The sequence below is a fragment of the Orcinus orca genome, chromosome 11 (assembly GCF_937001465.1).
Source record: "Orcinus orca chromosome 11, mOrcOrc1.1, whole genome shotgun sequence".
NCBI lineage: Eukaryota > Metazoa > Chordata > Mammalia > Artiodactyla > Delphinidae > Orcinus > Orcinus orca.
The window spans coordinates 39,180,349-39,285,709 of NC_064569.1; the positions used below are offsets into that span (position 1 = coordinate 39,180,349).

The following is a 105,361-nucleotide window of genomic DNA, read 5'->3' on the forward strand; positions in this document are numbered from 1 at the left end:
ACAATTATGAATCATTGATAGTGCTTGCTAGATAAGCAGTACATGTTGCTATCATCTGTTAGAGCTATATATTTTTCTGTGTACCAGTCACCCTTCCAGGTATCCATGCGACAATACAGAATGAGGGGTTTTCCCCCTCTGCCACATCATACTTTATATACCATCAGGTTCACTGTAATGATCAAATCTTAGTTAGCTATTTCCAATGAACTCAATTCCCATAGGATCTTGTGCAGTAAGAAAGTACATACTATATTACCAAAACTAAAACAAAACTATTATCATATCAATCAAATGACAGTTAAAGACTAACTTGAAGACTCAGTACACATAAACAATAATCAGATGATTGTTTTATCATTAACATTTATTGATGGGATGGATAAATACAGATTGAGAAACATACTTGACAGCAAGATATCAAACTGATAGCCAGACTATAAAATGTATACAACATCCTTTTTTAAATTTTTAAAAAAATTTTTTTAATGTTTTACAAAGAGCCCTTACTATAATGGTCACTTATATCTTACCATTCACATAACAGCAGTAGAGATCCCAGGGGTAGCATCCAGAACTGAGGTGCCCCAAGGAGGACAGAGGCAAGAACAGAATAATATGCTGAGAAAGGGCTCTTAAGAGCAATACAAAGAAAACAGACAAAAATATCACCACAAAATTGTACCTGAGTGACATAGATTGGAAAAGTGTTTTACTTTTTTTTTTTCCTTCTTTGCTCTTTGGTCTGATAAGAAAACAGTTTTAGGTGTGTGGAGTAGGGTGGGGAGGTCAGTTTCAAATCCAGAAACCTAGGTTAACACTAAGTTAGTGGGCTGCATTCTTTTCTTTGGGTGCTTAACCCAGCCAGCACTTCCATCTTATAACCAATTCCAATGTGATCAACCACTAATCAGTTAAGGCCTCAGCTTTCAACTGAAGAGTTCCTGATAACCCGATGAAGACATACTTGCTCTGGCTTCAATTAGCATGCTCTCAAGTCTTTCTCTTCTCTTCACCACGAATACACACTCATAAAGGGGAAGAGTAGACACCACTTTTTAGTAAACGTTCCTTTTTTGCCCTCCCTTTTCCAATGCCAAGTTCATGCTAAAAACTTTAGAAACATTAAAATGGAATGGTCTCCCACTTAAAAAATAATTCTCACTCCAGACCACTCTATCAGGCAGGATTATAGTACCATGCTTTTTATCCCACAGAGGGATAAAAAGATAAAACTTGACAGTGTGATAAAACATGAACATTTTTTAAACCACCAGGAACAAACACTCAGTTAAAAGCTGGGTGTTAACAAGCAGCAACACAAGAAATTTGGGGAGGCATCAAAGTCATTGAAAGTTTCGTGGGACTGCAGAGGGCTTATTTCTCACCATGTGAAGGGTTGCATAGACTGCTTAAATTCTCCCAAACCCAAGAGAATAATATTTGTATTCCAACTTCAAGATGTCCTAGAATCCCTTTTCCTGGCATTAGTATCAAAACAGATCATCAACAAAGGACTAATCCTTTTAAAATTTAATCAGTTCCCAAGTTCCCACAGTCCTGTGTTTCTGCGGGGGAAACACAGATATGTTTAAAATCCAACCATACTGGGATAAGACTCCTCTAATTGCCTTTGTCCAGAAACAAGGCATAAGGGGTATGGATTTTCAACATGGGGAATTAAGTAGCAGAGGCTTAAGTAAATCCAGCACTGATGTTACCATGATTTTGTTTCTATATCCTAATCCATTGCTGTTTCCAACTGGAGATTTAAATTTTTCTATCAATACTGGTGAAGCCAATAATACAGAACTATGTAAAAGGATACATTAAATCAAAACACTAAAATCATTTAAAAAAAAAAGAGGAAGCTGAGGGTCTCAGATATGGAAACACATTGATTCAAGTGAAAAGACTAGACTAATTCCTACATATTTTCTAAACCCAAAACGCATAACTGATACTTCAGAAGACCAATGTAGCTTTAGATTAATGCTTCACTAGAGTTCAGCTAACAGCAACACAGGTATCTGATTAAAAGCCCTAATGACAATTCACAGGTATTTGTTTTTGCCAACATGAGATTCAAGCAAAGTTATAGGAATGAAATTTACAGAACTTGAGGCTCCAGGCCTGCTTACCACCACTTACCCTTGATAAGGTTAAAAGGAGGGGGAAAAAAGCCCTGTTTACTAGACTAACTTTGCATGTATAAATCCTGTTTCTCACCCTTTGAAGTGGTGAGGGTAAGAGAAGACACAGCATTTAGAAACCACACAATCTTCTGAAGCCTAAGCTTATGGAATCTGGACAACATGCATGCTAGCTGACAGGCACATCTGCTAACCCAAAGACAATGCAGTAAGCAGCTTCATGCAGAGCCCATAAGAAGTTTCATGACATATGCATAGATATAAAAGCGGACACTGTAGGTATCTTAAAACAGTATCAGGAGGCACTAATATAAAAAAGTCTCTAAATTGACCTATATCAGCAATGATCTACTAGTGCAAGGGCCAGACTATGCAGCGTAAAGCAGCTCTTAGGCTCCAGTAAGCACTTTTGCAAGGTCACTCCTGACAAAGTTCTAAGGAACTACAGACTGCCATGGAGAACTGCTGAGGCCAAGTGGATATGTATCTCTGTGGTGAGAAAGTGAATGTGGTTAGAAAATATGTGACATTTGATGAGAAAAACTGAAAGCTGTAAAAGACATTTTCATAAATCAGTGATCATCAATTCCACAAGATACAGATGCAAACTAAATAACCTTTCGGGAAGGTCAGAAAGGAAAGCTGACTCCGCCAAACAAAATCTAAACAAATAGCCTAAATTTAGTAAACACACCACGCATCTACCAATTACCAATTACCTAGCACAACACAGAAAATATCAAGGAGAAAGAGGAAAATGTCATCCATAAAAGTAAAGTGACATTCCAAGTCAAAAGTATTACTGGTGTATCAATCAGCACAGAGCTCACTTTACACAGCAATGGCAGGCACTCCAGACAGTTCAAATATGCAGAAGTGCAGGACACTAATTCACCTTCAGTTAAGGCTTACTGAATGAATTCCCTCCTATATTAGGCCAGTGCATCATCAATTCCAACTGTCTCAGTTTTCTCCCCAACCTGTTCCTGGCAAGCAGCAGCACATGTACAACTCCTATCTCCCTATGACTACCAATGAAAAAATTCAATTTATCTACAAAGAATATTTGGTGTGAAAGACGCTGCATTAAAATCAAGAAGACAAATTCAAATTGCATCACCTTTTCCATGGCAAAAAACACCATGAAGACTGAAAAAATATCACATTAAATAATCTGTGGCTAGGTGGCATTTTCAGCTGGACAACTTGGCTTAGAATTCTTTCTGGCCCCTTGAAAGATTTCTTTCCTCAACAAAAATGTTCACTCCTAAAATATGGGATAATTAAGCACCCATTAGAATAGGACTCCTGATCCATTTTTCTAAAGGACTCTTAGAAATCTACAGAAGAACTTCTGCCTAGAAGCTAAAACCACCAAAGATGCACAATCTAAACATAACAGTATCTGAAGGCTAGGCTTGCTCACCTTCATGGCACCAGCACTGTTAAATTCATAAGCTCCAATCTCTGAAGTCATATAGGCTGCAAAAATTGAGGATGCAGCTGCCTCCCTTCAGATATACAGATAAAAATCAAGTCTTACATTCATAATATAATTTAAAATACAATGTCCTAAAAATTCCCAATCACAGTTTTCATTGTTTTCAGTATCCTTTAGCTCCATGGCTTCTCCCAGATCTATTCTCACATATGGTCTGGGCTTTCACAGGAAGGATAGTACATCCCCCTACCCTTCAGAGACCCTGAGACTGCTCTTACTTGAACACTTTCCCAAAGCCCAATATGAAAAAAAGGACACCCAATTCTGTAGGGCAGAAGCCAGCCTAGCTCTCCAGCCTTCTTCCTCAACCCCACCTTTGTTCTGTATCAAAAGGAAAAAGGGGGTAAAAAGGAAGTTTTTATAATGGAGTCCAGAGTCAGACCATTGGCTGCACCTGCCCAAACTAGAATTTAGAAGGCTACCCTCAATTACAACATAAAGAAAGAGAAATGTCAAATACAGGCCTCTTCCTTCCTTTATGTTTTAAAGGCCACACCGTGTTCTCTCTAGTAGACTGTTAGGAAGTAAAAATGGTGAAGTACAGGGAAGGAAAGATAAAACATGATTTTAAAACACACATACCCACACTTACATACACACTTAAAGGTCGAAACACTTCAAGTGGCCAGAGCCGATCTCAGAACTCACGGCCAAAATCCTATCCTCCCATCCCCACTACACACACACCCCCCACCCTCCAATCCCACCCCTCAGGACTCACTGCCGTGTATCTCATACACACAGCAAAATCCCTATCCCTTCCCCAATTATATAAAAAAACTAAACAGATAACTTACTTTCTTTAAATTATTTTTTTAAAGTCTCTTAAAAGATTTTGACATTTAAATACTTCCTCTCTTCTGATATATTAAACACCAAAAGGATCCACAACTGTTTGATAAAACAAACCCTCCATACTTCAGTCCTGGCAAGAAGAGGGAAGATATCAACTCTAATCGACCTAATTAGGAGGTGGAGAGGCCAAGAACAGAGAAAGTATTCTGAATCCTTCACAGCTTTAACACATTCTCACCTCTCAGTAAAAACTATAATAAAATAGTTAAATTTCTGAGGCAGGCGATATAATAACCAAGGCCCTCTACCACCTTCCCATGTCTCAATATAAATTTATTTCTAGTCCAACAAGGGTGACATGTTTCATAAGGGAAGTAATTTTCTTAGTCCAGAATCAGTAGTTTAAAAAAAAAAAAAAAGATGTTTTTTTCTCCTCTTTTTCTTTTTTACTTGGGAAGGGGTGGAAGTGGTGGAGGAGGTTCTGATGGTAGAGGTGGTAGCCGGGGTTTGTCTGTATTGCCAGGTCTGGAGGACATTCCACCAGCCCGTGGATTCAGATATTCTCCATAAGAATGAACATATTCAAACGCAGGTGGCTGAGTGGGCTGAACGCCTTGGGCATGGAGAAGGGAGTGAAGCATATTCACAGTATCTTGATAGTCTATGGTCTGGGTTGCATTGTGACCATTGGCCCCAGTGGAGCCTTTATCCAATTTCATGTGAGGAACTCGAGTTTTACAGCTGGGCTGTGAAAAAGTAAGGCCACTTGTGTCTGAGCTATGCCCAGGCAACTGGGCCATTGCAGGAAGAGGAGGGAAGGAGAAATTTATGGAAGAGGATTTAGTATTCTTGGCAGTCTTAGCTGAATGATCAAACACTGCCCCTCCAGTCTCTTCAGGGAAGGGCCTTTTACGAGAAGAACTGGAAGAGGAGAAAGAGCTAGACAAGCTATAGGGTTTGTGTGCTAAGGTGCTTGTCTGGCTACTATGTTTTGGATCACCTGGACGTTTGTTCCCAGTACTAGCTGGAAGCTGTGAGTGAGAGTGTTTGTGTGAGTGGTGATTATGATGATGATGATGATTAGATGGGTGAGTCTTGTGCTTTTCTTTGTGCTCACGGCTCTTTGTGACACTGTCATCTACAGAATTGTGCTTGTCAGCGGCAGTGTGAACTTTGATGCGCATTTTTATCTCCTCTGGTTTTGAAGTGGCAGCTTTATCTCCACTTGTCATTGGGATTCTCATTTTGAGAGCCGTTTTGTCAGTCTTTTCCAGAAAAGGCCGCTCAGGGTTTTCTGAGCCCTCTGTGGGCATTTTCAGAAGGATGGAAGAATGGCTATCATGGTGAGCCAGAAGATTCTGGGCAGCGAAGGCATACTGTGACTTCACATTGGCCTCCATGTTCTCCAGTTGCCTCTTCTGGGCAGCCAACTCTTCTGCATGCTTTGCACGGTATTCTTTCAGTGATACTTTAGCTGATGGCACACTCTTACTAGTCTGCTTCTGGGAAACAAATGCATTTGAACCATCCTGTTGCAAGGAATGATCAACTCCTATAAGTGCTAAATTCTCACTAGTCCGATGACCCTGAGCAGGTTCTACCTTAAAAGGAGGGTGGGAGGACAGCCAACGCTCACTCGGCAACATCTCCACATTGCTTAAGTTACTGGTTGACTCTTCAGTGGCTGGAAGGGAAGGCACTGCACTTGTGGTAGAAGAAGCTGACATACTCATTAAACCTGCAATAGTTGTATCTGAAGAGCTCTGGGAAATCATATTAAGGATTGTCTGCTCCGAAGTGTTTTCATCTGCTCCTCGGTCATCCGTTTTTGTTTTCTTGGCAGCCTGGCATGCCTAGAATGAAGCAAATAGCATCTTTTCACTTCAGGTAATTTATCAAATGGAAAAAAAACACTGAAATGAGTAGACTGTGTTTGCTGTGACATTGGGAGTTTGGGATAGCCCATAACCAGGAGGTTACTCTAACATGAGACTGATAATTATTACCATCAGGAGAGATACGATTTTTTAAACCTTAAATCAAGCATCACAAGGTCTCAAAGAGGTATCTGAACTCCCATGTTCGTTGCGGCACTTTTCACAATACCTAAGGTATGAAAGCAACCCAAGTGTCCATCAATAAATGAATGTATTTAAAAAAATGTGGTCTATATATACAATGAAATACCATTTAGCCTTAAAAAAGGAGGAAGATTCTGTGAAGACAGCAGAGTAGGAAGCACCAGGAATCTGTCCCACCTAGACAACAACTGCAAAGGCAGAATCGGTCTGACATAACTATTTTGGAACTTTGCAGTCTGTTGAAGGCTTGCAGCTGCCAGGGTAAGCCCTGGACAATAAACTGAAGTTAATTTCCCTCAATTTCAGCTCTCAGCCCCAGTCAGCTGTGCAGCTGTTCCTGGAGTCGCTTGCACACAGCTTGGGGGACGCTGGTTAGGCAAAAAGAGCTCTATTTTCCAAATACTGGAGATCTGTGGTCTGATCGCTGACTGCTGCTTTCAATCACAGAGATACAAAGAGAAAGGTAGCCATTGTTGTTGCACCTCCCTCCATTGTTGTAATCCCCTCCCCCTCTGGCTGAAGTGACTTCCCTGGATATAAAGGGCCAGCCCCCTTCCTCCCCCACTTCATTTTTTGCTTTTTCTCCCTTTGGGAGCCAGATATTAGAGTAGAACATAAAAAAAAAACACTGTCCCTACAGAAATGTCCAGGAAAAGGCTCAGATAAGAACTGAGAAGACATTAATTTTATACATCAAGCTGATCCTCAGCACAGAAATATCCTTCAAAATCAAGCCCCCACCCCAAATATACAAAAAAAAAAAATCCCAGCAAACTCCAGGAAAGGGAGAGAATCTGATTTCCAGAGTTACCATGTTATTAGATTCAAATGTCCAGTCTTCAACAAAAAAATCACAAGGCACATAAAGAAACACGAAAAGTATAGCCCATTCAAAGGAAAAAAAAAATCAACAGAAACTGTCCCTGAAAAAGACCCAATGGCAGATCTACTAGGCAAAGACATTAACTGCCTTAAAGATACTCAAGGAAATGAAAATGTCAAAAAGTCAAGAAAACAACATGTGAACAAAATTAAAGTATCAAAAAAGAGATTAAAAACTTTAAAAGAAACCAGAAAGAAATCCTGGAGCTGAAAAGTACAATAACTGAAATGAAAAATGCACTGGAGGGATTCAAAGGCAGATCTGAACAGGCAGAAGAATCAGCAAACTTGAAAATAGGACAATGGAAATTATCAAGTCTGAGGAACAGAAAGAAAAAAGACTGAAGCAAGTGAACAGAGCCTAAGGGACCTATGGGACACCATCAAATAGACCAATGTATGCATTGTGGGAATTCCAGAAAATGAAAAGAAAGAGAAAGAGGCAGAGAATATGTGAAGATACAGCAGCTCAGAACTCTCCAAATCTGATGAAAAAACATGAACATAGATATCCAAGAAGCTCAGTGAACTCCAGGATGAACTCAAAGAGACTCACATCAAGACATATCATACTTAACCCTCCCAGACTTCAGAGAGTACTACAAAGCTATCAGTAATCAGTGTGGTACTGGCACAAAATCAGACATCTGGATCAATGGAACAGAATAGAGAGCCCATAAATAAACACACATGCCTACAGTCAATTAATCTTTGGCAAAGGAGGCAAGAATATACAGTCTCCTCAACAAGTGGTGTTGGGAAAGTTGGATAGCCACATGTAATTCAATGAAGTTAGAACACACCCTCACACCATACACAAAAATAAACTCAAAATGGCTTAAAGACTTAAACATAAGACATGACACCATAAAACTTCTAGATGAGAACATAAGCAAAACATCCTGACATAAATGTACCAAGGTTTTCTTAGGTCAGTCTCCCAAGGCAATAGAAATAAAAGCAAAAATAAACAAATGGACCTAATCAAATACAAGCTTTTGCATAGCAAACAGTAAACAAAATGAAAAGATAACCTATGGACTAGGAGAAAATATTTGCAAATCATGTGACTGATAAGGGCTTAATTTCCAAAATATAAAAACAGCTCATACAACTCAACAACAAAAAAACAAACAACCCAATCCAAAAAACATGGGAAGAAGACCTAAATACACATTTCTCCAAAGAAGATATACAGATGGCCAACAGGCACATGAAAAGATGCTCAACATCACTACTTATCAGAGAAATGCAAATAAAACTACAAAGAGGTACCACCTCATACCAGTCAGAATGGCCATCATTAAAAAGTCTACAAATAACAAATGCTAGAAAGGGTATGGAGAAAAGGGAACCCTCCTACACTGTTGGTGGGAATGTAAGATGGTGCAGCCACTATGGAAAGCAGTATGGAGGTTCCTCAAAAAGCTAAAAATAGAGTTGCCATATCATCCAGCAATCCCACTCCTGGGCATACATCTGGACAAAACTATAGTTCAAAAAGATACATGCACCCCAATGTTCATAGCAGCACTATTCACAATAGCCAAAACGTGGAAACAAGCTAAATGTCCATTGACAGATGAATGGATAAGAAGATGTGGTACATATATACAATGGAATACTACTCAGCCATTAAAAAAGAACAAAATAATGTCATTTGCAGCAACATGGATGGACCTAGAGATTATCATACTAAGTGAAGTTAAAGTTAGACAAAGACAAATATCATATGATATCATTTATACATGGAATCTAAAATATGACACAAATGAACTTACCTACGAAACAGAAACAGACTCACAGACATAAAGAACAGACTTAGGGTTGCCAAGGGGGAGGGGGATGAGGGAGGGATGGAGTGGGAGTTTGGGGTTAGCAGATGCAAACTATTATATATAGAATTGATAAACAACAAGGTCCTACTATATAGCACAAGGAACTATATTCAATATCCTCTGATAAACTATAATGTAAAAGAATATGAAAAAGAATGTATATATGTGTATAAATGAACCACTTTGATGTACAGCAGAAATTAACACAACATTGTAAATCAACTACACTTCTATTTTTTTTTTCTTTTTTTTGCCACACCACACAGCTTGCAGGATCTGTTCCCTGACCAGGGATTGAACCCAGGCCGTGGCAGTGAAAGCGCCAAATTCTAACCACTAGACCACCAGGTAACTCCCCAACTATACTTCAATTAAAAAAAAAAAAAACAGATGAATGGGTAAAGAAGATGTGGTATATATACGATGGAATACAACTCAGTCATAAAAAAGAAGGAAATTTTTCCATTTGCAACAACATAGATGAACTTGGAGGGTATTAGGCTAAATACTGTATGTTACCACTTATATGTGGAATTTAAAAAATAAAATTAATGAATATAACAAAATAGATACAGACTCACAGATATAGGCAACAAACTAGTGGTTACCAGTGGGGAGAGGGAAGGGGGAAGGGGCAAGATAAGGGTAGGGGATTAAGAGGTACAAACTACTATGTATAAAATAAATAAGCTACGAGGATATATAGTACAACACAGGGAATATAGCCAATATTTTATAATAAGTATAAATGGAATATAACCTTTAAAAATTGTGAATCATTTTGTTATACACCTGAAATTTATATAATATTGTACATCAACTATACCTCAATTCTTAAAATCATGGTATCAAAAAAAAAAAAGACATATCATACTCAAACTTTCAAAAGCCAAAGACAGAATTTTGAAAGCAGCAAGAAGCAAACTGTCACATACAAGGGATCCTCAATAAGATCATGAGATTTCTCAACAGAAACTTTGGAGGCCACAAGATAGTGAGCTGATACATCCCAAGTACTAAAAGAAAAAAACTGTCGGCCAAGCATCCTATATCCAGTAAGAATGTCCTTCAAAAAAGTGAAGGAGAAATTAATTATCTCCAGATAAACAATAGCTGAGGGGGGCTTCCCTGGTGGCGCAGTGGTTGAGAGTCGCCTGCCGATGCAGGGGACACGGGTTCGTGCCCCGGTCCGGGAGGATCCCACATGCCACAGAGCAGCTGGGCCCGTGAGCCATGGCCGCTGAGCCTGCGCGTCCGGAGCCTGTGCTCCGCAACGGGAGAGGCCACAACAGTGAGAGGCCTGTGTACCGCAAAAAAAAAAAAAAAAAAAAGCTGAGGGGATTCGTGACCACTAGACCAGCCATACAAGAAAGGCTCAAGGGAGTCCTCCAAGACAGTAACTTCAAGCCACATGGAGAAATAAAGACCTCAATAAAAGTAAATACATGGGCAATTATAAAAGCTGGTATTGTAACAATGGTTTGTAATTGCACATTTTGCTTTCTACATGATTTAGGAGACTAACACATTCTCAGGGAAAAAAAAAATTAGTGTAAAACCTAGTATTACTATAACTTTGTCTTATAATTCCAAATCTTATTTTTTATATCGTATAAGAGCCTAATGCATCTAAAAGAATTATTAGTTTTCGGGGGGCACACAATTATTTAATTTTGTAACATCAACAACCAAAAGGGATGAGGATGCAGCTATAAAGGAGACAAATTTTGTATGTTAATACAAAAAATGAATGAAAAAGGAATTTAAAATTTTTCACTATGAAAAATCAACTAAGCACAAAAGACAGTATAATGCAGGAAATGAGGGACAAAAAAGCCGTAAGGCATACAGTAGGCATACCTTGGAGATACTGTGGGTTCCGTTCCAGACCATCTCAGTAAAGCAAATATCACAATAAAGTGAGCCACACAAATGTTTTGGTTTCCCAGTGCATATAAAAATTGTGTTTAGGGCTTCCCTGGTGGCGCAGTGGTTGAGAGTCTGCCTGCCGATGCAGGGGATGCGGGTTTGTGCCCTGGTCCGGGAAGATCCCACATGCCGCGGAGCGGCTGGGCCCATGAGCCACGGCCGCTGAGCCTGCGCGTCCGGAGCCTGTGCTCCGCAACGGGAGAGGCCACAGCAGTGAGAGGCCCATGTACCGCAAAAAAAAAAAAAAAAAAAAAAAAATTGTGTTTACACTACAGTCTATTAAATGTGCAATAGCATTATGTCTAAAAAAAAATGGACATACCTTAATTTAAAATACCTTATTGCTAAAAAATGCTAACCATCATTTGAGCCTTCAATGAGCTGTAGTAGTAATACTAAAGATTACTGATCACATATCACCATAACAGATATAATGATAATGAAAAAGTTCAGCATACTGCCATAATTACCAATGTGTAACAGAGACACGAAGTAAGCAAATACTGTTGGGAAAATGGCGTCAACAGACTTGCTTGACGCAGGGCTGCCACAAACCTTCAATATAAAAAATGCAATATCCGCAAAGTTTAATAAAACAAGGTATGCCTGTCTAAAAATCAAATAGCATTAAGTGACAGAAGTAAATCTCTCCTTATATGTAATTACTTTAAGTGTAAATGGATTAAACTCTTAAGGAAAAGACAGAGATTTGTAGAATGGATAAAAATATATGATCCAACTATATGCTCTCTACAAGAGGCTGAGATCCAAAGACCCAAACGGGCTGAAAGGGAAAGGATGGAAAAAGGTATACAATGCAAACGGTAACCAAAAGAGAGCATGCATGGCTATACTAATAGCAGACAAAACAGACTTGAAATAAAAAAAGATTTCAGGAGACAAAAAAGAGCATTATATATTTTAAAAGGCTAGCTACAGAAATTAGACATAGCAATTATAAACATTTACACACCTAATGACAGGCCATCAAAATATATGAGGCCAAAACCTAACAGAATTAAAGAGAAATAGACAGCTTTACAGTAATAGTTGGAGACTTCAATACCCCACTCACAATAATAGATCAAGCAGAAGATAAAGAAGTAGGACTTAATAAACTAACTAGATCTACAGACATACACAGAACACTCTCCCCAAAAACAGCAGCACATACATTCTTCAAGTGCATATGGGACATTATCCAGGACAGACCATATGGTAGGCTGCAAACTTAGTCAATAGATTTTAAAAGATACATATCATACCATGTATTTTTTCTGACCACAACAAGATAAAGTTAGAAATCAGTATCAGAAAGAAAATCGGGGAAAAAAAAAAAATCACAAAATTGTAGAAATTAAACCAATGGATCAAAGAAATCAAAAGGGAAATTAGAAAATACTTAGAGACCAAGAAAAACAAAACACAACATATCAAACTTAAGGTATGCAGCAAAAGTGGTGCTAAGGAAGAAATTTATAGCTATAAACACTACATTAAAAAAACCAGGGACTTCCCTGGCAGTCCAATGGTTAAGACTCTGCACTCCCAATGCAGGAGCTATGAGTTCAGTCCCTGGTTGAGGAACTAAGATCCAGTATGCCACACAGAGTAGCCAAAAAAATAAAAATTTAAAAAGTAAAAAGTACTTAATAAAAAAACAAGAAACTGGGAATTCCCTAGCAGCCCAGTGGTTAGGACTCCGTGCGCTCACTGCCTGGGAGGCCTGGGTTCAATCCCTGGTCAGGGAACTAAAAATCCCACAAGCTGTGCAGTGTGGCCAAAAAAAAAAAAAACAACCAAGAAACATCTCAAAATAACAAACTAACTTTATAACTTAAGGAACTAGAAAAAGAACTGAACACAAAGCTAGCAGAAGGAAAGATATAATAAAGATTAGAGCAGAGATAAAATAAACTAGAGAAAAACCAAAACAAAAATTGGTTCCTTGAGAACATCAACAAAATTGACGAATCTTTAGCTAGACAGACTAAGAAAAAAAGAGGGCAGACTCAAACTACTAAAATCAGAAATAAAAGTGGAGACATTGCTACCATTCTAACAGAACAAACTGTATATCAACAAATTGAATAACCCAGACAAAAGGGACAAATTCCTAGAAACACAAAACCTATCAAGACTAAATCATGAAGAAACAGAAAATCTGAATAGACTTACAGCTAGTAATAAAATTGAATCAGGACTTCCCTGGTGGCCCAGTGGTTAAGAATCCGCCTGCCAATGCAGGGGACACGGGTTCGAGCCCTGGTCCGGGAAGATCCCACATGCTGCGGAGCAACTAAGCCCATGTGCCACAACTACTGAGCCTGCACTCTAGAACCTGCGAGCCACAACTACTGAGCCCACACGCGCCTAGAGCCCATGCTCCGCAACAAGAGAAGCCACTGCAATGAGAAGCCTGCCCACTGCAACAAAGAGTAGCCCCCGCTCCCCGCAACTAGAGACTGTGTGCAGCAATGAAGACCCAACACAGCCCAAAATAAATAAATAAATTTTAAAAAATAAATAAATAAAATTGAATTAGTAATCAAAAATCTCCAAAGGAAAAAAAGACTTACTGGTTAATCCTATCAATCATTTAACAAAGTAATGCCACTCCTTTTCAAACTTTCCAAAAATTTGAAGAGGAGGAAACACTTCTCAACTCATTCTATGAGGCAAGCATTACCCTGATACCAAAGCTAGAAGAAAACACTACAAGAAAGGAAAACTACAGGCCAATATCCCTTATAACCACGGATGCAAAAATCATCAACAAAATACTAGCAAGATGAATTTGGTGGCATTTAAAAAAAATTACATATCATGCATGACCAAGTGGAATTTATTCCTGGAATATAAGGAGGGTTCAACATATGGAAATCAACTGATGTAATATGTCACACAAACAGAATGAAGGAAACAAATCACATGATCATCTCAATTTGTGCAGAGAAAGCGTTTGACAAAATTCAACACACTTTCATGATAAAAACACTCAACAAACTAGGAACATAAAGAGGAAACTACCTCAACATAATAAAAGTCACATATGAAAAACCCACGTGAACATCATATTCAATGGTGAAAGACTGAAAGTTTTCTTTAAGATCAGGAATAAGGAAAAGATGTTCACTTTCACCACTTCCATTCAACACTGTATTGGAAGTTCTAGCCACAGCAATCAGGCAAGAAAAAGAAACAGCATCAAATTGGAAAAGAAGAAGTAAAATTATCTCTGTTTGCAGATGACATGAACTTATATGTAGATAACTCTAAAGACTCAACCAAAAAGAATTTATTTTTTCTGATTTTATTAGAATTAATAAATGAATTGGGCAAAGTAACAGGATACAAAGTCAACAAATAAAATTCAGTTACATTTCTCTACATGAATAAACAATCTAAAAAGGAAATTATGAAAACAATTCCATTTACAACAGCACCAAAAATAATAAAATACTTGGGAATTAACCAAGGAAGTAAAAGACTTGTACAATGAAAACTGCAAAACACTGCTGAAAAAAATTAAGTAAAACATAACTGGAAACTCACCTATGTTCTGGATCCAAACATTAATTCAAACATTAATACTGTTAAAATGTGGGGGGACTTCCCTGGTGGTCCAGTGGTTAAGACTCCACACTCCCAATGCAGGGGGCCCGGGTTCGATCCCTGGTCAGAGAACTAGATCCCGCATGCATGCCACAACTAAGAGTCTGCATGCTGCAACTAAGAGTCCACATGCTGCAACTAAGAAGCCTACATGCCGCAACAAAGATCCCGTGTGCTGCAACTAAGACCCTGCACAGCCAAAATAAATTTAAAAAAAGAAAAAATCCTAGAATTCATATGGAATCTCAAAGGACCGTGAATAGTCAAAACAATCTTGAAAATGAAGAACAAAACAGAAAGACTCACACTTCCTGATTCCAAAACTTACTACATAGCCACAGTAATCAAAACAGTGGGGTACTGACATACAGACATATAGATAGATGAATGGAACAGAATAGAAAGCCCAGAAATAAACCTTCACATACATGGTCAAATGATTTTTGACAAGGGTGCCAAGACCATTCAATGGGGAAAGGACAGTCTTCTCAACAAATGGTGCTAATTCCACTATTCATAAATAAGACTTTGAAAAATATCTGAAATACAACTTTAGACTGCAATCTATATAAAAACAAAATTCTAAAATCCATTTAAAAGCAGGTAATGTCAAAGACAAAATTATAATACCAGTTCTAATCTCCTAACTCTGAATCTTTCCTATACCAGAAGCCAACATTCTGTGACTCAGAAAAGCCAAATTTTTCCCCTTAACACTCTCCACACAAGAAAATAACCAATGTTGCTGACCAAATGACTAAATCACAAGAGTTGCAAAACACCAAATAAATCTCACTGTCGCCTACAGCAATGGATTTCTGGGCCAGAAGCCAAGCTATGAAGTTGAAATTATGACTATTGCATAACTACAAAAAGGGAAATTCCAAACCGAGGGTACATATCCATATCTGGTATTTTCACTGGTTTGGTCAAAAGAAGAAAATGGTTCGTTCCACAAACTGACAGCAATAATTCTTACCCTCCAATTCCGAATTCGTTTGAGCCTGTTGGGGGTTTTCTCCAGAATCTGTAGAAATTCATGTGTCAGTTCTACAAATGAAATTAGAACATTTAAGAAAAACTCAGAGGCAGAAGTAATGAAATAAGAATAACCTCAACTAACTATATTCATCTGAAATCAAGTCACCTTTGGCCAGATATGTGACAGATCAAGAGCAAGTGCTATTCAAGGTCCCTTACTCTAAAACTTACCATCTAAAAGTTCCAAGGTCACAGTGGCGTCAACATACTCCCACCAGTGCTTCCCATCAGTTGAGACTGGGATCTCCCAGTTGGACCACTTGCAAGCCAGATGAATGCAGACACAGGCCACCACAGGAGGTGTGTACTGCAGGCTAAATGTGGTCAAATGCAGGCTGACATCAGAGGGAAGGAAACAAGAGAGTGTCATGAGCTCTCAATTCTGAACCCAAAGTTAAAACTCTCCATTACTTTAAAAAAAAAGTTAAAAAAAAAAAAAGTTAAAAAAATAAAAAACCCACTGGAGAGCAAGAAGGGCAAGAAATATCCAGTGCTCTGACCCAGCACCCAACATGATTTTTTCCATTAACCCACTGGCTCAGGTAACAACTTTTCTAATTTTTCTGACTACACATCATTTAATCCACACACTAATGAAGGACTGGAAAAAATAAAAACAAAAGTAAAAGACTGAGCATTCAGTTTTTTAAAATAAGGATTAATTATCCTGAGAATAAGCTCAGAACTTAAGGAAAATTATAAGATTTTTGATATGTATAATCCCTAAGTCAAATACCTAAGGAAATATTCTAAAAATTATCTTGTCTCATGCCAATCATAGGTCTGGTCTCTTTAAAATAATGAACAGACAATCATTCTCTCAAGTGTCAATATACTTGACAGTTTACTTTTAAAATTTTTCCCACCAGGCTATAAAAATGAACTTCTTAGCCCTGACAGTCATTAGGAGTATCTTTGGTTTCCATGAACAACCAGTAGACTGGAGATGAGAATAAGCAAGTCATTTGGTAATACAAGTTATGTATTAATTTTTTTTCTTTAAAAAAGGAAGGAGAAAGAAAAAGTATCACAACTCTTTACACATATACATGCCCATTTATCTGGGCGTGGGTGAAGAAAAACAGAGTCTTTTAAAATATAGTAACAGCAGAATCCTCCAAATTAGATTTTAGTCACTGTCAATGAACCCCAAGTTTAAACAAACTTTCAGAATTATGCTCTTGGATATGTTAAAGCAAAGTAACAAATGCAGAATTAAGTAGGCTATCAAACGATCAGCAATAAATAAATATATCACTTTAACAAATTAAAAGAGCAGCATGGAAATTTTAAGGTACACATGAAAACTGCAGAAAAATCAACCTGTACCATAGAATTGTCTATAACACATTGTATCAGAGATCCTTGCCTAGATCTTTGGCTTCTAGTTTACTAAGTGCAAGACCTGTCATCTTTCCATATACCCATCAAAAAGTGACAATTCTAACGCAAGTAAAGTACTATCCCAAAAACAGAAGAGAAAAATACTAAAATATAAACCTGTTGGTTGCCATGAAGTAAGAAGTCTGTGCTAAGTCCTTGCTTGCTAAAAAAAAGAAAGGGGGGAGGGGGAGAAGGTTATTAGTTCCATTCATTCTAAACAAGTATTTAGTAAGCATGTAATATTTGCAAGGCAGAGAATATAGTGGTAAATGAGGCAGGCATGGTCCCTGACCACGTGATGTTTACATTCTACTGTCAAAGAAAACAGTTGGAGTGATTTTTAATTATAATATTAATAATTATGCTGCTTCCCGACTTAAGGACCTAAGCTTTATTCTGCACACCAGGTATAAGGGGTACATGTTTAAAATGCAATTCCTGGGCATCCTCCCTAGAGTTTGACTCAACACATTTGGAGAAGAATGTAACAAACATTTTTACTTGTTAGTAACTCAGAGATCCTGATACAAGGGTTCACTGAGAAATTCTAAGCTAGGGGATGAACTAATTTGGAGGCAAGATCAGAATCCAGAAGACCTTGCTATATCTGGAAAAAATTAGCAAATAACATAAATTATTCATATATATTACAATTTTAAAAATTCCTCCTTCGGGCTTCCCTGGTGGCGCAGTGGTTAAGAATCGCCTGCCGATGCAGGGGACACGGATTCGAGCCCTGGTCTGGGAAGTTCCCACATGCCGCGGAGCAACTAAGCCCACGCGCCACAGCTACTGAGCCTGTGGTCCAGAGCCCGCGAGCCACAATTCCTGAAGCCCGGCCACCTAGAGCCCGTGCTCTGCAACAAGAGAAGCTACCGCAATGAGAAGCCCACACACCGCAACGAAGAGTAGCCCTCGCTCACCGCAACTAGAGAAAGCCCGCACACAGCAACAAAGACCCAATGCAGCCCAAAAAATAAAATAAATTAAAAATAAATAAATAAACAAATAAAAATTCCTCCTTCAAAAAAAAAATGCTCTGGGTAACAAAGCAAATTTTAACCTTCCTTAGATTAAATATTAGCATTTATCCATCTCTGTTAGTGTAAACCTTTCAAAATATAAGAACTCGGGGAAAATTGAGTTTTCAAATGAAACACACAAATAAGGCCAATTGTCAATCAGTTAAGTCTACAAAACGAAAAATGGCATTTAAACGCACAATGGTGTCTAGATAGCCTTGATACTACTATTTAAATAAATAAGAGCTAGGTTTTGTGCAATTACAGCTACTAAAGTTAAATCGGAATAAAAACCAAGTCCTGGGCTTCCCTGGTGGCGCAGTGGTTGAGAGTCCGCCTGCCGATGCAGGGGACACGGGTTCGTGCCCCGGTCTGGGAAGATCCCACATGCCGCGGACCGGCTGGGCCTGTGAGCCATGGCCGCTGAGCCTTCGTGTCCGGAGCCTGTGCTCCACAACGGAAGAGGCCACAATAGTGAGAGGCCCGCGTACCACAAAAAAAAAAAAAAAAAAAAAAGTCCTGCCAGGGAATTAACAAAGATGAAAATAAGTTCAAATAAGTTCTAGATGACCCTCTGGGTGGCCTTAAGAGTGCCTAGGACAATCAACCCTAGAATCAAATTAACCCCCAAGACATCCTTAAAATTGCTGTTAGATACTTATGATTTGATGACATTTCAAAATCTGCCCCCAGCTTTGACAAACATCCATAAGAAACTAACTCTCTTTATCTGGAGATCACCTAAAAACATTGTAAGAACCCAACAGAAAAACTCCAACCACTCATTTTGATTTAAGCCAGGTAGGTTTTTTTAGTTTAAATTTTGGCCAAAGCAGCTGTGTTCTGTATTTGTCCAGGGCAAATCTTAGCCTCTAAATGGTAAAACAATTTAAGACAGCATCTCAAGTTGGGATTCCTTACCTCGAACAAGTTGAGTGCACTTTACCACATGTGTATGTGGGTGATCAATTGTTAGTTCAAAGCCTAAAAAAAAAAAGGTAACTGGTTAAAAAGCTAAAGATACTCAAAATATCTTATATTTCTTTTATCCGAGTCATCATTGAAGGCCTCCCTCATTTTCTGGTCCCAAACCTGCCGTTTAGAGGCTAAGAGAGTCAAAGTATAGAGCACACTCTTAAGATTATCTTCAAAGGTGCTTATGTTTTGAGCTAGAAGGCACCACTCAGATAATAAAGCTAATGCAGTCTCAAGATCCCTGAGCTACCAAAAACTTCTAAACACAAAACATTTTCTTAGGGACAACAGAATATAATACATGGTTGGAAGAAGCAATTACTCATGTAATAATTATCTTCGAAAGCTTAACCTTGAGAAAACATTTTGAAACCTATTCCTCTCTTACCTCAGTTTTGTCCCTTTTCATCATCTCAATTACTGTAAGTACTGATCATTTTATCTAACTCTAAATGATCTTTACCAAAATTACTTAAGGAAGATCGGTATGTCTACAAAAATTTTCAATGAAGTTTCTCTTTCTGAGTATATAAATTAAATTTTTCAATGAAATTTCTCTTTTCGAGTATGCAAATAAAATTTTCCAGTACAAGTAAGGAAATTCTAGGGAATTCCCTGGCTGTCCAGTGGTTAGGACTTGGCACTTTCTTCTACAGAGGGCCTGGGTTCAATCCCTGATCGGGGAACCAGAATCCCACAAGTTGCGTGCCACAGCCAAAAAATTTAAAAAATAAAAATAAAGTCTGAGACAAACTGATTAAAAAAAAAAAGAAAGAAAAAAAATTCTATTGAGAAATTTACTTGATGCAAATTATTCTAAAAGTATAATTGATTCTTGCTAATTAGATCTTACTGGTTTCCACATTAAAATATTAATAAAAATTTACTCCACCAGAAAAATATCATTGTCCCCTAAAATATGGTTACCTTGAAGAAAACTAATTTAAAGTAAAAATTTGCAGAAACTAACTTCAGAGACAAACTTTGAAGAATTCACTGTATGTTTTGTACATGCAAAAATACAGCCCTACCACTAACTTTCCAACATAACTCACGAAATACTCCCCTACCTAAAGAGAAAAATGATAGCCCAAAAGAACTAGAAAATCTTTATTTTCCATATTTGCTAAGCTTTTAAAGGCAGTCTCTTTGATGAAAATAATAGATAATAGCAGAACATCATCAGATCTTTAGCCCATCAACTGCTATAGCTTGAATTCCTCCACCTCCACTCCACTGTTCTGAACACTGATTATCAATTTTAAAAACAAATGCTGTTATCTAAATATAATGACAAGCAGACTATAAAAATCCATGGAAGAAAAAAAAGTTGTTTATAGTTTCTGCCATTATTTATCAGAAAGTTAAAAACTGCCAAATCTTAACAAGCAAATCATGAATCCTAGAATATAAAACAAACAAACAAAAAACCCCTGCTAACTGCTATTTCAAAGGTCAGCCGTGCCTGCATTCTCTCTGTGGTATAAGCCAGGGTTAAATGACCTCTAAAATGTGCAAAAACCTTCCCAAGAAATTCTCTTCCTATTTCCTATTTTGCAAATTTTAAAATCATTACATTATGTACATATTTCTTTAATGTTTTAAAGGAAAATAAACTTACCTAAAGTCTGCAGAATTATGCTTTCTAATATCACCAGATCTTGAACTTGTTGCAGGTAAGCCTGCAGGTGAGAAGACAAATTATTCCCCAAAAAGATACAATATATAATATATAAAGTGTAGGCAAATTCTAACAACCTCCAAGGGAAATGAAAGCCTCAAAAGGCAAGGGTGGGGTTATGAGGGAGAGTAGGAACTGAAATTAACCCTTATTCCTAACAGATTCTCCTTAAAAAAAAAAAAAAAAAAAAGTGGTATAGTGAGAGATGTCACTTTATTTATAAATGGCTACAGAAAAAGCACCAGAGATCTAGTTCATTTTCAGACTGACATTTTAGGTTCTAAAGTTCATATGATGTAGACAGAATCCTACAGGCAATAGGCAATCTCAAACATTTGACTCCTGTTAAACCTTCCTTTTGGAGTAATGCTAGATTTTTACAATTCATAAATGGCTTCAAAGGAAAAGGGGACAAACAAAAAATTCTTTCAGATTTGTACTGGCCATTACTGTAGCCACTATCCACACATGGCTATCGAGCACTTGAAATGTGTTATGAGTGTAGAATACACACTGAATTGTGAAGACTTAGTTAAGAAATAATAATGTAAACCACTTCATTAATAATGTTTTAAAATTGATTATATGCTGAAATGACTATATTTTGGTGTTAAAGAAAATAATATATAAAATATAACATATTAAAATTAATCTTAATTTTTTTAAGTAAAGATTTTTATATAAAGCTTAATGAAAAGTTTAAAATATTTAATTACATATGTGACTTCCCCTATATTTCTATTGGACAGCACTGGTCTAGAACTCTAGGAGAATGAGATTTGAGCCAGGAGTTAAGAGACTTATGTTGCTGCTAACTTTCCACTGAACTTTATGATCTTGAATAAGTCCAGTAAGGACTTAAACTATGCTAGTTCCCCTTTCCATATAGTGAAGAAAGTATATTCTCCTAGTCACCTCATAAGAGAGACTCAGGTGAGAAGTCATGTAAATATACTTGAAAGAAAAAAAAATAAAGTAGGGATTTTATTTTTTGTTTTATTTTGTTAAAATAAAATTTTATTTGGTCAATTCTATAGACCAGTGGCAGTTACTAGTCTCTAACGTAAATAAAAGTCCAGACCAACAGCTCTTCAACAAAACTACTGGTGCAGCCCAAAGAGAAAACAAAGTAAGTCAAGACACTACTATGCAAAACACTTAATTTACATAATAAAGGGCTATTATCAAAACAAACCGTCCCCACAACCACTTTGCCCAATATGATCAGAAGAACACACAATTCCACTTAATTTGATAATGGATGACTCATGCACCCACTGTAACAGACAAATAATCTAGTAACAGAAATCCATAATTTTTCTCCAAACTCATCATTCCCCAATCACTGATTTCTAAAGCCAGGAGAGTTTCCCTTCTTTAGAAGGTCAAGGAAGGATGGAAAGGGAAAAAAGCTGTATGTATACACATAGGATAAAGGTGTGGAAGAATATATATCTGAACTTTAATCAGCAGTATCCTCCTAGGAGAAGGAGGGGAGATGAGCTTTACCTTTGACTTTAAATGATTCTTTAGTGTTTGGGGTCTTTTATAATGAGCATACTTGTAATTTCTTAAAAAGTTAAGCACACATGCACCAGTGACAAGATTCACTTAAAAAAAATTCATTAACAAAAAATCTAAAAGAATTTTCTTCATAGTGATATTATAGTGGTTAAAAGCTGGAAATTATCTTAAGAGAAAATGGTTAAAATATATGTATGTATATGACAAAATACGATATCAATATTTAAAGGAAGCAGAGAATTGATGGGAAAATATTTGGCATACAGTAAGTGAAAAAAGCAGGTATAAAGTATATACATGTGTAGCTACTCATAGAAAAGAAGCTGGAAATACTGGTTCATTTATATATCTGTGGTACAAATTACATCTAGGTAATATATTTTCTTCTTTTTCTGCATTTTCCAATTTTACCAGAATGAATACAATTAACTTTTGCCATAAATTTCTGTGATGTTTTTGTTAAGGAAAAAACAAACACTAAAAGTTCCTTTAACAGCTCCAATTCAGACTTCAGTAAATCAAAGTTAAAAAACTAAGTTATGATCAAAATAAATTAAGAAAAACAGATGTGTGTAATTAATCCCCTACCTCACTCCTAGTATCAGGAAGTGATTCCTGTGGATGGAGACAAGCATGTGCTACCTTGATGACGTGTTCCAATTTTTTGGGCTGCTCCTCTACTTTGGCTGCTAAAAATAAGGCTGCTGGAGCCACAGACTGGATGAAGAGAAAATAAATCACATTTATTATTTGTTTATTTCTAGAGTAAGGTAGATCTAAAAAAGAACTAAGTCTTAAACCAACTTCTTTGCTTACCTCAACTTCGTCACCTCTTGTTTATGCTTTCTCCTCCTCTACTTAATTATCTTCTCCTCTCCTATCCATTAACCACGTCCACTTCTGAAAACCAATCCTTCAACAAACTCTCATTAAAAGCTACCTATTCAAGAAACCACTAGATGTAAATAGACAGCTTTCTATTTAAAATGAGATTATTAAGTTTTGTCAAAGCACTCTATATACTTTTTTTAAAGGAGTAAACTGAAATGTCCAGAATCAGCAAATCCATGGAGACAGAAGTAGATTAGTGGTTGCCGGGGGCTGGGAGAAGAGAGGAATGGGAGTGACTGCTAAAGCATGAGGGGTTTCTTTCTGGGGTGATGTAAATGCTCTGAAATTAGATCATGGTGATGGTTGCCCAACTCTGAATATACTAAGAACCAGTGAATTGTACACCCAAAGGAGGAAATTTATTGTATGCGAATTACCTCAATTATACTTACATATGGAGAGGAGCACAAATCTTTAAAAAAGAATTCAAAGTATAGTATTATATTCAACAGCTTATAAGTAGAAGGTACTTAGAGGGGGAAAAAAAAAGTCAAGCCGGGGAATTCCCTGGCGGTCCAGTGGTTAGGACTTGGCACTCTCACTGCCAGGACCAGGGTTCCATCCCTGGTTGGGGAACCAAGATACTGTAAGCCTCGAAGCACAGCCAAAATAAAAAAGTCAAGCCAATACACAAGCAGACAGAAAACTCAGACACTAAACAAGAAATTAGAGCAATAGGACATAAACATAGCCTGGTGATCTGGGAAACCTCAGGAAGCACAACGTCTCTAGAACCTTAAGAATATTTCAGTGAATCAAAGATGGCAATGGCATGAACTACAATTCACCAGGAGTTAAAGAAAGCAATAAATAATTTTATAAAAGTGAAATATCTATTTACTGAGTAGAACTGACATGCATTCTAACACTTATTTGTATCCCTGCAGTTATCTGTTATACTTTGCTAGAATAGATTTTTCTCCACAAATTCAATTCAGAATAACAATTCTCTTCCTTCATATTTGTTGCAGTTATATATGGAGCTTGCTACATATATTCTACTAGACCTTAGGATAAACAAAGAAAAACCAGAGGAAAATGGGCACGAACAAATGTGTGAGAAATCGGGGCATAAAGCACATTTTGAACACTAAACTGAGTAGTTTAGTTAAAAGATATAAAGTGATGTGGGACACAAAAGATTTTTAAGAAGAGAGTGACACTACAGATTTTAGATAAAAAAATGCAGAGTTTATGAAATATTTGGAAAGGTTAATCCAGTGGTAGGTGGTACTAAAAGGAAAGGATAGATACATTAAAAGTTAATTTTATTAAAGAGAAAATTTTAATAATACAGGCAGGGACTTCCCTGGTGGCACAGTAGTTAAGACTCCGTGCTCCCAATGCAATGGGCCCAGGTTCGATCCCTTGTCGGGGAACTAGAGCCCACATGCATGCCCCAACTAAGGAGGCTGCCTGCCACAACTAAGTAAGACCCGGCACAACCAAATAAATGAATAAAATAAACAAATAAATATTAAAACAACAATAATGATAACACAGGCATTAGGAAATAAAGTTTAGAGTAGGCACTAGCAGTAGAAATAAAGTAAAAAAGAAACCCAGCTTTCACCTTGGAAAACAAATAGGTTTTCAGTAAATATATGTATTTGCATACAGAGAAAAAAATTCTAATGGAATATACACCAAAACGTTAACAGGATTATCTCTGTACACCGAGTTATAGGGAAACCATCACTTTCTCCTTTAATCTGTCCTCTTTCAATTTTTTTTTTTTTTGGCTGCATTGGGTCTTTGTGGCTGCACCTGGGCTTTTTTCTCTAGTTGTGGTGAGCAAGGGCTACTCTTCGTTGCGGTGCACAGGCTTCTCATTGCGCTGGCTTCTCTTGTTGTGGAGCATGGGCTCTAGGCGCACGGGCTTCAGTAGTTGTGGTGCATGGGCTCAGTAGTTGTGGCACACGGGCCAGTAGTTGTGGCTCGTGGGCTTTAGAACGCAGGCTCACTAGTTGTGGCGCACAGGCTTAGTTGCTCCGTGGCAATGTGGGATCTTCCAGGCCAGGGATCGAACCCACATCCCCTGCATTGGAAGGTGGATTCTAAACCACTGCACCACCAGGGAAGTCCCTGTCCTCTTTTAACTTTATGATGACAATATATATTTACAGGGGAAGAAAAAATGGTACCACTATAAAAATTAACGGGACTTTATAACTGATTGGACACAGGGGAAAAGGAAAAGGACAACTCAGAGACAACACTTAAGATTTTAAGCCTACAACTTTGCTTTCAAGAGGCTAAAAGTATATTTGAAAGAATCTAACTAAAATATGATATACAAACAATGGCTTACAAGGCAAGATAATATCTGTTAAGTGAAAGACCACAAGAGATAAATTTCAACCTCCTTTTTGTCCAATCAACCATATAAATACTCATAGCTCCTCATGGAATCATATACCAAGCTAGCTTATCAAACTATTTTCCCATCAAAGGCAGTTTCCCAGAGGAATTCCAGGTAGGAGTATAAGATTTTCTCCATTTTAAAAGAACAATAATAATGCTAGCTAATACTTATTTGTTTGCTATATGCAGACACTTTGTAAATTAATTCACCTATATCCTACTAACTACTCTATGAGGTAGGCACTATTATTGACCCCAAAGAGATGAGAAAACTGAGGCGTATGGTAACTTGCTCAAAGGCATATAGCTGGTAGGCAGTGCAGCAAGGATCTGCATCCAGACAAGTCTGACTCCAGAGCCCATCCTCTTAACCACTAAACTTGACCTTTTAAGAGTCAGCTAATGAGAATAATATACACCCAAATTTGTCAGCTATTAAAAGACAACACCTGTATATCAAATATTATAAAATACAGAATAAATACACACACACCAAGTTGCTCACCACTACTTTTACATTCCCCCACTTGAAAACTTTTAGGACAGTACATACAGAAATTCAATTAATGAGGTTGAATTTCTTCTCAAAAAGAGAGTAAATGCAATGCCAGGATTTAAGTGAGAATAAACCAGTCATTTAATCATGTCTGCTAAGAAATAAAGTTTATTTCAATCAAAAGACAGCTTCTCTACCTTCCAAGGTATTGGAAATGAATGATGGTTATGTATATATAATGCAAAAAGTAATCATGCTGCAAACCTCAGACTTTTGGGCTTTACTTTATGTTATACCTCAACAAAAATTTTAAAATTTTTTTAAAAAGGCAAGAACTCTAGGCTTGAAAACACTATAAACGAAGAGTTACAACAAAACGAAAAAAGTATTCACAGCACATGACATACGGTTCTGATATATAAAGAGCTCATTTAAATGAGAAAATCAAAAAAAAATAAAACAGGGGCAAAAAGAAACAACAGATAATTCTTCAATTTCACAAGAACAATGACCAATAGGCATCAGAAGTTCAACTTCACTAATTGAAGAAATGTAAATTAAGAAAATAACTTAGGGCTTCCACTATCTTGCTCACCACTCTAGCCCTAGTGCTTGACAAGTAGTTAGAACTTAATATTTCTTGAAGTAATGAGTATTTGTTGTTAGTGAGGATGCAGAGGAAAGAACCCTCCCCCACAGTGCTAGAAACAATGTATGTTGATATAATCTTTCAGTAGAGCAAACTGACACAAAAAAACTTTTAAATGCATACCCTTGGACACAGCAATTCCACCTATAGGAATTTATAAAATAGTCATATAAATGCATGATATATGTACCAGACTAACTTATGTAACATTATTTATAATACAATAAACTATAAACAACCCCAATATCCACCAATAGAGAGCTGGTAAAATAAATTATAGTAACTACTCAAATAAATACTATGTGGCCACTTAAAATGAGAAACCAATAAGAAAATGTCCAATACATACATACTGTTAAGCAATAAAGGCAATTGTGTAAGAGTGGTACAGTAAGAAGTGATTTTATAGAAATACATAAATGCTGGTACTATATGCACAGAAAAATGTCTGAGACACTATTACCAAAATGTTTATCAAAGGTTACTACTTCTGGAGGATGGGATTACAGAAGAGCTTTCACTTTCTGCCTTACACATTACTGTACTGTTTTAGTTTTTACCATGAGCACTTACTACCTTTGTAATAAGAAAAAATAACAAGAAAAATGTATGAGCACTTCACACTACATACTACATTTCAATGCCACAACAATGTATTAAGTCCCTTCAAATTTGAATTTGGACTCATCACAGCTAAACTCTTAGAATTAACATACTAAAGGAGTGATATTTTTCATCTGTTAATTCCAGAATGTACCTAAAATCAATTCTCTAAAGAGGACCAATAACCTCAAACTAAAAGAATCACTGGGGCTTCCCTGGTGGCGCAGTGGTTTAGAGTCCGCCTGCCGATGCAGGGGACGCAGGTTCGTGCCCCGGTCCAAGAAGATCCCACATGCCGCGGAGCATCTGGGCCCATGAGCCATGGCCGCTGAGCCTGCGCGTCCAGAGCCTGTGCTCCGCAACGGGAGAGGCCACAACAGTGAGAGGCCCGCGTACCGCAAAAAAAAAAAAAAAAAAAAAAAAATCATTGGATTTTGGAAAAGGTCATAAACTCCAGAAGAATCTCTTTATATTGGATAATTACCAGATCATTCATTCATTCAACAAGTTTACTGAAAGTGCTTTAGAGGATACACAGAAAAGTGAGTCTCTGTCCTTGCTAAGATAAATGCATAGAAAATAAAACAAGATATAATTTAAAAGGTAAAAATAGGGGAAATATACATACACACACACATACATATGCATAGAGTGGACAAATTGATTTGAGATGTAGTTCACCCTGGATTTCAAACCTTTACCATAATATAAGAAATGTAGAAAACTTTCATAATGGGCAAGACAACTATGGACTTCCTCTTCAAATTCCGTTCTTTATCCACTACTTTCTATTCTAGAGCTATCAGACAGCCTCATTAAATGCTTCTCTCTCTCTTATTAAGAGTGTGTTCCTTGCAATCAGAGGAGGTAGGGAGGTTAAGGGTAGGAGACAGCCCAACTGATTGAATAATCAGCAAAAATTGGGAATAGTTAATCCACACTCTAAAGGGTTTCCTGTGCAATTATTCCCAATACTGAGTCCACCAATATCTTACAAGAGCAATATCTAACTTTCCAGTTTCTCTTCCTATGGCATAAAAATTCAAAACCTATCATCCTGGGACTTCCCTGGTGGCACAGTGGTTAAGAATCTGCCTGCCAATGCAGGGGTCATGGGCTTGAGCCCTGGTCCGGGAAGATCCCACATGCCGTGGAGCAACTAAGCCCGTGCACAACTACTGAGCCTGTGCTCTAGAGCCCACGAGCCACAACTACTGAAGCCTGGGCACCTAGAGCCCGTGCTCCACAACAAGAGAAGCCATCGCAACGAGAAGCCCACACACCGTAACGAAGAGTAGCCCCCGCTCGCCACAACTAGAGAAAGCCTGAGCGCAGCAATGAAGACCCAATGCAGCCAAAAATAAATAAATTTATTAAAAAAAAAAAAACTATCATCCTAAGGAAAAGTCTGAAACACCTTTTCTCAAAACGTAACCTTTTCTTAAAAAAATAATGAAATATTTGACTCACAAATCCATATGAAGTGTTCAAGTTTAGCCCTATTACCTTGTGATTTTATTAAACAAATATAAGCTTACCTGCAACTGGGATATCACTATGCACTCGCTTCCAAGTCATTTACAATAATGTTAAATAGGACCATTTCAGGTAGCAAAACTGAAAATAGCACTATTTACAATTCTGTCCAGAAAAAAAAAAATCCCTTTATTACTATTATTTTCTTTTTTCTGTCTTAAAAGTCATCCCCCAGTTATCACATAACACACCTTCCCCTTCGAACTGGTCATTGATGGGAATTTTATCAAAGGTTTTTAGAAAATGTAAATGACTTAACATTCACTTGTTTTCCTGTGCCCATATTATTATTAAACATTTCAAAAATCACACTTAAATTAAGTGTAATGCTACCCCCCTTTAATGCTACTCTCCCAATCCAAAGACGTTAAGTTTAAATGTTCAATAATCTATTTTATTAGAGAATCCACCTACTCTAAGGATGCACTAAAGCTAAACAACTAGCTAGACACTTCACAGGAAAACTAGAAGGCTGGATTCAGAACAGCAGTGTGACACACAATGAAAGTGATCAATCATAAACTCTAAACTTCAAATCCCAGTTCAGCAGCAAAGATCAACCATAAAAGAAATATGAAGTTGAGATTAATCACAAAAGGATTACACCATATATAAAAATTATACTTACATTTCGATGGAACTGTGTAAAGGACTGAATCATGTAGAATCGATGCATGTACACTATAGCAGTGTTGATGGTCAATTGTGAGCTAAAATGTTCAAGTTAAGGTCCCAAAACAGACAGGCAGTACAATTCCCAAAAATACAACCTCTATATCCTCCCAAAAGGACCATGCAGCCAAGCACAGTGGATGCCCCTAAATGAAAATCATACTTACCTCTCAGGGGTGTGGAGAAAGGGACACCTCCTACACTCTTAGTGGAAATGCAAATTGATGCAGCCGCTATGAAAAATAGTATGGAGGTTCCTTAAAAAACTAAAAATAGGGACTTCCCTGGTGGAGCAGTGGTTAAGAATCTGCCTCCCAATGCAGAGGACACTGGTTCGAGCCCTGGTCCAGGAAGATTCCCACATGCCGTGAAGCAATTAAGCCTGTGTGCCACAACTACTGAGCCTGCGCTCTAGAGCCCACGAGACACAGCTACTGAGCCCACGCACCACAATTACTGAAGCCCGCGCACCTAGAGCCCGTGCTCCGCAACAAGAGAAGCCAGCGCAATGAGAAGCCTGCACACCTCAACGAAGAATAGCCCCCACTTACCGCAACAAGAGAAAGCCCGCACGCAGCAACGAAGACCCAACACAGACAAAAATAAATAAATAAATTTTAAAAAAAAAAAGAAAGAAAAGGTGCATGCACCCCAATGTTCATAGCAGCACTATTTACAATAGCCAAGGCATGGAAACAACCTAAATGTCCATCAACAGATGAATGGATAAAGATGTAGTGTATATATACAGAATGGAATACTACTCAGCCATAAAAAAAGAATGAAATAATGCCATTTGCAGCAACATGGATGGACCTAGAGATTATCATATTAAGTCAGTCAGAAAGAGAATGACAAATACCATATGATATCACTTAAATGTGGAATCTAAAACATGACACAAATGAACTCATTTATGAAACAGAAACAAACTCACAGACCCAAAAATCACACTTATGGTTAGCAAAGGAGGAAAAGGGATAAATTAGGAGTTTGGGATTAGCAGATACAAATGACTATATATATAATAAACAACAAGGTCCTACTGTATAGCACAGGGAACTATATTCAATATCCTGTAATAAACCATAATGGAAAAGAATATGAAAAAGAATATGTAGGGAATTCCCTGGCAGTCCAGTGGTTAGGACTCAGTGCTTTCACTGCCGTGGGCCTGGGTTCAATCACTGGTCGGGGAGCTAAGTGCCCACAAGCTGTGTGGTGTGGCAAAAAAAAAAAAAAAAAAAAGACTATGTATATATATGTATAACTGAATCACTTTGCTGTACACCTGAAACTAACATAACGTTGTACATCTATACTTCAACTTTAAAAAAAAGAAAGAAAATCATACTTTCCTCTAAGAATTAAAAAGCAAATCTGTTCTTTCATCAATTAACTTCCAATTGACACTTAACACACTGTCTTATATGTAACAGATATTCACTATAAAGTTGCTGAATTAATAAACAAGCAAAGCTTCTCAGCATGTGGATCAAGAAGGAATATGAACAAAACTATATAAGACCTAAACCTGTTACTTGCCTACTGAAAATCCTGCCAAGGTGATATACTTGCACAGGATATCTCTTCAAATGATTTACAACACTCTCCCTGATCTGCCCCCTAGGTATGTCTCCACTTATCTCCTCACCTTCTAAGCTCCAGCAATTACCTTTTCAGTTCTACTTCTCTCTGGCACTCATAAGGTGATCCCTGGGACCAGAAACACTATGATTTGATATTCATTCAGTGAGTTATTTGATACTCACTAAAAAGAAAAACATTTTTTCTGCTTTTAATTTTTAAAGAGCTCCATTTCCAGTTATTACAAAATATTGGCTACAGTCCCTTGTTGTGCAATAAATCCTTATAGCCTAACTTACAGCCAGTAGTTTGCCCCTCCCTTCTCTCCCCACTGGTAACCACTAGTCTGTTCTCTATATCTGTGAATATGCCTTTTTGTTTTCACTAGTTTGTTGTATTTCTTAGGTTCCACATATAAATGATATCACACGATATTTGTCTTTCTCTGACTACTTCACTTAGTATGATAATCTCTAGGCCCATCCATGTTGCTGCAAATGGCATTATTTCATTCTTTTTTATGGCTGAGTAGTATTCCATTGTGTATATATACATCTTCCTTATCCATTCATCCTTCAATGAACATTCAGGTTGCTTCCATACCTTGGCAATTATAAATAATGCTGCTATGAACACTGGGGTGCATGTATATTTTCAAATATGTGTTTTTGTTTTTTTCAGATATATACCCAGGTGTGGAATTGCTGGGTCAAACAGCAGTTCTATTTTTAGCTTTTTGAGAAACCTCCATACTGTTTTCCACAGTGACTGCACCAAGCTACACTCCCACCAACAGTGTACAAGGGTTCCCTTGAAAAGAGAAACTTTTGAATGTCTTATTATAAAGACCTCAGAAAACAATGTGGGATATACAGAGATGAGACAGTACCACAATGGCAACAACCTTAATAACACACATGTAAAAAGGAAAGTGCTAGGATGCACTGAAACAGAATTTTTTAAAAAAAGGTTTAACTCAGTACTGACTGGATGCTTAGGAAACAAACTGGATACAGGCACCAAAGAGGACACCACTTTTGAAGTGAGCACAACCTTAAGACACAAACATACAGCCAGCAACACATTTAAATGGAAGCTGCACCCAAGAATAAGTTTTCATTTCCTGAGTGGAAAGAACTTTATATAGCTTTCTCTGCTACAAAATGAGTAGCTTTTCTGACAAACAAAAACACTTAAAGGGAAAAAAAATCACTAAATCTTTGAAATATGAGGAAAACGAATATACATTAGCACTCTGAGTAACTTTAAAACACAGTATTTTATAAAAGGTTTTTTAGAACATTAGATCTGTAGGTCTACATCCCTACAAATCTACACTGACATCCTTCCTTCCTCTGAAATGCTATAAAACTCTTAACAGTAGCTACTTTAACATATGAGTGCCAAGCATTGTGTTGGGCACCGAAATCAAATTCATGAGTTATCACCCCCATTTTACAGACAAGAAAACCAAGAATTCGACAGGTTTCTTAAACAACTAGTAAGGGGAAGGAACGGATTTTAAGCCAAAGCTGGGGCATTAATTCTAGACCACTCTCTTTATAAGACCTTCAGGTATCGAAATTTCTCAAAACTCTCTTTACACACTAAGTTCAAGAGGCAGCCATCAACAGTGAAATCTCCACCAGATCCCTAGGGCATAGTAGAAAAGCAGAATCTCGAAGTCACCAGAGTAGGAGATCAGAACACACCGAAAACAGACTACGAGGAAGAGGAGTTAAAACACAAAGCGGAAAGGATACGCGTTCCCAGCAAGGTTGACGGCACGGGTGAGCGAGCGGGAAATTAACTCGGCCTCGCTTCCCTCCAGCGAACACTTAACTTCAGTTCGCCCCATCGTAGGCTCTCCTAACTAGACATCCAGTCCCTGCCCACCCTCTTCCCTTCTGTCTGACAGACCTTGAAGCCTGGACGCCCAAACAGGGCGGGACCTACTCCAAGGCCGAAGGCCTAGGCCGCAAGGATACACGTTAAGACGTTGGCCCATGTCCTGGAGCAGATTGGCCGCCTGCTGGCGATAAGAAAGTTCTTTATCGGGGTCCAGGCCAAAACGACGGGATGGGCTATTTTCCAGCTGTTCTCGAGTAAAATACCACCGTTTATTGTTGTTCTTTCTCTCTCCCTCCATAGTGCTTCAACCAAAAGGCAGCGGCGGCGGCTGCAAGCACTTCCCAGCGTCACCTAAGCGGCGACACACATCCGCTGTACGGAGACAACTGCGACGTGACAAACTTCCGCCAGGGGAGGACGGCTGGATTGTGACACGCTTCCGCCGACGGGTTGCTAAGTTAAAGAATCCACTTCCGGAACGGACCTCGGGTCACTCTGCAGCCGAGTTAACAGGCAGCAGGAAACACCTTGCGTCGAGGACACAGGCGCCAGTCATGTGACCCTTGAGCGGCAAGGTGCGGTTAGGAGTTCTCGTTCAAAAATAAACCACGTCTCTTCCCGCGAGAACTGGGTTCTGCCTTCGCGCGCTGAGCAAAGCTGAATGCGGCGTCCGCTCACGCGCCGCTGGGCGGTTCCTCGGAGAACTTCGCTTGTGACGTAGGTGACGGTATAAAACTGGGCAGATGGCGAACTTAACAGAGAAAAGGGGTGAGAGTGTCAAAAACTGAAAAAAGTAATCAAGGAGAGTAGCCCTACCGTATATTAGAACATAAGGCAACTGGAAAGCTCTCGCACTGTTGGTAGCAGTATAAATTACCCATTTGAAAAGCCGCGTTGCAATATGTAGCTAAAGCCTTGAAAACATTCCTTCGCCACGGTGGCCAACTTAAAGGAATAAAATGGAATTAATGGAAATAATTTAGTGCTTACCACAATGCTGACTCTTAAATAAACTATCTCATTTAATTGATACAACCCCAAGAGGTAGTGATATTTTAATCCCTATTTTGCGAACGGGTGAACTCCTTCCGGGTGGAAAGCTTCCACTCCCACCCTGCGCATGCACAGATTTGTAAATTCCTGCCACCTGTCAAGATGAATCCCAGCTGTTTTGAGGGCTGTTTGATCCTAGGCAAGATACTTAACTTCTCTGTGCCTCTTGTAAATGGTGTAGTACATATGGTTTAGTTTCTGAAAAGGTTTAAATGAAGATTTAATGAGTTTAAAGCATTTGTATTAGTACTGGGCACGTAGAAAACATTCAGTAGATTTTCTCATAATATTTATTACATTATATTGAAGTTGACGGCAAGTACAATACTGTCTTCATTTTTGTATCCCTAGCACCTACGCAGTCAGTCCTGGCCCTAGTAGTCAATAAGTGTTTGTCAAACAACTGCTCACAACAACCTACAGTAGAGAAACAGGCTTGGGAAGATTAAGTAGTTTGTCCTATGCTACACCACTTATCAGTGTAGATTTTAAAATCAAGTCTGATTCCATTGTTCTTTCCATTCTAGCAAGCTGTACTCTTGCTTTTCTGGAACAGTCAATTCACCTTGATTAAATTTGGGTAATATTAGAATCTTTTGTCTTTTATAATAAATATTTTGAGTTTTGTCATTTCTAGACATGGCTGGCCCCACTCAGTTTGATTCTAATTCATTCTCAGAAGTATTTTCTTCCACTCCAGGCCCTCCTCTGCCATATACTGCCTATAATTAGCTTTAGCTCTGTTTTACTCTGTAAGAATTCAGGAAAGAATACTTCAAGTTATAACATTAAAAATATTATGATTTCAAACCTCTTCCATGACAGACTAATAGAAAAGCACGTTCTCAGTTATGTCATCATGAATTTTGTCTTTTAAACAGCCAAAATTATTTCTCCCAGACTCCTCTTGCCTATTTCTCTGACCTGTGTTTGTTTCTCCACTAAATCTCTTGGATTGATGACCCCATTTTGAATTTGCGATGGTGGCTGTGTACCAATCTTCCAAGAAAACGTTCTGACATCTGACAGGCTTCAGGCAATGCAGCTGCTAGCCAATGGCTTGCTACCCTGCCATACAGAAGAGGGGGACCTGTGTAAATCAGAGAAAGGAAATATTCTTTGACTGAAGATGAAATTATTTGAAAGTAGGCAGCTGTGATTACATAATTGCTAAACATGAGTTCTTGATTCAGGCCTGGTTTCAAAGCCCAGCTATTCTTTTTTTTTTTTAAACTATCTCAACCACTTTTAAGTGTACGGTTCAGTAGTGTCAACTATATTCACATTGTTAGGCAACAGGTATCTACAACTTTTTCTTTTTGCAAAACTGAAACTCTATACCCATTGAACTCCCCATTTCCGCCTACCCCCAGCCCTGACAACTCCCATTCTGCTTTCTGTTTCTTTGAGTTTGACTACTTTAGATATTTCGTATAAGCGGAATCATACAGTATTTGTCTTTCTGTGACTGGATTATTTCACTTAGTATAATGTCCTAAAATTTCCCAGTTACTGTATTAACTAGCTGTGTGATCATAAGGGTCATCCCGAACAGAACACCATCTGACATATGGTGGGTGTTCAACACATGCTTATTGTAAAAGATGTTAGCTTTCAGATACGTTGCCCTTAAAGAACAATTGACAAAATCTTAGACCAGAGGAACCTTCCTGTCCTTTTTTAAAATTTTAAATAGGACTCCATTCCCTGTAACTCACACTTGTAAGGCTACTTATTCTGGGTACAGGATGATATTCCATGGTTTGATCTTTTTTGTTTTGTGCTTGTGAATGTCATATTTCAGTCATGTCACACATTACCATTTACTACTTTTAAAACAGTTTCTCCCCAACATTCATATAGTCTCCAAACTAAAATATGAAAGGATGGTGTGCTATTCATAACTATCCCCAACTCCATGTTCAGTGATGTGTATATTTACATAAGTTTATTGTAAAATTTACTGATAGAAAGGATGTATAGCATGCAATTTACAAAAATTAAAATATACAATATTCTTTATCGTAAATTTCTCATAGCCAACTGATTCTCACAGAATGCTTTCATTGACTTTTGCCAAACTCTTGAATCAAGAACCAACCTATGATGCCATTTGACAAATGAATACAGGCATACCTTGAAGATATTGTGGGTTCAGTTCCAGACCCCCACAATAAAGCGAATATTGCAATAAAGTGAGTCACACGAATATTTTGGTTTCCCAGTCATAAGAAGTTATGTGTACTGTAGTCTATTAAGTGTGCAATAGCATTATGTCTAGAAAACAATATACATACCTTAATTAAAAAATAGTTTGTTGCTAAAAAAATGCAAACTACCATCTTAATTAAAAAATATTTTGGGGGCTTCCCTGGTGGCGCAGTGGTTGAGGGTCTGCCTGCTAGTACAGGGGACACGGTTCAAGCCCTGGTCTGGGAGGATCCCACATGCCACGGAGCAACTGGGCCCATGAGCCACAGCTACTGAGCCTGCGGGTCTGGAGCCTGTGCTCCGCAACGACAGAGGCCGTGATAGTGAGAGGCCCGTGCACCGCGATGAAGAGTGGCGCTTGCCGCAGCTAGAGAAAGCCCTCGCACAGAAATGGAGACCCAACACAGCAAAAATAAATAAATAAACTAAAGGATTTCATTAAAATATATATATATTGTTGCTAAAAAATGCTAACCACCATCTGAGCCTTCAGTGAGTTGTAATCTTTTTGCAATAGTAGCATCACTGACCACAGATCACTATAACAAATATAATAATAATGAAAAAGAAATATTGCGAGAATTACCAAAATGTGACACAGAAACACAAAGTGAGCAGATGCTGTTGGAAAAAAAGTCTGAGCCAGTAGACTTGCTCAATGCAGTGTTGTCACAAACCTTCAATTTGTAAAAAACATAGTATCTGCAAAGCGCAGTAAGGCAAAGTGCAGTAAAATGAGGGATGCCTGTATAGCTTTGATTTCTGGTTGACATTTTCATTTGCATTAATAAGATGAAAGTGAAACAATGAGACTTATGTTGGAACTTCACTTATTTGTTAGTGACTTGAGCAACATCTTTGCTGAATTGGATAATAGTTTTTGAATACTGCAAAAATATTTCAATTTTTTGTGCTTTTGAAAATGTAATGGCTACAGATATGATACACTTTTAAACTTAATCTACATTATTAACATTTTCTTGATCACTTTCTTGACAATCAACAAAACAAATTAAGACCTTGTTTGTAGTATTTGCCAATTTCTATAGTGTAAACTCTCCCACCATGGTCAATTTCAAACTACCAATGTGACATCAGTGATCATGAAATTGGGAAGAGATGAACATACCATCACATAGTATTTCCTCCATACAGGTGCAATAGACAGGGACTTCTGGTTTCCCATCTGACATGTAAAGAGCTTGGAAATTATCACTCCTGTTCTCACAACAACAAAAAAACTGAACAAACTGAAAATCAATAACCCTTCTTAGATCCATCAGAGAATTGAAGTGACAGGGCAAATCTCCACCACAAAAACTAGAGAGACAGGCAAGATCAGAACAGGCAGAACACAGAATCATGGCTTACTAGGAGCAAAAACTACTACTGGAACCAGCAACTGACAGGAATACTTAAAGGGCAATTGACTAATTGGTGGAGACTGAACGTGATTGAAAGATTTTTTTAAAAACTCCTGGAGGCCCAGCCTAAGGGGTTGCCCACATTTTCATGAGTTAAAATGACCTCTAGGAGCCCCACAGGTCTTACTATGAAGATTGGAGAAAAATCCCTTCATCCTTCCAGCAGGGAGAGGGAAAAAGTAGCCATTTTGAAATATCCCACAGCATTCCATTCTCCTTAACAAAGACCTTCCCTCAAGGGAAACTATTTAACAGAGCCTAACCAACGTGGGAGTGGCCTCCACATGATGCAACTAGAGAGAGCCCACGTGCAGTGACGAAGACCCAATGCAGCCCAAAATATAATTATTTAATTAATTAATTTTTTTTTTTTAAAGAAGGAGTTTCTTGGGAAACCCAAAGACAACAGGGAAGACAAAGACAAGGACATCAGAGGAAATTTTAGCCTCTGACACCTACAGCTATAACAAACAGGAAACACAGCCTAACTCCCAGCCAGATAAACATAGAACCTCAGTTCCTTTTACCCAATATATCATGTCTCACTTTCTATAAAAAAATTACAAGGCATGCTAAAAGGCAAAAAACACAGTCTAAAGAGACAAAGCAAGCATTAGAACCAGACTCATATATGGCAAACACTTTGGGATTATAAAACTAGGAATTAAACTATGATTAATATGCTAAGGACTCAAATGGAAAAAGTGGATAACATGCAAGAATAAATGAGTGATGGAAGCAGAGAGATGAAAACTCGATAAGAAGCAAAAGGAAACGCTAGAAATCAAAAACACTGTAACAGAAATGAAAAATGCCTCTGAGGGGCTTATCAGTACCCTGGACATGATGAAGGAAAGAATAAGTGAGGTTGAAGATATGTCAATAGAAACTTCCCAAACTGAAAAGCAAAGAGAAAAAATAATGAAAACAGCAGAACAGAATATCTAGATACAAAGATGTAAATAACCTCGTGAACATAGATAATAGTAAAATGTAATAAAATAATTAGGAAAAGATGAGTTTTTAGTATTCACTACCTTTATTTTTAATAAATATATTTTATTCAATTGTAAGTTTAGACAAATTATCTGTAATAATAATAATAATGGCTTAACAACCAGCTTGCAAAATGCCTGAAAATTTAGCAAGTAGCTCTCAAAAGTCAGTATGAACTGGCTCAGCACACTGCTGCTTGAAATAACTTTGAAAGTACCATATTCAGATTTATTATATGCATTATATACATATATAAGGTTCCATTATATGCAGAACACTATGCTGAGGAAATTTGCACACATTATCTCATTTAATTCTCATAACTCTATGAACTAGATATCCGCCCTTTTTTTTTAATTAAGAAACTGAAGCTTAATCAATTCAAAGTCAGACACCTAGAGTATGGCAAAACTAAGATTTAAGCCCAGGTCATTGCTCTTTCTACTCACTGCTTTCTGCAAATAAGACTAGGGCAGGGCTTCCCTGGTGGCGCAGTGGTTGAGAATCTGCCTGCCAATGTAGGGGACACGGGTTCGAGCCCTGGTCTGGGAGGATCCCACATGCCGCAGAGCAACTGGGCCCGTGAGCCACAACTGCCGAGCCTGCGCGTCTGAAGCCTGTGCTCCGCAACAGGAGAGGCCGCAATAGTGAGAGGCCCGTGCACCGCGATGAAGAGTGGCCCCCGCTTGCCACAACTAGAGAAAGCCCTTGCACAGAAACGAAGACCCAACACAGCCATAAATAAATAAATAGATACATTTTTAAAAAATAAAAAAAATAAAAAAAGACTAGGGCAAGCAAAAGGGTGACTGGCTCTTGTTTCCTGTGCCACTCCAGCCCACTCCAGCCCCACTGTGAACTCATAAATCCTGTGCCTCCTTATACAAAGGGAGTGTCAGTCATAGTGATTCTTCAGGACATTACCATGGTTACCAAACAGACTCCAGTGCTCCCGCCTGAACATTCCAGAAGAGGACAGGGAGGACCCAAGATGGCCTTCTTCAACTTATATCTATTAGGATATCAAAATGCCTTTCGGAACAAGAAAAGGGACACAACTGAAGAAACATGTAAGGGGAACATAGAATAGAGGGTTAGAAGGGCCACTTCTTAGCCATTTCTTTTCCTACTTTGGGTTAGAGTTTTATCCCCCAAGATTAACAATTATCCTAGTTAAAATTATGGAATACGGAAGATATCCATTCCCTCTCCTGTCATTTAATATCCTTATTAAGACACCCAATTTGTTCAACCGAATAAGTGTATTCTTATTCATTTGCTCATTTAGTCAACATTTATTAAGCACCAACTATGTGTCAGGCTTTACGTTGGTGACTAGCGTTACAAAGATGGATAGGATTAGACCTCTCTCTGCCATAAAGTAGCTGACCATCAGATGAAGATAAGCATGCAAACAAAAAAATTTGCATTCAATTAAATATGGAATGCTATGGAACCACAAAAGAGGAAGTACCTGATGCTACTGGATTTGAAATGAGAATAGGGGGATCCTTTAGAGAAGACCTAACACAGGAAATGCTTCCAGGACTGAGCATTAAAGGATGATTGGAGTTCACCAAGTAGATGACAAGGGAATACAGCACAGACAAAGGAACAGAGAATTGAGAGAACCTTATTAAGTGAACTCCAAGTCCTTGGGTACAGATAAAGCATAGACAGGAGGTGAGAAGCAGGCCTTGAAAGCTAGGCAGGGGCCAGATAACTGAGTATACTGTTAGCCATGCTAAACCTTTTAACTTTATAGGGAACCATTGAAGGAGTTTTAGTAGGCAGTGAGTATATATCAGACCTGTATTATATCCACAATACCTAGCAGTACCTCACATAATAGAGGTTTGACAAATATATTTGTAGGGTGAGTGAATGAATAAGTGATACTGAGTGACTAAACTAATTCTAAAGGGAGGGTTTACAGGAAATGTGACAAGATTAAGGTCTTAAAAGATGAATTGCTTGAAAGCACAGAAATGAAGGAGAAAGGGTATTCTAGGCAGAATGGAGAACCCATGTGAAGGAAACTAAGCGTGGGCAGGTACTAAAGCAAAAGTTGCGTTGGGGTAAAGGGAGGGGATAACTGGGAAAAAATAAAGTACAACGTTAAGATGGAGAAGGACTGATCTTGTACAGGCCTCCATTGGGCACACTCTGTTCTCTTTCTAATTCCATCAGAGAAGCTCTGTTTCACGTATTCAGCTCTGTTTCACACATTCCCACTAATGGACACTAGGAATCCCTTAATAGGCCTACACCAGCCCTCCCCTGCTTGCCCCCACCCAGCTGGGTCCTGGCATTATGCCACGGGGATGCTATTGTCTCCAAATTAGGAGTTCTTCACCCTCTCTCAGAGAAACACACTTGGCCTAACCCACAAATTTCCCTTCTTCCATTTTGGGTTATTACATACTGTCCTCCTGTTACGAGAGTTGAAAATTTAGCTTTCTTATACTATACTGTGTGCTTCCCCTCTCTCATCCTAGTTTTTCCAGTATAGTTATGTGACAGTTTTAGGTTTGTGGTAAGCAAAATTCTAAGAATGACCCTCAATGAACTTTGCCCTTATATAATCCCCTCCCCTTTTAATGTGGGCAGAACCTCAGAATATGATGGATAACACTCTGGTGATTGTTACTTTACATGGAAAAAAGGAGATTATGTGAGTGGGCCTAATCTAATCACACAAGCCTTTTAAAAGCAGAGTGGTTTTTTCCAGTTAACAGCAAAAGAGGAATTCAGAGATTGGAAGCATGTGCAGTTTTGAAGATGCAGGGGGCCTCCATGCCAATGTGGGTGGCAGTTAGGAGCTGAGAGTGTCCCAGCTGACAGTCAGCAAGGCATCAGTCCTATAACCAGAAAAACCTGAATCCTGCCAATAACCTGAATGAACCTGAAAATGGATTCTTCCCTAGAGTCTCCACATAAGACCCCAGCCCAGCCAACACCTTGATTTCAGCCTTGTGAGACTAAGCAGAGACTACCAGACTTACAGAACTGTGAGATAGTAAGTGGATGTTGTTTTTTTGTTTTTTGGGGTGTTTTTTTTTTTTACTATTTTTGGCTGCGTTGGGTCTTCGTTGCTGCGCGCAGCCTTTCTCTAGTTGTGGCGAGCAGGGGCTACTCTTTGTTGCGGTGCGCAGGCTTCTCATTGCAGTGGCTTCTCTTGTTGCAGAGCACGGACTCTAGGCATGCGGGCTTCAGTAGTTGTGGCTCGCGGGCTCAGTAGTTGTGGCTCAGTAGTTGTGGCGCACAGGCTTAGCTGCTTCATGGCATATGGGATCTTCCTGGACCAGGGCTCGAACCCACGTCCCCTGCATTGGCAGGCAGATTCTTAACCACTGCACCACCAGGGAAGCCTGTGGATGTTGTTTTAAGCCACTAAATTTGATGATTTGGGATGTAACAATAGAACATACAAGTTTAAATCTATAGTCTTGTAGTCTTACAAATATGTAAAAATTGTTCACTGCTAAGCCAAATAATGTCACTATAATAACTTTTTTGTTCAATTTTTTGTTCATCCCTAGAGTTAAGAATTGCCACCATTTTTTCACTTGCTTAGCTCTCCAGGTAACTACTGTTACTTTTTTCCACAAATTACTTCAACAGCTCTATTAAATGCCCAATGATATTTTTTCCAATCACTCAAAACACAACAAATAATCTACCAAAACACAACAAATTATCTACCAATTCCTTTTTTCCCAAACTTTCTCTCTCCTACTCCTATACTCTGCCTTCTCCTACTCCTGGCGCATAGCTCTTGTCCTGAAACTTGCTTTTGCCTCTCTCCAAAGTTTTATTCCCTATTTCCTGGATCCCATGTTTTCTTTCTTGGTTTACTCTCTCCCTTTCCTGGAATATATCCTTGAATAGTTTTCTAAGAATGTGTAAGAGGTATATTTTTGAGTGAAGAATGATTTTATTCTACCCTCACACATTTTTTTTAATGAATTTATTTATTTATTTATTTTTGGCTGCGTCAGGTCTCCGTTGCTGTGCGTGGGCTTTCCCTAGTTGCGGTGTGCAGGCTTCTTATTGCAGTGGCTTCTCTTGTTGCGGATCACGGGCTTCAGGCGCACAGGCTTCAGTAGTTGTGGCATGCGGGCTCTAGAGCGCAGGCTCAGTAGTTGTGGCCACGGGCTTAGTTGCTCCGCGGCATGTGGGATCTTCCTGGACCAGGGCTCAAACCCGTGTCCCCTGCATTGGCAGGAGGATTCTTAAGCACCGTGCCACCAGGGAAGCCCTACCCTCACACTTGATTGTCAGTTTTTCCAGATATGAAATTCTAGGTCGAAAATCATTTTCTGAGAATTTTGAAGTTATACCTTTATTGTCCTCTAACTTCCAGTTGGATTCTTTTGTGTATGATGTATTTCTCTCCAGAAGCTTTTGATTTTCTTTTTGTTCCCTAGTGTTCTGAAATTTCATAATGTTGGAATTTGCTGTAGATCTTTTTTCCTTCACTGTGATAGACATTCCCTGAGCTTTTTCAATCTGGAAATTTGTGCACTCTATTTCTGACAAATTTTCCTTTATTATTTCTTTATTAATTTATTCTCTATTTTCTCTCCTCTCTTTTTGGAACTTCCATTTGTCAGCTCTAAAACCTTCTGAACTGGTCCTGTAACTTAATTTAACTTTCTCTATGCTTCCCTTGGGTTTTAAAACATTTACTCTTTGGGACATTCCTCACTTTTATCTTCCAACCTTCTGTGTTAATTATCTATTTCTGTGTAACAAATTACCCTAAAACATAGAGGCTTAAAACAACGAACATTTATTACCTTATAGTTTCTGTGAATCAGGCATCCAGGAGCAGTTTAGCTGGTTGGTTCTGGCTCAGGGTTTCTCTTGTGGTTGCAGACAGGATGTCAGCAGGGGCTGCAGTCATCTCATAGCTGGAGGCCTCAGTTCCTCTCTGGCTATTGACAAGACACCTCAGTTTCTCACCACGTGGGCCTTCCAATAAGCTGCCTGACTGTTCTCACTTGGCAGCTAACTTTCCTCAGAGCAGGTGATCAGAGAGTGAGAGAGAGTGGGAGGAGGAAGGAAGCCGCAATGCCTTTTTATGACAGTCCCAGAAGTGACTGTGACTTCCACCTTATTCTGTTTGTTAGAAGAGAATTACTAAATCTAGCCCACACTCAAGGGAAGGGGTAATAAAGAAGTTGTGGACCTACAGCAAAATCACCATACCTTTGTATCATAACATTTTATTTTGGTTACTATATTTTTAATTTCCAAGGGCTGTTTTTGGTCCTCTGGTTTTCCTTTTCCATGTCTTCTTTTTTCTTTAGGGATATTATACTTTATTTGAAATTCTCTTCTGTTCTCTGCATTAGCTGTGTTTCCTCTGCGCCCTTTTTCCTATGAGTTTATTTTGATCTCTATTTTCCTCATTGATAACTATTGTCAAATAACTGGTGATCTTTGGCTCTCCATTATAAGTTAAGAGTGAGGAACTAAAAAGCTGACTAGAAGCCTGGAGGGCAGGGGTAGATATCCACTGTGGGCTTCACTGGGAGCTTTCCTCTGGATCTCTACATTTTCTCGAGGGAAGAACACTATAATTGCTTCTCTGGGGATTGGTTACATGTTTGTCTGCTAGCATACTGGGATCAAGACAGGTGAAGGGGGCACTGAGTCTCACCTTTGAGGATCTCGATTTTCACTTAATCATCGTATTTTTAGTCTTGCACCATATGCCGTCCCTCACAGTAAATCTTGTGCAGGAGTGCAGTGCCTCCAAGATTCAGTTCCTCCAGAGAAATCTTTCTCTTTTTCCCCAGTTTTATTGAGATATAATTGACGTATAACATTGTGTAAGTTTAAGGTGTACAATATGTTGATTTGATACGCTTAAAATATATTGCAAGATGATAACTACCAAAGTATTAGCTCTAATACCTCCATCACGTCACATAATTGCCATTTCTTTTTTGTGGTAAGAACATTCAAGATCTACTCTCTCAGTACCTTTCAAGTATATAATGCAGTATAATTACCTATAATCACCATGTTGTACATTAGATCCCCAGAACTTATTCATCTTATAACTGGAAGTTTATACCCTTTGGCCAACATCTCATCCCCTCACCCCCCAACCACCATTCTACTCTGTTTCTGAGTTCCGCTTTTTTAGATTGCACGTCTAAGTGAGATCATACAGTATTTGTCTTCTTCTGTCTGACATATCTTACTTAGCATAATGCCCTCAAGTTTCATCCATGTTGTTGCAAATGACAGGGTTTCCTTCTTTCTCATGACTGAATAATATTTCATGGCATATATATATATATATATATATATATATATATATATATATATACACATCACATCTTCTTCATCCATTCATCCATTGACAGACAGTTAGGTTTCCATATCTTGGCTATTGTGAATAATGCTGCAATGAACATGAGAGTGAGGATACCTCTTCAAGATCCTGTTTTCACTTCCTTTGGATATATAGCCAGAAGTGGGATTGCTGGACAGAGAAATCTTTTATCTCCTTGTTGGGGCATGGTGGTTTGCCTGGTTGTGCCACGTGCTCTGTAGACAGAGTTTCAGTGACCACCTTCCTGTTCTCGGACCTAGTCTTTACCTGTACCTTCTGTGGTACCTGCTACGTTCTAAGGTTTGAGCCTCCCAAATGAATTAGCTCAATTCTGCATGTATCCTTCACTGCAGAAACTTAAGTTAAAACTTTTCCTATTCTGATAAATTTGTTACTACCCCTCTCTCTACTTTCCATTTTTCAAAAGATATTTCCACTGAAATATATCATCTTGCTATTGTATCCTTGCTCTCTCTTTGACCTTGAAGGTTAATGCCATTATTGTTGTTGTTGTTATTTTGATGTGATTTTAGCAAATTTAGGAGGGAAAGGAAATAAACTTTATGGTTAATTAACCATCTTTAAAATGTATTTTCATGACATAATTTCAAAATTATAGAGTGCTTCCCTGATGGCGCAGTGGTTGAGAATCCGCCTTTCAATGCGGGGGACAGGGGTTTGGGCCCTGGTCCAGGAAGATCTCACATGCTGCGGAGCAACTAAGCCTGTGTGCCACAACTGCTGAGTCTGCACTCCAGAGCCCACGAGCCACAACTACTGAAGCCCATGCGCCTGAAGCCCGTGATCCGCAACAAGAGAAGCCACTGCAATGAGAAGCCTGCACACCCCAATGAAGAGTAGCCCCTGCTCAACGCAACTAGACAAAACCCGCGTGCAGCAACGAAGAGCCAACGCAGCCAAAAATAAATAAATAAATAAATAAATAAATAATGTATTTTCATGATATAATTTCAAAATTATAGAGGGCTTCCCTGGGGGTGCAGTGGTTGAGAATCCGCCTGCCAATGCAGAGGACACAGGTTCGAGCCCTGGTCTGGGAAGATCCCACATGCCACGGAGCAACAAAGCCTGTGCACCACAACTACTGAGCCTGTGCTCTAGAGCTTGCCCGCCACAACTATTGAAGCCCATGCACCTAAAGCCCATGCTTTGCAACAAGAGAAGCCACGGCAACTAGAGAAAGACCCAATGCAGCCAAAAATAAATAAATAATTTTTTTTAAATTATACAAAAGTTGTAAGACTGGTACAAAAGAAATTCCCTATACCCTTAACCCAAATTAGTCAATTGTTAATATTTGGCCACATTTGCTTGCTCTCTCTCTCTCCATATATATATAATTTATATATTTACATATCTATATATAAACATCTATTTTTTTTCTCAGCTAGTTGAGAATAAGCTGCTCATGTTATATCCTTTACTCTCAAATATTTCAGTTTGTATTTCCTAAGAATAAGGACATTTTCTTAGATAACAACCCACAGTATAGGTATCAAACTCAGCAATTTTAACACCAATACAATACTATTTAATTATCTATAGTCTATATTCCAATTTTGCCAATTGTCCCATTAATGTCCTTTAGAACAAAATTTTTCCTTCTAGGATAAAATTAAGGATAAGACTGATCATAGAAATAGAAATAATTGGTTAATCAATTATTTGATTGGTTAATTAACCAATTAAATTGATTAATTATTGATAAATCAATCAATCCAATAAGGATTGCATTTAGTTGGCATGTCTCTTTAGTCTCCTTTAATCTGGAACAATTCCTCTGATGCTTTGTTTCATGACATTGACAATTTTAACAGTACAGGCAAGATATTTTATAGAATTTTTCTTAATTTCGGTTTGTCTGATGTTTCTCAAGATTAGATTAGGTTTAAATATTTTTGGCAGGACTAAGCAATATCATGTCTTCAATACATCACATCAGGAGGCTTGTGATGTCATTTTGTCCCATTATTGGTGATGTTAACTTTGACCATTTGATTAAGGTGGTGTTTTCCAGTTTTCTCCACTGTCAAGTTACTATCTTTGTTTTGTAATTAGTAATAATTACCAGGAAGATAGTTTGAAAAAATGTAAATACCCTATTCTTCATCAAACTTTCGCTTACTAGTTTTAGTATATAGTGATGGTTCAATTATTTCTATGATAGTTGCAAAATGGTACTTTTCTAAATCACATCCATTTGAATTCAAAGTGTAATTTTTTGAAGTTTGAGTTTTTCCAAAGCATTCACTTTCATTTTTTTTTTTTTTTTTTTTTTGTGGTACATGGGCCTCTCACTGTTGTGGCCTCTCCTGTTGCGGACGCGCAGGCTCAGTGGCCATGGCTCACGGGCCCAGCCGCTCCGCGGCATGTGGGATCCTCCTGGACTGGGTCACGAACCCGTGTCCCCTGCATCGGCAGGCGGACTCTCAACCACTGCGCCACCAGGGAAGCCCCAATTTCATTTTTATACAAACCACTGCTCTTTTTTTTTTAATATCTCATAAATTTATTTCATGCTTGCTTGTTACATTTTGTGTAGAAAGGTTGGGACTGTTCGCGTTGGGTGCCCCTGGTAAATCTCATGGAGGCACTCACTGCTCTTTTTTTAAAAATACATATTCTATTAGTTGAAATAATATATCATTAAATTGCAATATTGCAATTACAGAATAAACCTGGCATAAATTGTATGGGGAGAAGAACCACAGCTGGCTCTTGGTGTGCACACAACTCCAGTGGGAGCGTAAGTGTGCAGGTATACTCTAGAGTAGCTCTTGGCTGCAACTGGAGTGTTGCAGGCATTTTTTAATATGTTTTTCAGAGGAAATGGAGAACATTAATTAATCTAGCAAGTCTATTCAATGGAGTTTCTTTTATTTAATATTTATTATTTATTTATTTATTACTTATTTAGGCTGCGCTGGATGTTATTTGCGGCATGCGGGATCTTTAGTTGCAACATGCAGGATCTTCACTGTGGCATGAGGGATCTTCATTGCGGCATGCGAGCTCTTAGTTGCAGCATGCATGTGGGATCTAGTTCCCCAACCAGGGATTGAACCTGGGCCCCCTGCATTGGGAGCCCAGAGTCTTACCCACTGGACCACCAGGGAAGTACCCTCAATGGAGCTTCTTTAGAAGAGCTTCTACTATATATATAATATTGAGCTATTCACACTTAATAGTCTAAAATACATCAAGAAACTAGGGCACCTTGGACTTCCCTGGTGGTCCAGTGGTTAAGACTCCGCGTTCCCAACGCAGGGGGCGTGGGTTCGATCCCTGGTGGGGGAACTAGGATCCCGCATGCTGCACAGTACGGCCAAAAAAACAAAAAACAAAAAGAAACTAGGGTACCTTAAAGGATTACTGATAAAAACATAGATAAGTGTCCTGGACCAAGTTGGAGATTCCTGAATATTTGCCAAATTCAATATGTGAGTTAGGATGCAGGGGGGGAATAAATGTGAGATCCCTTTCCAGACACATTTTAGATGCTTAGAATTCCTTGTAGTGAAATATCACCCAAATGAAACTAACATTTTATGTAAACTATATATCAATTTTTTTAAAAAAAGAAATACCTCCCAAAGATAATGATATCTGGTAGAAATTGACAAGATATCCTAAAATTCATATGGAAATATATGGGACCCAGAATAACCAAAGCAATCTTGAAGAATAACAATGTTGGAGGACATACTTCCCAATTTCATATCTTCTACAAAGCTGCTATAATCAAGACCGTGTTATATTGGCATAAGAATTGCCATATAGATCAGTGAAACAGAATTGAGAGTCCAGAAATAAACCCTTAATTTATGGTCAATTGATTTTCAACAAGAATGCCAAGACAATTCAATGGGAGAGAATAGTCGTTTCAACAAATTGTACGGCAAAAACTGGATAATCACATGCAAAAGAATGAAATTGGACCCCACCTCACACCATACACAAAAATTTACTCAAAATGGACCATAGACATAAATGTAAGAGCTAAAACTTTAAAACTCTTAGGAGAAAAATCTTCATGACCTTGGGATTAGGCAGTGGTTTCTAAGAAAAGACAACAAAAGCGTAAGTGACAGAAGGAAAGACAGATAAATTGGATTCCATCAAAATTTAAAACTTTTGTGCTTCAAAGTTCACTATCGGGCTTCCCTGGTGGCACAGTGGTTGAGAGTCCGCCTGCCGATGCAGGGGACATGGGTTCGTGCCCTGATCCGGGAAGATCCCACATGCCGCGGAGCGGCTGGGCCCGTGAGCCATGGCCGCTGAGCCTGCGCGTCCGGAGCCTGTGCTCCGCAACGGGAGAGGCCACAACAGTGAGAAGACCGCATACCGCAAAAAAAAAAAAAAAAAAAAAAAGTTCACTATCAAGTAAGTGAAAAGAGGATTTTTTGGTAAATGTTTGGATTACAAGGCAGATTTAAAATAAATAAGTATAGGGACTTCCCTTGTGGCACAGGTGTTAAGAATCCTCCTGCCAATGCAGGGGACACGGGTTCAATCCCTGGTCCGGGAAGATCCCACATGCTGCGGAGCAACTAAGCCTGTACGCCACAACTGCTGAGCCCGTGTGCCACTACTGCTGAAGCCCGTGCACCCTAGAGCCCGTGCTCCGCAACAAGAGAAGCCAACACAATGAGAAGCCCACGCACCTCAACAAACAATAGCACCCGCTCGCCACAGCTAGAGAAAGCCCGCACACAGCAATGAAGACCCAATGCAACCAAAAATAAAATTAAAAATTAAAAAAAAAACACTTTTTAAATTAATTTGGAAAACTTTCCCATAGGACATAGCCCCAGAAGCCTAAGAGAAAAGATTGACAATTTTTCCTAAATAAAAGTTATAATTCTGTATCGAAAGACATCATAAAGTTAAAAGGCAAGAAAGAGACTTAAGAGGGGAATTCCCTGGCAGTCCGGGGGTTAGGACTCTGTGCTATCATTGCCAAGGACCTGGGTTTGATCCCTGGTCTGGGAACTAAGATCCCACAAGCCATGCAGCACTGCCAAAATAAATAAATAAATAAAAGAGAGACTAAGAGAAAAGATTTGCCATATACAGGTGTTTGTGTGTGTGTGTGTGTGTGTATACACATATATTTACGTATATACATATATACACACACCTCTATATAAACACACACATATATACATATATTCATATTTATAATTTATATATATAATTTCAGAATACATAGAAACCTTCCAAGTAAGGCACCAATCCAGACTCCCCTTCTCATCCAACATCAGATAATTATTTATTGGGAACTGATTGTGCCAGGCACTGTGTTAGGCACTAGGAATACAACAGTGACTAACACAGACAATAAACAGGTAAATAAACAAACAAGATATTCACAGAATATAACAAGTACTGGGAAGGATATAGGGTGGGAGAGTTGATGCAATGGATCAGAAGTTATAAACTGCTGGCCAGAGGGCCGGACTCAGCCTGCAGAGTGATTTCTTAAAAAATTTGGACCCACATCTAAAAATCAGGAGGTTTTATGTAAAATCCACATTTCTGACTTCTCTTAAAAATTAGAACTGGCCACACTGGCCCTAAATTCCCACATGACCACAGCTGACCAGAGCAAAGTAGCAGCTGCCCCTTTAGATGGGACAGGTTTCTTAGTTGTTTTACTCATAAACATTATCTGCCTGACTCTTATAGGCAACTGAGTTTGCAGATCCCATGATGGAGAGTAACTTGGAGAGGCCCACTTTATTTATTTATTTATTATTATTATTATTTTTTTTTTTTGGCTGCGTTGGGTCTTCACTGCTGCGCGCGGACTTTCTCTAGTTGAGGCGAGCGGGGGCTACTCTTCATTGCAGTGCACAGGCTTCTCACTGTGGTGGCTTCTGTTGTTGCAGAGCATGGGCTCTTAGGCACACAGGCTTCAGTAGTTGTGGCATGCAGGCTCAGTAGTTGTGGCTCGCAGGCTCTAGAGTGCAGGTTCAGAAGTTGTGGTGCATGGGCTTAGTTGCTCCGGGGCATGTGGGATCTTCCCGGACCAGGACTCAAACCCATGTCCCCTGCATTGGCAGGCAGATCCTTAACCACTGTGCCACCAGGGAAGCCTGAGAGGCCCACTTTAGGCAGTAATCAAGGAGGTAATGTTTGAGCCACACCATGAAGAATGAGAATGAGCCAGCCATGTGTAGAGCTGAGGCAAGAGCTTCATCCTCATAAGAGCAAATTTCAAAATCTAGAAGGAATTCAAGGCTAAAACCATAACAAAGCACTTCCAACTCCCACTTTGATCACAGACTGCTTTCACTGCATCCCAGCCAGAACCCTGTAACTCATCTCCTATTTCTGACAAGCCATTTTATCTCATTTTTCCTTCTGTGGTTGATTTCTAGTTTCATACTGTTATGGTCAGAAGAGATGCTTGAAATAGTTTCTATCCTCTTAAATTTTTGAGTCTTGTTTTGTGTCCTTTATATAGTCTATCCTAGAGAATGTTCCATGTGACTTGAAAAGAATGTGTATTCTGGGTTTGTTTTGTTTGTTTGTTTTTGTTTTGTTTTGGATGTAGTGTCTTGTAGATATAAATTAAGTCCAACTGTTTTATTGTGTCATTTAGGATCTCTGTTGCATTATTGATTTTCTGTCTAGAAGATCTGTCCATTGATGTCAGTGAGGTATTAAAGTCTCCTACTATTGTTGTATTCCTGTCAATTTCTCCCTTTATTGTCTGTTAGTATTTGTTTTATGTATTTAGGTGCTCCTATATTGGGTGCATATATGTTAACAAGTGTAATATCCTCTTCTCATAATATAATGATTCCTTTATCATTATATAGTATTCTTCTTTGTCTTTCTCTGTGGACTTTGTTTGAAAGTCTATTTTGTCTGGTGTGAGTATTGCTACAGCTGCTTTCTTGTCATTTCCATTTGCATGAAATATCTTTTTCCATCCCATCACTTTCAATCTATGTGTGTCTTTTGCCCTCAAGTGGCAGCATATTGTAGGTTCTTGACAAGTCATTTTAATTGTGCACATCCTGAAATATCTGTGCACAAAGACATTCAGGGAACTTGGCTACCCTCTGCCAACTTTGGCTTCAACCATGTTATTCAGACTTCCACCTGAAAATTCCACTCAATAGTAATTATGTTCTATTCATAGTATTTCCTTGAAGCCACTTGAGCTGCCCAGGAGCTGAAGTCTGGGACCACATGGCCAAGCTCCGGGGCACATAGGCTGACTCTAGAAGCTCAGGATAAGGCTATGAAACTCCAGGGAGTTGGAGTGTGGAGCCCCAGGGAAACCTATGAAGACAAAGGTATGCGTATTTGGCCCTCCTCCTAGGACATCTAGTCTTCCTAGAATGATTAGTACCATAACCACAAATCTCAAGTGAGCACTTGGGACTTCCTGAAAATCCTATTATATTTCCCTAGCCACTCTCCCACTCCTCAAGGCAACTCCCCCTCTCTCCTCAAATCTCTAAAATCCCCTCTCGATCCTCACTCTGAGCTAACTTCCTTGCTCCTTATTTAACTGAAAATAGAAGCAATCAAAAGAGACTTTCCATCGTCACATCTAACCTTCCACTGCATTTATACCTTCCCTCTGGTACAATGAATGAACTGACTCCATTTGCATACTGGATCTCATCCACACTTTCCTCAAAGATTTTGCTCCTGTAATTATCCCCCTCTCCCTCAGTTTTTTCCCTCTTCCCAGATCATTTCCATAAGTAAACAAATGTGCTGTAATCATTCCATCTGGGGAAAAAAAAGAATCCTCTCTTGACCAAATGGTCCCCTCAAGCTATTGTCCCCATTTCTTTCTCCGCCACCTTCTCCCCTTTCCCACTCCTGATTATATCAAAACTCCTGGGAAAAGTAGTTTATACTCATCGACAAGAGAAAAACCACCATGCTGATTGGCCTCACCTTAAATTCCTGTTCACTAAACTCAAGTGGGCCTCTATGGCTGCCCAGAAGTCAGACTACATTTCCTTGTCCTACGCATTCTCTCACTCTCCTGAAGGCCACTTCATACCTTCTCTTTCCTCAAACCTCTAACACCTCATCTCCTATCCTCACTCTCACATAATGACTTTCCTTCTATTTCACAGTGAAAACAGAAGCAACTGGAAGATAATTTCTATAACCTCTCACAAAATCATGTCTATCCATCTACCTGCATCTGTGCCTGTATATGTCTTATTATAATAAGTGAATGGTCTACACACTTGTTAAGACCAGCCCCTCCACTTGTGCATCAGATCTCATATTGTTGACTGTTCAAGGACACTACTCCAATATTCTTCACACTCTATTGCATCAGTTTTTCTATCTCTGGCCATTCCTATCTACCTACATTCATGCTATAATTTCTTCCATCTTAAAGCCCTACATCCTATTTCCCTGCCCACCCCCCATACAGAAAAATTCTTCAAAAGAGTTGTCTGGTCTTTCTGTCTCTAAATATCCTGCCAGTCTCTGTTTTTTGTTTGTTTGTTTGTTTGTTTGTTTGCGGTACGTGGGCCTCTCACTGTTGTGGCCTCTCCCATTGCGGAGCACAGGCTCCGGATGCACAGGCTCAGCGGCCATGGCTCACGGGCCCAGCTGCTCCGCGGCATGTGGGATCTTCCCACACCGGGGCACGAACCCGTGTCCCCTGCATCGGCAGGTGGACTCTCAACCACTGCGCCACCAGGGAAGCCCTGCCAGTCTCTCTTGAACCCATGCCAATCAGGCTCTTGCCCCTACCGCTCCACTGAAACTTCTTTTGTGTCTAGTCACCAATGCTCACATCCATGGTGATGTTGCTAAATTAAACAGTAAGCTCTTAGCTCTCATCTTATTTAACATATCAACAGGAAAGTGCAACAGAGCTCACCTGGTTCTGAATCCTGGTGCTGCTGAGGTTGCTTGAAATATGTCAGCTGGCAGAGATTTGGGAATGTGGACCACCGTAACGGGGAACTTGGCTCATACCTTCCTATTACTTCAGAACTGGTTTGGGAAAGTATGTATGGAGAAAATACAGCATTCTGTTTGGCTCTTAGAAAACAACATCCATCCACCTTGCTTACCCAAGCCTTTCTAATCCCTATTTCTACATTCATTAATTCAAGGAACACACAGTTCCTGACTGTGCTCACCCTTAGTTCCATGTGATCTTGCAGGACTCTAATTTGTCATTCACACTTGTCTTCAGAATGATTCTCTGGCCCTGCTCTCTTTCTGGCTGATTTCACCTTGTTAATACATTCACTCAAGTGGCTTGACCTTTTTCTGTCCCCCTGTACTAGCACTTCAACCTGTTCTCCATGCTCAAATCAACCGCACTCTTAACTGGCCCTTCAATGAGGGCTTTAACAGCAGCCATTAAAATGAACTTATTAACACTTCTCATTCTTAACACATACTATAATATTTTTAAGTCATTCACAATTTTTCTTTGAAGAAAGTTTTTTTTCCCTTCTAGTAGATGTGAGGGTCCACTCAAGCTTTCCTTATTATAGTCATAATGAAAACTCATAGACATGAGTCAACACAGGTAACTATTCTGCCAGTCTCTGCCTCCTTCCTTTCTTTTCCTCCTGATAAAGAACCAAAATAGAAAAACCAAGGAGGAAAACTGAGTGTGGAGAGCATACCTTGGTCTATCCTTGACTTCAGGAACTCATTTTTATCAGGTACTCAAAGTTATTCAGATTCATGGAGCTAACTCGCTAAGCAAATTCAGAGTGCCTGTTTCCTCACTTGTAAATGGAGATAATAATGCCTTCCTTATAGATTTGTTGTGGAGATTAAATTATATAATGTATGTAATACAGCTAAGACCTAGCACATAAAACTGTACAACAGATGATTGGAAGAAAGTTATAAATCATAATAAGTTATTATTTACATATGGAATATATACCTTTCCTCTGACTGGAATATCTTTGTCCTGCTACTCAAAACATACTTGCCAGGACAGGGTACCTGAAAAGCAATACACACACACACACACACACACATATACACACACACATATATACGTACCTTTTTTTTTTTTGGTCACACAGCTTGTGGGATCTTAGTTCCCCAACCTGGAATTGAACCTGGGCCCTTGGCAGTGAAAGTGATGATCCTAACCACTGGATCGCCAGGGAATTCCCATGGAAAGCAATATTTTTAACCATAAGATTCCTTGAGAAGCAACAAATGCTAGCTGGCTTCAAAGGATAGCTCATCCAGGCCCTGAAAGAGCCTGGTCAATTGCAGCCACCCACAGAAGAGCATCCCTGACCAGTGACCAGAACTCTCTTGTCTACTAATCAGTAGATTCCTGCCCCTCCCAGACTCACCCTTCCTGATAATACTACTAGTTGCCTCTGCAGGTTCAGCCCAGCTTCCTGTGTTCATTCACCTTGAGTGCCTACACTTTCCCTTCTCTGTCCTGCCCAGGGGAGCATGGCCATATATCTGTCTTTTTCTTTGCTGAATCTATCTCACCACCTGCTTTGAACCCTGTTCTCCCACCTACTCTTAGCGTCATACCTGGACACTCCTCTTGGTCCAGGAATGTCAGAATTTCAGAAAAATTCCCTTTTTTCTGGCCCTTTGCTGAGACAACTAACTCCCTTGCCTCGATATATGAAAACCCATGGTCAAGCTAGGCATCATCCTAACACAAATCTACACTCAGGGCGTTGCCCACTGACAGGTGTCTCAGAGGCAAATCGATGGGGGTGGGTGGTTAAGAATGCTTATGCTTATTCTTGGCTTGAAACAAATGACCTCTCCCTGCCAGACTCTCTAGTGACTGCCCTCCAGCCACAGACACGATGACCTCCAAGCTCCGCACATCCAAAGGGCCTCACTCCATCTTCCTCCACTGCTGCCTTTATCATTCCTTCTCCCAGAGGAATTCACCAATGAGTCCTCCAAGTTGCTCTTACTTCCAAATGAATCTCTTCAAAGAAAAAGTAAATCTCACATTTTTGGTAAAAGCCGAGCATATATCACTTGTATTCTCATTTTCTGGATCGTGTCAAAGGGGTCCCATAGGTGGTTTTCCCCACCCTGATTGGAATGTCCTCTGCTCAGTCTCCTAGTTCTCCTGACCTCTCCTAGCTGCCTGTTTGGTGACCCGCTATTAGGAGACAGCTGGAGATGCCACTTAGACTCCAGCAGAGGGCACTGTAGTTCCGGCTTTTCAAACAGGAGCATGAATGGCACAATTCAGCCAAGAGTGAACTGGCCAAAACCTCGGAGCCCCTCTGCCTTTCTAAATGGATAAACATACTGAAGTTACAGAAATGTATTTTGGAAACACTCATATGTCTCATAGCTGCTATAGACCATCATCCCCATCCACCTGAAACCAGAGGGAGAAGGTACTCAAGCTACTCACAGCTACAATCTGCCAAAGCCTAGGGAGTGGGCACCTCCAAGGTGGATGACTGTGTCTGTATTGCAGCAGATAGACCACATTTTCCACAGGGGCTTGGCATTTCCCCACTGGTTTTCCTCACTGGGACTGATCTAATCCACTGAAGACTGGCCCCCCAGGTTCCAGTCCTCTCTGCTCCCTCGATGCTGGCCATAGGAAACGATATTCCACAATTCCGTGAATCTCAGGGAGGCAGGGATCTGCCTCTAGAACAAGGTGATATCATCATGTCTCTCTCCCAACTCAAGGCTTCTCCAAGTTGAGCAGACACCCTTGACAGGGCCCCCATTGAGCTGTACACAGGGGAGCCCATTAAGAGGCTAGTTCTATCAGTTCATGTTTTTCCTTAGTCCTTGGTCTTTCCTGGAAGGCCTGATGAGATGATTTCAAGAGCCAGTTTAATGCGGTGGTTAAGAGTATGGGCTCTGGAGCCAAACTGCTTGGGTTAAACTCATGTCTCTGCCATATGCTGGTTATGTGACCCTGGGCAAATCACTGAACTTCTCTGGGCCTCTGTTTCTCCATTTACAAAATAAGATAGTAACAGTACCTACCTTTTATAGTTGTGCTGAGCACATTCACTAATTATTAGCCCTTTTTATTGTTGTTATCTCTAGAATATCCGTGTAGTCCATTTTACATCAGCAGTCTGCAACCAGCACTAAGCCTCTCTGTTATCTCGTGCCCCCTCCACCTCCTCTGTGTAACAAGTGCACCACTTTGAGGAAGATATTTTTGGAGGCAAAGGAACTGTCCCCATGTGTAAAATGTGCCCTGGGAATTGGTCTGGCTCCCTGGGTTTATGCTCTTGTCCACTTCCTCCCCAAGAACTGACTATTTCCTTATCTCAGGAAAGACAATAAGTGCAAGATAGCCTTCAAAACATACTTTAGCCAATTTCAATCCATGTTAACGCGCCACTCAACTTTGAGGGATTAATGCCCCACAGCTGATACGACCTCTTAGACAGGAGTCATATTTTATGTACAGTACCACAACATTTTCTCTCAAACTGATCTTGTATAAATTTCTAGTCAGGGTGGTATTACTCTGCTTGCAATGACACCAACTTCAAGACAACTGCAAGTAATGTCTGTTAGATATTATCACCACCATGTACTCAGATTCTGCAACACCCTAACCTGAAAGTCAGAATCCTGGGAGCCACTGAGGTAGACCCATTCTAAAAATTCTTCAGCCTGAAAACATTGCGGCCAATCAGCCCCAGTTCCAGCTAACAGAGGCAATGGGCAAAGCAGTGGAAAACTAAGATTTTGTGACCATCCCAGTGGCTCTGGGAAGCTTATACTATTGAGAAATCTGCAACATAAATTTGGAAAAGTAGAAGGTCCACCCAAGTACTTTTGCACTACCCCGTATGTCCTTCATGGTCCATTCAAAGCATTAAATCTGGTCTTATGGCAACTCCTAATTTATGGCCTGGCTCTAGAAGAAATTGTCAGGGCCCTTCCTTCGTATCTATTTATCACAAAAAAACATATGGAGTATAGTATTAACTGGGTGAGCGAAGAACCTGTGTTATACCATCTACCAACAAAATGATGGATTCATCTACCTTGCCATGGTGGAGTTATAAAGAGTTCATTGCATCCCTCTACCCAGAACATGCCCTTTCACAAGTAGCTGTGGCATGATTCTCACCTACCCCTCACCACCCTTCACCTCAGGTGGCTTCCAAAACTTGGCAGCTTGCAGAAGCTACGGGTTACCAAAAATACCTTCCAGCTCGCCAAATACTGATCCGAGGAATATGCCAACTGGTGCTTGAGTCAAGAGGAAGGCATCCAAGTGGGTGATACTGTCCAATACACCTCCAAGCACACAGTAACCCATACAGGAAGCTGGAAGACTACTACTTGGAAACTGAGATAATAGAGAGCATCATCTGGCTGTACCCTAAAGAACAGTCTGAGGCCTCGGGACCCGATAAAGAGCTCCCACTGTCACCTGCACCCAGACCAATAATTACTTGTAGTCCAGGTCCCACTGCCTACTAGGAATATGCTCTTGCTCTTTCTCCTCAGTCTACACTTACTTGGCCATAGACATTGTGACACCTTCACTTAGCCCAAAGTCAAACGACCAAACTCAAATGACACTGCTTCTAGGAAATGGCCCCTCATTGCTATAAACTGTGATGAAGTAAGTTCAGCCCCTGGTTCAGTCCAGGCTTCCACCTGCCCAAGCCCTCAACTGTCAAGGGAGGGGATTCAAACAGTGTCCCACTCTGGTAATGTCATTGTCTCAGAGAATGTTAAAGGAGATTTCCACTAGAGTGCAAAAGGGAGTGTGGAGGGACAGATGATGACAAATGCGTGGGGCCAAGCAGGATGAAGGGGGAAAGCAGGAGCTGGGGAAGGACTATAAAACAGAGGTGGGGGGGCTTCCCTGGTGGCACAGCGGTTAAGCATCTCCCTGCCAATGCAGGGGACATGGGTTCGAGCCCTGGTCCAGGAACATCCCGCATGCCGCGGGGCAACTAAGCCCATGCACCACACCTACTGAGCCTGTGCTCTAGAGCCCACGAGCCACAACTACTGAGCCCGTGAGCCACAACTACTGAGCCCGCGAGCCACAACTACTGAGCCCGTGAGCCACAACTACTGAAGCCCACGCGCCTACAGCCTCTGCTCCGCAACAAGAGAAGCCACTGCAATGAGAAGCCCGCGCACTGCAACGAAGACCCAACACAGCCAAAAATTAATTAATTAATTAATTAAAACAGAGGGGGCATCCCCACCATCCACCAGAGGTGAGTCAGCTATCTTAACAATTTCAAGAGAGAATGGCAAATTTTGACCCAGTTCCTGACAAGCCCAGGATTCTGAGATGCAAGCCAAATCTAGCCTATTTAAGCAGAACATGAATTTATTAAAAGAATATTGGTGGGATTACATCAAACTAAAAAGCTTCTGCACAGCAAAGGAAACAATCAGCAAAATGAAAAGGCAGCCTATAGTACAGGGGAAAATACTTGCAAACCATGTATTTGATAAAGGGTTAATATCCAAAATATATATGGAATTCCTATAACTCAACAGCAAAAAAAAAAAAAAAGAAAATCCAACAAAAAATGGGCAGAGGATCTGAAAAGACATTTCTCCAAAGAAGACACGCAAATGGCCAACAGGTATATGAAAAGATGCTCAACATCTAATCATGAGGGAAATGCAAATTAAAACCACAATGTCACCCCACACCTGTTAAAGTGGCTATAATCAAAAAAACCCACAAAAGATAACCAGCATTGGTGAGGAACAAAGGGAACCCACGTGCACTGTGGTGGGAAAGCAAACGGATGCAGCCAGTATAGAAAACAGTAAGGTGATTTCTCAAGAAATTAATAGAACTACCATATAATCCAGCAATCCCACTTCTAATAGATACCCTGAAAGGAATTGATATCACGACCTCAAAGAGATATCTGCAGTCTCATATTCGTTGCAGCATTATTCACAACAGCCAAGATATGGAAGCAACATAAATGTCCATCAACGCATGAATGGGTTTTTTATATTTTTTAATTTTATTATTTTTTAAAATGTTGATTTATTTGTTTATTTGGCTGCGCCAGGTCTTAGTTGCAGCACGTGGGGTCTTCGTTGCTATACGCGAGATCTTCGTTGCAGCATGCGGGATCTTTTTTAGTTGTGGCATGCAGGCTCTTAGTTGCGGCATGAGGGATCTAGTTCCCTGACCAGGTAATTGAACCCTGGTCCCCTGCATTGGGAGGGCGGAGTCTTAACCACTGGACCATCAGGGAAGTCCCTGAATTTTTTAAATGTGGTATATGCATACAATGGAATATTATTCAGCCTTAAAAAAAAAAAAGGAAATCCTGCCGTTTGCAACAACATGGATGAATCTGGAAGACATTATGCTAAGTGAAATAAGCCAAACACAGGACAAATACTACATGAAACCACTTGTACGAGGAATCTAAAATAATCAAACTCATAGAAGCAGAGAATAAAATGGTGGTTGCCAGAGGCTGGGGGGAGGAAGAAACAGGGAGGTAGTAATCAAAGGGTATAAAATTTCAGTTATGCAAGATGAATAAGTCCTAGAGATCTACTATACAGCACAGAGCCTATAGTTAATACTGTGTTATATACTTAAAACTTCGCTAAGAGGTTAGAGCTTATGTTAGATGTTCTTGTCAAAAAAATAATAACAACAATAAACAAAGAAGGTGGGAGGAGATTTTTGGAGGTGATGTATATGTCTGTGGCATAGATTGTGGTGATGGTTTCACAGGTGTATACTTATCTCCCAACTCATTAAGCTGTATATATTAAATATATACAACTTTTTCTGTTATACAATGAAGTAGTTTATAAAAAAAGGAATATTGGGAAACCTATAAAAATTGTAGAAGGAACAGAATACAAAGCTTGGCAGAGGGTAACCAGAAACAACGTTCAGAATCATGCTGCAGACCTGGCTGGGCACAGACGCCACTGCATTCGATGCTGTGGTGGGCACTGCTGGCAGCAAGGACACTGGGCCCCGGATACTGCTGCTCAAAAAGATGCAGCTTCACTGCCCCAACTTCCATCAACAGAAAAAGACTTTACATGGTCCCAGCTTCTTTGCAACTCCAATCTTTGATTCAAAATCTGGAGAAGATGTGTTGATTGGCCTACCAAAACTCTTTGCCCATGGCCTCGCTACACAAGAGGCTGGGTATCTTGGTCCATTCCGGCTGCTATAACAAAATACCATAGACTGGGTGGCTGATAAACAACAGAAATTTATTTCTCCCATTTCTGGAGGCTGGAAGTCCAGGATCAGGATGCAGGTGAGGGCCCTCTTCCAGGTTGCACACTTCTTATTGTTTCCTCACATGGCAGAAGGGGCAAGGAAGCTCTCTCAGGTCTCTTTTACAAGGGCACTAATTCTATTCATGAGGGCTCTGCCTTCATGAATCACATCCCAAAGGCCCCACCTCCAAATACGATTACCTTGGGCATTAAGTTTTCATCAAGTGAATTTGGGGGGGATGGGAACATTCAGACCATAGCACTGAGTAAGGAAGGTCTGGTTTTTTCAGTCACTGTAAGATACAGATTTTGCCTCAGAGGAGATTCCTAAACTCCCATAAGAATGCGAAGTCTACACTACCCTACTCTACACTGCCTTTCCAGCTGCCGGCCCCGTCCCTCTCCACTTTACCCAGCACTAGTCCAGCTCTAAGTCAACAGCAAGCTGAGACCTCTCTAGCGCTTCTAGCGCACTTGATATCTTGCTGCCCGAAATGCTCTTCCTGATACTACTATGTCCCATGAATCCCTTCTTATCCTCCAACACTTAGCTTAAACATAATTTCCAGTTAGACCAACTGAAACTCTGCAAATATGCCAATCTCAGGAAAGGAATATCCATCCAGACAAGGGGCCTTTTTCACCTACACTAACCCTAAGTATTTGTCAATATCCTGATTCTAGCAGGAGGCCACTCAAAACCAGGAGTCAGGGAGGAGCAAGAGAGTAGTGAGGAAGGTCTGATCACTGTTCTCCCTCCCTCCCCTCTGTCACAGGCATTTTGATTTGACTCCTGAGATCCTGAGAATCGGATGTGAGTGGCTTGGAGAGATCCCTGCCCTGTGCCTGGTTGGCATGGAGACCAGAGACTCAGAAAGTCAAATAACCCCATTTGCTAAGTACTCAGAGCAAGTCTGCTCTCGTTTCAGACCAGAAAGAACCAGAGCCCACTAGGCTTCCCCCTATTATCTCAGAAGATGGGAATCATTCCGTGCACCAGAATAGCCACACAAGGTACCAGGAAGCTGTACGGAAGGTGTTGTTAAAGACATGTAAGTATCTGGGATTTGTCACCTGCTAGGGGCAGAAAAGATGTGTCTGAGTTCCTAAAGAATGGCTGGGATGTGGTGGGGCATTGTTATAGAGCAGGGGATGGGGGCAAAAAGAGCCAAGAAGAGACTGAGAAGAAGAAGGAGAAAGTAGACTTGAATGGTGGGGTAAGAAAGATAAAATAAACACTGAATCAGACTTGGAAGCAGAAGATCCAGGTGTGAGTACTATTTCTGTCTCTTTTAAGTGTCTCACCTTGGGCAATCACTTATCCTTTTGTAACCTGCTTCCTCGTTTATTTAAAAAAACAAAACAAAAAACCAGAAAATGCCTACTCTACCAATCTTACAGAATTGTTGTGAGGATCAAAGCTTTGGAATTTGAACTGAGTTTAAACTCCAAACAAGCCGTGTGACCTTGGGGAAATTCCTTCAACCACTTAATCTCTCTGGATCATCTGAAAATCGGAATTATACTGCCGCATTTTTTGTGAAAGTTAGAGAAAATGTACATTTAAAAAAGCACCTAGGACAACCTACTGAAACATGCAAATACTGAGGAATCTCCAGGGAATTCTACTATGTAAAGAAAGCCAATCCCAAAAAAGATCCCATACTGTATGATGCCATTTATATAACATTCTTAAAATGACAAAATTATAGAACTGAAGAGCACATTATTGATTACCAAGGAGTGGAGGGAGGAGGATGTGGTTATAAAAGGGCAACTCCAGGATTCTGTGGTGGTAGAACCGTTCTGTATCAATATGTTAATACCCTGGTTGTAATAAAGTGCTATAATTTTACAAGATGTTACCTCGGTGGGGGCTGGGAGGACATGGCTAAAGGGTACACAAGATCTCTGTCTTTCACTTCTTACAACTGTATGTGAATCTATCATTATCTCAAAATTAAAGTTTAATTTAAAAAAACAAATACTTTCAGAAACTAAAAAAGATACGCATGAAGAGGAATATCTGTTATTTCTACGACCAAACTTTTTAAAAGCTTTTTATCGATTAATAGGAAAACAACTAAGTGAAAAATATAACATCTACTCAATAGCATATTAGGGATTTAAAAAATAATAATGATTATAAAGACCATACAGCTAGAATATTAGGCTATAATTTTTTGTTTTAAAAATATACAAATTTTATGGGCTTCCCTGGTGGTGCAGTGGTTGAGAGTCCGCCTGCCGATGCAGGGGACACAGGTTTGTGCCCCGGTCCGGGAAGATTCCACATGCCGCGGAGCGGCTGGGCCCGTGAGCCATGGCCACTGAGCCTGCGCGTCCGGAACCTGTGCTCCACAACAGGAGAGACCACAACAGTGAGAGGCCCATGTACAGCAAAAAAAGAATAAAAAATATATATATATATAATTTTTATACACTGGTATAGATTTATTCAAATAAATAAAAAGTGAAAATCCAAAAAAAAAGAAAATCTAAGTAAGTCTGGTATTATTTCAAAATTTTAAAAACACTTAATACCTAATACAACATTTAGAACATAACAGGTGCTTGATAAATGATATCTATTAGTAATATCCAAACATGAGGTAGTATCACTGCTAAATTTCAGAGAATTACCTGAAATGAGCAAAGAGGGAAAAAAAAAGAACCAGTAGACTCACCTTGCACATTTTCCAAGTGTGTTGGGTGGTTAGAACTCTGTGGTCTCACTGCCGAGGGCCCGGGTTCAATCCCTGGTCGGGGAACTAAGATCCCACAAGCCGTGTAGCACGGTCAAAGAAAGAAAGAAAACAAACCAAGTGGGTTGACCACTTGTTTTTCCACCACCTTAGCACTTGGGGAAAGCTCTCTTGGAGATGGGCTTATAGCAGAAGCAGGAGGAACCAAGACTGATTCCACTGACCATGAAGGAAGGGTGCGAGATGCTGGAGAGACGCTGGAATCCAGAAGTGGAACTCAGTGTGGTGACCACATTTCCAGGACTTCTCAGCACCTGGTCAGGCCCAGTTGCTAGGCTGGGCTTGTGATGCCCTGAGGCGCAAAAGGGAGCAGACAACTCTAAGAAATTGGATAACCTGCCCTTCCCCCAACCATTCAGTCCCCAATCAGGTCTTCAGAGTCCCCCTGACTGATGCTCAGAACTTCAGCTTCTGGCGGTCCCACAATCCAGGAGTGCGCCCAGAGGACACCATGCCATGGATCCGGAGCCCCCGCCACGGCCTCATCAGAAGCCCAATGACCAGGTTAGGCTGGAAGGGTGAGGGTGGGGAGATCAAGGGAAGTATTACTCCTTCCCCTCACTGAAATCCTTGGGAGACTCTTGCATTTCTAGTCAGAGTTGGGAAATGGAATAGGAAGTTTTGGTCTTACCAGGGACAACTGGCCCCAGAATCTGGGCAGTGCTGGCATTCAAAGGAACTAAAGATTGGTCTGTGTCTTTGCGTTTTGCCTTACGGATATGACTTCTGAATAGACACAAGGATCTACAGCACTCCTGTGGGAGGCCCGGGGTGTTTCAGCTCCCTTCATTGCCACCTCGCACCCCTCTAACCACCATCCATTGGCAGTAGCCCCACTTCTTCATCACCACCTCTGCCCATTCTAGGTTTGAGCACCCCCGCCCCCATCCAGCCTAACCTGGCTGAATCTGAGACCCTACCTCTCTTTTCCAGGTTTATAGATCACTCTATTCTCAATGACAGAAACTTCAGTCTATATTGAGCAGGATGTGTTTGCAGAAGGACAAGATAAACTCTGGATGGAGGGCAAAGAGGGAAAGAGGGAGGTGTGCTGGTTCCAATGGCTGCCTAATGGGAGGAGGGGATTGAGAACACAGAATAAACAGATTGGACTAGAAGTCACTCTTGTGCACTGCAAGTGAGGGGGAGGGAAATTATTCCAATACCCAAATTCCTGGGAGATCAGGATTGTGAGAGATTCCTGAAGGAGCCAGAACTTGGTGTTTGGCTTGGGAGGGGCCAGGGCACTGGAAAGACCACCACAGGGGTTCCTGAGCTCATGCATGGCAGGGGTCGGAGTGACAAATCTCGGAAGACACCCTGCCCCTCGTGATGCTGACAGGTCTTGGAGTAGTCATGCTCTGTGAAGACGCTGCCGTTTCACCTTGGCAAGAAGAAAACCAGAGGAAGCCCTCTGACCACAGACGAGAGAGGTCCACAGAGCCCCCAGACTGGGGCCTGCCTCCTACGCCAGGCTCTGCCACTTCTGACCCAACCCACAGCCCAGAACAGCTGCAGAGAACAGGGAATTTTACAAAGAGTTTGACTTTTATTGATACTTAAATATATTAAATATTTCACTGAAATACATGGTATACACACCCTCCCCCCCTACAAACACACACTGGTTACATTATAAAACCAAAGTCCATGGGCCTCCCATCCACTGACTCCCCCACCCCAATTGGCGAGGAAGGGGGCAACGTCAGCCCGGGGGAAGCACACGGCTGGCACTGCGGTACAGGGAGCCAGGGTGTGGACAGGTCCCTCCCACCTGGCAAGAAGCAGAGACAAGTCACCCAAGACTGCAGTCTTCCCACTCTGGTCTCCTTACAGCCTCATCCCCACCCCAGGACCCCACGCAGAACCTTCCTGTCCAGGGATGTGGCTGAGGGAAGGGGAGTTGACTTTCTGCCTGGACCAACTAGTCTTTTCCCCTTCTCCTGCCTTGGCTAATGAAGTGACCGATGGCCCATTTGGGTGATGCATGAAGATCCCCCAAAGCAGGCAGTACGAGCCAGAAACCAGGCTTCTGCGAGGAGCTAGAGTCAGAAAGGACACGAGAAAGGGCAAGACCTGCCCCTTCCAACCCCAAACCCAGCAACTCTGGGACCCTCTCTCCTCTGCCTCTCTAACGCCTCAAAGACAAAGCGATCTTCAAGCAAAATCCTGGCTAATGCCTCTGGCTTAAATAGGTACAGACAGAGAAACCAAGGCACCAACTAATTCAGTCCAGAGGCAAGGAGGTTGCAGGGAAGTGGGTAAAAGGCAGGCAGGGACAGGAAGGGAATCTAGGGTCCAGCCCTCCTAACCCTCCTGCCAGCTTTTGCAGGCTTCGTGTGGACTGGGGAGCCCGGAGCACGCTAGGCTCAAGCTGAAGGCTGGGGAAGGCTGAGGTCCAGGTTCCCCTCCCTTAGCCCTTAGTACCAGAATCTGGGTCCTCAGAGGGATCCCATGCTACCCCAGCCCCAAAGCACACCACATCCCAGGACACCAGCTGGGGAGCCCAGGAAACTCCTGAGCCTCTGCCCACCAAAGCCCAGACAGTTCAAGTGCAAGGAGCACTGTGGGCCTCAAGCAGGCGCTTGGGTCCCTGCCCCAGGCAGGGAGACAGTCGTGCTGCACACGTGGCCCCCAAACGGCACTTAGGGATTTGGCACAAAAAGGACTCCTCTCCCCAGGGCCACCCTCTTGCTACCACACCCCATCCCACTCCTGTGCAACAGAGGCATCTCTCTCCATCCCTTGAAATCAGAAATCCTGCCTTATTCCCAGAAGACAGAGGCCCACAGGAAAGAGGCAACCCAGGGTGGAGAGCCAAGGAGCAGGACCACAGAGACACACAGACCGGGAAAACAGACACACACAGACCACCACGCACGCACGCTTACACAGACACGCAGACCACCACGCACCCACGGTTACACACACACGCAGACCACCACGCACGCACGGTTACACACACACGCAGACCACCACGCACGCACGGTTACACACACACGCAGACCACCACGCATGCACCGTTACACACATACGTGCAGACCACCACGCACGCACGGTTACACACACACGCAGACCACCGCGCACGCACGGTTACACACACGTGCAGACCACCGCGCACGCACGGTTACACACACGTGCAGACCACCGCGCACGCACGGTTACACACACGTGCAGACCACCACGCACACACGGTTACACACACACGCAGGCCCTCCCCAGTGCCAGAGGCGTGGGAGGACAGGTTTGGGATCAGGGCCACCTTCCTCCATGCCCTGGCCCTTTCCTATTTGGCAACAGAAGGGGTAGAGATGCTCCGTGCCCCCTTGCAGCAGACAGCAAGAGAGCACTGGGGCAGAGTGGTCTGATCCTGACCTTCGGATCGGTCTGGCACCACCCCCGTCCCTGGCCGGCCTGCGCTCTCTGGCACCTGCAGGCGAACATCCAGCTCCTGATCTTCTGACATCCCCACGCACACGCTTGCTGTCCGGCTGGGCATTTTCACAGTACCAGTGAGACCAGATGCCCCTTTCCCTGGAGCTGTGCAGGAAACGGGGCTAATCTGAGCTGGCAGAAGTCCCTTTGTTCCCCTTTGGGGACAGATCATGGGACTAGGATTTGGCAAATGGAAACATTCCCCTGAAATTTGGACAGAGCTGGGTCCCCAGAACATCTCCCTCCCGTGCCCTGTGTCTGTGAGGGAGACCTGGCTGGGGTAGGGAGTGCCCAGGACCCATGCTGGGGATGCAGGCATAGCAAAGGAAGGCAAGGATGGAATAGGCACTCTTCAAGCCTGCCCCAGTCTTTATAAAAATGTTCCCAGGAAAAAGAGGGAAAGGAAGGGCCCAGCCCTGAGCCAAGTGCCCAGACAGACAGGGAAAGGGCGGGCGTGGCAAGCTTCCATTTCAATCTCTGAGGCAGGAGACGTCCCCCTGCCTCTGCTGCTGCCCCCTCCCCTGCTCCCAAAAGCTGGGGAAAAGGAGAGAAAACAGCCCTACCCCAGTTAAGAAAGAAAGCCACTTGCATAATCCTCTTGGTATCCCCTCATTCACCAGCCTGAGGGCAGACGAGCGCAGTCCAAGTACAGCCTGCTGGGGTGTTCCCTCTTGCGGTCAGCAGGGTCTGCAGGCTCAGCCTCCCCCAGCGAGCACAGAGTCCACTCAAATGCCCACCTTGGTCCTTTCAGCCGAATTTGTAGCTGGGCCCTGCTAACTGCTGGGGCCCCCATTGAGGAAGTAGGTGGTCATCTCCCCCTTGCCCTTCACCTTGACCACCCCTCGACACTCCAGCTGGTAGCCCTTGGCCGCTAGAACCTGGTACAGGTCCGTGGTCACCTGGGGGGGTGGGGGGGGGAGGGGAACCTGCTTAGCTCAGGATCCTTCCTGCTACATTTGCAGGAGTCCAGGGGTGTTCTGCTCATGCCAGCTCCCCTCCCCCAACCCCGACTCCACCAACTAGAGAACAGCGCCACCCTTCCCCTGTCCTAGCTGACTGCAGAGAGGGCCCTGCAGAAGCCCTCTGGACCATAGCCCTCCCAGCCTCTGCTCACATCCCCCTCACCTGGATTCGGTCGGGGACCCCCGTGCTGTCCATGCGGCTAGAGACGTTCACTGTGTTCCCCCAGATGTCATACTGCGGCTTCCGAGCCCCAATGACGCCTGCCACAACTGGGCCCATGTTCAGCCCTGGGGTAGGTGGGGACAGCAGTAAGAAATCGAGAGCAGTGGCTATTCCGCAGTCGGCCCAGGGAGGCACCCCCCTCCTGGCACCTTCAGAAGGACCCAGGGAAGAAACTGGAAAAGGGACAAGCCTCCTAGTCATAAAGAATGGAAGATGCGGGCATATCAGCTGAGGAGCTCCCCTGAGTCAAGGCGGCTATGCTAGAACAGCATCTAATCTACCAATGCGCGCTCTGTGCCAACCACTCTGTAAACGTTTTACACTATCTCATCCTCTCAACGGCCCCAAAAGGTAGGTACCATCACTCCCACCTTACAGAAAAGATACCTGAAGTTTAGAGAAGTTAGACAACTTGCTAAATAAGCCAGTTAAGTGGAACAGCCAGAATTCAAAGCAGACAGTCTGACTCCAGAACCCATGCTATTAACCATTCCCGTCCACCAGTTCATCTGAGAGGAAGCGCCTCTTATCAGACTGGCCACAGAAAAGGACACGGGTACTGGAGCGTAGCTAAACCCGGTCTTGAATCCCAGTTCAGCCATTTACTAGTTGTATGACCTTGGCTGAGTTATTTACTCTCTCTGAGAGTCCATCTCTTTATCTGTAAAAGGGAATAATAACGTGAGGATTTATATGTGTTTTAAAAAAAAAAAAAAAAGCCTGGGACAGTGCTTAGCACAGAGCAGGCCTTCAATAAATGATCTCTGTTCTTACTATCGGACAATATAGGAGGTGGGAGAAAAGGAAAGCCCCACAGGACTCCCGACGGGGAATATGAGACGCCATCCCCAGCCTGCTGCCTCAGCTTCACCCAGAAACGGCCCTGGGAGAACCTGCCATCACCCGGGCCCTCTCACCGATCTTCATCTGGAAATTGTTGAAGGAGTGCTCATTGATGTGCTTCATCTGCTCCATGAGCCGCATGGCGTAGTCGGCAAGGGCAGTGATGTGGGAGCGGCCCACCTGATCATAGGTGCTGGCATTCAGCCCAGAGGCAGCCATGTAGGTGCTACCAATCGTCTTGATCTTCTCCAGCTGCCGGAACCGCTCCTCGCTGATGATCTGGACAGCACAGGGGGACCTGGCTGTCAAGGCAGACAGGCCAAACCCAGCCCTGCCTCAAGCCTCAATCCTTGCCATGCCCTGGCCCCCTTCTCCACTTCCCTGGCTCAACACTCCCCTCCTTTGGGTAAGTGAGCCCCGCTTCCAGCCGCTGCTCTCAGTGCAGGACTAAGGAGCCGGGAAAACGGCCTCCCTCACTGGGCTGCCGTCAAAACCCAAGCCAGGACTGGAGCGCACAGCTCCAGGTCAACTTCGACAGCTTGCTGCAGAACCCAGAACCACAGGAGGGCTATCAGGCATCAGTGATTCCAACCCTCACCTTTGGGGAAACTGAGTCCCAGGCTGAGAAAGTGCCTTCCCTCCAGAACAGGGAACAACCCATTCCTGACCTGGATGTTCAGGTCACTTCTTCATATTTTGCTTCCATTCTCTCTATTCAGGGGATCACCTTGCTTACTTGGCCTCATGGGGCCATAGTCTACAGATTACCGGCTTCTTCAATGACCCCCACCTGCCACCTATCCTGGCCCCTCCACAGATCCTCACGTCCCCCTCTGCTCCCCAACAGTGATGACCCTGCCCCACTGGGGCTGAGCCTGCTGCCTGTGACACCTTCGTGAGCACCTGTCCCTGACTCCACTGTACCTACCTTTACTCCTACCCCTGACATCTCTGGGTCCCATCAGATCTCCCTTCCTCCTCCCAGTACCAACCATCCCCTCCAAGCCTGGCCTTCTTATCCATAGTTCTCCCCACTCCTCTGGTCCCCAAGTCTCCCCACCCTCCGCCAGCACCAACCAGCCGACTGGACAAGTACCTCATCGAAGTCGGCGATGATCTCGTTGAGCAGCCGCAGGCACTCGACACCCTCGTTGTTGGCCTCCAGCTCCACGTAGAACTCAGAGAAGTTGGCAATGGAGGCGAACATGACGGCCACGCACTCACAGGACTGATAGTAGAGCTCATCATTCCGGCGCTCCCGGGCAAGGAAGTGGGCGGCCACGTCCTTGGGCAGAATGTTATGTAGCAGCCGCCGGTTGTATGCCTGGAGCTCCTCCATCTCCTCCTTCTCCCCTGTTGCCTGTGGACACCACACCCATCACCCACAGCCCAACATTCACAAGGCGTGGGTGCAGCGGCCAACACCTGGAGATGGGCATCAGAGGGAACCACGTGGAAGAAGAAAGGCATGGACAGGCCTAAAGAACAGGCAAAGAAGTAGAGGGGGCAGGGACAGGATGAGGTGGGGGATAGGGGACGGGCGCAGAGAAGGCATGGAGCCAGGGTGGGCTCGGGGCAGCCTGAGCCCTGGCCAGCCTAAGAGATGCCTGGCGTGGCCCAGGCTCTGCCCCTAGGATCTTCCCCCACCCCCGAGGCCCACCCAGTCACCTGCAGTTTCCAGAGGAAGTCCAGGCGGGCAGTTGATTCCACCTGCTGGGCATGCAGATAGAGCGCCAGTGCGAACACCAGCAGAATCACAGGGGTCATATATTTGAGTGCCACCCTCCCTGCGGCTGAGCTGAGGGAAGCAGAGGCAAGCTCAGTGTCTGAAGGAGGCATCTGGCAGCCCCACCCTTTGCTGCCCTAGAGCCCTCACTCACCAGTCCAGCGCGCTGAAGGTCTCGTTGGAAGAAGCCCTGGCAGGAAGACACAAGAGACAGAGTCATCGGTTCTTCCTGGGTTGCCGGGTCGGGGCATGGAAGGGGAGACAGAAACTGCATTTACTGAGCACCATAAATCAGGCATTAGGCCAAGGCTTTTCCTTCTATTAACTCATTAAGAGCAGAGGTTCCGCTCCTGGCTCCTCTACTCACCAGCTATGTGACCTGGAACAAGTTGCTTAACTCTCTAAGCCTCGGCTTCCTCATCAATTGATGAGTGATCAGATCTAAATAATGCATGCAGAAGGCTTAGCAGAGTGCTTGGCATCAGCAAGCCTTCGATAAACGTTACTTATAATAATCTTTACAACTACCTTGTGATATAGATAGCGTTGCCGTTTTACAGATGAGGAAACTGAGGCTCAGAGAAGTTAATTCAACGATCCAAAGACACACAGCTAATAAGTGGCAGAGTAGGAATTCAAACAGCAGCAGACTCCAGAGGCTTTTTCTACCGCACCATATATTTCTACCACATACCCCGAGGGGTGAGGTTTTGCAGAGGAAAAGCCAGTGTGTTGTCCCAGGCAAAGCCCTCAAGCGGGAGTCAGAGTTTTGGTTCCTTTCCTAGCCAGGGCTCTACCACCAAGCAGCTGTGTGACCTACAGGTAGTTAAGAGTGGATATGAAAGCAACATGCAAATGCAAGAGGGAATTTTTTTTTAACGTCTAGCCTAAAGACCAAGGGACTTCCCAGGACTGGGGTTTCCCTGAGGTGACTGTTGGGGGTCATGTGCTGCCTCCTTTCCCCCCACATGTGATGGGTGAGTGGTAGCATTCCAAGGGCACAGGGGGCTCACGGTGACCCAGCAGGGTCAAGAGGCTCCTGGGGGACTAAAGGGGCTGCGGATAAACTCACAAGCCATGGACGCCAAGCAGTAGGTCATAGTTGTCAAAGATGGTGGCCGGGGGACCCAGCAGAAGCAGCACCAAATAGATGAGCCCCAGGACAAAGATCATGGCCAACTTCCCGATGCTGCTGATGTGCAGGAAGACAGAGCTGGCCAAGAGACTCAGCAACACGCTCCCGACGAAGTACTGGGGAGCAACGGCAGAGGCAGTGTTGGGTGAAGGCAGAGGCCGTGGCGCTCCCGTGCAGGGAGAACACTGCACGCCCCCGCCTGACCCAAGCTCCCCTCCACAACCTCAAACCCAAACCTCCTTCACCCTCCACACACCCCTAAAGCACACCAGGGCCCCGGGCTGCTCCTGGAGTTGGAGACTCTGGTGAGATCCTGGGTCCCCAGTGCCCATCACCAGGCCTGGCACAGAAGAGTCGATAACCGGAACTGATCAGGACCCCCACCCCCACCCCTTCCGAGCGCCACTTGGACACCTCAGGGAAGCTGCAAGTGGGTGCGGTGCCCTCACACAGGGGAGCATCCAGGCCCAGTGAGTAATTGAGCTGCTGCAGGTGGCAGGCGGTGATGTCAGCAGGTGTTAAATTCAGCATCCGGGCTGCGCAAGTCCGTATGGGGGTGTGGTTACAGGTGAACTGCAAAAGTCGGGGGAGGTATATCAGGGTAACCGGGGAGCGGAGGGGTTACAAGGGCCATGCCTTATAACCCAGGGGCCCTATACCCCAGGGGCCCAACTTCTCACTGAGGGATGACAAGAGGTAGGGGGGAGCAAGGAGAGAGGACAGGGGTTAACCTCACCCTTGCTTTGGGCAGGAAATGCGTCTCATTCCTCTCTGTACCCCCAGCACCCAGAGTGCTTGGAACAGAGGAGGGGCAGAAAAATTCCCACTGGAACTTTACCATGTTGGCGATGGCAGAGACGAACACAAGCAGGACGGAAAAGATGCCAACCGCGGTGCTATGTGCCCGCGAGCGGACGATGCTGCGAGACAGACGTCGCAGGGCCTGAGGGAACAGCTGCCGGGAGGCGGGAGACAGAGAGACGGAGGCCACGTCAGCCAACGGGTAAGGTCCCCCAGGGATGGGGCCCAATGGCAGAGGTTCGGCCTTCTCCTCCCTCCCCGCCCTTGGCCTGGCCTCCCCCACCAGCCCTGGAAGGCCCCCCACGTACAGAGCCACAGGAGTACACGGCGCAGGTCAGCACGGTGACCAGCAACAGCAGGAAGATACTGGCATAGATCCCAAGCATCAGGGCTGAGCTGGGGCGGAAGAGGGCCAGGGAAAATGTTACTCCGGGAGATCTGGACATCCTCGTCCCATCCCCTGGGCAGGCAGGACGTGGGCCCCAGGGACTGTGTGCTTGCGAGGACGTTTAGGAAGGTTGTGGGAAGTGGTAGCGGGAAGAGAAGCCAAGCAAGGAGGGACAGGGCTCTCACGGTGGGAAGACGAGGAGCTGGATGAAGCAGATGAAGCAGAAGACCAACAGGGCACAGGCCACGTAGGCTCCGAAGCGGGGGTCCACCTTTCGCGAGTACTGGGGGAGAGGAGACTGAGCTGGGCGCTGGCTCCGCCCTGGGGAAGGCAGGGCACTACCAGTTGGCCCAGTTGATATGAATCCCCGCTGTGCCCTGTGGTCACCTCCCCACTCCCCAGAAACCTCACCTGTGCTCAGACTTCCCTGCCAGGGCCTCCCCTCCTCCCCCAGCCCTCCTCCTTCTGCCCTTGCACCCCCCAAACCTTCTTTTCAAGATCCTCTCTCTGGAAGGTGAGCAGGAACCGGCGCACGTGGTCCTTGCGCAGCTGATCGATGCTGCGGGCATCGATGGCACGGCCCAGGAACTCGTCTACCTCATCCTCAGGGTTCAGGGCGTCCTGGGCACCCCGGCTGAGGGCAGGGGACATGGCTTCACCAGGTGCCTGAGCACTGCCATGTGACAGGCGATGAGAAGGGAGGGGCACAGGAAGCACTCAAAGAAGGAGTGTGAGCGGGGTGGGTGGCACCCGCTCCCGTAAGACACATCTAAGGTCCAGGGAAGAGGGGGATCTTGGCTCCCCGCAGCCCCGCCCCAGGGTGCAAATGCCTTCGCCCAGCCCTTCTTCCCTACTCAACAACCTGACTTACTTGTCTTTGCTGGAATCATCAATGCCCTGGAGAAAGGGACAGAGTGTGCGAGTGAGGTGAAGGGCAGGCGACCTTCACCTCTACAATCCCTTCCCCACCCAGCACTGCGCTGACGGCTCTCCCCATAGACTCTGGGGGGATTGGGACCTCTGGGGTGAAATCATCCCTCTATCCCCAATTCCAGAAACTACGGAGACGGCAGCCACGACGAGGAAGGCAGAAGAGGCAAGGAGGACACAGAGTGCTGAGGGAGACAGGAAAGCGAGGCCCCAGGTCCCAGCGCCGTGGGCCCCTCACCATCTGCCGGAAAGCCTTGGAGTCTTTGGTCCGGGAGAAGGTGCGGTCGGGCACCCAGCGTGGCATCAGCCCCTCCACGGAGTTGGCCCGCGCCCGCTGCAGCTTGGCCAGCATGGCCTTCTCCTCTTTCTGTGTGGGCAGCATGGGCACAGGCTGGGAAGAGTGGCCCGGAGAAGGCCTCTGCCAGCTCCCCCCATCGGCCCCTCCCCCGGTCTGCCCACCCCCGCCCCGCCCCGGCCCTGACCCGCTTCTGGCTGGCTCCCAGGATGAGGAAGGTCTCAATGTGCTGCTCCTTGAGGTAGGCGTTGCGCTCCCCGCCACGGCCCGGCTCCACCTCGTAGTCCCCGTTCAGGTACTGCAGCGTGGCCCGAGTGATGTGGATGCGGCTGCGCGGGACAGGAGGGTGAGACCCCTGCTCTGCCGGGGGCGCTCCCGTCCCTCGCCCCCTGGACGCGCGCTCACCCAGCCCGGCCCCCGGCCTCCATGTGATTGGCCAGAGTCACGTCGTTGGACCACACGTCGAACTGCCATTTCCGCAGGCCAAGGACGCCGCAGTGCACGCGCCCGCTGTGGATGCCCACGCGCATGTTCACGTTCACACCTGTCACCTCGCGCACCAGCCTGGGAGGAGGCGGCCTGGCTTAGCTCCCGGCACGGTCCTCCCCACTCCCAGCCCAGAGCCCAGGCCCTGTGCTCGCCTTGGAGCCAAGTGGGCAAGGACAGACCCAGTCGCAGGGCACACGGCACCCCCTCAGCAGGACACGGGCAAGAGGCTGCATGGGGCCCAAGGACAAATGTTTGGGAGCCCTGTTCACCAGCAGCGGCCCAGCAGCATCTTATGGGACTGAGCTAGGAGAGGAGGAATCACTACCCTCCCTTTGGGCCTACTCAGCTGGCATCTTCTCCAGCCCAAATCCCCCTCATCCTGGCTCCCCCTACCCCATCCCCGCTGGCTGGAGTCTAAGGTGCACATGGGTCTTCACACAGGCTGAAGAAAGACCCTTTCCCCTCCCCAGTGATGGATCTCCAAGACAGGGAGACAGCCAAGACTGAGAAAAAGTCCCGAGGACACATCAAAGGGCAGGAGCAGGTTGGGGCACCCTCGGTTCCAGGAAGCCTGGGAGGGGACGGTGCTCACGAGATGGCCTCGATCATGTCCACCCCCATCTCCACGCAGCAGTGGGCATGGTCTGCCCGGGCCTCCGGCAGCCCTGACACACAATAGTAACAGTCCCCTAAGATCTTGATCCTCAGGCAGTGATTTTCCTAAAGGAGAAAGAGTCGGGGGAGAGCCACCTTTACTCCGGCCCAGCCTGCCTGGCCCACTACCCTCACTGCAGATTCTATTGGCCCCCATCCCCCAAGGCCGCTGCCAATGAGGCTTGCCCTCACCCCGTCGGCCCCACCCCCAAGCCCTAGCACCCTCACCGCAGCCAGCTTGTCAAACCGGGCAAAGAGCTCGTTCAGGGTCATGACCAGCTCCTGCGCCGTGCACTGGGATGCCAGGCTGGTGAAGCCTTCAATGTCCGCAAACAGGATGCTGAGGACGACGGCAGAAGATGGAAGGGCGATGTGGCCCTCAAAGACTCCCAGATCCCGCACCTCTCCCAGCATCCTCCCCACCCCCACCCTACCTGACATTGTCATGCTTCTGGATGTAGATCCTGTGAAACATCATGTCTTCTTTCTTTGCGTTGATGTCTTCTTTCATCTCCATGGCAACATGCTGGGGCAACACGGACAGCAGCAGCCGCTCCTAGACCAGTGGTTTCAACAGAGGACCCCTATCTTCTTGGCCTCACATTTTAATCCCTCCTGGTCCCTCCACATCCCCCAAACCCTCCCAGACCTCTCTGGAGACCTGAGCTTCCCTTCTGGACCGTGGCCTGACTCTCCCCCATTAGAGTCCTCAGCCTTCTCTGACTACACCCCACTCAACCCCTCAGATGCACTCCATCTACTCCCTCCCACCCTCAGACAGGACAGGAACCCCAGTGTCAAAGGGCCTCTGTGATACACAATCAGGGGGAACCATTCACGCTATTCCATGGAGTTGCATGAGGGGGCAGATCCAATCTGCAAGCTATGCGCAGGTGAGATGGGGGAAGGCCGTGATCAGGGGGGGCAGCCCCACCTGCTGCCGATTCTCATGCTGCAGGTGCAGCCGGGCCTGGATGTAACCACGGGTCTCCTGAAAGGCCTGGCGCTGAGACACCTCAGCCGGGTAGTGTGTGCAGATGCCAATGACATTGGTGCAGAGGAACAGCAGCATGTTGGCACCGAGCTGCAGAGGGGTGGCAGAGGCAAACGGTGACCACCCCCAACACACACAGGTGCAACTAGCTAGGCTCTCTGCAGATGCACTGCTTTGGGGAGGAAGCCAGGATCCTGTGCCCTGTCTTTCCCAAGCTGTCCCCACCCCTGCAATACCTCCCCATCCCCACAGGACTCCAGCTCCCTGCCTGGATCACTCTATGGCTAGAAATGTGATCTTCTCACAGCTCCTGGGAGCAGAAGCACCCACCAGGGCCAGGTAGGTCACAGGGCCTGGGCCCAGCACACTATGATTCCCTGCCCCACAAACACCCCAAACAAAAGACAAATGATGAGAAAAAATAAAAAAAGACAAATGATGCTCTTTCTGCATACGTGGTTCTCCTTACAGGACGACACCCAGGAGATCTGAGCTCTATATCTTCCTGTGAGTGCCCAGGACACGTCACCTCGTCTCTAGGGGCCTGTTTGCTCATCTAGAACCTGGAGAGGGAGAATAAGATCTCCAAGGTCCCTCCCTGCCCTCACATAAATTAATATAATAATAATTTTATTATTATCATTACTGGAGCTAATTTGTTGGCTGCCTACAAATGTGCCTAGATTCTATAGGTGTCCTCCGTATGTTAACGAATGTACTTCTTACAACTCTATGAAATCAGTAGCACTATCTCATTTGAAAGGTGAGGGACTCAGGCACAGAGAAGCTATGTAACTTGCCCAAGATCACACAGCTGGTAGTAGCCAGTGTGGGGCTTGAGTCCAGGAGAGTCGGACTCCAAAGCTGTGTCCTAACCCTACGGTAAACTACATTCCAGGTTCCCAGGATTCCTACTCACTCCACTCACCTAAGCTCTTGAGGCCCAGCCTCAGAACCCAGGCTCGGGAATCATCAATTCTACCGACACAAAGAACGCTTCGGAACTGGGATGGGGTGCCACCGTGCCTGGCCAGCCCCGACACTCGGCCCAGCCAGGCCCCAAGCCCTAGGACCCCGATCCTAGGATGTTCCGCCCTCAGTCGTCAGCAGCAGCACTGGCTGGAGAGCAAGTCTAAGGGAAGCCGACCTCAGCGTTTCTGGAAATTCAGGGGTTAACCTGGAACTTGTGGCTCCACCCCAGAGTTGGCTGGGGCAGGGCTCTGGTTTGGGGAGAAGGGAGGGCAAGAGCACCAACTGGAAGCCAGGAGTTCTGGGCTCTTCCCGGAACCAGAACTAGTCCTGCAAACTTGGGCATGTCACTCAATCTCTGGAACCTTGGTTTCATTTTCCTTGGGTAAGATGGAGGGGTCCGGCGAACCCCCAGCCATGTCCAGCTCCCGTCCTCTAGGATTGGCCTCCCAGCTTCCCTTCTCAGTCCAGCTCACAAGGGGCCCCCCTCCCAGCAGCAGGGGTGAAGAGGGGGGCACACTATCTCCCCCGGGGGTTTCTAAGAATAGCCCCCAGTGGGGGAGAAGGAAAGGGGGGCAAACCAGGCAACTTCCCTTCCTGGCCCCAGGAGCCCAAGAGGAAAATGTGAGTCATGGTGGAGGGAAGGGGAAGGGGGACAAGAGACCGAAATAGATCTGTACACAGACCCCTATCCGACTGTGAGAAAAAATGGATGTCAGGGCACTGTAGGAGACTCCAGGCTGGGCTGGGGCACTGGGTGAAACGGCTCAGTGTGTCTGAGTGAGCAGGTCATAGGAGGATGAAGGGGCTGGATCCGGGAAGGGGCTGACCAAGGAGCCTAGAAAGGAGGCCACAGCCCCACCCTACCCAGAAACCTGTAAGCTGGCTGGGTGCAGAGAACCTGTACGCCAACTGGATGTAGAATCTAGGCATGTTCTCAGCTCAGAGAAGTGGTCGGGGCCGCCCCGGCCCCAAGGACTGGCACAGGGCAGGGGCAGCGTTCTCCACTCGCCCACTGAGCGAGGCTGCAGCAGGGTGCCCCGAAGAGGCGGGAGACTGGTATCGTCCTGGCCTCCATGGGACTGCACGTCCCCAGTCAGGCCCTGGGCTTGGCTCTGGGCACCATGCCAGCTGAGAGCGGGGAAGAGACACCCCCCTACCCCAGCCAGCCAGAGAGGATAGGGGAAGGGAGGTACCACCTCCAAGCTCCTCCTTCCCCAAGAGGGTAGTCCAGCTCCAAAGCCCAGTGTGACAGCTACCCTGGAGAGAAATTGGGGGCTAGCAGTGGCAGAAGGACCCTGGCCCTTTAAGAGATCTGACAGTGCCCTGTGGGTATGTGCTCCACAAACAAACTGGCTATAAGGTTACTCTTAAAAAGGTACATTCTGTTCCACAGGCTGGGCAGGGAAGGGCATCATGCCAGAGCACCCAGCTTCGAACCCTGGGAGCCCCAGGCAACTTCCTCTTTGTAGGTGGGGCTGGGGTGGGCTATAGGCCATAGCCCTGGGCAAGGCAGAGGCTGGCTCCCTCAAACCTTGAGCGAGACAGAGGACAGCACCATCTCAACCAGGGTGCCAATGGAGGGATCTCGAGGTGTGCTGGCCGGGGGGCTGTGCCTACAGCCGCCCCTAAAGGATCAGCTGGGCAAGAGCCCCTGTCCCTGGTCAGGGGGATGACACAAGACAGCCAACACCACCAGCTCACATCTCTCTGCAAGGGACATCCGGAAGTCCCTTCACTGAGAACAATCCCCACAGCATCCCCGCAGCTCCCTGCCTCCAGGTGAGAGCGGTACCCTGTCGGGTTTTACTCCACTCAGAGAGGGTGGGGCCCTGAAAGCAGCATCATGAGGTAGCTACTATTTTTATCCCAGTTTTACAGACTGGAAAACGAAGGCTGGGAGAGGCAAGGTTAGCTGTCTAGGATCTCACAGAGAAGAATGCAGCCCACTGGACAACCAGGGCTGCCTGCAGCCAAGCCTCTGCGACAGCCTCACCTCACACACCACTCTGAAGCCAGAGGTGGAAGCCCACAGGGGCAGAGAGCCTCAAGGCAGGCTGCCAGAGCCCTGGTGCCCAGTGGGAAGAGGGCGGGACGCGGTCGGAGCCTAAAGCCCCTCTCGTCAACAGTCCAGCCCCAAACTACTCCCGGCCCAGGACAGAACTGACCCACTCATCACCTTCCCTGTCCTCCCGGAGCTGGCCTCAGTCCAGGAGAGAGGCAACTCCTCCCTTGCTAACTGCATCCAAAACCTACTCGATCCCTCCAGATCGCCACCTAGAGCTGCCCTGCAGGGAAGGCACCAGGCCCTGAGTCTCAAGTGTCAACTTGGGGCCAGAGATGCCAAAGTCTGGAGGTAGCCTACCCAGCCCCCTCAGCCCTGCCCCAACCCTGGGGCTGAACGTCACCTGCCCACCTCCAGCCTCACATTGGTCTCTACAGATTATGCTATTTCAAGGGCCTCAGGCTAAAGAGCTGTAGACTGTGGCCCACGGGGACAGAGCACAGGCTTCAGGTTCCGGAGCCTTCCCTTCCCTTAGCAGTGCCTTCTGCCTCAGATCCCAAATGGAGACCCACCCCTCCTCCCAGATACAGCCAGACGTCCCTCTCCCGTGTCCACCTGTGACTCTCCCACCCTCGATTAGCAGACCCCTTCTCATTCCCGCACTGGTGCCCCCACACCTACCTCCCCGACCACCCACCTGCTTCCAGAGGAAGGCGTCACCACGGTTGAGCTGCCAGGCCAAGATCAAGTGCAGGGTGGAGAGGCCCAGGCCACTGAAGACAGCGGCCCGCATGCGGATGGGGAGAAGCGTGTAGGTGATGTAGACGAAGAACACGGGGCACCAGAGGCCTACGGAAGGGCTGCGGGGGCTGGCTGTCAGGGCGCCGCCGACCTGCACGGCTGCCAGGATGCCCAGCACCACGTAGCTCACCAGCCACATGGAGTCCTGGCGGAAGCTGTGTCGATTGCACACCACCATGAGCGCCACGAAGAGGACGGCGGCGCAGGCCAGCAGGGCCACGTAGGCAGGCTGAGGGTGGGCAGGCGCGGCGTGGAAGGCCAGCAGCACGGCCGTGAGCAGCACGAGCACCGCCATCAGCAGGGTCAGGCTGCTCTGGTTCATCTGGAAAAAGTACCTCTGGTACAAGCGCTCCAGCTTGGCCGAGCGGAACTGCTTCGACTGGAACACCTGCACCAGCCGGCGCCAGCACGCTCGCCTGCTCCTGGCGGCTGCATCGGGGGCCCCCTCGGCGGCCCCGACCGCCACGGTCGCCTCAGGGTCCTCGAAGCCCAGGGCCACGGCCCGCAGCCCCAGCTCCAGGCCCTTGCCTGGGCCACCCCTCCGGATGAAGGCCTCATCCTGCCAGGGGCACCGAGGCGCGGCTGCGGGGGTCGGGCTGGGTGGCTGTGCACCCTGAAAGCAGCTCATATAACGGGGTGTGCAGAAGCCGCTGGAGCGAGTCCCGCGGCGTGGACGCTTCTGCCCATTGCGCTCGCCCCAGGCTGTTTTCCGTTCATCCACTTTGGGGACCAGGAGGCCACTAAACCATGACATCCTGCTGGGAGGAAAGGAATGGGGTGGTGTCAATACCACCGTTACTGCCGCCACCAGCAGCTTTCATTAACCGAGCGCTTCCCGCTACCAAGCTGAGCACCTCAGACACATCCTCCTCCTGAAATGACTCTGAGAAAGACCAGGGTATCCCCAGCCACCAGGTGAGGAAACTGAGGCAGAGGGAGGTGAAGTCACTTGCCCGAGATCAAGAGGCCATACAAGTGTGAGAACCAAAATTCTAACCCAGATGTGTCTGACTCCAAAGCGATTCATTTAAACATTCACCTCTTCCCTAATAGGCACTGATTTCCTGGAGGTTACAGACCCACTCGAGTGCCTGTCAATGAGAAAAGCCGCCCAGCTCAGGAGAGAGAGAGCACAGCCCAGGCAGGGGCAAGCGCCACCCCGCACCGGCAGACTGTTGCCACTGGTGTCCCAGTAGAACCTGATCCTCTGAGTTTTCAACAGAAGCTGAATTCTAAAAAATGGAGGCTTTAACATGACATCTCCTGACTTTTAAACGCTGGCAAGTAACTCACATTTTTCAACACTGCAAGCCAAATAAATCACATCTACGGAATGAATTCAGCCTGTGAGCTGCCAATCGGTGACCTCTGTACCACAGGGAATCTCTTTCCACATCCGTCCCCATCACACTCACACACTGTGCACACTTCACAGAGTTAAATTCAACTCCTCCCTCCGGTTACAGCTTCAACAAAACTTCCTCAGGAAGGTGTCCCAGCTCCCCCACCCAGACTAAGTTTGGTCCCCTGTTCACTCTCCATACATTTCCTCCATGGTACTGACCACCATTACCATTAAATCATCCCTTGTTAATGTGTGACTCTGCCCCTCTGACTATAAATGTTAGGACGGAAGGGATGATATCTATTTTGCTCAGCGCTTTATCCCCACCCCAGGTACCCCCAATACTGAGCCTGGCTCATAGTAGGAACTCAACCAATTTATGGGTTGAAAAGAGAGAAAGAAACCAAGCTCAAGAGCACTGGTATAAAGAAGCTAACGTGAAATAATAATAATGATATGACTCTTCATCTTTCTCACTGCACTCCAGTCCTCTTAACCTCTTTGCTGTTCCCCAACACACCGTGCACAGGACAGCCTGGGACCTCGGTGCTTGCTGTTCCCTCTGCCTAGAATAAGAGCTCCTCCAGGTCACAGCTCTTATGTCCCCTTATCAGTGAGCTTTCCCTGACCACTCTATTAAAATAGCAACCCCCTTTCCTGGAGCTCCGTATCTCTCTTCCAAGCTTTATGCTTTATTTTTCTCCACAGCTCTTATCAGCAGCTACCATTCTATATAGTTTTCTTATTTGTTCATTGTCTGTCTCTCCTAACTGAAATGTCAACTTCATGAGGGCAAGGATTTTGGCCTGCTTTGCTCACTGCTACATCTGCAACTGGTAGGGTCTAAATAAATGTTCGTTGAGTAGATAGGCAGGTAGGTGGGTGGATGGATGGATAACACTTCCATGCACTTTCCCTCTGCTTGAAACTTTTCAAGGTCCTTTCACATACCTAAGTCCATCTGATCTTCACCAGAACCCTGTGAGGCTCGTCCTGTGGCCATCTGGGGCACAGGACAGATTTGACAGCAAAAAAAAAAAAAAAAAAAAAAGAAGAAGAACTGAGGTCCACGGTAATTTTATACAGCTGGCCCAAGTTCTAGAGAACACAAGTAATCAAGTCAGCCCCGTAATCTCACGTCTCCAGGAGGGAAGTGTCTTGACCTGGGGGAAGGGGAGACTCCATGACAACACCCTCAATGTGTCTCCCAGCTGAGCCCAGCTCAGGAGGAGGTGCGGGTGAGAGCACTGCCACCCATGGATGCCTGCATCCCCACCAGGGCCACCCTCCTCCATGCCCACGGGGCACCCTGAGGGGCTCCTCGTACTTAAACCTGCAGAGCTAGCAGCACTGACATTTGTACTCACTAGGGGACAAGGGGGAGAGTATCCAGAGCTTGCCCCGGGTGGCCACAGGACCAGACGCTCAAGCCACGGAAGCAGTGCTCCAAGCAGACACCCAGGGGCCCACCAAGCAGAAGGCGGACTGGGGACCTCTCTGCACATGGGAAACCCCCATCTCTGGTACACCCTCCACTAAGTTCTCTTGGCATCCCTTCTTCCATATCCCACGGAGCAGCAGGCCCTTCAACCCCTTAACATCACCAACGGCACCATCTGGAGGGCCAGATCAAAAATCCAAGACTTTTGGTCAGGCTGACATTTGGCAAAAGTCACCAGAGAAAGTCTGGCTCTTCAAAACACTTCATTAGAAACAAGATCTTTGGAGCGAGACCACGTTTCAAACCTTATTGTGATTGTTTGCTAGCCTCGCAGCCTTGGACAAGTTACTTCACCTCTCTATGCCACTTTCTTCACCTGTAAAATGGGAACAATAAGAGTTGCGAGGAAAGAAGGTAACAGCCCCCATCAGGCATGTAGTACACACTCAATAAACACTAGCTCTTCTCCTCACTCTACACCACTTTGAACCCAAAACCCTGCCAGCGTCCAAGAGATGGAAAGACAGGAAAATTGTGAGCAAAAACCCACACCTCCCCAGCCAGTCAGACGCCTGGCCCTATCAGTCCCTGTGTCCTCGGCTGTCAGTCCCGAGAGCTGCGTGAGACAGAGCCCAGAGTAAGCAGGTTTCTTCACTGCCCCCCATGACATTTTGCTTCAGCCTCCTCCCCCTCGCCAGTCCCCTGACCTGTCCTCACCACGCCCCCACCCCACCGGCCAGACCTCTGTTCCCAAAGGACCTGTTTCTGGCCATGCTCCCAGCCCCCTGGAAGCACAGCCTAGCACGTGGCTCGTACCCACAGAGGAAGGCGCGTACACTGTCCAGGGGAATGCATGACCCTCCCAAGAACACTCTGACCCCACAAGTGGATAGCTTCAGAGATCTGTAATTGTCCAACCAACTGCAACCATCCCACCCTGGGCTCCATTCCAGGCACTGCCCATCTTGGAGAACTTACTCCTGGCACCCCACGCCAGGCTGGTACGGCAGGGAACAGGGCAGGGCACTGTTCAAAGCCACAAAACTTCCCTATATGGGGCCCCAACCCTCCCTGTCCAGGAACCCATCACTATGAACCACAGACCACCTCCTTCCTCCCCAGAGATAGGCTCCTGAGCTTGTGCCTCCGACCCCCTCCTTCCCTGGGTCCTGGTTTCTTTGCTCTCTCTCACAGATCTGCTACTCCAGGCACCACCGGCTCCCAAGGATGGAGCCATGTCCATTCAGCCTGGCAGACCGAGGCCCAGTGTCTCTCAGACCCCAGGTCCCTCCTGAACCTGGATCCTCCAGCCTGAGACCCAGAGTCTGAAAGAGGCCAGGGCCCAGCCGCAAGGATGGCTTTTCGCGCTGCTTTGCCCAAACCCTCTTCCTAGTCACCTCCTGTTCCCAAAAGGTGGCAAAAGGAGGCTCCAGGGGATTTAAAAGGGCTTCAGAAAGTTCATGGAAGAAGGCACTGCCCAGGCAGGGCACTTCAGTGCCAGCACCGCCCACCAGGCTGGGACGTGGGCCTCAATTCCAGGCCTGTCCAGATGTAGAGAAACCTCCCCAGGGCCTGTATCTGGAGGTCCGTCAACCCTTCTCCTCCCGTCCCCAGCCCTTGGTCTCCCTAAAGACTGCACTGAGGTCCCACCTCCACCCCAACCATACAAACCCCACCAGGCCCCTCCAGTCACAGGGGTACTCCGGTAAGCAGAGGGTATAGGAAAAGAGTCCACAGCCTGATTCCACCTCTAGCTTCTCAGTCAGGCCCCAGAGCCTGTTCTGAATAAAGTCTGCCCACCCTGCCCACCCTGCAGCGGGCCTGGACACCAGCCCTTTCATTCCCAAGGTCTGGGGTGAGGGGAGGGGGACTCCTGCAGACAGAGGGGCATCCCTCCCTCCGCCCAGGCTGCCTCCCCTTCCCCGAAACACAATCACACTCTACCTCAAACTCGGAGGCTCACCCACAGCCCCGCTGCAAAAACCTCAGGACAGCCCCTCCCCCAGTACATGCCTCTCCCCCTCTTCCCAGCAAGCCGGGAACTCGCCCCGGGTGGAGGAAGGGAAGCACAGGGAGTGAGGGTGGGAGCCTTGAGCCCCGGACCCAGGACTCCTCGATCCCCCATCTCCTCCCGGACTTCCCCCCGCCAACCTCGACGGCCTCGGGCTCCCCCCGTGCCGGCTTCCCCGCCCGGACCACAAAACTGCCGGGAGCCGCGCGGGAGTCTGCCAGCCGCACGGAGACCCGAGCGCCAAGCGCCGGGCGCCGCCGCCTCCCCAGACGCTCCTCCGCGCTGTCTCACCTGCCGGCTGGGGTCGGCGCCTCCCCGGGGCCTCCGCCCCGCCGCAGCCGCGGGCTCCGGCCGGCCGGCCGGCCGTCCCGCGGTCCTGCTCCGTGCCCGCGCGTCCCGGCCGCCCCTCCCGCCGTCCGCAGTCCGCCCGGCCCTCGCCCCCTCCCTTGTTGTCCAGCGCAGCCGCCCTCTACCCCGGATCCAGAAGTCCCCTCCCCGCCGGCTCCCGGACTCCCCGCCTTAAAGGCACAAGCTCCTTTTGTCTGGACACCCCCTCCCCCTCCCCGGACGCCGGGCAGGGTGGCCGGCTCCCCTTCGAAGGAACGGGGTAGGGGTGGGGGAGACCGAAGAATGGAACCCCTCCCTCCGCGCGCCCCCTCCTCTCCTCCGGCCGCTCCCTCCCCCAGTCTTGGGAAAACAAGCGGCTACTGTTCTGGGATCAAGACCCCGGGAAGGAGCGGGCCGTCCAGCCCGCTCCCCCTTCTCTCCACCCCCGGGCTGCGTTCTCCAGCATTCTCTTCCCACCCTCACCCCAGGGGTCCCCAAAGGCGCCGGGCAAACCCACCCTCTAGCAGCGATTACCACCCCCCTCCCGCCCAGCACACCGAGGGTCGGCTTCCTTCCTGGCGGGGTCCCCTAAGCTGAACCGGTGCCCAGCACCCACTCCTCACCCCCATCTCCCCATCTCCCTCCCCCAGCCCCCACCCTGCCATTCCCGCCCCGCCTGCCACGGCCCTGCTCCCCCCCCCCCCCCCCGCCACGAGGGAACTCAGTTTAATAATTAATTAAGATTTCATTCCACAAGGCGCCAGGTGTGTGCGGCCTGCTTCCCCACACACCGCTTTTTCCCTCCTCCCCCAACCCTCCGGGGCGCTGGCCCCAAGCAAACCTCCTACACCCTGAGCCCAGAAGGGGGCCTGAGGGAAGGGGCACTCTCCACGCTGCCCACCGGCCCCTCTCTCTCTGGGGAACTCCTCCAGCACCTGCCCACGTGTAGAGTCCCTCCCTGTCTCCTCCCCCCCACCCCACCCCCCGCACCTTTTACCCAAAGGGTTGTGCTTCCCTGCGGAGTGTGGAGGGTGGAGAGAGGGTGCATTGCTAGGGTACTGAGAAATTGTTTGGGGCTTTTACTTCCCACGTTTTCAAGCACGGAGCTGCGGCCCCAGTTACCTGGGTGATGGGAAAATCTCGTGGAAGCTGCTTTAACCCTTTGAGGGTTAGAAAGATGGTGTAGCCAGAAAGGAGAAGGTTAATAAACTCACCCAGGATGCAAGTGATTCTGACTTTAGAGGGGATGCCGGTCCTTCAGAGCTGGGAAGAGGGCAGCTTATCTGGCTTCCCTTGGAGGCGCGCTCCCTGTCGCCTCATCCAGACCTGTAGCTCCTCCTTCCTTTGGCAGCCCCTTCCCCACCCAAGGTCCCACAGCCTAGATAGCTGAGGCTGCTCCCTCAAACCCAGCCTTGCCGGTATTCTAGTCCTTCAAGGCCCAGCTCTGGTCCACGCCAAGCCCCTACTGGGACTCCTAAGCCCAGGCCAGAGCTGGAGGCAGGGAAGTGAGGGGAAGAATTAAGAAAATCCATTTCAATCCCTTATCAGGCATATATGATTGCAAACTATCCACCTTGGCTAAATCATCACTCACTCTCTTGGAGCCTCATCTATAAAATAGAGATAAAACTATCTGTCTTGTCTTTCTTACAGGATTTTCAGGATGAGCTAGAAAAATGTTGGTTAAAATGTTTGAAAATGGGAAATGAAAATGAAAAATGGATAGTTTATTCTGCCATGTATGAGTCTCAGTTGTGCAGGCGTGGCCTGTAATTTGAACTTTGGGGCCTTTTTGCCTGATTTCTCCCTTCAGGTAGCCAGGCAAAATTTCCTTTCCAGTCTGAAACCATTATGTACCATTTATCTCTTAGAATAATATGTTTATGGGCTGTAAGGGGAAAATACAAAAGATAATTGAGGAAAAGAAATGGGTGTGTTACGAAATTTTATATTCTGGAATGGAAGGCTTTGTCCTTCATTTTATTTTGGAATAAAAAAAAAATTTGGACACCAACCAAGTAAGCCGAAGAAATACGCTAGGGATCCATCTCTGGGTGCTTTAAGTCACACTGGCCTCCTCTACCCTAGTGTATGGCTGGTGTGTTAGTCTGGCCTCCTGAATTCCATTTCTGGTTCCTGGAGGGCAGAGCTGCCATCATCACCTTTCTTTGATCCCCACCATCAGCACCTTACACTGAGGGTCTGTTTCTAGCACTATTGGGGCCTTAAAAATGATTCCAGCCCTTTATTTTACAGATAGGAAACATGACCTACTGCTAGGCACATGGGGAATATTCAGTTATTAAAATTTTAATCTATAGGATATTAGAGTAGGAAGAAGTCATAAAGATTATCTAATTCAGCTGCTATACTTTTAGTAATCAAAATAGCAAGCACTGGGACTTCCCTGGTGGCGCAGTGGTTAAGAATCTGCCTGCCAATGTGGGGCACACGGGTTCGAGCCCTGGTCCGGGAAGATCCCACATGCCGCGCAGTATGCCACAACAACTGAGCCTGCGCTCTAGAGCCCGCGTTCCACAACTACTGAGCCCGAGGGCCACAATTACTGAAGCCCACGCGCCTAGAGCCCGTGCTCTGCAACAAGAGAAGCCACCGCAATGAGAAGCCCGCACACCTCAACGAAGAGTAGCCCTCACTCGCCGCAACTAGAGAAAGCCCACGCACAGCAACAAAGACAACGCAGCCAGAAATTAATTAATTAATTAATTAATTTTTAAAAAGCAAGCACTTATATATCATTTACTCGGTGCTGAGTAGTCATCTAAGCCCTTGACATAAAATAATTCATTTAATCCTCATAACTTCATGATGCTATTGTTATCGTCCTCACCTTGGAGTGAGAATGTACCTCACTTTTCCCATGAAAAATGAGACACAGAGAGGGTCAATAATTCCAGCGTCAGAAAGTGGTAGGTCCAGATTCTGAACACATGCTCTCTGGCTTCAGAGTCTGTGTGTGTCACCACTGTGCTCTACTGACTATGGAAAACCAAGCCCCTGAGATGGGAATTGACTTGGCCACGATCACGCAGCAGATTGGTGATGGAAGGTGGATCAGAAACCCAATTTGTTTCTCTTTCCACTCAGCTTCACTATGGTTCTGTCTGTATGTATCACAGATGTGAGTTGTGCCTGTCCTTCCCTGATGTTCCCTCAGAAGCAGACATTCTTCTGCTGACAGGTGGCAACATTCTTCTCCCCTTTGGCTGTGGGGAGTACATTAAAGGATAGGGACAGTGGGCCCTTAATCTGTAGCTTCTGACCCAAAAAGAGTGAGACCTGCCTCTAGTGACCAACTGTAGAGGGCCAGGGACTCCAGGTTAGACCATGGGTTAGAGTATGGGCCTTCCACCAGCACCTTCGTGAGAGAAGATTGCACGTGCGGTACATTTTTCAGTCAGATCACGTCCCTCTGAAATGCACCAAGGCTGTTTAAAAGAGCTTGTGGGTGAGCAGCTTGGTAGGAAACATGGAATCTCGGAGACGGTGGTTCTCACACTTCCCCTGAGCCCCTAGAAGAAATGATACTCTTAGCAGAATATGATGAAATATTAATATATTAATGGTGAAATATTAATATATTAAAATACATAGTGTTGGGGGCTTCCCTGGTGGCGCAGTGGTTGAGTCCGCCTGCTGATGCAGGGGACACGGGTTCGTGCCCCGGTCCGGGAAGATCCCACATGCCGCGGAGCGGCTGGGCCCGTGAGCCATGGCCGCTGAGCCTGCGCGTCGGGAGCCTGTGCTCCACAACGGGAGAGGCCACAGCAGTGAGAGACCCGCGTACCGCCAAAAAAAAAAAAGAAATAACAAAAAGAAAAAAACCATAGTGTTGTACTGTACCAGATCTAACAGATTCTAGAATCACAGGCACCAACGTTTTAGAAAAAAATATTGGGAAAACTTTAAAATTGAGAAAATTTTATTTTATTTTATTTTTCTTTGAACCACAATAAGATGGCTATTACTCAATTTTCATGGCAGAACACCTTGATCCAGCTGGGGGAACACCAGCCCTGCTGAACCTGGTTTGAGAACCACTACAATAAGTGAAGTATTCAGAAAGGACCTCCTATCCCAGGCTGGACAATAAACAGCAAGTCAGGGATCAGCTGGAAGGTTTTAACCCTGACAAAGAGAAGAAAAAAAGAGAGAGAGGGAGGCAGCTGGCATGAGCTGTTTCTATTGCTCCAAGTCTAGCTTGATCTCAATGACTGTGGTTTTTCTCATACAGACCACAGTCACGGTCACAGGTATTATCAACCTCTCATTTTTCAGAAAGAGGAAATTCCTAGGAGAAGAATGTATTATATGTAAGTGCAACTTCTATACACCCATAAGTGTATCTGGACAATGCTTGAAACATCCTGGAACATAACTAATGGATGGGCTTGAGTCCCCTGAGCCTTCCCTGGGTTGTTCGGGAAACAGTTAAGCAACCCTTTGCTTACTCCCTTTTACAAGGTAAAGATTCCTTTTACGGTGCAAATAATCATTCCCTGACTTTTCTGTCTTAAAGATCAGATTTCTGTGCATTTCATTTTTGGAAAGTAAGAAAAATGTGTAAAGACAACCCACATTTGTATATCCCCTGTCCACTTCACCACTCCTAACATGGCTGCTGACACCACCACTACCCCGAGACTCTTGGCTTCCTCTAGGTCCCAGGTTGGAGGAGGCCTTGGCCACCACGAGTCCCAGAACCACTATCACCCATGGGAATGAAATGATTGACTCTAAACTCCAGATGGATACAAACTTCCTCATTCCTTAGCTCCCCATCTTTTTTTTTTTAATTAACCATTTTATTTTTTTTAATTTTTTTTATATTATTTTATTTTTGGTTGCACTGGGTCTTCGTTGCTGCACATAGGCTTTCTCTAGTTTCAGCAAGCGGAGTTTCAGCGTTGCGGTGCGTGGGCTCTAGGCACGCAGGATTCAGTAGTTGTGGCATGTGGGCTCAGTAGTTGTGGCTCAAGGGCTCAGGAGAGCAGGCTCAGTAGTTGTGGCACAGGGGTTTAGTTGCTCCGCAGCATGTGGGATCTTCCCGGACCAGGGCTCGAACCCGTGTCCCCTGCACTGGGAGGTGGATTCTTAACTACTGCGCCACCAGGGAAGCCCCTTAGCTCCCCATCATTCATTCATTCTTTCTTTCTTTCCACAAATATTTAGCAAGTGCCTACTAAGGCCAGGTACTGTTCTCTTCATAGGTGCTGGGGATACAGTCGCAGCAGACTGGATCCCTATTCTCATGGAGCTTTCCTTCTAGTGGGAGGAGACAAAAAACAAATGAATACATGAGAAGATAGTTGATGGTGATAGGTGCGATGATGGCAATTAGAAAAGGGGACAGATAGGAAGCAACTTCCTCTCTGAGGAAGTGATGTTTACATAGAGACCTGAATGACAAGAAATCAGCCATGCAAAATATATGCGTAAAGAGCATCCAGGCAGAGGGGACAACTAATGCAAAAGTCCTAAGGCAAGAGCAAGCTCACTGTGTTCAAGAAACAGCAAGCAAGTCAGGGAGGCTGAAGCCCAGTGTGTTGGAGGAAGAGCCTAAAGATGACATCAGGGAGGGAGCTATGCCCTAGCTGGTGCAGAAGCTCGTAAGCCAGGGTGAGGAGTTTGGATTTCATTCAAAGTGTAATGAGCACCTTTGGAAGATGTTATGCTTGGAAGCGGCATGATCTGATTTGTGCTTTTAAGAGATCATGTTGGCTGCCGGATGGAGAATAAATCAAGGGACCAAGGGATGCAAGGGAAACCACTTAGGACGCTATTATAGTGGTTCAGGTGGAGAAGATCCGTGCCTTAGACAAGGATGGTCACAGTGGGCCACTGAGAAGTGGAAGGACTCAGAAAATGTTTTGGAGTTGGAGTACCCTAATGACCTGCCTCGGTTCCTTCTCCATGGTTTATCTGCAACAAATAATAATCCAAAACTGACAAATATGTATTGAGCAGCTACTACATGCCAGGCACTGTGCCTGGAAGTTACCATCCAGAGAAGACAAACCCACCTTCTCCTGTCCTACTGCCATAGCCAGCTCTGGGTTGGGGAAGCTACTGCCCATCCCTAACCCTGCCCCATTTTCAGGGCCATAGGCACATCCCTCACCCCACCCCTGCACTCTACTCCAATGCTAAGCTGGAGTTGATGGTGGGGGGGGGTGGTGTTTACAGTTGGACAATTGATGCCATAAAAAAAGAGTCCAAAGTCCTCCCAAGATCTCAGAGCAAAGACTAGGAGAGCCCAAAGCTCCAACAGTGGGGAGAGGATGCAGCCAGGGCCATGAAGACGAGAGAAACCTGTTGGTGCCCACACCACTGCTCATCATTCTCAGAGTTCCCAGAGCCCAACCTACCAGAGCCGCCATCAAGCCAGACTTCTCAGTCTTCTCTACCACCCGGTTCTGCTGCCCCAATACCCTCAGTCTCCCTTAGATTTCTGAGTCTCTTGTGCCCTCTGGTGTCACGTTCCTGATACTGCAGCCCACAGTTAATCTCCCCAGCTTGTCACTTTACAACCTACAACCCAAGCTGGGGGCGGGGCAGGGGCCAGTATGGGAAATTTAAAAATTCTGGGAAGGGCTGGGAATGTCATTGCATTAAGGCAAAGGGCCACGTCAGTTTCTGAGACTCAGAGACATGAGGCGCCCTCCATCTATTGCCAGATTCATCTTTTGTTTATGAGTTGAACACACTATTTTTGAACATCTACTGTGTGCTTATCCAGCCACCAAGATGTGCAGAGCTGACCCAAGCTCAGATGATCAGGCACTCCCACCAAGGGCTGTGAGTCTGGAGCTGGTGATGTGAAGAAGCGCGAGCACTCGAGAATTCATTCTTCTGTCAGTGGCAGTGCAGCCAGTGACAGTGGCAGGACCCCCCGAGCCAGACTCTTCCATGGCTCCTACTGCCTAATTTCCCTTTGTTCCTGCCTGTTTTTTAGGCCTGGTACTCTGGCCTTTCCAACAATTCTATGAGCAAGTAATTCCCTACCCTCCCAATAAATGTCTCTTCTGTTCACAGTAGTTGGAGTCTGTTTCTGCTTTTGCAACCAAGAAGATGACAGGTACACTGGACAATTGATCAAGCCTCTCTCAGACTTAGTTTCCTCCTTGGTAAAAAGGGATGATAATGAATTTCATATGCAAGGCTGTTTTACTAAATAAGTTTATTAGTTATCTATTGCTGCAAAACAAACTACTACACATTTAACATCTTAAACAGCACATGTTTACTATTTCATAGTTTCTGTAGATCAGAACTCTGGGCGTGGCTTAGCTGTGTCTCATCTGAGGCTTGAATGAAGAAGACTCTAATTCCAAGTTCAGGTGGTTATTGACAGAACTCAGTTCCTGCAGGTTGTTGGACTGAAGTTCTCAGCTCCTTACCACATGGATCTCTCCAACATGGCAGCTTACTTCATCAAAGCCTGAGGAAGAGAGTCTGCTAGCAAGATGCAAGTCACAGGCTCCAGTAGCCTAATCACAGAAGGGCCATCTCATTACTTTTACTGTGTTCTATGAACTAGAAGCAAGTCATTAGGTCAGCCCATATGCCAGAGGAGTGGATTACCCAAGAGCATGAATACCAGAAGACGGAGATCATTTGGGGTCAGCTTGGAGTTGGCCTGCCATAATGAGATAGCTGTTAGGTATAATTCCAGTCCTTTTTCAGAATCCCACTTCCTTATTTTTTTTTCGGGGGGTGGGGGGGCAGTGGGTCGCACTACACGACTTGTGGGATCTTAGTTCCCCGACCAGGTATTGAACCCAGGCCCACGGCAGTGAAAGTGCAGAGTCCTAACCACTGGACCGCCAGGGAAGTCCCAGAATCCCACGTCCTTCTTGTGGGCTTTTCAAGTCCATCCTCAACCCAAGCTCTTCAAAATCAACCTTTCTTACAAATGAGGAAGCTTGATATACTGCGTATTACATGGAATAGTTTTAGTTGTTTTGGGAGGATAATGTTATTTTGGTGTTATAAAATAAGAAAATTTTCTTTTTGACAAATACTACTGAAATTTTTAGTGGTAGAATATCATTATGCCCACACTTTTCTTTAAAATAATCTAGAGTAGTAAGGAGAGAGTCATAGGCCATTCTCCCATTTTTTCCCAAAATCCCTGGCTAAGTAGTTACTATGGAAAAAGTTGGCTTTGCTCTTGCCAAAAACGGTCCAGGAAGTCAGCTTTATATTAGGTTGGTCAAAAATCTCATTCGGGTTTTTCCGTAACATCATATGGAAAACTCCGAATGAACTTTTTGGCCAATACAATATATGTGTATAAGAGGTAAGACGGACTAAAAGGAACAATGCTTAATAAATATCAAACTTCCTCATCTCATAAGCCTCCGGGGGCTCCCATTTTCGGGCTGTAAATATATGTACATAGATATATACAAATTCATTCAAATTCTTCTATCAACCCTGAACAGAAGGATGTGGGGTAGAGGTGGTTGTCATTGACTTATAGATATTGTCATCAATAAAAAAAAAAAAAAAGGTGGTGTTTATCATACGGCATTTCCCCTTCTGTATTGTGCTTGATCCTTCAGATCAGATCAAGATCAAAAGAAACGATCCCAGAGAAAGTCCAGGACGGAGAACCAATTCCCAGGAATCAGTTATTGCTCTGCTCATTGCCAGCACCGTCATACACATGTGGGGGGCAGATACTCAAGACAGGGATTCTCTTTTAACTTGGTTTTGACCCAGGTGAATCTCAGCCCTTAGTTCCAGACTTGGGCTTAAGGGAAGGGACGGGAGAAAGTCACTTCAGTCACTGCTGGCTTGGCTCCGGCTGGCTCCAAGGCTCCGCAGCAGAGAGCAGGAAGCACCGAGTCTCTGCCCAGTCTTGGCCCCAGGAAAAATGATGACCAATCATGGCGCTTCCTTTCTGGGCCTCTTCTCTTTGGTCTCCTCACTCTTCCCTCCAGCTCTCCTCATTCCTCTCCTCCTCTCTAAGGTAACATCCTCCTTGATTAAGAAAAATGCCATGAACGCCACCTTAACCAGGTGACCATCAAAAATGGGACAAACTGACATCACTCGTCCCCCACGGGATGCACTAAGGACACTAGGTCACCTGTCGTATTCCTACCAAAAATGTTTAAACTGAATCTGATCCCAAGGAGACAAATTGAGGTATATTTCTAAAACAATTGGCCTGTACTGTTCAAAAATATCAATGTTATGCCAGAAAAAAAAAAGTGCAGCTGAGAAAATGTTACAGTTTTAAGGAAACTAGAGAGACATAACTAAATGTAATGCATGATGCTTGATTGGATCCCAGGGGTTTTGGGTTTTTTTGTTTGCTTGTTTGTTTTTAAAATTTTCTTTCTTTTATTTTTGGTTGCGTTGGGTCTTTGTTGCTGCAAGCGGGCTTTCTCTAGTTGCATCGAGAGGGGGCCACTTTTCGTTGCGGTGCACAGGCTTCCCATCGCGGTGGCTTCTCTTGTTGCGGAGTAGAGGCTCTAGGCACGCTGGCCTCAGTAGTTGTGGCACGCGGGCTCAGTAGTTGTGGCTCGCTGGCTCTAGAGCACAGGCTCAGTAGTCGTGGCGCACCGGCTTAGTTGCTCCGCAGCATGTGGGATCATCCTGGATCAGGGATCAAACCTGTGTTCCCTGCAGTGGCAGGCGGATTCTTAACCACTGCACCACCAGGGAAGTCTGTTTGTCTGTTTTAGTCATGAGGACATTGTTGGGACAATTAGGGAAATTTTCAGCAGACTATATATTAGATAATATTGTAACAATGTTAAATTTCCTGAGTGTGACAACGTTTTGCGGTTATGTAAAAATGTCTCTGTTCTTGGTAAATACGTGATGAATTATTTAGGAATGAAGTTGCTGTCTGAAACTAACTCAAATGGTTCAGCAAAAACACATGCTACGTAACAAATGTGGGGAAACTGTAACAACCACTGAATCTAGGTGAAAGGTATATGCAGTCGTATTATTCTTCCAATTTTTTTTTAACTGTTTTTGTTTTAATTTATTTATTTATTTTTGGCTGCGTTGGGTCTTCGTTTCTGTGCGTGGGCTTTCTCTGGTTGCGGCGAGCGGGGGCCACTCTTCATCGCGGTGCGCAGGCCTCTCACTGTCGCGGCCTCTCTTGTTGCGGAGCACAGGCTCCAGACGCGCAGGCTCAGTAGTTGTGGCTCACGGGCCTAGTTGCTCTGCGGCATGTGGGATCTTCCCAGACCAGGGCTTGAACCCGTGTCCCCTGCATTGGCAGGCAGACCCTCAACCACTGCACCACCAGGGAAGCCCTATTCTTGCAATTTTAAACCTACAGAAAGTTTAAAATTTTTCAAGATAAACATTTAGGGAAATGCCAATTCAGGAAAATACTCCAAATGAGGAAAGTGGCAATATACCATGATTCCCCTAAGTTTCACATTTCCCCCCGGGGGTTAACAGTGACTGTTTACTCAACAGGCATGCTGAGTGCCAGCAAAACAGGGCGCTGAAAAATATTTATTTATTTGACATTTGACATTTTTCCCCTAAACATCAAATTTGTCATGGAAATGTTCAGAGTTTTGTTAAACTTCTTAAATTTTTTTGCAGTTGAACTGTTTCTGGATTGAATTGTTTTTCACTGCACAGGGATCATCATAATCTTTTTCATGCTTAGGGCATCCTACTGTGTCCTCACTCCCACCAATGCAAACAGGCTGGGCGCTGGGAGGCAGGGAAACCCGGAAGGCATAAGAGGGGATTGCAAAATCATTAAAAAAAAAAAAAACAAAAACCCTCTGAAATTGGGTAGCAGTTATCTGGGGAGCAAGATCCACAAAGGGCCCAGGCCTGAGAGTCCAAAGAAAAAGCCAGCTGTAGTGAGAATAGGAACTTTCTACTTCAGTCTCTCCTGGAGTGTTTTACAGTTCATGCATTTTCAATGTTTGTTTCCTTTTTGTTCTTCCCTAATATTCGGTAAAGTTTTTTGTTTGCTTAAAACAAACGTGACACATGAAAAGCTGTTCGACATCACTAATTATTAGAGAAATGCAAATCAAAACTACAATGAGGTATCACCTCACACCAGTTAGAATGGGCATCATCAGAAAATCTACAAACAACAAATGCTGGAGAGGGTGTGGAGAAAAGGGAACCCTCTTGCACTGTTGGTGGGAATGTACATTGATACAGCCACTATGGAGAACAGTATGGAGGTTCCTTAAAAAACTAAAACTGGAATTGCCATATGACCCAGCAATCCCAGTACTGGGCATATACCCAGAGAAAACCATAATTCAAAAAGACACATGCACCCCAATGTTCACTGCAACACTATTTACAATAGCCAGGTCATGGAAGCAACTTAAATGCCCATCGACAGATGAATGGATAAGGAAGATGTGGTACATTTATACAATGGAATATTACTCAGCCATAAAAAGGAACAAAATTGGGTCATTTGTAGAGACGTGGATGGATCTAGAGACTGTCATACAGAGTGAAGTAAGTCAGAAAGAGAAAAACAAATATAGTATATTAATGCATATATGTGGAACCTAGAAAAATGGTACAGATGAACAGGTTTGCTGGGCAGAAATAGAGACACAGATGTAGAGAACAAACGTATGGACACCAAGGGGAGAAAGTGGTGGGGGGGGAGGGGTGGTGGTGGGATGAACTGGGTGATTGGCATTGACATGTATACACTAATATGTATAAAATAGATAACTAATAACAACCTGCTGTATAAAAAATAAATAAAATAAAATTCAAAAAAAGTTTTAATTCTGGATGATAGGGATATAGATATTTATTGTTTTATCCTTTGTGTTTTTCTGTATTTTAAACAGTTCTAGAAATGTAAATAAAAGTAAAATACAAACATCCAAGCAAAAAACAAAAAACAAACGTGAGCCTCTGTCAACCATGTCGAGAAGAACCGGAACAAGGATTTTTGCTGGGACAGGGCTCTCAGGGGAAAGGATAGCCTTCCAGAGCTGCCCCCTTAACTAAGTGTGTTTGAAGAAAAGCTATTTGCCCCCTACCCTCTTCCTTTCTTGCCTTCACTCCTCCTGCCCTTCCCCTTCCCTGTCCCGTCATCTTTTTTCCTTCCCAGTACGGTGTAATGAACAGATCCAGCTGCGAAGTCAGGGGGGCCTGGATTCCAATCAGAATGTGACATGGACAAACCTCAAAACATATTCAGCAAATATTCATTAATGCCTACTAGGTAGCAGGCACAATTCTAGGTACTGGGATACAATGGTAAGTAAAAAAGACAGACAAGGTTCCTGCCCTCATGCAACTTGCATTCGAGTCCAGGGAGGCAGATAATAAACAAACAGGCAAATGAATAAGAAAATTATATATCATGAAAAGTATACTGCAGAATCTAGCTACATATTGTATGAATGTACCATAAGACATTCTGGGAAAAAAAACTATGGAGACAGTAAAAAGATCAGTGGTTGCCAAGGGCTGCAGGGGAGAGAAGAATGAATAGGCAGAGCACAGAGCGTTTTAAGGGCAGTGAAACTATTCTAGCAGGATGCTGTAATGGTGGGTATATGCCATCATACATTTGTCAAAACCCATAGAATTGTTGTACATAGAATGGGTTCAATTGTTGTACATAGAATGTACAACACTCAGAGTGAACCCTAATGTAAGCTATGGACTTCCAGGAACAATGATGTGTCAAAATCAGACTCTATTGATTGTAACAAATGTACTACTCTGGTGGGGGATGTTACTGGGGGAGGCTGTGCATGCCTAGGGCCAGCATGTATATGGGAAATCTACCTTCCACTCAGTTTTGCTGTGAACTTAAAACTGCTCTAAAAATAGTCTGTTTTTTTAAGTGTGTTGTAGGAAATTAACATGTAATCAAAGGTAACTGGAGGGAGGTACTTTAGATAGGATGAAAAAGGAAGCTCTCTCTGAGGCTGTTTTCTCATCCATAAAATGGAGGTAGAAGTATTTGCCTTCGTATATATATGTGAAAGTGCCCCTTAAATTACTATGTATCTTCCCATCTATAACATATTGGTAGGCAGCACTGAAACGGCTCCCAATGATCCCTACTTTCTGGTATTCAAGTCCTTGTGTGTGAGCTGGATCTAGTGACTTGCTTTTAAGGAATAAAATGCAGCAAGAATGATGAAAAGTCACTCCCAAAATTAGGTTACAAAAGAAAATGCGGCTTCTATTCTCTCTCTCTCTCTCTCTCTTTCTCTCTCAGAAGCTGCCATGTTGTGTGTAGCCCTATGTAGAGGTCCACGTGACAAGGAACTGATGTATCCAGCCACCAGCCAGCAAGAACCTAAGGTGAGGTCTTACAGGATACAATACCAGATGCAATGTGTGATCCTTGATTGGATACTGATTAGACCACATCAGCTGTAGAAGACATTTTGGGTCCAGCTGGGGAGATTTGAACATTGACTGGGATGAGAAAAAAAGAAAGTTGATGAGCGGGGCGTCCCTGGTGGAACAGTGGTTAAGAATCGCCTGCCAATGCAGGGGACACGGGTTCGTAGCCCTGGTCCAGGAAGATCCCACATGCCCCAGAGCAACTAAGCCCATGCGCCACAACTACTGAGCCTGTGCTCTAGAGCCCACGAGCCACAACTACTGAAGCCCACGCGCCTAGAGCCCGTGCTCCACAACAAGAGAGACCACCGCAATGAGAAGCCCGCGCACTGCAACGAAGAGCAGCCCCCCCTCACCGCAACTAGAGAAAGCCCGCGTGCAGCAACGAAGACCCAATGCAGCCAAAAATTAATTAATTAATATTTTTTAAAAAGAGCATTGGGCTTCCCTGGTGGCGCAGTGGTTGAGAGTCCGCCTGCCAATACAGGGGACGTGGGTTCGTGCCCCAGTCCTGGAGGATCCCACATGCCGCGGAGCGGCTGGGCCCGTGAGCCATGGCCGCTGAGCCTGCGCGTCCGGAGCCTGTGCTCCGCAATGGGAGAGGCCACAACAGTGAGAGGCCCGCGTACCGCTAAAAAAAAAAAAAAAAAAAAGGAGCACTCATTTGTGTGTATGTGTGGGTGTGCATTAAAAAAAAGATACAGACTACCCAATAACTCAGCAATTCCATCTCTTGGTATATATATCCAAGAGAAATGTGTTCATATGTCTACCAAAAGACACATGTTCAAGAATGTTCATAGTAATTTTATTCATTATAGACAAAATTGGAAACATCCTAAGTGTTCATCAACAGGAGAATGGATAAATAAATTATGGTATACTCTAACAGTGGAATACCACACAGCAATTTTTTTTTAAATAAAAGAGCAAAATGCTGATAAATGCCACAAAGATGAATCTTAAAAATGTAATATTGTGGGAAAGCTGCCAGATACAAGAGAGTACACACTGTACGATCCTTTTTATATGAGGTTCAAAAACAGGCAAATGTAATCTACAGTGATAAGAGCCTCAACAGCCATCACTACAAGAGGCTGGATACTGACCGTGAAGGGGCATAAGGAAAACTTCTGAGTGAGGGTTGTCATAGACCTTAACTTGGATGTGATTACACAGATATCGACATATAGATATATGTGCCCCCAAGTTACGGAACTGTACATTTAACATATGTGCACTTTATACAATTGAGTTATATCTCAATTTTTAAAAAATTTTTTTTAAGAAAAAAGATATCCAGAAGAATTACACCAAAAGCGGTAATGGCAGTAATGTCTGGGTGGTGAGAATACTAATATGTTTTGATTTGTTTTGTCTTGTTGCTTGTCTGTATTTTCTAATTTTCTCCAATACATGACCACTGCTTCTGTAATAATAAAAAGTTATTTTTAAACTACATTCCAAATACTCAATAATATCATTTATGCTGCTTCAGGGGAAAGTCAAGAAATGTACTTGCTGTGTTATTCCTGAAGGAGACAGGGGTGTGGCCAAGCATAAGACAGAGGAATGAAGTACTAATCGCTGTGGCATCCGGGTGTGGAGGACTTTTCAGGGGAAGTCCCCTGTGCTGAGCACGGGGTGAAAGGTCAGGGTGGACCAGAGTATCCGGCCCACACGGTAGAATGGAAAGAACCCAGGAGAGAGAATCTGAAGATCTGGGTCTGAAACCAGATGCAGCCACTGATTGTGGCCTTTGAAAAGTCATTTAGCTGCAGAAGTGGAAGGACTATGGGTTAGCCACAGGGCACGGACTCCGGACAGGTTCTCTCCACTGTGTGCTGCTTCCCTGTTTATAATAACAACTAACTTTTACATAGGAATTTACGTTTTATGAAACACAAATATTCCTGTTGAATTCTCACAGAACCTCTTGAGCAAGCACTGTTCTTCCCCCCGCCGCCCTTTTCTTTTTTTTTTTTGCGGTACGCGGGCCTCTCACCGCTGTGGCCTCTCCCGTTGCGGAGCACAGGCTCCGGACGCGCAGGCTCAGCGGCCATGGCTCATGGGCCCAGCCGCTCCACGGCATGTGGGATCTTCCCGGACCAGGGCACGAACCCACGTCCCCTGCAACGGCAGGCGGACTCCAACCACTGTGCCACCAGGGAAGCCCCTTTCCCCTGTTTAAAGGTAAGAAAACTGTTTGTAAGTGACTTGCCTGAACTAGTGAGTGATAGAATTAGGACTTGCCTGACGGTTTTTGGACTCCGAATCCTGCATTCTTTCCACCAATGGCTTACCTAGGCCCCTGACACTTAACTATACCCACCCCTCACCCTTCCCATCTGCTGACACCCGCTTCCAGCAGCTCTGTGGTTCTCGTGCATTCTTGGCAGGGCCTTATTTCCCAGGGACGGACAGAGGGCTCTACACAGAGCTCCCCTGAATGACCTAGTGCTGACTCAAAGAAGGACCCAGACTCCTTTCGGCTCTGTGTTACTTCAGAGGCATGTAGGAGTTCACAACTGCAACGCTGGGCAGCTCCTCCAGTCAAGGGTCTTCCAGGCTCATTTCCCAACCTGGCTCCAGGGTGGCCGCCAGCCCCCTCTGCCCTCCTGATCCATGATGAGGGGCCACAACTCTTCACCAGTCCTCTTCCCTCTTCCCTAGGAGGCTTGTCCCCAAGGCCTGAGTCAGCGCTTCCCCATCCCTATCCAGTTCCAGCCTCTGCTTAATACCTCCAGTTCCTAAGGCCTCTCCCTTCCCAGGTGCCCAGACCTCATCCCCCGCACAGCTGGTGAAGGAGCAGTGAGAAGCAGAATAAGAGGCAATGGTGAGCCCAAGGGGCAGCCGCCCCAAGCAGCTAGCACAACGTTCCCTTCAATAATTCATTCCCGGGGAGGCTGCGGGCACCATGCCCTCATTCTGAGCTGGAGATGGCTACCACAGCTCAGATCCTTAAAATGACAGTGGTGGGAATCAGGAGGGCTGGAAGGCCAGGGCAAGCAAGTAGAAGGGTACCCAGTCTCCAGCCCCACCACAGGCACCTCTCGCCCTACTTCTTGTTAGAGAGGGGCCAGATCCAAACAGAGGTCAGGGATCCCGTGATAGATAAAGGAGCCTAGAAACTGCAGCGAGCCAGAGGGGCAGAGAGGAAGGACACAAACTCAGGGCCTCATCCCACTCACTCCAGCTATACATCAGGGTCAGCCTTATCCCCATTGCTCTGAGCCTTCTTGAAGCCACACTCAGCCTCTTGTCAGCAGCGCCACCTTCCTAAAGGAGGCACAAGTCTCCTCTGTCCCAGCTTTTGGAAGCCCTGGGATGCTTCCACTGCCCCCACTTGGGGAACTCTGCCCCCACTTAGGCCTCAGTAATCCAACTCTCAGCACCCCTCCCGGGGATTCCCCACCCCCATCCCATCTCTTTTCAACCCCAACTTCCCTGCCTCTGATGTTTACAAAGCCTGTAAATATATGGGAGTGGAGGAAGGACTTGAACTGGCCCCTTGGGCCGTGCCGTGATTCAGGGTCCTAAAGTGTTAAGAGTTTGGCAAGAGCAAAGGAGAGAAGGAGGCAAAGTCGAGGCCAGCCCCCCTTCCCAAGGCCACCCTGGGGATCCTGCCTCTCGTACCCCTTCCTCCACCTGGGGCAGCCCTAGAGTACTGCTCCTGTCCCAGCCTTGTTCCTCTGTCCAGTGTATTTTGTGGAACTGGAATCACCAATCACATGCAATGGAAACTGAGATCTAAGACTAAAATAAACATATGTCAAGCACCTACTGTGTGCCAGGCTGAACCAGACTCCGGGCAGAAAGAGAAAGAGAACTAAGCATCTCAGCCCTCTCGCCTTCCCTCCTTCCCAGGTATGAAAAGGAACCCCCAAATCCACAGAGCAGTCACACCACTTGCCCCAGAGCAGGCAGGAGTTGGGCCTTGGAGCCACAGCCGAGAGCCCAGTCCCTCTAGAGAGGCCTGGTGTGGGAAGGAAGCTGCAGTCGTGCTGGGCACTGTCAGCAATAAACTCTTCAGACTTATTTATAGCAAATGCTGCATCAGGGGATGGAGCCTGAAAGTGCCTAGAAGCATCAAATATCACCATGGGCCCAGAGGCAGAGCCCAGAAAAAGAAGACAGAGATTGCAGCAGGAGGGATTGAGGTTTGATGTTAGAGGAACTTCCCCAGAGTAATATCTGGAGTTGGCAATGGGGATTCCATGTGGAAACGACTTCCACAGAGCTTCCTCAGAAGCTCACGGTAGAGTAGGTACAAAGGGATGGACATGGTGATCTTTGTTCTCTGTCCTTTGTGGTACACAGGTTTTCAAATGCTGGGGCCACTGAGTACAGCTGTGCGAGTTGTGCCTTGCTGACAAGGCAAGTGGGGATTGAAATCCAACTCCAGATCAGTAGGGCAACCACCTATGCAGAGTTGCATCTGCACAAAGCCTAGTCAAAAGGGCTAGCAGAGGCCCCGTCAAATATCCTGAGGTCCTGACAACTTAGGAGGTTAGAGAAGAGGGGGAGCTGACCCTAGGGAGAAGGGATGAAGGCTGCCTGGGAAGCCCTGGGGGCCTGCAGCTGAAGGGGCCAAGCTAAGGTATGGCTCACAGGAGTGCCTCCAGGCTAGAGGCCCCTCTGAACAGAGTGCCAGATACTGTGAGGTCAGGGCCAGAAGTGGGGGTACTGAGGGAGGTAAAGTGGGGAGGAAGACTGTGTGGGTCCTGGACAGGGCCCAGAGAGGGATACTCCTGCCAGTCATCTCACATGGAAGGGGCTGGGAGAGGACTGTTCTGGGGACACGGGGGCTGGGCTCCCGGCTCTAGCTCTGAGGTTCCTACCTTCTCTCAGTGGCAGAAGAGAGAGGGCTGTGTGCTCCAGCAGCTGGAATGGAAATGAGAAAAGTGAAGGGTGCAGAGCTGCCTCTATGCACTTGGATTCCCTCTGATAGGATCAGAGAGAAGTCACTGATATTTCTATTTTAAAGTAAGCGGTGGAGGGCGATGGTGTTCTAGGCTGTAAGTTCTTGCAGAGGAGGGAGGGAGGGGGAAGCCAGGGACAATTGCTTGCCTTGGCCAGCACCTCCCTCCCCCACTTCTCCTATGGAAACTTAAGCTGCCCCAAGGCCCAGAGGAGCTAGTCCATTAGCTGTGGTCAGCGGGGGTGTAGGGAGGGGCCTCTCTCCCTCGGGGTCTTATTGCCAAATGACAGGCAAAGCTTCTGCTCCCTCTATTAGAGCCAAAACAAAACAAAACAAAAACCCTCCACGCACATTTTAAAAACACACACACAACCTCTTTATCTCCTCTGAATAGATGAAGCTGAGTAACTTGGGGGTAGGTGGGCGGTAGGGGATCCATGGACTAGACCAGAGAGGGAGAGGAGGAGATGCCCTCCCAAAGAACTTTTCGGGTTAACCCTGAGGAGGAGCTGGGGGTGGAAAGCGGAGAATTGATTCTCCCCCAATGTACCTCCCTCTGGAATAGGGGCAAGGGCAGGGTCAGCTGAACAGAGAGGGAGGAAAGTCTTCCAAAGATCCCCAGAGGGTGGAAGGATGGGGGGGGAGGGTCGGAAACCCCCAGGGGAAAGGACTTAAAAGAAGAGCCAAGGAGGAGAGTGGAACGCCCTCGATCTGAAAGGGAAGAGTTCTAATTGATGCCGAGAGAGACGTTGAGGACCCCGGGTCACTCCGCTTCAGGATGAATCTGTCTCCGCAGCGGAGTCGGCCGCCGCCTCCCTCCAGCCGCCGTTTTTGGTGTGGAGGAGTGTCCAGCCTGGGGGTATTGGGGGTTTGGAGGGACCAATGAGAAGCTGATCCGCTCACAAGGGTGCAGGGAGAGAGCTGGCTGGGGCTACACCCCTGCTCCCCCTTTCCCCCGCCAGAACTTGGGCTTGTCCTATTTGATGTGCCCGCCGAACGGGGCGGGAGGGGGTACCGGTCCCGCGACTCCGTACTCCCTGCTACCCAGGCCCGGCCCGGACGCTGCCGGGCTTAGAGGGGGCGCCCCTGGAGACCAGGATGGAGGTAGGAGCGGCCAGGGCCCCAGAAGATCCAAAGATCTCAAAGGAGCCCCACGGGGGTGGGGATAGGGTGCAGCCTGGAGTCCCATACTAGGGGT

The 105,361-nt window shown here is 44.8% G+C and overlaps 3 protein-coding genes across 10 annotated transcripts; 1 reads left to right on the top strand and 2 right to left on the bottom strand.

Moving 5' to 3' along the window:
* Positions 1–349: 349 nt before the first annotated feature.
* CCNT1 (cyclin T1) lies at positions 350–33,753 on the bottom strand. 2 transcript variants are annotated; one of them, XM_004274392.3, is made up of 9 exons: positions 33,207–33,751; positions 29,588–29,669; positions 23,009–23,137; positions 20,837–20,897; positions 19,162–19,224; positions 17,336–17,381; positions 16,007–16,170; positions 15,774–15,844; positions 350–6,302 (listed from the first exon to the last, which is right to left on the bottom strand). In XM_004274392.3, the coding sequence occupies exons 1-9, from the start codon at positions 33,365–33,367 to the stop codon at positions 4,896–4,898; spliced, it is 2,184 nt and encodes a 727-aa protein (XP_004274440.1). In that variant the 5' UTR covers positions 33,368–33,751; the 3' UTR covers positions 350–4,895. The 2 variants fall into 2 exon arrangements, with proteins under 2 accessions (XP_004274440.1, XP_033292321.1); XM_033436430.2 differs by lacking the exon at positions 23,009–23,137 and having other exon boundaries at positions 33,207–33,753.
* A 5,927-nt stretch (positions 33,754–39,680) lies between these two features.
* TEX49 (testis expressed 49) lies at positions 39,681–65,218 on the top strand. Its single transcript, XM_049694660.1, has 4 exons — positions 39,681–39,823; positions 62,265–62,387; positions 64,460–64,604; positions 65,034–65,218. The coding sequence occupies exons 1-4, from the start codon at positions 39,745–39,747 to the stop codon at positions 65,080–65,082; spliced, it is 396 nt and encodes a 131-aa protein (XP_049550617.1). The 5' UTR covers positions 39,681–39,744; the 3' UTR covers positions 65,083–65,218.
* Positions 65,219–67,892: 2,674 nt separating this feature from the next.
* Positions 67,893–86,013, bottom strand: ADCY6 (adenylate cyclase 6). Of its 7 annotated transcripts, none has more exons than XM_033436423.2 (22): positions 85,839–86,010; positions 80,647–81,505; positions 76,916–77,065; positions 76,416–76,537; positions 76,210–76,321; positions 75,920–76,047; positions 75,244–75,402; positions 75,026–75,167; positions 74,782–74,910; positions 74,485–74,510; positions 74,100–74,286; positions 73,799–73,896; positions 73,534–73,621; positions 73,263–73,379; positions 72,839–72,997; positions 72,362–72,540; positions 71,444–71,479; positions 71,232–71,361; positions 70,660–70,923; positions 69,638–69,842; positions 68,661–68,785; positions 67,893–68,434 (listed from the first exon to the last, which is right to left on the bottom strand). In XM_033436423.2, exons 2-22 carry the CDS (start codon positions 81,502–81,504, stop codon positions 68,309–68,311), a joined length of 3,540 nt encoding a protein of 1,179 aa, XP_033292314.1. In that variant the 5' UTR covers position 81,505; positions 85,839–86,010; the 3' UTR covers positions 67,893–68,308. The 7 variants fall into 7 exon arrangements, with proteins under 7 accessions (XP_033292314.1, XP_033292313.1, XP_033292318.1 ...); XM_033436422.2 differs by having other exon boundaries at positions 80,647–81,508; XM_033436427.2 differs by having other exon boundaries at positions 74,100–74,247; positions 80,647–81,508; positions 85,839–86,009.
* Between the last annotated feature and the right edge of the window lie 19,348 nt (positions 86,014–105,361).

Coding starts and splice junctions, on each gene's coding strand:
- CCNT1 (XM_004274392.3), bottom strand. CDS start 33,367: ATGGAGGGAGAGAGAAAGAACAACAATAAACGGTGGTATTTTACTCGA. Junction 29,670..33,206: donor ATGGGCCAACGTCTTAACGT/GTATCCTTGCGG, acceptor TGAACATTTTAG/CTCACAATTGACCATCAACA. Junction 16,171..17,335: donor TACTTCATGGCAACCAACAG/GTTTATATTTTA, acceptor CTCTGATGTCAG/CCTGCATTTGACCACATTTA.
- TEX49 (XM_049694660.1), top strand. CDS start 39,745: ATGGCCTTCTTCAACTTATATCTATTAGGATATCAAAATGCCTTTCGG. Junction 39,824..62,264: donor GGACACAACTGAAGAAACAT/GTAAGGGGAACA, acceptor CTCTCGTTTCAG/ACCAGAAAGAACCAGAGCCC. Junction 64,605..65,033: donor ATCAGAAGCCCAATGACCAG/GTTAGGCTGGAA, acceptor TCTCTTTTCCAG/GTTTATAGATCACTCTATTC.
- ADCY6 (XM_033436423.2), bottom strand. CDS start 81,504: ATGTCATGGTTTAGTGGCCTCCTGGTCCCCAAAGTGGATGAACGGAAA. Junction 72,541..72,838: donor CCACTTGCAGCTTCCCTGAG/GTGTCCAAGTGG, acceptor GTTGCTCCCCAG/TACTTCGTCGGGAGCGTGTT. Junction 71,480..72,361: donor CTGCTTGGCGTCCATGGCTT/GTGAGTTTATCC, acceptor TCTTCCTGCCAG/GGCTTCTTCCAACGAGACCT.